Source organism: Syzygium oleosum, unplaced genomic scaffold (assembly GCF_021117445.2).
Source record: "Syzygium oleosum isolate NSW1041296 unplaced genomic scaffold, Sole_v2.1 Sole_v2.13, whole genome shotgun sequence".
Taxonomy (NCBI): Eukaryota; Viridiplantae; Streptophyta; class Magnoliopsida; order Myrtales; family Myrtaceae; genus Syzygium; species Syzygium oleosum.
Window position 1 is genome coordinate 4,406,133 of NW_026607497.1, and position 125,321 is coordinate 4,531,453.

Below are 125,321 nucleotides of genomic sequence, written 5' to 3' on the forward strand. Positions count from 1 at the left end.
CTTTAAATTTGAGTTATCATAGGTTCATTGAATGTGTTCACACTCAGCAAGTGTATTGCCCTCCTTTTTATTTTCTTGGCATGCTGAGAACACTAACATCAACAGATATATACTGGTTTCAGGATGTAGAGGCATTTTAAATTTGGCTGATCAGAGAGAGAAAGGGAAAGGGGGGAGAAAGAGACAGAGATGACAATTACTCAGGAAAAGGATTGTAAATGACAAAATCTATGACGATAGTATTTTGTATAAGCAAAAATCTATGACGATAGTATTTTGTATAAGCAATGATACAAAATCTAAATGAGACCACTTCTTTAATTAATTTATAAAGGAAATCATCATGTAACCAATCGCTTTGTAACGTTATCACCGCTGGACTAAAACAAACGAGGTGTTTAGAGGAGAATGCCGCCATGCCATGTAAGGAGAGATAAGTTGGATGCAAACAAGGTGTCTGTTTACCTTCAGGAAAGCTGACCAATCAGTGCTGGTACATATGGAGCTTGGGGAGTTGAATTTCTTTCAAAATGAATAAAGAATTTTAAACCTTAGAACCCGAGAAACAATTCATCAACAGATAATCAAGTGAATCTTTGTCTATACAACCTAACTTAGCGATAGAAAAAGCATGGGTAAGAAGTCCTTTCTACAAGTATAAGAAATATACTTTACGAGAATCACACTCATTGGAAGAGAGAACATGCGCTTCTATACCTTGAGAATGTGTGGAATGTCCTTTACTGACTTCAGAGTTCCACGCAAAGAATCCATCAGTTCCTCAGAGAAAAGGAAAAATGAAATCTTCATTTTGTTAAAGAAACACCTTTGGTCCTTTAAGCTGTAAAAATATATCATCCAGGAACCATTTCTAAAGTGAAACCTCCCTAGACTAAAAGTCTATTAGAACAGTTCCTGGCCCCAAATATAAAAATACTATGTTTCAGTAGGTTGCCACCAGCCAACCCCATCCACAAGATACAGAGAGTAATGAATTAGTATCTATTGTGCGGTTCATATGCTAATGCAGGCCTTTTAGCTGAAGCATGCAAAAAAGCAATGTAGGATACAGCATTCAGACGATTGTTCAAATGCTCAAGGTCAAGTATAGGCCTCAGGAACCAACTTCTGAAGTGACAAGAGCCATTAGTCAGAACCTCGAGTCAGACGTCACTCATGAACGAAGAGTGCTACAATCTCATGAACAAAATTTACCTCAAGAGCCGTCTACCCATTGGCGTCACACACTGGATTGAGAGCATGGGTCAGTCCCATATTAAAATTCATAATAAAGAAGACTGATGACTTTCACTGACCTTGTTCATCATGCCAAAAACCGAGAACCTGTAATTGAGAACATCAGCTTGGAACTTCAGACTTCGGCCGGCAAAATGACATATTAGGTATTTCTTCATTACCCTTCCTTTGCTCTACCAATGCCCATGTGGCTTGGATGTTTGTCTATTTGAAATATCTGCAATGCTTCATGGGCAGCTGCATCTAGTTTGAGAAAATTGCTTCTGTTGAGGAAGTGAAGGAAATGCAAGTCTACTTCCATAAAAAAAGCACCATGGGAGAGGGTGGCCAAGAGAGTTTATGAACTATATGGAAATAGATACAGTGAAATCTGAATGACAGAGTCGATGGTGATCGATGAATTCCCACATTCCTTTTGCTCAAGGGTATCCACAATTCTTTCATTCTCCAAAATCGCAAGAAGTCCTCCGCTTGCACGAACTTCAAGATCACTTCCCATGTCCATCATGGAACTTAACTGGAAGTTCAAGTGCAACAGAAAGCATTAATATTAGGACAAACAAAAGTGAAAGCATTTTTCGCTTCACCAAGAGAAAAAGTGCATGGTCGTTAGATCAAGTTGTGCAAAAGGAGTAGGTGATGCAGGATGAACGCAGGATGCAAAAAGAAAAGAAAGCAGAGGAGGGAATTCAAAAGAAGTTCAGGAAAGATAGTGGAAGAAATGTAGAAGAGGCAGAAATTCAATAGCTTTTTATTCTCAATCATGCAAAAATTTTAATAGAATCCTAAGTAAAAAACGTAATTATTCTATCCACTGGCCTCATCTAACTACAATGGACATTGGAAACAATAAGCCTCTAGGAAATTCCCTAAGAGAGCAATTACATATCTGACTAAATTTAGTTAAATATGCTATAGATTAATCCACCCTTTGAGCAGAGATAATTAGCCTGGACCGTCGACGAGGTGCTGAACCATTACGTGCTCCATCACAAATTGTAGAACACTGCCTTGACATATACATCCAATTAGAAGGTGGAAAATGGCTATAGATTCTTACATAAGAGATTCTCTCCTTAATGCTTAAACAATCATCCATTCCTGTAACTCGAAGGTACATCAATCTGCAGAAGAAATTTAAAAAAAAAAAAGCTAGAAGACAGAGGTATATATCTTTTGCATCAGAACATACATTTATTAGTTACAGCTGAGCCAAATTTAATGAAGTCAAGTAGGAAGTAAACTCTCTCTGTGTTACTTATGCGTTTTTATTAGCCAACTTAATGCTGATTCTTGTGAACTGAAAAGAAATTTCTTTGAGTTGTATAATTCATCCGGAAGGTGGAACCAGCTGTCTTAAGTTCTCTGCTCCTGGTTAGACCTAAAAGGCATGAACTGCTTGCCAATCGTACACTCACGGAATGTGCAAAGAAGGTACTTCCTTAAGCTCAATTAGACAAGCAGATTGCTTGAGATCAAGCCACTACTAAGGTTGCCATTGATTGTATCAAAAGAAGATCATAGACAGCTCTATTCTTCTGGAGACCCTAATAGCATAAGATTCGGGATAGCCACTTTAAAGAAAAGGTGTTTGCAGAGTAATGCCTCCCCCACCTGTGCCATGCTTGCTCATAGCTGAATACTGAACTTTTCACGAGCTTCACTGTAGGAGCCTCAGCTGTCCCATCTGCATCATCTTAAAGAGGAAGCATGGCAAAACTGATATGTGACAATTCAAGAGAAAACTTAGCAGCGTACCACTTCTTTGTAAAGCAGATATAAAAGACTCTTCGCTTTTAGTACTGGTATAAATGAAGAGAGGCGTTGCTTGATATTTAACTGGACAAGAAGAGTAATTAATCAGGTTCATTAAATCCATACATAAAAGATAATGTGACAACATTTTATCATCCTTCAACAGAACATTTCAATGAAGAGGCTATAATAATACAGAAATGGATTCATCTGGTCACACGATGGACAAAGAACTATCATGAGCTGCCAAAACCCATTCAGAACTAACCTAAAGTTAGTCTTTCATATTTCGAACTCAAAGGACTATGTGCAATATCTTAAATAATGATTGCTCCTTGCTTGGAGATCATACCAAGATCAATTAGGGGAAAATCCGGACTTCCATCTTCCCATAACTCCAGCACATGAAGTTGGCGAATGTTGGAATCATAGTAAGAAACTCCAATGCTGAGAACAAATTAGAAATTCATCAGAGTAGTATGATCATCATAACAGATAAAAGGAAATAATATGTTTAAATAGGGATCATTATTGGCCACACTAACTGATCATGATATCTCCAACAAATTCCTAATTATTGTTAATTATCCAGCTCATATTATAATATTCTTAAGCCAGCTTTCCTCATGTTACCAGCTTGTGTTGCTTATAATTTGAACCTGCGTAATAGGACTTTCTTTCATTCATAATTAACATGCATGACCTGTTTTAAACAGGACATTTCATGAAACTTAAAAACTTGTCAGGCAAAGTGCAAAATCCCTACTTGATTTCAGTGTATGGATCATTCGAGGACGACAAAGTCACCTTTAGTAGCTTAATGATGGTGACAAAGTCATGAACCCCACAAGCAAAAAAAGAGGGACACCACAGCAAGAATTGTCAAGACTAGATGAACTTGACTCCTCAAATTTGGAACTATAACCGGGCAGAGTTTAAAGCAAGGTTCACCTTATTGTTATAGTGCAGCAAAGAGGCACAAGTACTTGCTGTATGAGTAGTCAAGCACAGAGGCATTTGGATAAATGCAGGTGCTTGAAGTAACTTGATCACAAAATATGCTTTCAAGCTAACTGTTAATATGACCCTCTGACTGCAATATCGATTTTTATTTACCTTACTGTAGCTGTACAATATCGGAAAAATTTGCTCACTTCATTTCATCTATTAGCAATAAATACCGACGTTTAAAGTGAAAGGAACACTCGGTCATCTTCAGTTTTCCAGGTTTTTTTTTTCACATGAGCGTACGAGAGTCATAAAAGATGTTGTCTAATTCATTGAAACACTGAGATCTGGCAAGATAAACCATGATATCAATCAGCGATCAGCTATATCCGGACCTTATATCCTCATGTTCTAGGCTGTTGGCATAATGTGCTGAACCAGTTAATGTACATCAGTAGCGAGACCTCTCCTTAAAGGGACGACCGCTTGCTATAATTTTGCAGACAACTCGGATTTAATTTGGACTCGCTGTAGAAATTATAACAATATCGAACTAATAGTGCAAGAAAACTTACTGATTACCCTGGAGAATGCATGCCATATAAACCTGCATTTACGTCGAAATAATCAATTCATGAGTTTTTGTCATTCCATGGAGATTCTGAGGACTCACTCAAGAATAGAGGTGGATATCCCAATCCAAAACTTGCATTATGGAAATTAACTCGGATGCAGCACAACACGTAAACACGGTAGGGGCTTCATAGAACTAAACACAACAATCACTTTCCTTTTCTGGAGTTGAACTCAACGCAACGCATAACTAAATCAAGAGTACATACAACGTGCCGAAATCCACGCCAATATGAAAACACGCCAAATCACGTCCGGCAAACATGAATGGACTACACAAACAATAGGGAGAACCGCAAGCAATCACGATCCAAACTCAGTCCCGCATTTACAGCGTCCTACACCGTAAAATCTCCCTATCCTGGGGAGACTATAACCTTCACTCTGTCAAAACAACGAGAAGCGTGCAATCGGATAAGGATTTTTCACGTTAGTCGATTTTGACATCTCTCAGAAGATCGAGCAACAGATACTGCAGTCAAATCCAACCGATAGGCTCAACATTTTCTCGTACAAACGGCGATGGAAACCATCGACCGAAAGCGCGAATCCGCGAGTTTGCAGCTACTCGGATTAGAGGAATGCAGCGAAGCTCGGCTCTCGTTCTGTTCTAGGTTTTCGAGAGACGCGATCGGACTACCTATGGCGCTTCTTCCTCTCTCTTCTTCTACTCCGTTATCTATTTTTCTCGGCGTCGGACGGACGGGAAGTAAAAGCGACGAGATGAAGAGGAGGGAATCGACCTGAGGTGCGGCTTCGGTCTCGTCCACTTCCTCCATTGTTGAGCTCCCGCAGTGCAGAACTACGCTCGATCGAGCGAGCGAGAGAGAGCGAGAGAGAGAGAGAAAGATTGATGATGATGAGAATGAGCGCGCTGGTTTGAACAGAACGGTAATGCCTTCCCGCTGAGTTTAAATAGGAGAGTTATCTCTCCCCCGCTGGTTTAAATAGGAATATATTAAAAACATATATAAAATTGGCCGTGTTTTTTTTCTTTTTTAATATTAATCATTAGAATGTCGTAACGCCGCTACTTTCGATTGGGTCAAATTCAATTCCAACGGGGACTCTAAAGACAACCCGAGCTTGGCTTTGGTAGATTGGCTTCTTTGCGATGTATCGAGCACTTGGTTTGTTGGCTTCGTGCAAATTAGGGGAGTTTGCTTTTCGCTCGAAGCGAAACCATGGATTACTTTTTTGGGTCCGGTCTATTTAGGCATTTCCAAGCTTATTTGTGGAGGTGAATTCGCAAGCGGCCATTTCCCTTCTTCAAAACCAGCTTCCTCTCTCACTTTGGAGACGAATTGGGAAACTGTCATAATATTTTCAAAAGGTCAAAGTTGCACTCGCTTTAGGAAAAGGAAAACTCATGTGCAGATTGGTCAGTAAATTAGGTCATTTTAAATGACACTCTAGTCTAAGATAGACCACTTAGGGGTTTTCTTCCTTTGTCCATGCGAGATCAAATTGGATCGAGTTTTATTAGAAGAGTGGCAATGTAACATTTGAGCTTTTGCCCTATTTTTTTACCAAAAAATAAAAAATAAATATAAACACTTTTTTGGTTTAACACTAAGACAAAATGCATTGCTCGTTTTATTAACGAACGATCTCTCGGTCATATGTACAATTAGCGATTTCATAAAGAATTTTGTAAGGTCAATAACTTGCAGCCATTCGAGCTAAAATTAGCAATTCGATACACAATCAGTAACTCGAGAATCAGAAAACATTATTCATGAGCATATAAGGCTATTGTCCGGTCCGTTTCGAGATCGGATTTCTCAACGAGCGGGACTCGTAACACTAGATATTTCACATTTATATCGATTCTAGGCATTTCCGGTTTCATTGGGCAACGAGGTGAACCAAACGAGGTGTGCAAGCATCCGAATTTGTAACCTTTCAATTTTCATTTTGGCAAACACAAAAAGTCACCGCTAACGAACGAGAACAAAAGGAGATCGACGTCCTTAGCGTATTCGCCGTGCTCTTCCTTCTTCGGGCACTCCGCTAATTCCGCGCTATATCCTTGGACATGGACAAGGTAGTAGAGCACATCACTTGCACATTTTCGTATGCTCCAAACAAAAGGCTCCAAACACTTCGACTTCTCTCTTGCACCATCCTCGCCGCATCATGCCATTTCAACATGCGACCCTAAAAATTTCCAGACAAGATAGTGACACAAATAATCTATGAAATATGTATCAATGTGCAATATGATTTCTGAACTTTTAATTTATTCGATGTAGTTTATGAACTATAATGTGCAATGTTTAATTTAGTCCCTGAGTTATAATGCCTCAGTTTTCGGATTTCTCTTAGTCAGGAACAACATTTCCATATAATTTAGGGACTAAATTGAATATGTACCAAAAATTCAATTTAATTCCCAAACTATATAAAAATGTTCAATGTTATCCCTGAACTTGAATTAATGTAATGACATCATTGAATATATATCAGAAATTTATGGACTACATAGAACAAATTAAAAGTTCATGGACCATATTACATATTGAGTTACAATTCATGGACTATTGTACATATTTGGCCAAAGTTCATGAATTATTTATGTCATTTTCCTTTCTCATGTGGATACTTCTCAAAGCATGGCCCTTGAAGTTTTGAGCAAGGACACGTTAACAGATTAGATGAATCCGTTGTGCTCGAGTCCACGTGATCGATAGGCCAATTTTGAAGTATACGCTCACATTCCCACCAACATTTAAGGATCCGTTTGTTAATAGGAAAACTATTTTCGAGAAATTTTTTTCTGACTTTCAAGTGTTTGGATAACGGAAAACTAATCAATTTACGGAAACGTTCTCCATGGACTGAGCAAATGAAAATAAACCATTTTTCTTGAAAAATGATTTCCCTAAACCACCAAACAAATGAAAATTAACCATTTTTCTTGAAAAATGATTTCTATGGAAAATATTTTCTCTCATTATGAAGGTTTCAGTGAAGGAAAACTGGTTCCAATAAATTGTTTTCTGAATTTTTTGGTGTTTGGATGACGAAAAAAAACTGAATGATCTACCCATGAGCCAAAAATAATAAGTTTAAAATCGAGGGAAAACGACTTCCCTTCTAACAAGAAGGAAATCACTTTCCTTAAATCACCAAATAAATAAAAACTAACTATTTTCAACGAAAATGATTTTAATGGACAATATTTTCCTTAATCGTGAACTTTTCAGTGAAACAAATATATCCTGAAAATGATCGCCTGAATAATCAGCTAATGAAAAATATGTTTATTGCTTATGTGTAAATATTTTCGTTGAGGATGATAATATTTTTCGTTCATCCATTTTTGTAAGCGATTATTTTTAAGAAATATTTTTTAAATTATTTATTTTTCACGAAATAAACAATCTTACTGTACAAATAAGTAGAAGAATCATAATAAATGCACAGTTATTTTTCTGCCAGTTAATAAATGAAGCAACAAGCAATAAAACGGAAAGTTTTACAATTTCAATCGAATATTCAGTCAGCTCCATCTCAAATTCGCAGCTGAGTCCAACACTTTTAAAGATAGACGTTATCGAATCGAATCGAATCATCTATACTTCTTCCGTTTTTTTTTTTAAAATCTTTTTATGGGCATCGAATTAAGCATTTTGTACATCTAGACTCAATATAAACGAGTGATCCCGCAAATTTAATAGGAAAAACAACAATTTTCGAAGCATTTTTTTTTTCCATTTGAGAATCGTTATATTTTTATATTGCAACAAATATGCTTAGAGCATCCGTTCATATGATTTAAACTCTACCTTTGTTATCTATGACCATAAAAAAATGGTTAATACCATGAAAAACTATAACTGGTACATACAAAAAATCCAAAACTGGTAGAACCGTGACAAATTTACCCAATGATAGTTTCCGGCAAATTTCACCATCAAATTACTAAGTTATATCTGTTTGGGGTTTTACCCTCCGTTTGTTACATGTGTACGAGTTTCTGATTTTTTGTGATATTAATCCAATTTAATGGAAACTAACGGAGGATAATTTTGTCGCAAGGGTACTGGTTTGGAGTTTTTTGTGGTAAAAAAATTAGTTCTGGATAATTTCATCACATGTGTTCCAGTTCAGGATTTTTTGTGGTTAAAAAATTAGTTCGGGTAAATTTATTACGGGTGTACCTGTTTGTGATTTTTCGTGGTATCAACACCGAGAAAAACATGGTAGCAAAATAAGAGTTGGCCAAAAAAATTAGTTCGGGGTTTTTGTGGTTAAAAAATTAGCTCGAGTAAATTGTTCACGAATGTACCTGTTTGAGATTTTTTGTGGTATCGACACCGAGAAAAACATGGTAGCAAAATAAGAGTAATTAATCACTGTAATGAGCTTTCGTAATTAATCAGGCATTCACGCCATTAGCTTTCGTCCCGTCATGAGCTATAGAAATTTAGACTCGCGCCGCACGGAAACGCGTCATCCCACCAATCGAATCACGTCGATTAAAAAACAAAAGCTAACAAAAGAAAAGAACACACTATAAAATAAAATAAAAAAAAACGACACACCAATAAATCATTTTTTATTTAAAAAAATAAATTTTGAAATCCTCTCTCTCTCTCTCTTCCTCAATACACACTTCCCTGGTTTCTCCCTTCGTCTCTCTCTCTCGTTACTCGACTTTCTCTCTCTACGAGCAGCAGCAGCAGTCAGCTACAAACATGCCTGCATTCCCGTCCCCGATTTAGCGACGCCGCGATCGTCGCCGCACGAAGGAGGAGGAGGTGGAGGAGGCAGCCGGAATCCTCGCTCCCTCCCTCCCTCCCTCCGCCGCCGGATATGGAGGCGCCTTCCTTCGTCTCCAAAGCGAGGACCGCCTTCCATTCCGCGGCGGCCAAAGCGGAGCGCGTGCTCGCGGACATCAAATCCGACCTCAAGCACGACCGAGGTCCCCCTAATCTCGTCCGCTCCTTTCTCGCGCGCCCGCTGATCTCCATTTTCGCGCTCGTCCGCTAGTTTAGGATTCGTTTCAAGATTAGATTTTGACCGTATTTAACCCGGCGTGTTTTTTTCTCTTCGGTTTTTTGTGTGTTGGAGCAGATGGCGATAGGAAATCGCCCGCGAGTTTGTCGACGGAAGATGAATCTCCGGGTGACTCGGCAGAGTCAAAGGTACTTGAAATTCGATTGACTTGTTGCTCGATTATGGTTTCCTTGTCGGACCCTTGTTCCGGTTTGACTTGCGTGTTGATCGAGCGGAATCGTAAGATAGAGCTGTTCGGGCGCCGAACGATACGTACATTCTGCGATATCTTGCTTGGGTGCTGCGAAAATGGAGAGACCGTGTATGAGATGGACTGAATTGAAAATGAATGGTTCTATATTCCGATGATGTTAGGCCTCGAATTCGATGTCTGTTTCGGGTGCCCGGAATGGAGGGGAGGCTTTTCACTTGGCACTCGAGATGCCTGATTTTCCAATTCCACGACGAGCATGATGTGTTGAAAAAAATGTTTCCTTTTCTTGTGTTATCACTGGCGCATCTTTTTTATTTTGATTCTTTGTTTGTTGTGAATTTGATCACTCAGGCATACCATGAGTCAAAGAACTTGAGGTGGAAACCGCCACCGATAACGTTGGGGACAAAGCAGGAGTGGCAGGACAGATTGAGAAACATAAGAATAGGGAGAAAAGGAGCCGATGACACTGAGAAATCTGAGAACTCCAAGATGTCCTTTCCAATTTTCAACGAAAATCTGTACATAGTGAACGAGAAGAACGATGCTGAATCAAGGGTGAGAGTTTATTATTATATTTTTTTGTGCTTTAACTCTTTTGCATTCTCAAATGTTTATTTTGTCCATGTGTTATAGCAATCAAGTTTGATGACCCACTGGTTAAATTCATTGGTTGCAACTAGCACGTATCACCATCACTCATAGACATCTAAGAAGTCATCGATGCGATTTCAGAAGCAACTCGCTTATATGGGTAAAGATGTTGCATCAGATCCTTGAAGGGCCAATAGAAATTGTCGATGAGAATCTGGGAAAGCAGATTGACCAATCTTAAGCTCTGTTTTTGTTGTCTAAGCATCTATTATAACACTAGCGAAATTTTTTGGGGGAAAAAGAATTGACCAGTTAAGCTTTTGTTATATCTCAATTATCAATAGTTCATAGAGAATTGAGATAGTCCTCACTTCTTGGCATAATCATCAGAGGAGAAGCCAACTGCCTGCTCACAATATGTTCACCACAACTTCTTATTGCAGTCGAGAGAAAATCATGTACTCCAATCTCTCTTTGGCTTCTCATATCGTACTGTCTGTTGCAATAATGCCTCGAGCTGTTCTGTTTGTGTGAAAATCAGAAATTGCTGCAAATAGTTGATAGCGATGATGACAATTAATATCTTTTTCTTCGGCAGAAGACGAGCTATTCGTATAGTGAGGACTCCAAGGTTTAAGATGACAAGTCTATGGTTTTTCTGTCTAATTTGGATGAAAAATGTCTTATAGGGTTCAGAGTTTATATCCACACTGGACGGTCTAATTGCTGGTAACACAGAGAAAATTCCTCGGTCACCAGTTATCAAGCAACTGGCTGTGGCTGTGGAGTAAGTCTTTATTATCTACTAAATAGCCGTTATAACTGTTTCAGCTCTATATAATTCTTCTTTCACTTAAACAACCTTGGAGACTTTTTGCAGGAATGGGAAGAAATTTAGCTCAATGAAAGATTTTCTGGCAACAAACAAAGGCTCTTCTCCTATCAAGGAAAGGGCAGGATTAAGTCTCTCTGCTGTAAAATCGCTTGTGCTTCGTGAAAAGGAAGAAAACATATCTGAGTTTCCAGATGAAGTGAAGATCTATTCTTTGATTAGCTTGCTGTTTAACGCAGGTAGATCAATAATCGGATAATCAAATTTATTAGTCCATGAAATATTACTTTTCCAATATAAACAATTTCCTGTTTCTTTTTTAAAAATTATCCTACGATGATCTTTCACTTCTATTGTAATATCTGCAAGATATTTGCAGAGGGAAATTTTCTTGGAAGAAAGATCAGTTTTAGTTCAGACACTACTGCTGCAACATTGCCAAGAGATATTCATGCTGCTCCACCTGAAAGTTTTTTTGCTAAACTTTCCGAAATCATTGGAAGCTGTAAAACAATGAGGGATATGGCTTTATTTTGGTGCAGGGTTGTTGCTGAGGTAAGGCTGGCCGGGATCATGCAATTGTATAAACGAGATTCCATTTTATAGAATGCATTCTTTGATAATTGTAAAATGTACTCTTTATCTTGAAAATTTGAGGCTCATTGATGCTGAAAATATATTGTCTAGATAAAAGGATGTTTCCTATGGCTTTAAAATAAGCCACCAAAAACCCTAAACTATGCCCACCGTGACACATTTACCCTAAACTTTTTTTTCCGTGATACCAAAAATCCCAAACTTGTACCTGTGTGACACGTCTACCCTAAAATTTTTTCTTGTTACATAAAAAACCCCAAACTTGTACCATTGTGACACATTTACCCTCCATCTAGGTTCCGTCAGATGATTTTTCAGTCAAAACAACACCGTTTTCATTTCACTTAAGCCACGTGAGTATCATGTCAGCAACATTTGCTTTCCGGCTATAGGATTATTCATATATCTTTGAAATTATCAGTCTATTACATTACATGAATTTTACACTATGAAATGGGCTGGAAATTTGCCTCACTCAAATATTACAAAGCATTTTTTTCTATTTCCTGACAATTTTTCTTAGTATGCTGATTTTCAGTTTTCATTATCTCAAGATGGAAAAGTCGTGCATCAGTGCCATCTTTCATCTGTAGCTGATGATGTTCATTTTCAAATTCAGCTGCGCAGAAGCTGGTATGAGGAGCAACATATAGCTGGCATTCCGGCGGACCAGAGTCCGGATCTTAAGTGCTGTCTTTTATATCAGCAGCTGCAGGTCATCAACTGTTGCATATCCCGCAAACGGCGCCACATGGTTACTTCTGAATCATTAGACACCACAATAAGGGAGGCCGGTTCACAAACTGAAAAATCCAATGTGCCTGCAAATACAGTTTCGGACAGCCCTGCTTTGTATGCAAGATTAAACACACGGGAGCTTGTTCTGCGTCTGGGGGCAGATCACCCGCGTGATGATCTATGCATGTTGGAAACCGGTGAACCTGTGTACTCTCCTGTGACCCAGGTTTGTAGTGTTTTAGTTCTGCTGAATACGGATCGTTTTCCTTCAATCAAAACCAATCCTGTGTGCTTTGTTTACATGCAGGAAGTTCCTTTACTTACGGAAGATCTCATCAAAGAAACAGAAGAATTCATACTTCGGACAGGGAGGTAAGTAGTAACGAGAACAGACTTTTTTTTTTCCTCTTGCAGATATAAGTTACTCGAAAAGGCCAATTTTGCTCTTTCCTAAGTTTGTTTGTGCTTATGGTTGTTGGGTTAATTCTCCATTGTAGTCTGTGAAACTGTTCGCTTTTGTGCTAGGTCAGTTTTGTGTTACCATTTACTGGGTCACAAGATGCACAAGATTACACATTTATCTTGTTAGGTTACTAGAAATGTTTGACTGATTGAGGAGATATCTTCTTGGGCAACACGTCTGCATTTAATTCTTGACTTGATGACTACAATTACTACCTTCGCTTAGGATTTAAGAAATAAATAGCTACTTTTAATTGTTGTTACCTTACGAATGATGAACGATCAATTCCTATATATTGACAATTTGTAATTTACATTGTCTAATCAGTGTTGGTGCTGGCTGCTCTCAACTGCTCTCTGACATGCAAGCTTTCAAGGTTATGATGACAAAATATTCCTCATGTTATGGATGTGCCAGTTGCTTTTGTCAATAGATTCTATGATCTTTTACTTTCCTGTTGAATCGAGTCTGTTTCTCTCTTGCATTAGGCTGCTAATCCTGGTTGCATTCTAGAAGATTTTGTAAGATGGCATTCTCCTCCAGACTGGACCGAATCTGACCTAGGATATGAGGATGAGAATGCATCAACAAAAGGCCAATTAAGCAGTCGAATGCAAAAGGAAGGTAAAACCATTTTGCTGGGGTCATCTTTAACCCAATGTCCAAACTTGCATCAATGCAAAGAGGAAATCAAATGTTCAGCTACTTCAGGAAAAGCTTCTTCACACATTTTTTTGTCTCATACCCATTTTCTGCTGTTATATAGTCATTTAGTCAAACCTGAACATGCAAGCTGTGGTTATACCTGGATTCAGAGGGAAGCTAGTCAAGTAATAGTAAGAGCTTTGGAGCTCAAGCCTGTACATAGGGTTATCAATTTACTAAAAATCCTTGGTTGAAAGAGTCACAGCTTTTAATGGACAGTCGCACTAGTGGAGTCTATTCGTAATGATGTCCTTCTCTTTTATCGGTCATTGTCATTGCGTGTCCTTAAATATTATAATAGCTGTTACAGTTCCTAAATCCCATATCATGAAGGTAAAAACTGAATATTTCAACTGTTGAACTCTTAGTCACATAACCACTTGGGGGTTGCCCCAGTGGCCACCCTTCCCACTTGGGAAGGGAGAGGTGGGGAGCTAGATTCCCCACCTTTTAAGGGGGGATGTATGAGTGAGGCAGCAGGGTTTCGATACTTGCGCACAACACATAGCACACACAGTAGCTTTTAAAATAGAAATAGGATAGAACCAAACAAAAAAAAAAAACCTCTTAGTCACGTGCTGTCATTTTGTGGAGCCTTGAATTCTAATGACAAAGTCATTCCTTGGTGTTAGGTAATTTGTGGCGTGAACTATGGGAAACAGCAAAACCAGTTCCAGCAGTCAAGCAAGCGCCTCTATACGACGAGGATTTGGCAGTGTATGTTGAAATATTTACTGATAAGAACCCTGTCTTCTCTTCTGAAATTGTATCTCTCTGAAAAGAAAATATAGTTGATTTAGAAATGGATTTTTATTCCTCATAAGAATAATACTGATTAGAATCAGGGACCAAGTTTCATCTCAACTGGGGAATACTTCGTTTGTTGTAACACTCTCTAAAAAAAAGAGTTTCTTTTGCTAAGAACGGGAAGATTGAAATCGAATAGGTATGCTAATTCCTCATCCTCAAATCCTGGTGTCTTGGACAGGGAAGGAATTCTGGATTTCTTTGAGGACATTCCGCCTATCGAGCTGTTTGAACAACTCTTTGTTTCCTTGGTAAGCTTTTCTGGTTATAATTTTTGTCGTTACACTGGTAATATTAGTGCCTCCAATTTATTTAAGAGTTTATTATTTTTATCTGCAATTATTCATAATAAGTATCTTAAAAATTACAGCAGTCATCCAAAAGTATAAACATCATCAAGAAATCCAAATTTTCACAATTGAGGCATTCAGGGAAACATTTATGGCAGAATTTTTTTTCATCAATTGTCACTACACTGAGGCCTGTTTTGTTTAGATATTAAAATTTATGGAGTAGAAACATTTGCTGTTGTATATATATATTTTTTTTTTGAGAGAGATGACGTTTCTCCAATGAACTGGTAACAGTCATATTTGGTCAAAGATTACCACCATCCGAGTTTCGTCTGTTAAGCTTGGGATACAATGACTTAATGAAGTATAATTATGCTATTTATGATGTTCTTGATAAGTAACTGTTTATTGAAGAATCACCTCCATGACTGAAGGTGACCTATGACAAGCTGACGTTTTTGTTGAAAATTTCTGAATTAGTATCGATTGCAGAGATAATACGGGAGAGGAAATAGTAATTGAACCTAAGATCTCTGGGATATCGGTAGACCACCACCAGTCTAACTCCAACTTCTATATTTTACCATGAGTTGTCAGAAAATTTGAAAAATCTTGTTTTTGGAATGATGTGACAAATTTTAACTTTTCCTTGTTAGAGAGTAGTCTAAAACAATATAAGAAGCATTTGAAGATATGAGAAATCACGGTCTCTTTGCAGGCTTTTTTCATTGACTTTGGTAGAAATCACCTAGGAGTTACCTTCAAATGGTATTGGCTTCGAGATAAACGTATTTTTTACACTCTCCAATCTAAAGTTATTAGTCTTTTGGGCACTTAATTATTGAATGGACATGTTTATCCATTGTGTTGTCAATATAGAAAATCTTTTGCATTTCTGGACGATGCCTCCGCCTAAATTCTGCTTTGTCAACATTAATTTATTAGACTGGACGTGAGGTCATGATTTAAATTTTTGGAAACTATAGTCTCTTCAATTATTTCAGGCAACAATGAGATTTAGAATATCGCGTACACATTAAAGCTAATATCGGGATGCTGTTTTATCACGAGGCATCATTTTGCCCAGTTTTAGGCATTTGTCATTGGTTCCTGTATTTTCTCTGAGAGATGAGATAATGAATCGATATGGATATCTTATGTGGTGCAAACATTGTTATCTTTTGGATTTTAGATTGCAGTGGGGTTTGTGATTGCCGAGGCTTCACTTTCAGCAGATCCTAATTTCTCAAAGCTGTTTTATGAGTGCAAAGATTATGTAACTTCCACTTGTCAAAAAAGCATCAGGGAGAAAGTCGATGATCTTTGGCAGGTAAGAGTCGAGGACTATTCTGATGGTATCATGCAGTTGCTGAAATAGGTTGGTAGATTACCAGAGCATTTATATATTCTGACTTGATGATCCTAAGATGGTGCGTGCATTTCTCGATCTCTATTTGAGGTTTTCCTAATGCGTGTCTTTCTGGGGAGTATTTGGAGGCAAGTGGTATTGAGCGAGCCTCTCAAACCAATGCATGTATTCAAGGCATATTTTCTTGAAGGAGTATCTAGCCTTTTCATACGGTCAATGATATCCGGGATAGATATCAGACGTTAGGGTATATAGGCCAAGCTTCTCATATCCTACAGGATGATCTCATTTCCTTGACTTCCTTAGGTAGCTCGCTACATACGTTTCTGCGTGCGCATGCGAACAGTTTATGAATTTTAGTCGTCAATGCCTTTAGTTGTCGATTTAATTTTTGTTACCTGGTGTATGGATGGGCTTTGTGTTGGACAGTTTGCTAGATAGCCATCACTCATGAGCCTATTTTCTTCCTTAGGTATATGAAACAGTGGAGATGATGCTGCTCAAACCCGAGGAAGCTTTAAAAATGATGCAGCCTCCGGAAGATGCAAGCACCACACCAGGTGAGCCAAGGCGCCGGTTCAAGAGACTGAGTCACATCTTCGGTGGCAAGGACAGACAAATAAAAGAGCAAGAAACGAAGAACCAGAAGAATGCGGAAGATAACCCGTCTCGTCAATCATTCGCCAGTTTCTTCGATAGCAAGTCGTCCTTATTTTCGCGGAAGCCTCCGAAGCCTGGAAGCGCATCCCTGGCCGAAAAGCCTCCATGTCCAGACGAAAATGATTGGACGATTGTGTAAATATCTTTATACCCTTTTCTTTTTTGTGTTTTCGCACCCCTTAATTTACGGGGTTGTTTATTACATCGTTTAGTTGATAAATGTAAATTATCTCGAATACCTAGCCAAGGATCTTCATTAGAAAGAAGCATCGATTTTTTCTACCATTAAGATTCGCACTGCAATTGAAAAGAGCAGTTCGCCTGAGAGTTAAAGTTCGTCCTTGCCCTAACTTCATTCTGACGATCTCTAAATCAATCGGTGTTACTCCACGAAGAACAAAAAGGTTTACTGTTGAATAATTTTTCCAAATAATCAAGCAAATGTTTTTAAAAAAATATTCTTTAATTTATATATTTTTTGCGAAATAAACGCATATTAATTGACATGCCTCCTACCTGTATGCCAAGGGGGAGATTCAGTGATCCTGAAGTTTATTAGATCACGTTTAACTTTTGTATTTGCCTGTACATGTAGCCCAGTATTAATGAGGCGTGGAGAGTTCAGCAATCCGTCTTCATCACTCCCTAAATTAAAGTTATCGAAGGGCCCATTTCTCTGACTTACAAAGCAATATTCATTTCTTTAAATCAAAAAATAAAAGGGAAATTGCAATTTATGGAGCTACCACAACTCGTATTTTAGACTTGAATTTGCAGGAAATGCGACTACTCGGTCAACAACAATAAATCGCGAACGGCTTTTTAACCCTCTTCACTGATGATATCTCGTGGGGTTGTCTCCAAATCTTGCTTGTACAATAATAGGAGATATTGAATGTCGCTTCTAAAATAATGTGTACATTGAATCGGGAGCCCCAAAATACATCTCACCAAATTCTAGCTTAGGACAATAATATTTGATCCTTAGACCCTGTAATACTCAGTATATTGTTAGCCTGTCGTGACGTAATAAAGCCACCTAAAATTAATTTTTCATCCCCTTAGTTAAACGGCGCTTACCGGCCTATAAGCTACCAATCAAGCTTGCTATATGTAGTCGCGTTCAATTACTTTTATGCGTAAAATAATTTTAAGAACATAAATATTTTCAATTAGCTGCCTTGATTGAGAATTTTAGGGTTAATACCACAAAAAAACCTGAACTGGTATATTTGTGACAAATTTACCTCAAACTAATTTTTAACCAATAAAATCTCCAAACGGGTACACTTGTGACAAATTTATCTTTTAATAGTTTCCGTTAAATTTTACCGTTAAATTGCTATATTTGATGGCACGTGGCAGTCGATGGATGTACCGGTTTAGGAGTTTTACCCTCCGTTACCAGTTTGTGATTTTTCGAGATATTAATATGATTTAACGTAAACAAATGGAGGGCAAATTTGTCACAAATATACTAGTTTGAAATTTTTGGTAATCACTTTTGGGTAAATTTATCATAAGTCTACCAGTTTGGGGTTTATCGTGATATTAACCCAGAATTTTAATATGCTCTCTATCCACCGACATGGAATTAAGGATGTCACGTGATTGTCAAAGTAGTAAACTTGCTTCAAAGATAATCTTACTGGGTCTCATTCATCTTGTTTTTATATATCACCTTTTTGCTTGTAGCTAGAAATTTTGTCATGTCATCAAGAGGGCAATTATATACAACTCGATTTATTTTTTATTTACGGGTACGGGCACATAACTACAAATTTTGAGTAGTTCGCATGCAGTATTAGATTGGAAATCCCTTAGTACCTCAATCTACTACGCCGAACTTGAGGATTTTATTATTTACTCTTAATGTACATTTTCCATGAAAAGACTTCATAGCAAATTCATTCTACACCAGTACTGAGGGAAAATTATTAAAAATGTCATAAACCGATTATACTTGTACCAATTCAGTAATAAACCGTTCAATTTGACCAATTTGATCACAAACTTTTACACAATTTACCAATTGAGTCTTTTCAACCAATTTTGACCGAAATTCGTTGACGTGGACGCCAGTCGTTTTACATGGCATAGCTGGTGTTGATGTGGCCTAGATCTGGCGAAGGCCTTCGCAGCCAGCAACCCTTGCTGGCTACAAAGAAAAAAAAAGCAAAGAAAATAAAATATTTTATAAATTTGCAAAAATTGTCTACGTCAATGCTAATTGTGCCACATAGGACAACTGACATCCACGTCGGCGATTTCCGACCAAAATTGGCATGAAGGACTCAATTGGTAAATTGTCAAAATGTTTATGCTAAATTGGTCAAATTGAAAAGTTTAGGACTGAATTGGCATAAGTGAAATAGGTTTATGATTTTTTTGATAATTTTCCCCTAGTACTGATGATGATTGAGAATTAGACACAGTCTGAATTTTCATATGGCCTCGAACTTTGGTTGTATTAGGAACCTGCAATTGTTTTCTAATGAAAAGGACAAACGGACTTTACGTAGGTAAATCTCGGACCCATGATATTTGCCACGGTGCTATAAATTTAAGTTATGAGTCATTATTTCCTTTATCTCGCTGTCTTGAAATAGAGAGAGAGAGAGAGAGAGAGAGAGAGAGAGAGAGAGAGAGAGAGAAGAGAGCCCTAAAGATGCAGATGAATACAGCTCAATTCCATGCAACGTCGAATCAAAAGTCCATGCAAATTGAGCTTCGGTCTTCCATGTCAGAAGCAAGTGGGCACATGCACTAAAGAGTAAGGCCTTTTCTTTTCTTCTTTTTCAAAGGCATACGGTTGGAGAGTGCATTTAAGTGCCTCAACACGGTTTTTCAGATGAGAAGATGGGCCAAATTTACGAACCCTTCTCAATCTTTAGACTCATGCCCACTCCTACATAAACCCCCCTATCGTCCCTCGACTTCTCACCAAACAAATCAAGATCTCTCAAAGAATTTGCTTAAACAACTTCACATTGAAGATGATCACTTCCAAGTTGCTTGTTTTTGTGCTTCTCGGTGCTCTAGTTTGCACCTCTGGCCACTCTAGGGTGCTTTTGGGTGAGAAGGCGTCCTTTGAGGAGGAGAAAAACTTCTTCCGCCAACCCGGATATGGCGGCGGCCTGGGTGGTGGAGGGGGCGGTGGCCTTGGAGGCGGTGGCGGAGGAGGATTGGGTGGCGGTGCTGGTGCTGGTGCTGGCTATGGTGGAGGAGCTGGTGCGGGTGGGGGACTTGGCGGCGGTGGCGGTCTAGGGGGAGGTGGTGGAGGAGGTTATGGAGGCGGTGGTGGGGGAGGATTAGGTGGTGGTTATGGTGGGGGAGCCGGTGGTGGATATGGTGGTGGGGCCGGTGCTGGCGGTGGGATAGGTGGTGGAGCTGGAGGAGGCGGTGGTGGAGGGTTTGGTGGCGGCGGCGGCGGCGGGCTTGGAGGCGGAGCTGGAGGAGGGTTTGGTGGAGGAGCTGGTGCTGGTGGAGGAGCTGGTGCTGGATTCCCTTGAAGATTGAGAACCAAATATAAAGATGTGTCTTTCCAAATGATTACTCAATGTTTTGCTTATCTAATGCTTAAAATGTTAAGGCAAGTGCGGCCAGATTGAAGAGTGCCTTGGTCTCTTTTGCACCTAAAATTTGATTGTATGTCTCAATAAGCTTTTTCCAGCAAATCAACGTACAAGACATGCATTTCGTAGTAATCATATGTTTAGATTATGCAGATTGCTCTCTCTCTCTTGCATAAAATTTTGTTGGCGGACTCGTTCGTGTGCATTCATAAATCTAGTATCTTTCTTTTTCTTTTGTTAGGATGCTAAAATATAGCCTATAGGTCGGTTGATGTAGTTCGACAAGCAACTGGTTCAGATGTATGTTGTCACGTCACGAGTTCGATTCCATCTATTTGCTGCATACTACGCCAATCCCTTGTGAGCCACCTGCATGGTTGGAGCCTGATCTTACATTAGTTCTGACCTGGGAAGGTGTTCATGGACCTCGAAAAAATTATTGAGCAAAGTTCGGATACCCCTCGTCATGTTTTGGCATCAGGATCGCAACAATGTACTAATTATCATACATCATACGTACGAAAGAAAGAAACAATAGTTCGGCAAAGTGGTTAAAGGTTCAATCTCAGAGGCATTCTTATCATTTGGTAGATCTAAGTCCATGGCCTATTTTGGGTTTGTTGCGACCGAACTCCCGAGCCCTTTTTTTGAACATGTGTAAAAAAGGAGAGGCTCGCCTGGTACGTGCTAAGTCTAGGTTCAGGACTTAACTCGGGCTCTCCCAAGCCCATACCATATCGCGACTTAGGGTTTAAGTATTTAACATGCAAGTGGTTTATACCAAGGAGTCGCCACTAATCGATTTGAGATGGGCCGATTAGAAACCCAAATAGGGTGATGGAAGAATCACCCTATTCCTGCGAACCAGAGATTAACTGAATTCGGGGACTTGGTTACACTAGTTGGATAACTAATGCCCTTTCGATACCTTTTTACCCTGTTCATTTCTGAAAACAGTTGTCAGGCAATTTGGATTGATTTTAGAACCTTTCTCCTAACATGTGAGGTGATCAAGCGAGTGCATAACCAGAAACGATTAGCAGTCAAAAACACAACAATTCTTGCAGCCTAAGCCTAAGGTTCTAACCTTAACTAAGTCAGATGACATTTAAAACACAACAACTCATGAAATTAAATTTTTTTAATTTTCTTTTTTTAAAATAAAATAAAATAAAATAAAAATATAATATTAACCGGGTCGGGTCGGATCCGAGCCAGGTCGGAACCGACCCGGGTCAACGGATCCGACCCAGGGCGTTGACTCGGGTCGGATCGGCTGATCTGGGTCGGGCATCGGAATCAGATCCGGTCAGGACCGACCCGGATCCGTGAAACCGACCCGAATCGACTGATTCGGATCGGGTAATCGGATCCGATTCGGATCTGACCGATCCGAGCCAATGAACCGGCCGGTTCGACCGGTCTTCGCGCCTCAGACGTCGAGGGGCCACTGACCGGACGAAATTCCGGCTATTCACCGGCTGTTTCATCCGACCAGTGACATTAATCTCTTCAGGACATCAAGCTGAAGAGAACCCAGCACCTGGTCGCCGGAAAACCGATCGGAACGGTCGCCGGCCGAGCTTCGACCAGGGCTCGTTTGAGCCCAAAAGTCGGTCGGAGTTTGGCCGGCGGACCCAGGTCGTAATTTGATCTTACCCGGCTTCCAGTGGTCAGCCCAGAGCTTCCCCAGGGTCACGCAGCCTCCGGTCAGCCTCGACATCACCGACCAGAGCTCAAACAAAACGAGCCTCTATTGGGCATTTTATCGAACAGGTGGGGGGCGCGGCAAAAATCAAGGGATCTCGACCTCCTCCGGCGACTCGGTCGGCTCCGACAACCACGGCTCGTCTCCAACAGTGAGTGAGGGCCAGGAACGACGTCGGTATGGGCCGGAATTCGCGCGAAACGGCCGGAGCGAGTCCCGGCCAAACCGAGGCAAAAAACAGGGGAAAACAGGGGAGCTTCTCGGCAGAGGGGGGCTCACCGGTCGACGGCGCGTCTGGATGGCTTCCAGCAGGTCTGGCGGCGTCGACGACCGCTGCTGGTTCTTCTTTAGCTCCGGCGGACTCTCGGCTCCCTCTCTCTCTCTATTCTCTATCTGTTCTCTCTCTCTCTCTCTCTCTCTCTCTCTCTCTCTCTCTCTCTCTCTCTCGGTTTTTCTCTCAAAAATGGCCGACCCACTCCTCTTCTCTCTTTCTCTCGTCTTTTATGGTCGCAGTACGAGCACGGCGGTCGCCGGAAGAGCTCTCAGTCTCTCAGTCTCGCTCAATCTCTCTCTTTCTCTCCCGGCTTCTCTCTGCTTTGTTTCTTTCGTAAAACGGCCGACCGAGCCTCTCTCTCTCTCTCTCTCTCTCTCTCTCTCTCTCCGGCTTTTATAGGTAGCGACGACGCATCTTTCTACCTCTCTGCGTCGGTGTGACGACGGCCTGCACCGGCCTACGCCACCCCACGACTTTCATGGCCATTTGCAGGCCGGTGCAGAGCAGAGCAGGGGAACAGGGAGCCGAGAGGGAGGAGGGGATAAGGGAAGCCAGGAAAATGGGAAGGACGGGACTTGCCTTAATGGCCAGTCCTTGTGGCGTCCTACCCCGGCCCTGCTCTGGCCGGATAGGGACGGCGAGGGGTGGCGCCGCCGTGCGTCACGCTGCCGTCGGGAACAGGGGAGAACAAGGGCAACGAGAGAGACCATGGACGGGGGAAGATGGAAGGAGAAGGGCTGGGCCGGGTCAGGCCCAGCCGCGCGCGGGGGGAAAAGAAAGAAAGAAAAGCGGACTGGGCCCGCGTGGAGGGGGAAGAAAAGAAGAAGAAAGAAGAGTGGGCGGGGGCCCATGCGGGGAAGGAAAGGAAAAAAGAAAAGGGCCGGGTCGGCCCGACCCCGACCCGGCCAGACTAGTTTTTTTTTTTTTTTTTGAAATTTTTTTTAAAACTTTAATAGGCCCTATTAGTGCAAATGTACCTAATTTCTATATGCAATGCATTTAAATAGAAATATTTTTTTAAGGAATTAAAGAAAATTAATTCCTAAATTTTGTGTAATTAATTTTGGGCAAATAAAAAATAGGTGTCAACAGCTGCCCCTCTTTGAAGGTGAGCTCGCAGAGGTTGAGCTTGTAGATGTTACATTCAAAGATAAAATGACACCTAAATTTGGCCTATGCATGCTCAATGAATGTTATTTTTGGCGAGACTGGAGTCTCATTTTTATGATGCGATATAAGATGATGCATGCTAAAGCAAATAAAAACATGCCTGGGGCTATTTACCTTGCCGAAGGGTAAAGTAATTCCAAATAGTTGATATTGTGTGTCGAGGACCCGAACTTGTCTTCGGTCGCCTTGACGGGAAAAATGGTTTGTCTAGGACCCGAACCTTTCTTCGGTCGCCTTGACGGGGATTGATGGTTTGCCTAGTGGGTCCTCGCCAGCAGGTCTTGGAGAGACTCAAACGATAAGCACCTGGGGGTCCTCGCCCGAGGATTTGATATGAACAGGGGGTCAGTCCCATGCTCAAAGGGTGAACAACGGGGTCAATCCGATGTTCAAAGGGTGAACAATGGGGTCAATCCGATATTCAAAGGGTGAACAACGGGGTCAATCCGATGTTCAGTTGGTGAACAACCGGGTCAATCCGATGTTCAGATGGTGAACAACGGGGTCAATCCGATGTTCAGAGGGTGAACAAAGGGGTCAATCCAATGTTCGATTGGTGAACAACGGGATCAATCCGATATTCAGAGGGTGAACAACGAGGTCAATCCGATGTTCAGAGGGTGAACAACGGGGTCAATCCGATGTTCAGTTGGTGAACAACGGGGTCAATCCGATATTCAGAGGGTAAACAAAGGGGTCAATCCAATGTTCGATTGGTGAACAACGGGGTCAATCCGATGTTCAGAGGGTGAACAACGGGGTCAATCCGATGTTCAATTGGTGAACAACGGGGTCAATCCGATGTTCAATTGGTGAACAACGGGGTCAATCCGATGTTCAATTGGTGAACAACGGGGTCAATCCGATGTTCAGTTGGTGAACAACGGGGTCAATCCGATGTTTAGAGGGTGAACAACGGGGTCAATCCGATGTTCAGTTGGTGAACAATGTTCAATTGGTGAACAACGGGGTCAATTCGATGTTCAGAGGGTGAACAACGGGGTCAATCCGATGTTCAGAGGGTGATCAGAGGGGTCAATTCGATGTTCAGAGGGTGAACAACGGGGTCAATCCGATGTTCAGTTTGTGAACAACGGGGTCAGTCCGATGTTCAGAGGGTGAACAACGGGGTCAATCCGATGTTCAGAGGGTGAACAACGGGGTCAATCCGATGTTCAGTTGGTGAACAACGGGGTCAATCCGATGTTCAGAGGGTGAACAACGGGGTCAATCCGATGTTCAGAGGGTGAATAACGAGGTCAATCCGATGTTTAGAGGGTGAACAAAGGGGTCAATCCAATATTCAAAGGGTACCATAACAATTGTAGGTACATGATTTTTTTGAACCGGGCATGGGTAGAATATACTTACCTGGGCACGTTCCTGCCTCTTAAGGGCGTGTCTCCTGTCAGATAAGTTTTTGTGCAAAGACATATGCATTCATCGGAGAAATAGACAACTAAGGCTATTTCAGAATATCATATGAAATATCTTGACCAGCTAGTCAAGATGCTTTTCTTTTTTCAAAGGAACACCTTGTTTACCTTCTGGGTAGTTTGAAAAGAATTTTGATGAAATATCTGGGATTTCTTACCCGGAGGTTTGATGGTTCATCTGCTGAATACCCGACCTTTTTCGGGGCATCTCTCTTGGGATGATAATGAGGGCTTTTCCAGTGCCCGAATTTTCATGTTCTATCACTGGGGATTAGAACTCTGAGCTGCAAAAGCATGCTGTGTCAATTCCACTTGGGGAATAGAAATTTTTTTTTTGTGACATCTTTGGAGACGCTCCAAAGGTCATATGTTCTTTGAGTCTTTGAGGATATTTTACCTGTCAAAGAGGGTTAGCGCAACATGCATGCATTCATCAAGGATAGACAAGCTATGCTATTCCAGAATGCGCATTTGAAAGTTCATGCATGATGATTTTGCCATGTTTGCATCACCAAACATCCACCGAGGGTCAATTAAGACAATTTTCGCTTGGGAGGTGGACTTTTCGAGATGCTGAACGAGGGATCCTCAGTCAGAAAGGAATTTCCACTTGCTCTCATTGAAAAGGGCTATTTGTCCCGTTCATTAATGCGGGAACATCGAAAACACTCAATCTGACTGTTATCACATCTGCAAGGGTCTGAGTTTTCTCGCAAGCGGTACGACGCTGCCAATCTGAGAGGTCTTCTTCAGGGTCGTAATGTAGACTTAGTCAATGGCTTAACGAAGGAGACTGTCCGAGTCAAGGCCATGAAAGAAAATATTCTGCAATCATCTCCGGGTTTACAAGTCAAGAACCCTGCAAAACGAGATAGAAATAGTCTTGCTCGCACTTCCTCGAGCGTTGTTTATAAACATTTGAAATTCCACGTTAAATCAAGTGCCCTAGTCAGAAGAGACTTCATGAGGGATGTAACGTGGGCTCAGTTCACAGGTTGAGAAACAAAAGGATCGTTAGGCTAAAAAATGTGTGTAAGGGTGAAAGTTGGTGATCATCTTGGCGTTGTCACCTGTCTTTTCTTCACTGTCAGGATCCTCTTGGACAATTTCCTGGAGTAATTTGGCGCCTTGGCTTCTTGAACTTTTGTCCAATAATTGCAAATTTGCTTGGGCATACAAATTCCTTTACAGTCGGAATTTACTTTTTGATTGCTTTTTGTTTGTGGGCATTGGCCTTGCTTTTACTAGGCACACTGCTTTTTCATGCCCCTAGTTTTCAGCATTTTTTGCTGTTCTTCTAGTGTTGTCAGGACTAGCCTAAACAAGTTTGAACAGAACAATATTATTAGGCTCTTGAAGTCTTCATCTTCATTTGGTACTTTGGACCATGACGCTCAAACTGTGGTGACTTTTGCCTTGCCCCGGTGTGAGGGATGATCACCAACTGGGTTCGTACGAAATGAAATCGCCGGCTCAATTGGGCTAGCAAGGGATATAAGTGTATGGGATAGAAGAAGAACTGCTCTTCGTCATCCTAGGGCACTCAAATTATCGTGAGAGTTCATCTGCAATAATAACACTCAAAGATTAATGCAAGTGAGAGCAAGAAAATTTCTATTCGTCTTTTCACCTTGTGCGAGCTGTTGTGGCTGATGATCATAGAAAATTTTAGATATTACAAACTCCTCATCCTTCTTGTCTTGCTCAGTTCCTAGGTGAAAACATCACTGTTATCAATAAGATGTTGGCATTTTGAACAGGCTTTAGTTTGTTGCTTCTCTCTTGACAAAGCCCTCTTAGCCTCGACTGTTCAGCTGTCGATGGTGTGCTTGTCTTGGAGGATCCTGTCGAGGACCGCCGGATCCGTGAAGACGACGAGGCCGAAGCCACAGGGGCGGTGACCGAAAGGGAGGGATGCTCTTCTTGCTCCCTCTGAATTTGAATCCTCCCTGTGATGCCGATTTACCTCAAGCTGCCCCAATGTAGGGTGGTTCTTGACAGGGGTAATTTAAAAGAAACCTCCGAGTGTATGGGCTCAAATGGTCAAGCAAAGGATTAATGGTAGTGTATGGGGCAGAGAAATGAACTGCCTCTCGTCATTTTGGCTACCGTAACTTATGCGAGAAATCCCTTCACCTTGTGGAAATGACACCTTTTCGCTTATCTTACAAGAGTTTGGTATGTGAGAATGTGTATAGACTAAGGATTGCCTCTCATCATCCTGACACACATCGTTCAATACATCGGAGCATTTTGACACTATTCATCGACTTGTCAAGATTTTCACAGGGAATTGGTGAATTAAACAGGTAAAATTACCATGCAAAATTCCTTCCAAAAGACATACAATGCACTTGGGGGAAGGTTAAGCATTTATCTGCTTTAACATGTTTCCTCTTTCTTTGTTTTTTTGTACTCTTATAAGAGAATTTTTTTAGAGAAAGAGATACTTGCCTATGCTACAACAGTAGGGCAAACCTGCAAGATAATAAGAAAGACCGTGTTAATGAACGGCTCTTTGAGGGACAGGAATTGGGAATGATACAACATTACCCTTCGTGATTCCCCTCATTTGAGATTAAATTGACAACTCCTTGAGTTTTCTCGGATGTTGATAATTCCCTTCTGACAAAAACATGAGCTTATGTTAGAAATGAGATAATTGAGGGTAAATTGAGAACGATACAAATTACCCTTCTTCCATTTTGCCTTCAAAGCTAGCAGAGTCTTTTCTCCTCTTTACTTTGTTCAGCCTTCTTTGTCTCAGTCTGCTCCTCCATACTCTTGGTCACGAAGCTCGAATGAAATCCTCTATAATTAGGGGTGCTTCCAAATAGAGGGTTCTATTGTCAGCGCATGCTGTGTCAATGCGGTTCCAGCATGTTGAGGAGTTTCTCGTGAATGCTCCGATTCCTGACTGCACAGGCATGTGCAATTGCTTGCGTGGGGAACTTCGCAACAAAGCTAATCTCTGCTTTAAAGGTCTTTGACGGACATGGACGTGACTACCATCGAGACTTCCGTGCGAAACCCTTTCTGGTTAGACTTGCTACCATGAGTGTTCTTTACTCAATTTTGTCCTATGTAAAAGGAAAAGATATGTCATTTCTATGCTAAAGTGGATGAACTTTAGGAACGAAATACACCCTTTTTTATGGACTGGGGGATTGCATGCCCCCTAGTCTACTCTTCCAATTAAGCACTTCTTCGTCATGTTTCATTCCAGAGGTCCCAACATTGGTGCTCTATCCGGCTTGCTAGCACGTCAGAGTCTAACATGTTCCCCATTTCATTATCTGCAAAAGAAAAGGGATGGAATGTCATTTCCAAAATTTGTTAAGGAATAAGACATACCTTTTTCTTTCAAAAGGGGTAATGATCAGTCCATGATTTAGTCCAGTATTGCGTCTGTCTATCATGTATTTTCTTTATTTGCAAAAAATAGGGGAAGCAAAAAAAAGGTTTTTATTTATATATTCATTACAAACGGCGTCCCCGGGGTTCGAACCCCGGTCGCCTCGGACCACCTTCACTCCCGGGTACCACCAGGCCGAAGCGCTGGTAGTGTTATCGGGGTGCGTTTTTTTTTTATTTATACACAATTTTTTTCCTTTTTTGGAAACGACAAGAAATCGTATGGGAAAACAATGATTTGTAATGTGTTTATAAAAATAAAGGTACGAATTGGAAGTAAGTATTCTGAAAAAGTTTTAGTAACTATTTCTTCCAAAACAATTACGGTATTAAATCCACAACTAACGTAGACTAATCATGGACCGACCGGGATATATAAAAATAAATAAATTGCAAAGTGCATGAATAGAAAACTTACTTTACCAGGAACCATGGCAATCACAGAGACATGCGCATGAGGAGTGAGGTTCGATTTCTATTTAGACTGGTTCAGCAAAATGAAATTAAAAGGGTGCTTGACCGTCGCAGCCTCGCGTTGGTGTCAAGTCCTTTTAACCTCGGCCAAATCGAAAGGAATATCTTATAGTCACGCGAATAGCGGCTAAAGATATTTCTTTACGATTTTTTTAGAAATAAATTTCGGGGAAAATAAAGGCAACCTCTACATCGCGGGCTCGCGTTCGAGGTCGTATCTTTCTTAACACCATCCTAAAATGCCCTATCGCGGCCCAGGTCCGGCAGCGTGGTTGTGTGTGCAACAGTGTAGTGCTAAATCATTAAAGCATGCACAACAATTTATAAACAATCAATTTGAACCTGCAAGAACAAATAACACCTTAATGTTAAGGTCATACCTGAAATCCTCGCTGCCAAATAAAAATTATTGTTGAACAAGATAAAATTTTTGGCTTAAGTCCACTTTTTTAAAAAAATGCAAGTCCCCAGTGGAATCGCCAGTCTGTCGTGACCGAACTCCCGAGCCCTTTTTTTGAACATGTGTAAAAAAGGTGGGGCTCGCCTGGTACGTGCTAAGTCTAGGTTCAGGACTTAACTCGGGCTCTCCCAAGCCCATACCATATCGCGACTTAGGGTTTAAGTATTTAACATGCAAGTGGTTTATACCAAGGAGTCGCCACTAATCGATTTGAGGTGGGCCGATTAGAAACCCAAATAGGGTGATGGGAGAATCACCCTATTCCTGCGAACCATAGATTAACTGAATTCGGGGACTTGGTTACACTAGTTGGATAACTAATGCCCTTTCGATACCTTTTTACCCTATTCATTTCTAAAAACAGTTGTCAGGCAATTTGGATTGATTTTAGAACCTTTCTCCTAACATGTGAGGTGATCAAGCGAGTGCATAACCAGAAACGATTAGCAGTCAAAAACACAACAATTCTTGCAGCCTAAGCCTAAGGTTCTAACCTTAACTAAGTCAGATGACATTTAAAACACAACAACTCATGAAATTATATTTTAATTAAAAACATGCATAGTATTAACGCGACGGTAATAAAAATAACATGCAGAATACTACCGCAATAAATTAAAATATTCGGATGTACCACATAATCCAAAAAAAACAAAAAGATCTTTTCTTTAAAAAAAAAATTTTTTTGATTTTTTTTTCGAAAAAATAATAATAATAATAAAAAAAATAATAATATAGAAGAAGAAAAAAAATTTTAATAATTTTTTTAAATTTTTTTTAATTTTCTTTTTTTAAAATAAAATAAAATAAATAATAATATAATATTAACCGGGTTGGGTCGGGTCGGATCCGACCCAGGGCGTTGACCCGGGTCGGATCAGCCGATCCGGGTCGGTTTCGACCGACCTGGGTCAACGGATCCGACCCAGGGCGTTGACCCGGGTCGGATCGGCTGATCAGGGTCGGGTATCGGAATCGGATCCGGTCAAGACCGACCCAGATTCGTGAAACTGACCCGAATCGACTGATTCGGATCGGGTAATCGGATCCGGTTCGGATCTGACTGATCCGAGCCAATGAACCGGCCGATTCGACCGGTCTTCGCGCCTCAGACGCCGAGGGGCCACTGACCGGACGAAATTCCGGCTATTCGCCGGCTGTTTCGTCCGGCCAGTGACACCAATCTCTTCAGGACATCAAGCTGAAGAGAACCCAGCACCTGGTCGCCGGAAAACCGATCGGAACGGTCGCCGGCCGAGCTCCGACCGGGGCTCGTTTGAGCCCAAACGTCGGTCGGAGTTTGGCCGGCGGACCCAGGTCGTAATTTGATCTTACCCGGCCTCCAGTGGTCAGCCCAGAGCTTCCCCAGGGTCACTCAGCCTCCGGCCAGCCTCGACATCACCGACCGGAGCTCAAACAAAACGAGCCTCTATTGGGCATTTTATCGAACAGGTGGGGGGCGCGGCAAAAATCAAGAGATCTCGACCTCTTCCGGCGACTCGGTCGGCTCCGACAACCACGGCTCGTCTCCAACAGTGAGTGAGGGCCAGGAACGACGTCGGTATGGGCCGGGATTCGCGCGAAACGGCCGGAGCGAGTCCCGGCCAAACCGAGGCAAAAAACAGGGGAAAACAGGGGAGCTTCTCGGCAGAGGGGGGCTCACCGGTCGACGGCGCGTCTGGATGGCTTCCGGCAGGTTTGGCGGCGTCGACGACCGCTGCTGGTTCTTCTTTAGCTCCGGCGAACTCTCGGCTCCTTCTCTCTCTCTCTCTCTATTCTCTATCTGTTCTCTCTCTCTCTCGGTTTTTCTCTCAAAAATGGCCGACCCACTCCTCTCCTCTCTTTCTCTGGTCTTTTATGGTCGCGGTACGAGCACGGCGGTCGCCGGAAGAGCTCTCAGTCTCTCAGTCTCGCTCAATCTCTCTCTTTCTCTCCCGGCTTTTCTCTGCTCTGTTTCTTTCTTAAAACGGCCGACCGGGCCTCTCTCTCTCTCTCCGGCTTTTATAGGTAGCGACGACGCGTCTTTCTGCCTCTCTGCGTCGGCGTGACGACGGCCTGCACCGGCCTACGCCACCCCACGACTTTCGTGGCCATTTGCAGGCCGGTGCAGAGCAGAGCAGGGGAACAAGGAGCCGAGAGGGAGGAGGGGATAAGGGAAGCCGGGAAAATGGGGAGGACGGGACTGGCCTTAATGGCCAGTCCCTGTGGCGTGCTGCCCCGGCCCTGCTCTGGCCGGATAGGGACGGCGAGGGGCGGCGCCGCCGTGCGTCACGCTGCCGTCGGGAACAGGGGAGAACAGGGGCAACGAGAGCGACCGTGGACGGGGGAAGAAGGAAGGAGAAGGGCTGGGCTGGGCCGGGCCAGGCCCAGCCACGAGCGGGGGGAAAAAAAGAAAGAAAAGCGGACTGGGCCCGCGTGGAGGGGGAAGAAAAGAAGAAGAAAGAAGAGTGGGCCGGGGCCCATGCGGGGAAGGAAAGGAAAAAAGAAAAGGGCTGGGTCGGCCCGACCCCGACCCGGCCCGACTCTTTTTGTTTTTTTTTTTAAATTTTTGTTTTAAAACTTTAAGAGGTCCTATTAGTGCAAATGTACCTAATTTCTATATGCAATGCATTTAAATAGAAAATTTTTTTGTTTTAGGAATTAAAGAAAATTAATTCTTAAATTTTGTGTAATTAATTTTGGGCAAATCAAAAATAGGTGTTAACAGGGTTCACTCGGAGCTTTGTCTAAATATTTAGCATGCGCATGTGAACATTCAGTGAATTGGAGTCGTCAATGCCTTGAGTAGTGGATTCAGCTTCTGATACCTGGCCTATGGGCGCGCTTGTGTTGGACAGTTTGCTAGAGAGCCCAATCAGTCATGAGCTTCTATTCTTCCTTAGGTATACGAAACAGTGGAAATGATGCTGCTCAACCCCGAGGAAGCTTTGAAAATAATGCAGCCACCGGAAAGATACAAGCACCGCACCAGGTGAACTGAGGCGCCGGTTCAAGGGACGGAGTTTCATCTTCGGCAGCAAGGCGAGACCGTCGAAAGAACAAGAAACGAAGAACCAGAAGAAGGCAGAAGATAACCCTTCTGGTCAATCGTTTGCAAAGTTTCTTCCATAACATGTCATCGTTATTTTCGCCGAAAGCCTCCGATGGCTGGAAGGGCATCCCCGGTTGAAAAGCCTTCATGTCCAGATGAAAAATGATTGAATATAGGTTTAGGACTTTTTGGTAATTATCTCACTTTTCAATCGGAATCCTCGAATGAATATACTAAAAAAGAGTTTCTCGAAACAAATTACTACCGCCAAAATGGATGACTATATGCTTATTTCGACATTGCAAGATTTCTTTGAATTGGCGGAACAAGTCTAGTGCATGGACTGGAGTAGAGGAGGAGAGATATTATCGTTCTCAATTGTAGCCTATGTTCACGGTTGAAAGGAAAACCAGTACTAAACTTTCGCCGAAAATAGACGTACGACGGATTGAGACAGAAAGCTCCTCGCAATTCACAAAAAGGATATACTTCATTCACTCTCGGAAAATTTTTCTTCACATTATCTGGCTTTCACTACCTCAACTTCATTTCGACAATCTCTAGATCAATTAGCGTTACTAACCTTCAAAGGGAAGAATTCTCATAATGGAAAACTCTCGAAAAATCAATGATTTAGAGAATATTTTCTCCCTTATGTTACTTACAAAAATGAATGTAGGCATAGACTTTTGTTGATGATGAAAAGATTTTCCGTTATATAATTATTCTAAGTTATCAATCAATTGTTTTTAGGAAAATATTTTCAAAAACCACATTTTTCACAAAACAAATGCATCCAAACTAATTGATACGCCTCCTACCTGTAATGTCAAGGGGGAAACCAGAGATCCTGAAGTTCACTATGCCATGTTTATCTTTTTCTGTATTATTCAGATAATGTTATACTATGCTTACACATCCACTATCTAAGTCTGTAATTGTGCATGAACATTAACTAATATGATTGTACCTCTACTGGCCCTGTAGTAATGTGGGGCTGTAGAATACAGCACCCCGTCGTTGTCACTCCTTAAATTAAATTAATTGAATGGCCCATTTCTTTGACTTACAAAGCAATATTTGTTACTATAAACAAAAGAAAAAAAGAAAGAAGAAAAGAAACTTGCAATTTGTGGAGCTAAAACAGCCGAGGTCAACGGACACAATGTTAGGTCTGCAAATAGTGGTATCTCATTTATGTCTCCGAAATTAATTAATTAATGTGTTTCAACCGTGAATCCGCAGGAAATGCGACTACTCGTTCAAGCACAGTACTTTATACTTTGTGTTAGAGTAATTAAATATGTAACCACGCTTTCATCTAACAGCTTAAGTTTTCAAAATAGTTAGTTGGGGTCTCACAAAATCTCATATGGCATCAGAACTGGAGGTCCCGGGCTCAAATCTTTACAGGCTCCAATTGTCTCCCCAATTAAATATGTCCACGCTTAGTGTTAGGCAAAAAGACCTCAGTAAGCGTGAGTGGGAGTGCTAGAGTAATTAAATATTTAATCACGCCTTCAATTAACAACTTAAGTTTTGAGAACAGTTGACTGTGGTCTCACAAAATCTTACACTATGCACATGCATATGCAATACATTTTGTCTATATCCTATGTTTGATTGAGCCCTCGTTTTTTGTTGCTTGGCTCTTGAAGCCATAAATAACCTCCGGGAGCTGAAATTATATGTAATTGGTAATTTTTTTTTTATAGATAATGATATTTTTTTCGAAACGTGTTTAGTCTTCATGTTTTGCAAACTGGCTACGAAGCTAGAGGGGTATTTTATTATCTAAGGGATTATTGAACCTCTATATCAGAAAAACTTTCGCAGATTAGCCGACGATTTAGAAATTAATCGCGAACGGCTTTTTTATCCCTCTCATTGACAAAATCGCGTGGGGTTGTCTCCAAATCTTGCTTGTACAATAATAGGAGATATTGAATGTCGCTTCTAAAATAATGAGTACATTTCGATAAAAAAAAAATGAGTACATTGAATCGGGAGCCCCAAAAGACATCTCACCAAATTCCAGCTGGCATCTCACCAAATTCCAGCTTAGGTCAATAATATTTGATACTTAGAACTTGTAATATTCAGTATATCATTAGCCTACCGTGACGTAATAGAGCCACCTAAATTCATTTTTCATCACCTTAGTTAAACGGCGCTTACAGGCCTATAAGCTAACCAATCAAGCTTGTTATATGTAGTAGCGTTCGTTCAATTACTTTTATACGTAAAATAATTTCAAGAACATAACTATTTTCAGTTAGTTGCCTTGATTGGGATATTATAATATGCTCTCTGTCCACCATTACGGAATTAAGGATGTCACGCGATTGTCAAAGCAGTAAACTTGCTTTGAAGATAATCTTACCTGGTATCGTTTGTCTCGTTTTCATATATCCCCTTTTTTTATTGTAGCTAGAAATATTATCATGTTATCAAGAGGGCAATTACATACGAGTCGCATTTTTTTTTAAATTCAAGGATACGGGCGCATGACTACTGACTTTGGTAGTTTGCACGCAGTATTCGAATGGATAATCTCAAGCTCCTAAACTAAAAATCTCCCGATATCTCAATCAACTATGCCAAACTCGAGGGTTTTATGATTTAGTCTTAATGTACATTTTCCATGAAAAGACTTAATAGTAAATTCATTCCACACCAGTATTGGTGATCGAGAATTAGACATTGTCTGGATTTTCATATGGTCTCAAACTTTGGTTGTTCTAGTAACCTGCAATTGTTTTCTAATGAAAAGGATAAACCCACTTTACATGGGTAAATCTCGGACCCATGAGATTTGCCACGGTGCAATAAAATTAAGTTATGATTTCATAATTTTCTTTATCTCACTGCCTTGAGAGAGAGAGAGAGAGAGAGAGAGAGAGAGAGAGAGAGAGAGAGAGAGAGAGAGAGAGAGAGAGAGAGAGAGAGAGAGAGAGAGAGAGGGAGGGAGATATGAAAAGCCTAAAGATGCAGATGAAGACAGCTCAAATCCATGCAACGTCGAAGCAAAAAGTCCATGCAAATTGAGCTTCAGTCTTCCATGTCAGAAGCTAGTGGGCACATGCACTAAAGCGGAAGGCCTTTTCTTTTCTTCCTTTTCAAATGCACACAGTTGGAGAGTGCATTTAAGTGCCTCAACACGGTTTTCGGATGAGAAGATGAGCCAAATTTAAGAACTCTCCTCAATCTTTAGACTCATGCTCACTCCTATATAAGGCCCTCTCTCGTCCCTCTACTTCTCACCAAACAAATCAAGATCTCTCAAAGAATTTGATTAAACAGCTTCACATTGAAGATGATCACTTCCAAGTTGCTTGTTTTTGTGCTTCTCGGTGCTCTAGTTTGCACCTCTGGCTACTCTAGGGTGCTTTTGGGTGAGAAGGCGTCCTTTGAGGAGGAGAAAACCTTCTTCCGCCGTCCGGGATATGGTGGCGGCCTGGGTGGTGGAGGGGGTGGTGGCTTTGGAGGCGGTGGCGGAGGAGGATTGGGTGGCGGTGCTGGTGCTGGTGGGGGAGCTGGCTATGGTGGAGGAGCTGGTGCGGGTGGGGGACTTGGCGGCGGTGGCGGTCTAGGGGGAGGTGGTGGAGGAGGTTATGGAGGCGGCGGTGGCGGAGGATTAGGTGGTGGTTATGGTGGGGGAGCTGGTGGTGGATATGGTGGTGGCGCTGGTGCTGGCGGTGGGATAGGTGGTGGAGCTGGAGGAGGTGGTGGTGGAGGGTTTGGTGGTGGCGGCGGCGGCGGGCTTGGAGGCGGAGCTGGAGGAGGGTTTGGTGGAGGAGCTGGTGCTGGTGGAGGGTATGGTGGTGGATTCCCTTGAAGATTGAGAACCGAATATAAAGATGTGTCTTTCTAAATCATTACTCTATGTTTTGGTTGTCGAATGCTTAAAATGTTAAGGCAAGTGCGGCCAGAGAGAAGTGTGCCTTGGTCTCTTTTGCACCTAAGTTTGATTTTATGTCTGAATAAGCTTTTTACAGCAGATTAATGTACAAGACATGCATTTCGTAGTAATCATATGTCTCGTCTATGCAGATTTACAGAAAGTTAGCCACTTGGGCGTGTGCATATGTGTATAACTAGTATTTTTCGCCTTCTTTTATGGTTAGGATAGTAAAATATAGCCCCACAACTCAAGAAGTTGGTGAGGATGCATGAGCGACGGGCTCGGACATGTATTGTCACGTCACGAGGTCGATCCTCTCTGTTCGCTGTGTGCTATGCCAACACCTTGTGGGTCACACATATAGTTGGAGTTTGGACTTATATCGGTCGTAATTTTACTGGATGTTCATGGATCCCGAGGAGATTATCGAGCCATATAATTATTGAGATATTTTGTGGCTACAAGCTTGGTACTCTTATGATCGGCTTCCCTCGTTGAAAAAAAATGAAATTGAGTTTTGGTGGAAATAGTCACTTAATTTCATGTAACATGTACGTTCAAAAGACTGATAAGCTATGTTGGGATTTGAGCGGCTTTAACCACTCCTCAAACTAGAGGACTTTCTCGTGGTCAGCCAGCTCTCTTTATGAAACTTTGCACTGATTTTTTTAGAGCCTTTTTTTGGGTTTGTTTGCTATGAGAGCTTATGTGGTGTCAGATAAGAATAACACGAAAAAGAAAATTGAGTAATTTCTGTGTATATTTCAATAACGAAGAGTAGATGAATCTATTTATAGGCTTTACAAGGATGACTATTTATAGTAACAAGATATATTAATCAATCAGAATCAATCAAGGTATGCACAATCCTGAGAGATATACATAATTAAGGAAAATATATCTCTAATTAACATCCCCTCAAATTCAATGTGACGTAGAAGAAGCCAACTGAAATTTGGAGAAGATATTGAAAACGCCCGTGTGAATGTGCCTTAGTGAAAATATCAACAATCAAATCAATCGATAAAGTGGAGACGAGATGAACGGTGCCGTGGAGCAAGTAATACTGTATAAAATGGCAATATATTTCAATATGTTTGATATGCTCATGGAGAACATTATTTGTGCTATTTAGATCACACTTCAGTTGTTGCAACAAATTACTGTTCCACCGTGATGATGGACGCCCATATCCTCTAACAATTATCGCAACCATAATAATTCTGATTTAGTATCAATAAGAGCATGGTATTCTACTTCCGCGCTAGATCGAGCGATAGCGGTCTGTTTCTTGCTACGTCATGAGATAAGCGAGTTACTTGGAAAGAAGCAAAGTAGTAGCAGGACGGTCATAAACTGATTGACAATGTGAATATCATAGGCGATCGATGTCAGGAAAAGTAACAATGAGGAATCCAAGACTACCAACCCGCTGTTGCAAAAGTGCAGCATTCAAAAGATGAGCCTCGTATTTGCCGTCAAATTTTGTATTAGTCTCAATGAGTCTCATATTGTAGCAATTTTGTTATCAGTGAGTGTAGCAATCTTGCTATCAGTGAGTCCTGCTCGAGAAAGAAGATCGATGGCATATTTCACTTGAGAAAGATGATGGCCAGAAGAATTCGAAGCGACTTTATAAACGTAATAATAAATTACAAATTTGTAAGAATTGTCTCAAATTAACACAATGAAGTTCCCTGTGGAGCTGCCATATTATTACTGGCATCAGACATGAAATACACTTTTTGGTTCGAAGTCTCATATAAATATACTCAAAAAGAATTTCTCGAAACAAATTACTGCCACCAAAATATGGACATTGCAAGATTTCTATGTGTCTGCGGAACAAGTCTAGTGCATGGACTGGAGGAGACGAGGAGTGAAATTATTGTTCTCATTTTTGCCTATTTTCATGGTTGAAAGAAGAAACAATACTAACTCTCTGCTAAAAATAGGTGTATGAAAGATTGTGACAGAAATCTTCTCGCAATTCACAAGGAGATACTTCATTCACTCTCGGAAAACTCTTCTTCCCATTTTCTTGTTTTTCCTCCCTTAACCTCATTTTCTCAGTTTCTCAATCAATCAGCATTACTCCGTTAGAGCCTTTCAGGAAAATTTTGTCCTCATGGAAAAAAGAAAAAAAACTCAATGATTTGAACATTTTCCTGAAAACAACATCTTATATCACTTACAAAAATGAATCCAGGCACAGACTTTTGTTCATAACGGAAAGGTTTTCTATTTACCAATTTTTTTAAGTGATAAAGCTATTATTTTTAGGAAAATATTTTTTAAATCATACATTTTTCGCAAAATAAATGCATCCAAAATCAATCAAAAAGCCTCCTACCTGTGAGTCAAGGGTGAGACTCAATGGTCCTGAAGCTCACTATACCCATGTTTATCTTCTTTTGTATTATTTGAATACTATGTTGACTTATCTGCATTGTAAGTCTGTAGTTGTACATGAGCAAATGGGAAAATTTCAAATGAGGATCCGAAATAGTCTTATTTTCTCAAATAGGGGCCTAAAATGAACCATGTATCAAATAACGACCCGAAATGCCCTCATTTTCTCAAATAAAGGCCTAAGTGAACATTGTCTTAAATAAGGGCCTGAAGTGGCCATCTCAGTCTCAAAAAAAGACCTCACCTCACTAGAGTCAAGGGCATTTTTGTCTTTTAATTTTTTGATTTTTTTTCCTTTTCAATTTTTTTCCATAAAAAACAAACTCAAAAATAAAATAAAATAAAATAAAAAAAACAAGGGGGAGGCCATCCCCGCTCATGGCTGCTGCCCCATCGCCGGTGGGCAGCGGCGATGGCGGGCGGGGTTGTCGGTGCCTCAACGAGGGTCAGCGACCCTCGCTGGCCAGAGGCGAGGGCCTGAGCCGGGAGAGGGCGGCGACCCTCCCCCAGATCTGGGCGAGGGTCGCCGACCCTCGCCCAAGTTTGGGGGAGGGCCGCCGACCCTGTGTGAGGTCTGGTGGCCCTCTCCCAGATCCAGGCGAGGGTCGCCGGACCTTGCCCCAGTCTGGGCGAGAGTCGCCGGCCCTCGTCCAGATTTGGGAGAGGGTCACCGCCCTCTCTTGGCTCCTGGCCCTCACCTCTGGCCGGCAACCCCGTCGGCCATCGCCACCACCCCATCGACAATGGGGCGACGGCCACAGGCGGGGAGAGCTGGCTGCCAGCCATGCCCTTTGTTTTTTTTTTAAATTTTTTAAATTTTTTAATTTTAAATCTAATTTATGTTAAAAAAAATTTTGGACGAAAATGCCCTTGGTTGGCCGGAAAATTTGGCCGGTCAGCAAGCCGGCGATGTGAGGCTTATATTTGAAAATGTTATAGCCACTTCAGGTGCTTATTTGATAACACAAGTTCACTTAAGGCCTTTATTTGATACAAAGTTCACTTTAGGCCCTTATTTAAGAAAATGAGAGTAATTTGGGTCGTTATTTAAAATTTTACCTGGGCAAATTAATATGATCTTTTCTCTGCTTGCCCCGTAGTAATGGGGGCGGTACAATACAGCGCTCCGTCTTTGTCGCTCTTTAAATTGAATTAATGTTCCCGATTGAAGAAAAAGGCTATGATAGGGCCCCATTTCTTTGACTTACCAAGCAATCTATTTACTTTTAAAATAAAGAAAAAGAAACTTGCAATTTTTGGAGCTAAAACAATCGAGGTCGACGGACACCTGTTGGGTCTGCAAATAGTGCTGTCTCTGCAGATTAATTAATGAAATTTAGACGTGAATCTACAGGAAATGCGACTATTCGGTCAACAACTATACTTATACAAAATATATATGTATTATATAAATGGACACGCAATAGATTTTGTCTATATCCTGTGTTTGCAATGCTTAATGAAGCCTTCGTTTTCGGTTTCTTGGCTCATGAAGCCATATGTGACCTGCGGGAGCTGAAATCATATATTTCTTTTATTTGTTATAGGTAATTTTTATATGGATAAAGATATCTTTCTGAACGTGTTGTAATCTTCATGTTTTGTAAGCCATGAAGCTAGTGCGCTATTTTCTTGTCCTAGGTTTTGTTAAACTTCTATATCAAGAAATTAAGAAATTGAAAATCTTCCGCCAAATTTATGAACTCACGAGGGTTCTCTGCTTATTTTGCTTGTACAATAAGAGGAAATAATAAATGTCGCTTCTTAAAATCGATACATTCAATTGGAAGCCCCAAACGACATCTCATCGAATTCTAGCTTAGGACAATAATATTCGATCCTTAGACCAAGGAAAATAAAGTATATTTCTTGTCTGTCGTGACGTAATAAAGCTGCCTAAATTAAACTTTTCATCCCCTTTGTTAAACGGCGCTTACAGGCCTAAAAACTAACAATCGAGCTTGCTATATGCAGTAGCGTTTAATTACTTTATACGTAAAATTATTTGAAGAACATAAATATTTTCAGTTGGCTGCCTTGATTGAGATAATGTAATAGGCTCTCTGTCCACCAACGCAAAATTGAAGATGTCACGTGACTGTCAAAGCAATAAACTTGCACCAAGGAACTCAATCGAACATGTTCGTTTCTCTAGTTATCGTATATTCCCATTTTGCTTGTAGCTAGCAATTATATTATGTCATTGTTTAATACAGGGGTAAGAGCACCCAGCTACATGAAGACTGATGGAATACCTGCAAGTTCATGAACTAGTTTAGTCCCGATCTTAGACAAGTGGTTTTCACTTGGAGTAGTTTACACACGGTTAGTGAGATTTAAATGGGTGACCTTAAGTTCCTAAACTGGAAATCTTCCTATGCTCCAAGCCGCTACCTACTGCGCCAAATATGGGGATTACATTTATTACTCTTAGAGATCGAAAAACTTTATAGTATATGTCTTCCATGCTAATATTGATGATCGAGAATTAGACACTCTCTGAAATAAGCTTTCTGGATTTTCATATAGCCCTGAACTTCAGTTGTTTTAGGAACTTGTGCAATTTTCCTTCATGAAAAAGATAAGCGAACTTAAGGTAGGTAAAATCCCCCACCCGTGAAATTTGTCACCTTAAATAGGTATTGGTGCAATAAAATTAAGTCGTCATTTCATAATTTTCGTTTATCTCGCTTCCTTGAAAGAAAGGAGGGAGGGAGAGACAGAGAGAGAGACATAAATATTCCTGTGACGAGGAACACAGCTCGAATCCATGCAACGTCGAAGCAAAAGTCCATGCAAATTGAGGTTTAGTCTTCCATGTCAGAAGCTAGTGGGGACACATACGAAAGAGGAAGGCCTTTTCTTTCTTCCTTTTCAAAGTCACATGGTCGGAGAGTGCATTTAAGTGCCTCAACACGGTTTATAGTTGGGAAGATGGGCCAAATTTAAGACCCCTCCTCAATCTTTAGACTCATGCTCACTTCTATATAAACCCCTCTCTCCTCCCTCCACTTCTCACCAAACAAATCAAGATCTCTCAAAGAATTTGATTAAACAGATTCACATTGAAGATGATCACTTCCAAGTTGCTTCTCCTTGTGCTCGTTGGTGCTCTAGTTTGCACCTCTGGCTACTCTAGGGTGCGTTTGGGTGAGAAGGGGTCCTCCGAGGAGGAGAAAACCTTCGACCACGGTCCTGGATACGGTGGTGGCCAGGGTGGTGGAGGGGGTGGCGGCATTGGAGGTGGTGGTGGAGGAGGATTGGGTGGCGGTGCTGGTGCTGGTGGGGGAGCTGGCTATGGTGGAGGAGCTGGTGCCGGTGGGGGACTCGGAAAAGGCGGTGGTCTAGGCGGAGGGGGTGGAGGAGGTTTGGGAGGCGGCGGCGGTGGAGGAAAAGGTGGTGGATATGGTGGCGGCGCTGGTGCTGGCGGTGGGATAGGTGGTGGAGCTGGAGGAGGCGGTGGTGGAGGAAAAGGTGGTGGCTATGGTGGGGGAGCCGGTGGTGGATATGGTGGTGGAGCTGGTGCTGGCGGTGGGATAGGTGGTGGAGCTGGAGGAGGCGGTGGTGGAGGAAAAGGTGGTGGCTATGGTGGGGGAGCTGGTGGTGGATATGGTGGTGGGGCTGGTGCTGGCGGTGGGATAGGTGGTGGAGCCGGAGGAGGCGGCGGTGGAGGGTTTGGAGGCGGCGGCGGCGGGGGGCATGGCGGAGGAGCTGGTGCTGGCGGAGGATATGGTGGAGGAGCCGGTGCTGGTGGAGGGTATGGTGGTGGACACCATTAAAGAGTGAGAACCAAATATGAAGATGTGTCTTTCCAAATGATTACTCTATGTTTTGCTTAATTAGTGCTTAAAATGTTAAGGCAAGTACGGCCAGAGAGACGTGTGCCTTGGTCTCTCTTGCAGCTTAAGTTTGATTTCTACGTCTCAATAAGCCTTTTACGGCAAATTAATGTACCAGGCATGCATCTTGTAGTAATCTCTCTCTCTCTCTCTCTCTCTCTCTCTCTCTCTCTCTCTCTCTCTCTCTCTCTCATGCGAAAAATCTTGTTGGGAGACTCCGTCGTGTGCATGTGTATATCTAGTATTTTGCTTTTATTTTAGGAAAGTAAAATATAACCTCATAACCCAAGAGATTGTTGTAGCTCGATAAATGACAGGGCTCTGGCGTGTTGTCATGTCATGAGTTCAACCCCTTTGTTTGCAGCGTGCTACACCAATTCCTTATGGGTTATCTATACCAGTAGAGTTCGAACTTACATTAGGCATGACCATACATGGTGATCATGAATCCTGAGGAAATTATTGAACGAAGCTCAGATACCCTTCATCATATTTTGACGTCATTATTGCAATATTATATAGATAATCATACATCGTGGTTACAGGAGAAAGAAACAATAGTCTGTTGGTATTATCTGATCCATATAGTTGTTGAGATATTATGTGGAGGAGACTGTAATCAATTAGGGACCTGGTCATGGAACGATCATAGATGACTACGGAACTGTCCCTACACGAGGAAGACAATTATTCAAAAACGTGGACAAGTAAAAGTTTGTGTAAAAAAAGGAGAACATATGAGGTTGATGGAAGTTACTTGAGGAAGCATAACTGTTGGGCATAGTCGAGGAGCGGTTATTACACGGAAAAAAAAACAGTATAAATGAGGTCGACGGAAGTTATTTGAAAAAGCATAACCGTTGGACATCATTAAGGAGAGTTACCACACCTTCACTATAAATACCACCAGTTGTGCAATAAAGAGCCTCGCACATATCAAACAAAATGTTATCTTTTAATTATCTTTAAGCTTTCCTGCACAGTTTCAATTTCTGAGTTGTAGTTTTCAGATTCACGTCATCGATTATATTCCCGCGTGTATCTTTATCCCTGTATTGTGTGGCTGATTAAATTCTAGTGTGATATCCCGATGTAGTCAAGCATTGTCGTTGATTAAATTTCGGCAAAATTTGTTTATTGTTGTATCCACTGTACTTTCTGAGTTTTGTTGTCAATTGAATTTTGACACAATTCATGCTTGTATAGTTTCGATCGAAGTGAAGTTGTTGATTCCATAGTTTTCCTGGATATCTCCTGTCCGTAATCGCCATGGAATCCGGTCTCCCCTCATTAAAAATCAAAGAACAACTTTTGGCGAAAGATATGTCGTTGCAAGAGCAATTTCGACGAAACAATTAGTAGATTACGAATTTGTAGAAAAGTGTCTCAAATTTAGCATAATATGGTTCCTGTTAGGGCTGCCGGATTAATACTGGCATCAAACATGAAACTCGCTTTTTGGTTTGAACTCTCAAATAAATAATACCCAAAAAAGATTTCTCAAGATAAATTACTGCCACCAAAATGAAGAACGATATGCACATAAGATGTGTTTGTTTCTCGAAAAATCAATGAATTGGAGAATATTTCCCTAAAATCAATACAGACATGGATTTTTGTTGATAAACAAAAGATTTTCTGTTAACGTGCTATGTTTACTCACCCGCATTGTAAGTCTGGAGCTGTACATGAACAAATTACTATAACCTTATCCCTACTTGCCCTGGAGTAGTGGGGGTTGTAGAATTCAGCACTCCATCTTTATCCCTAGCTCCTTAAATTATATTAATGTTCCCAATTGAAGAAGAGATATTCATAGGGGCCCATTTCTTTGACTTTCGAAGCAATATTTATTACTTTAAACAAATAAAAAGAAAAACTTGCAATTTGTGGAGCTAAAACAATCGAGGTCAACCACCACCGCCCTCAGCGGCTGCGCTGGCTTTGGGCTCCCCTCCCCCCACGAAGGGTAGGAGTTCAAATCCCAGCGCTGGCGTTAGGGATTCTTAAGCGTGACGTCGTGGTGGTGGGTCCTGTGCTAGCGTCACTCCGGGTTTACCTCCTCGGCTGTCGGCCGTGCGGGGGGTTCCCGGGTTACCAAAAAAAAAAAAAAACAATTGAGGTCAACCGACACATGCCGGGTTAGCATATAGGGGTGTCTCATTTATTACTAGCCGGCTAATAAATGAATTTTAAATGTGAATATGCAGAACACCGGATTTACATGGTTCGATCGTAGTGATCTACAAATATGTGAAGAGCAACAATGAATTGTACTTTAAATTAAGCGATACAACGGAAATTACGGCCACACTTGAGTCACTCAAATACTCTCAGTGTTTCCCAATCCCCAATTACATCCAATAACTCACATAGTGTTTAATCTTACAATTCTTCATGAAATAATTTCTCAATCTTAAAAAGGAATTCACAAATTGTACTCATAAGATTTAATTGGCTTCAACACTAAAAGCTCTAAGAGTGTAATTCACAAGCGTAAACTCTTTTTTGATGCTTTTCACAAAGTACATCCATTTCTTATATGGAGGCAAGAATTGGATGCAGAATCGAAAACCTCTTTTTAATTAGAAAACGTATTCAAAATAGGAAACCTACTTGAATTAGGAAACTGTTCTTTTCAGACTCAAACTTGAAACATATTTTCAATAATGAAGCTAGTGCAGGAACTAAAACTATATATATATATATATATATATATATATATATATATATATATATATATATATATTATATGAATGGACACGCAATACATTTTGTCTATAATCTATGTTTGCAATGTTTAATGAAGCCCTCATTTTCGGTTGCTTGGCTCATGGAGCCATACATAACCTCCGGGAACTGAAATCATAAATTTCTTTTCTTTGGTATATGTAATTTTTTTTATGGATGATGATATCTTCTTAAACGTGTTATAATCTTCATGTTTTGTAAGCAATGAAGCTAGTGCGGTATTTTCTTATCCTAGGTTTTGTTAAACTTCTATATCAAGCAATTAAGAAATTGAAAATCTTTTGCCAACTAGCCAACAACTAAGAAAATAATCGCTAAGGCTTTGTTTTATCCTGTTTATTTATGAACTCTCTTGAGGTTCTCTGCTTAATTTGCTTGTGCCATAAGAGGAAATAGTAAATGTCGCTTCTTAAAATCGATACATTCAGTTGGAAGCCCCAAAATACATCTCATCGAATTCTAGCTTAGGACAATTATATTCGATCCTTAGACCAAGGAAAATAAAGTATATTTCTAGTTTGTCGTGATGTAATAAAGCCACTTAAATTCAATTTTTCAACCCCCCTGTTAAACGGCGCTTACAGGCCTATAGACTAACAATCAAGTTTGCTATATGTAGTAGCATTCAATTACTTTATTCGTAAATTAATTTGAAGAACATAAATATTTTTCGTTGGCCGCCTGAATGTCATGAGATTGTCAAAGCGATAAACTTGCACCAAGAAACTCAATCGAACAGGTTCGTTTCTCTAGTTATTTTATATCCCCATCTTGATTGTAGCTAGCAATTATATTATGTCATTGTTTAATCCAGGGGTAAGAGCAGACAGCTACGTGGAGACTTATGGAATACCCTGCAAGTTCATGAATTAGTTTATTGACAGGTGATTTTCACTTAGAGTATTAGTTTACATACAGTTAGTGGGATTCAAATGAGTGACTTCAAGCTGGAAATCTTCCAATGCTCCAACCAACTGCGCCAAATTTGGGGGTTACATGATTTACTCTCTTTAGGGATGGAAAAACTTTATAGTATATTTCCTCTATGCTAATATTGATGATCGAGAATTAGACATAGTCCGAAATAGGCTTTCTGGATTTTCATATTGCCCCGAACTTCGGTTGTTCTAGGAACTCGTGCAATTTTCTTTCATGAAAAAGATAAGCGAACTTCAGGTAGGTAAATCTCCCACCCGTGAAATTTGCCGCCACCTCAAATAGGTATTTGTGCACTAAAATTAAGTCATGATTTCTTAATTTTCTTTTATCTCGCTTCCTTGAAATACAGGAGGGAGGGAGAGACAGAGATAGAGATATGAAAATCCTGAGATAATGAATACAGCTCGAGTCCATGCAACGTCGAAGCAAAAGTCCATGCAAATTGAGGTTTAGTCTTCCATGTCAGAAGCTAGTGGGGACATGCACGAAAGAGGAGAGTGCATTTAAGTGCCTAAACCTCAACGCGGTTTATAGTTGAGAAGATGGGCCAAATTTAAGACCCCTCCTCAATCTTTAGACTCATGAAGAGTGAGAACCAAATATGAAGATGTGTCTTTCCAAATGATTACTCTATGTTTTGCTTAATTAGTGCTTAAAATGTTAAGGCAAGTACGGCCAGAGAGACGTGTGCCTTGGTCTCTCTTGCACCTTAAGTTTGATTTCTATGTCTCAATAAGCTTTTTACGGCAAATTAATGCACAAGGCATGCATCTCGTAGTAATCTGTCTCTCTCTCTCTCTGGTGAACATATGAAAAATCTTGTTGGGGGACTCCGTCGTGTGCATGTGTATATCTAGTATTTTGCTTTTATTTTAGGAAAGTAAAATATAACCTCATAACCCAAGAGATTGTTGTAGCTCGATAAACGACAGGGCTCTGGCGTGTCGTCATGTCATGAGTTCAACCCCTTTCTTTGCTGCGTGCTACGCCAATTCCTTATGGGTCACCTATACCAGTAGAGTTCAAACTTACATTAGTCATGACCATATAGGGTGATCATGAATACCGAGGAAATTATCGAACGAAGCTCAGATACCCTTCATCATATTTTGACATCATTATTGCAATATTGTATAGATAATCATACATCATGGGTACAGGAGAAAGAAACAATAGTCCATTGGTATTATCCGATCCATATAGTTGTTGAGATATCATGTGGAGGAGACGGTTATCAATTAGGGACCCAGTCATGGAATGATCATAGATGACTACGGAACTATCCCTACACGAGGAAGACAATTAGTCAAAAACGTGGACAAGTAAAGTTTGTGTAAATAAAGGATAACATATGAGGTTGATGGAAGTTTCTTGAGGAAGCATAACTGTTGGGCATAGTCGAGGAGCGGTTATTACACGGAAATAAAGCAGTATGAAAGAGGTCGACGGAAGTTATTTGAAAAAGCATAACCGCTTGACATCATTGAGGAGCAGTTACCACACTTTCACTATAAATACCACTAGCTGTGCAACAAAGAGTCTCGTACATATCAAACAAAATGTTATCTTTCAATTATCTTTAAGCTTTTCTGCACAGTTTCAATTTCCGAGTTGTAGTTTTCAGATTCGCATTCTCGATTATATTCCCGCGTGTATCTTGTTTCTGTATTGTGTCGTCGATTAAATTCTAGCGTGATATCGCGATGTAGGCAGGCATTGTTGTTGATTAAATTTCGGCAAAGTTTGTTCACAGTTGTATCCATTGTACTTTTTGAGTTTTGTCGTCTATTAAATTTCGGCACAGTTTATGCTTGTATAGTTTCGATCGAAGTGAAGTTGTTGATTCCATAGTTTGCCTGGATACCTCTTATCCATAATCGTCATAGAATCCAGTCTCCTCTCATTAAAAATCGAAGAACAACTTTCGGTGAAAGATATCTCGTTGCGGGAGCAATTCCGACAAAACAATGAGTAGATTACAAATTTGTAGAAAAGTGTCTCAAATTTAGCATAATAAGGTTCCCCGTTAAGGCTGCCAGATTATTATTGGCATCAAACATGAAACCCACTTTTTGGTTTGAACTCTCAAATAAATAATACCCAAAAAAGATTTCTCAAGACAAATTACTGCCACGAAAATGGAGAACGATATACACATAAGATGTGTTTGTTTCTCAAAAAATCAATGAATTGGAGAATAGTTCCCTAAAATCAATACAGACATGGATTTTTGTTGGTAAAGCAAAAATTTTCTGTTAACGTACTATGTTTTACTCACCCGCATTGTAAGTCTGGAGCTGTACGTGAACAAATTACTATAACCTTATCCCTACTTGCGCAGGAGTAATTGGGGTTGTAGAATTCAGCACTCCGTCTTTATCCCTCCTCAAATTATATTAATGTTCCCAATTGAAGAAAGAGATATTCATAGGGGCCCATTCCTTTGACTTTCAAAGCAATATTTTTTTACTTTAAACAAATGAAAAGAAAAACTTGCAATTTGTGGAGCTAAAACAATCGAGGTCAACCGATGCACATTGGGTCCGCATATAGGGTTGTCTCATTTGTTACTCGCGGACTAATAAATGAATTTTAGACGTGAATCTGCTAGCAAATGCGACAACTAGGTCAACAATTATAAATTAAGCAATACAACGGAGATTACAATCACACTCGAGTCATTCAAACACTACGAGTGTTTCCAAACCCCCAATGACATTCAATAACTCACGTAGTGTTTAGTCTTACAAATTCTCACGAAATAATTTCTCAATCTCACAAAAGAATTCACAAATCTTACTCATAAGATTTAATTGGCTTCATCACTAAAAGCTCTGTAAGACACAAGTTGAAACTCTTTTTTGATGCTTTCCACTTTTTATATATAGGCAAAAATTGGATGCAAAATAGAAAATCTCTTTTTAGGAAACATTTTCCAACTAGTAAACCATTCAATAAGAAAACCTATTCAAAATAAGAAATTTACTTGGATTAGGAAACTTTTCTTTTCAGACTCAAACTCGAAACATATTTTCAATAATGAAGCTAGTGCAGGAACTAAAATTATATATATATATATATATATATATATATATATATATATATATATATTATGTGAATGGACACGCAATACATTTTGTCTATAATCTATGTTTGCAATGTTTAATGAAGCCCTCATTTTCGGTTGCTTGGCTCATGGAGCCACACATAACCTCCGGGAACTGAAATCATATATTTCTTTTATTTGGTATACGTAATTTTTTTTATGGATGATGATATCTTCTTAAACGTGTTATAATCTTCATGTTTTGTAAGCTATGAAGCTAGTGCGGTATTTTCTTATCCTAAGTTTTGTTAAACTTCTATATCAAGAAATTAAGAAATTGAAAGTCTTTCGCCAACTAGCCAACGACAAAGACAATAATCACTAAAGCTTTGTTTTATCCTGTTTATTTATGAACTCACTTGGGGTTCTCTGCTTATTTTGCTTGTACCATAAGAGGAAAAAATAAATGCTGCTTCTTAAAATCGATACATTCAATTGGAAGCCCCAAAAGACATCTCATCGAATTCTAGCTTAGGACAATAATATTCGATCCTTAGACCAAGGAAAATAAAGTATATTTCTAGTCTGTCGTGACGTAATAAAGCCACTTAAATTCAACTTTTCATCCCCTTTGTTAAATGGTTCTTATAGGCCAAACTAACAATCAAGTCTACTGACAGTCATATCGTTTTAGCAAAGGTGCGTAAAAATGTAAGAGGTAGAGCCTCGCTTTATAAAAAAATTAGACCTTCCCAATCAAATGTTGTATTGGCTACTATATGGAAACTTCCTACCTCCATATTTTCGAATCATTAGCTTTATTTGTAATGCTAGGGAATGCCCCTAAGCTGCTGTACTTCATTGGTTTTATAATACTTACATTTTACCAAAAAAAAAAAATCAAGTTTGCTATATGCAATAGCGTTTCATTACTTTACACGTAAAATAATTTGAAGAACATAAATATTTTCATTTGGCTGCCTTTGATTGAGAAAATGTAATATGCTCTCTGTCCACCCACGCGAAATTGAGGATTTCACGTGATAGTCAAAATAATAAACTCGCAACAAGGAACTCAATCTCACAGGTTCGTTTCTCTAGTTAGTCTCAACCTTTGACAGGTAGTTTTCACTCGGAGTAGTTTACACACATCTATTGGGATTCAAATGGGTGATCTCAAGTTTCTAAATTGGAAATCTTCCAATGCTCCAGCCGACTACACCAAATCTGGGGGTTACATGATTTACTCTTAGGGGTGGAAAAATTTTATAGTATATTTCTTCGATGCTAGTATTGATGATCGAAAATTAGACACTGTCTGATATAGGCTTTATGGATTTTCATATAGCCCTGAACTTCGGTTGTTTTAGGAACTCGTGCAATTTTCCTCCATGAAAAAGACACGCCAGCTTTAGGTAGGTAAATCTCCCACCCGTGAAATTTGTCACCTCAAATAGGTGTTTGTGCAATAAAATTAAGTTATGATTTTATATTTTTCTTTTATCTCGCTTCCTTGAAATGAAGGAGGGAGGGAGAGAGAGAGAGAGATACGAAAATTATGATGAACACGGCTCGCATCCATGCGACGTCGAAGTAAAGGTCCATGCAAATTGAGGTTTAGTCTTCCATGTCAGAAGCTAGTGGGGACATATACGAAAGAGGAATGCCTTTTCTTTCTTCCTTTCCAAAGTCACATGGTCGGAGAGTGCATTTAAGTGCCTCAATACGGTTTATAGTTGAGAAGATGGGCCAAATTTAAGACCCCTCCTCAATCTTTAGACTCATGCTCACTTCTATATAAACCCCTCTCCCGTCCCTCCACTTCTCACCAAACAAATCAAGATCTCTCAAGGAATTTGATTAAACAGCTTCACCTTGAAGATGATCACTTCCAAGTTGCTTCTCCTTGTGCTCCTTGGTGCTCTAGTTTGCACCTCCGGCTACTCTAGGGTGCTTTTGGGTGAGAAGGGGTCCTCCGAGGAGGAGAAAACCTTCGACCACGGTCCTGGATACGGTGGTGGCCAGGGTGGTGGCTTTGGTGGTGGTGGTGGAGGAGGATTGGGTGGCGGTGCAGGTGCTGGCGGGGGAGCTGGCTATGGTGGAGGAGCTGGTGCCGGTGGGGGACTCGGAAAAGGCGGCGGTGTAGGTGGAGGGGGTGGAGGAGGTTTGGGAGGCGGCAGTGGTGGGGGAAAAGGCGGTGGCTATGGTGGGGGAGCCGGTGGTGGATATGGTGGTGGAGCTGGTGCTGGCGGTGGGATAGGTGGTGGAGCTGGAGGAGGCGGTGGTGGAGGAAAAGGTGGTGGCTATGGTGGGGGAGCTGGTGGTGGATATGGTGGTGGGGCTGGTGCTGGCGGTGGGATAGGTGGTGGAGCCGGAGGAGGCAGCGGTGGAGGGTTTGGAGGTGGCGGCGGTGGGGGGCATGGTGGAGGAGCTGGTGCTGGCGGAGGATATGGTGGAGGAGCTGGTGCTGGTGGAGGGTATGGTGGTGGACACCATTAAAGAGTGAGAACCAAATATAAAGATGTGTCTTTCCAAACGATTACTCTATATTATGCTTAATTAGTGCTTAAAATGTTAAGGCAAATACGGCCAGAGAGAGGTGTGCCTTGGTCTCTCTTGCACCTTAAGTTTGATTTCTATGTCTCAATAAGCTTTTTACGGCAAATTTATGTGCAAGGCATGCCTCTCGTAGTAATCTCTCTCTCTCTCTCTCTCTATGGTGAACATGCATAAAATCTTGTTGCGGGACTCGGTCGTGTGCATGTGTATCTAGTATTTTGGTTCATCTCAGGACTTTACGGGGTGATTATGAATCCCGAGAAAATTATGAAACGAAGCTCGGATACCCCTCGTCATATTTTGACATTATTACTGCAATAATGTATAAATAATCAATCATACATCGTGGGTACAAGAGAAAGAAATAATAGTTCGTTGGTATTATCTAATCCATACATTTGTTGAGATATTCCGTGGTTCCAAGTTTACGTAATTAAGATCGGCTATGTTTTCGTAAAAAATGAAATTGAATTTTGATGGAAATAGTCGCTTGATCCATGTAGCGTACAAGTACTAAAGACTGATAAACTATGTTGGGATTGGAGCGGCTTTAATTGCTTCCAAACCTAGGGAAATCTCTCGTGGTCAACCAGCTCTCTTTATGAAACTTTTGAGTTTTATTTTTCGGAGATTGGTTTTGCTATCAGAGCTTTAACTTACCCAATCACTGGCTTCATGAAAATAGCATTATTCCTAACTTAAAAGTGCCTAAATTTCCAAAATGATTGTAATTGGCCCCCGAGCATAAACGATCTCCACCTTAAGATTAATATTTTGACTTGTGCTATGGTCCATTTAGTGTGTTTTCATCTGCTGATTACAAATTATATTGGGTTCATCTAGTTAATCAAACGAACATATCTGGACTAAGCAGGTCATACCGACGAAATTGGTGATTTTCATTTATCCAAACATTGTATTGATTAACATCAAAAGCAAGAAAAATGAAGATAGAAACCTACTTGCACTAACTTGTAGTTCCTATACATATGTCCCAATTATTTGGTTATGTGTAACGTTATTTAGATTCTACTACTTGCAATGATGGCCGATGATTAATCACGTAAATGGTAATCGTGAGTTTTGAGTGGTTTTAAGTGTTCATGGCAATAAGCTAAGCAAAAGGTGACGGGAAAAAATAATTATTTCGCCGCCTGTCATGCAAGAGCGCAATCAATCAGCCATTCATCTAACAATGTTCCATCTCTTGAACGACAAACGTGAATACACAAGAAATGATGCTAACACAAGACTGATAATCTAGATGGTTTTTTGTCCGACTACGACTCCGCCAAAGCAAAATACTCGCTGCCCCGCCTGCGATTCTGAGAATCTGATCGGCAATTCTCCCTCTAGATTCTTACTTCTATGCCTTCCTTTAGCAAGTGCTCCTTCACCGACTGAATTGGCACCTACGATCATGACATCGAAGGAATGTCAAGACAGGAAAAACGGAAGATCAAAGAGAGATGCACACGAAATTCAAAACTATCGTCTCAATCTGGATATAAACGGGAACATTTTTCGCGAGGTTACCTCCTTCCGGTGGAATATTCCCGCAGCAAGCGCGGCGGATGCATTGGTCTTCTCGAATACCTCCGAGAAGTGCTCAACAGTGCCTGCGCCGCTACTTGCTATCACGGGGATGCTCACGGCGTCAGAAATCAGCTTCACCAAATCGATATCAAACCCTTTTCCTTGACCTGAGAAGGATGCAAATCAAGCATTGGTATCACGAGCAGAACAAAACACAGAACGTTGCAAGAGAAACTAACCAAAGGACTTAAGTACATATTCGCAAGTAAGACCGATAACCAAGGAAACGCTTCTACTACTTATTAGTCCAGATTCTGAAAGGATCTAAATAACTCATGGAATAGAGCACAGATTTCTCACCATCACAATCAATGCAGTTAAGCAATATCTCTCCAGCACCCAACTCTTCAACAGCCTTTGCAAGCTCATAAGCTCCAATCGGCCGACCTTCTCGTCCTCCATTGACCTTTGGGAAAACAATCAAAACTCGCTCAATTGATCCTATGAGAGCCCATTTTTTTTACCACATAATGCAAATGAGAATATTATAATCTAGAGAACCTTAGTCGTCACTCGACGGATTGCGAAACGCTTAATAACCCTTGGCAGGATACTTGCCTTTTACTTAATTAAGATGTTCACAAATATCAAAGAAATTCTAATTTTCATCTGTTCCAAGCTCACCCATATTTCGTAGCATCTGTTTTCAATCACTTTCTTGCCAGTGCTGCTTCAGTCATCACATCTTTCATCAAAGTTCACATTTTGAAATTGCACACATTTTCCTACTTAATCTTCAAAGTCAATCGTTCTAGTTCAGTATATGATGACCAAAGTAAACAGAAAAATGTAATTCAAATAAGATAGCTAAAATATTGACAAGTGACAATAAAGTAGCAAAAGAAAGCTTACCGTGCACTGGTACCAAGCATAGTCTTCTCCATTTGGACCTAAGACAACATTGAAGCACCAAGAAATTAATATTGAAGTAACAACAAACATAATGCGAACACGAACATTCCTACTCCCTCTAAATGCAGCCCTAAGATAGCCACATGCACAGACAAAGATAACCAATTAACACAAAACGTTTCTTTACTGAAGGGGAATAAAAAGTTCATCAAATCTTGGTCAACCTTGAAAGAGTTAATGAAGACACAATTCCATTATCGGGTGGTTCCAGGCCACTCCAAGACAGAGAAAGATCTCCTAATTAACTATCAGGCAAAATATCTTATAGAGTGGACAGGGTTTCGTGCAACCAAATGACTTGCGTACTCAAAAGTTGACAATATGAAAAGGTGCATTACAAAGTAGGCGTATACCTGGATTTGTTACCCTTGTAGATCTGAACTCCACATCTTCAGGACTATTGATATACATCCTACGAGGATCTATGCTCACTACCACTGCCTGGAAAAAAATAACCAGATAAAAATTACTTCAAATACATGTGTACATGCTCGGATGTTTTATCACTTGATAAACTGTCGATTGCCATTTGATAAAAAACAACCTGTCAATTGCCAAATTTTTGTACTCCCTTAGCAAGAACAAGGGACAAAAGGGCAGGCTCTTAGTGGTAGACAACAATAGAATCCACCATTGGGCCATCCTATTAGAACGTATTGAAACAATTTAAGGAACGAGAAGAAGATTTTTAAGAATCTCTTTTAAGGGGCGTTTGGCAAGTTGCCAAATAGTAAAAATTTCTATTCTTTTGTTCCCAGAATCAATTTGGGAATAGAAATCCATTTGTTAAATATTTTGTGCCCGGGCACAATTTTGCAAAAAATTGTTCCCAAAATCAGTTTTGGAACAGAATCAAGAAGCAAAAAAAAGTAGCTCCTTGATTCTGGAACAATTTTTCCATTGCTGATTCTTCTTGGTTTTCTTCTTCCTTTTTTATTTGTTCTTCGTCTTCTTCCCGGTCTGCCACCGGCCCGCCGCCGCTGGCCCAGCCTCCCCCGGCGACGGCGAGGTCGGCCCTCGCTGCCCCCGGCAACGGCGAGGTTGGCCTCGCCAGATTTGGGCGAGGTCGAGCCTCGCCCAGCCAAGGCGAGGCTAACCTCGCCGTCGCCATCGGCGAGTGCCGCGACGCTCTCGCCGGCCCTGGCCTGTTTGCTAGTCGCCGGCGCAGGCGACCGGCCATGGCCAAGGAAAGAAAGGAAAAAAAAAGAAAATAAAGAAAATAAAAGAAAGAAATATTAAAAAATTCAAAATATTATTAATAAAAATAAATTTTGTGTAGTTACCAAACGCATTTCTGTTCTTTTTCTATTCTACGAATAGAAATTTTGAGCAGTTACCAAACACCTTCAAATGCTTAGAAATTATTTCCGGACACAGAATAAAAAAGAATCATTTCTGAGTAAGATCAGTTCCCGGGCATAGAATCGTTGCCATGCGCACCCTTAACAGGTGTTGGTAATTGGATGACAATCTGCTGCTGCAGTAACTAACCAATGAATTAAAGAAGCTGGTAGGAGTTAACTGATCTATTGTTATATAAGTTTACCTCTAAAGATAATTCGACACAAAAAATGAAATCCAACACGAGCTCAAAGGCAAAAATGTAAAATCAGTTCAACACTGGTTGCCCTATCAAATGACTTTCCAGTGCACTTCAAACCATGCCATCAACATGAGGCTTTCCATGTTCACGAGTCATACATATTAAGATCATCACGCTGCACCTTTGAGTAATCCCTAGTTAAATCAATTACAATATTGGGTGCTTATCAGTCAAAGTATTGATCACAAATATATGACCACAAACAAAGTCTCCTGGAGTTCATAGTAGTGATCCCAAGCATCTGAACACAAACCAAGGCCAAATACAAAACCGTTTTGAGAATACACATAACTATGTGCGTAATTTAAGTAAAGAAATTACCTGATTCCCATAGACTCTAGATATCTGTTCTAAGCTGCTCTTTCCACTCTTCACCTATGAAAGGTGGTCCACAAAGTATCAGCGGAGGAGGAAACATGCTTATTTATCTACCAAGAATGCTCATGGTCAAGAAACTTAGAAAATGTCACGTACTCCTGTTCTTAGATATTCTTCAGCAGCATAAACCGCATCACTGCCTATAGAAATCTTGTCCGCCCCAGATCTAAAATATTCTGAAGCCACTTCTAGACTGGAATAGTACCTGAGAAGTTGTTGAAATGTCATATAACTGTCGTATATCTTCTGACTGCAGTAAAACTGAAACATGCCCAGATCAGGGGCCCAAAATTCAGAGGATATGGAATACATGCATAGTTATGGATACACACTTAAAGTGTATATTACTCTTGGAACACCCCCAAGAAAATACCTACCTGCCATTGGCATCTGTGAAATCTCTAATTCCACCTCCAACAGTTAGCGGTACAAAAACATTTTCTGATGTGTATCTCAATACCTAAAGTCCATTGTGAAAACAAAGAAGAAAATGACAATATCAGAGGGGGGGAAACAAGAAATTTGACATGCATTCCATATGAATATCCGAAAGAAATGAACCTGCAGCATTGGTAAGTCGCCCAGGGGGAAGTCGCGGAAACCAGTAATATTCAGAAAACTGACCTGCCAGCAATATTCAAATGGAATTACTAGTCAACCAGTGGACTATAAGCATCAAAATGTATCTTCAGTTAAGAAATCATACTTCATCTGCTCCATCGTTGTAATACTGCCCAGCAAGGTCCACAGGCTTGCCGAGGTTCCTCACCTGCAGGAAAATGTTATATGAGTGCCTAAAAGTAGCAAAACTGTAATCTTTCTACCACATAAAATTCAGTCAAAAGTACCATGAATGTATGTATAATTCAGCAAAGTGAGACTTTCTGCTTAACTCCCAGGCTATTATATCGAATGTCAAATTGCCTTGCAGTTCATATCCCCCTTTGAAGGTGTAATGTAACTTTTAATATAGGTGCGGAAATATAGAGAATACTACTCTTTCTTTGGTGAACTGAGCTTCTGTTTATGTCTTAGTTCTATTTTTTTTTTTACTTCTCATTATTTTCATGCAAGAATTTACCCTTTTACGTTTAGTGATATGTATTTCCACCGACAGAAAAGGAGAGCTGATAAGTTTTCACACCTCATTCTCTTCCGTCTGCTCTCTTACATCGTATTGGTCGCCTTTGGTAACAACGAGATCTCCCTTGTCATTGGCCCTCACATCAAGACAAGCGATTACCTGAGAAAATTCATCACTAAAAAGTCTAAGCCCCAGATTAGAGAATCAATCACAATGGAGATACAATGCTCAACACCCACGCAATTTGCAACAAACTAAGGCGGCAGCAAGTTGTATAGTTCAAGGGTAGTTTTCAAACAGGGAAAAGCAAAGCCATTCAGAAATCCTCAAGTCAAAGAATGTTACCCTTTTTGCAAGTTTTGAGGCATTCCCTTCTGTAGGCTTCTGTCTTCACATAATTATTCAGTCGTTAGATAATATGACAGATAAGCTCAACACATTAAATGAGCAGATTTCATAGGCACAAATATACCTTTGTTATGTGTGACTTTGGAGACAAGAATCTTCTCAATACTGTCAGACCCACATCTGAATATTCCATATCAACGTACTAGGGTAAGTCCACATGAGATTGCCTTACCATATCATATTCTTGTATCATGCAGACTAAACTTGTCAATGCTGGTTTGATATGAAAAATTAAGGAGATTTTCTATTTGCCAATACAACTACCACGATGGATGCAACTAGTGCTGGAAGGATAAGTCACTAGCATAGCTTAGTAAGAGAATTTCTCAAATTAGATGTCAGTTTTGTCCGTGCACAACAATTAGTCCAAGAATATGAACAAAAAAAGATCCTAATATTGAGTTTCCTTTACATTCCTAGGAGAAAGATTGCAGCTTAGAACATTCCCTCTCAGTAAATACAGACAATATAAATAAAAAAAATTAAAGTGAAGCAACTCAAGACCAATGACAATTTACCTCCACTTTTCTCTGGGTGAAATTGTACCGCATGCACATTTCCCTTCCCTACAGAGGCTATGAAATTGTCACCATAATTGCAGGTAGAGGAAACCCAATCCATGTTGTCATTTGACTACCCAACAAAACCATAAAAAAGAACAAGGAGAAAAGGAAATAAGTTAGACAATCTGACGCAACAAACCTTAAAAATTAGCAACATACACCATAAAAAAATCAGAAAATGAAGAGAAGCATACTGGTATGGCACGGTAGGAGTGAACAAAATAGACATGGTGATTTCCAACATCATCCAAAATTTCAGAGCCTTCTCTAACTTTCAAGGCGTTCCAGCCAATGTGAGGCACTCTCAAACCACTGGATGCATCAAAACGACCAACCACTCCAGGGATTATACCAAGACCACGGACTGTTGTAAAAGTAGCCATCATGAAGAAGGGTATTGACAAATTAAATTGTTGACGATGCCATAAAAATAATACGCAAGTTAGAAAAAGGAACTTTCATATCTATACTCAAATAAGCCAATTCATTTCTCTGAGACATTCGCCACAGCTGTTCAATTTTCATCCTCGCCATTTACCTCTGTTCCATGAACTATGAGCTGTTATGCTCTTTAGTATCACAGTTTGTGCAATACAACTCAAGAATGACACTGTATTCTAGTGTTTAGCCATGATGCTCTCAATCTTAAAGTCCAAAACGTTGCAATCAATGACGAGACTAAAATCCACTAAAATTTGTCCAAGAAAAATCCGTCTGAAACATAAGGGAACAGGAAGGAAGAGAGAAGAAATAACAAAAGTACGATCTTCTGACCTGGGCCATTCTCCTCACTTGACTCAAAGAGTAGTTGCAGTCCAAGACATATGCCTAGGAAGGGGCGATCTCCCATAATATAAGTACAGAGAGCTTCAGCCATCCTGGAATTGAAGTTCTCAAATGTTAAAAAGTTCTCTGGTCCTAACACCTGAGTTGCATGAATTTATGAAAACAAGCAAACCTTCAATAGTCATATTGCGTAGAATTTGAGAAGACTCTCGCACAACTCGCACAATAATCAAGACAGAGAACTCCAGACAGAATACACGAAATGGTCCACAGTTCAAGATAATCTTGCTAGCAGTCCTTTAACTTTGAAAGTTTACTATGTCTGTTGCATCATATAAAAGAAAAATTTTGCGAACCATTGTTTGTCAATCTTAACTATTAAACTCGTAGATAGCGGTAGCGGTTATGTTGCATTTTAATATTTATATGCTCTCACAAAGAACACAAGCTACCTGGACTAAACCTCCAAAATGCTAAAAAAGAATGGCGGTCCTTCGAATCTTCAATGGGTAACAATTAGGAGATAAGGTGAAAATAGGTGCATACCCTTTCTTATTTAACACTTCCATGGCGGAAGCAAATGCCCCGACGCCTGGGAAGATGAGGCGATTTGCACCCAAAATATCTTCAGGAGTTTGCACCTATACATGTACAAAGGATAAGAAAAGTTCTAGACCCAAAGAAAGTCTCAGAATATTGATTATATCAACACGAAAGCCAAAATTTAGCACTCGCCCGAACCTTAAACTAGCAGCAAAGCTAGAATCCTAACAATACAGCCCAACATTACACAGGAAAAAAAGTTGAAGAGAAGAAGAAAGGTTAAATCTTTAGACACCCATCATGATGGGTTTCACTTCTTGAAAAATTTGCAAGTTCCCAGTCTCCATCAAATGAAAAGACCCAAATAGAGAAGACAAGAAAGATTACATCTTTAATGTCGAAGCCGAGATGGCGAATAGCATTCCGGACGCTACGGACGTTGCCAGCACCATAATCAAGCAGAGTCACCACTGCAAACAACACCAACACAAGCATAAAACACTGAGAACCATAGAGTCACAGGGAGAGAGACAGACACAGACAGAGAGAGAGATGGTTGGTGCGCACCAGAATCTCCTCCCCGAGAGGCGGCGCGGACGGAGAAGGCTCTGGGTGACTTGAGCTTGAGGCGGGCCTTGTTCGAGCGGAAGTAAAGGAGAGATTGTGAAGTAGCAGACGAAGAAGATGGTGGTGAGAGCGATTTAGGTGTGAAAGCTGAGGGAAAGGGCGCCGCCTCCATTTTGCAGAAGAAGCTGTTTGTAGTGTCCCTCTCTCTCTCTCTCTCTCTCTCTCTCTGAGCTGCTTGGTTTTGATTTTGATACCAGCAGTAGTTAAGACTCGAAAGAGAAGAGCAGTAACGTTGGACTCTGCAAAATAGATTGGTCCGAAGGGCCACTGTACACTGTGCTCCTCGCGTGTCCCCATTAGACAAAAAAAAAAAAAAGGAAGTACGAAATTCATACTTGGAAAAGCTGCATTTTTCATCCTTTCACCTTGTGGGACGGAATTCACACTTTTTTTTTCATCCAAATTTGACATTGGGGGCTGGAGCCTCGCCAGTGGTTGGGTGAGGCATGAATCTGGCGAGGTCGGACCTTGCCCATGGAGGCGAGTCTCGACCCTTGCCAGCCCAGCACGAGGACACCCTCGCGGCCATTCGGCGAGGGCGAGCCTTGCCGACCTTGGTCTCTGGCCGATTGACGAGATCCGACAACCGACAAGAAAAAAAGGAAGGGAAGGAAAAAAATAAAAATTTCAGAAAAATATTAAAATATTATTAAAAGTTATCCGCGTCAACGTCTGCTGACGTCCCCATCAGCAATATCTGATCAAAATTAGCTGAAATGACTGAATTAACACCATATCAAAAGATTTAGGACTAAATTAACACAAATATAATGAATTTAGAACTTTTCTGACACTTTTCCTGGCAAAACTTTATTAGCAATGATGCTTACTTATGTTATTATTTCTTTCATTGTGACATTCGAACACTTACTCGATATTCTAGTATCTTGTGTCAATTTTCTTCTTGGTAACGATGGAAAAGAATCATAACGGGCAATTCATGTTCATGTATTATAATCGAATATTATAATCATGTGATCATATCAAGTCACGTAATTGAAGGGCACTATATTTATATGTGTTCCTGATCAATTCGTGTCACCTTCAAGATCGCAATACAATGTTGTATAAACATATTAAATTGTGCAAATTGCCAGCCCTAAAAAGAATTAAAAACGAAAAATTAGGCGTCATGTATCGACATCGTTCTCCCTTCTTTAACTGGATGAAGATTCAATAGGTGCTCCGATTAATAGCACTAGTTGAATCGTTCTCGGTCCCTTGCAAATGATTATTGCATTGTCAATCCCATTCCAACTCAACACCACCCAAAGAAGAAAGAAAAATTACAGGCGAAAATTATTCTCCATGTCTATTTTACCTTGGGTAACACTGCACTTTCAAGGAAAAAGAGTAGCAATATCAAACAGTTTTCCCATTAAGTAACAGGCCAAGTGAAATCCTCGAGATAGCATACCCACAATGTCAAATATGTACATCACTTATTTAGAACATCAGCTTAAAAGTACCCAGAAAGAAAACCAGATCCTCATGCAGCTTTGGCAAATCCAACTCTCAGCTTGCCATAGTCAAAGACGGTATGATACTGACCCATGAAAATGTCGCCCAGTATCCTGCATCAAATGCAATTAGCTGGTGAGGAAAAACTCTATCAAAAACGTAGGTGGGATTTGCCCGGTCCATTGTAATCCTGAAGTTTCATGATTATTTAAGAACAAAAGTATCATGGAAGCTATTAGTTGGAAACCACACACACCAGAGAGGCCCTCTAGGAGGAGGGACATCCAAAGCCGTAAATCCGCTTATGCATTGAGCCGAGTCTCCATCTCCTACCTTCAAAACGTACTGATGGCCCAAAAGCAGAAGTTAGATACATGAATGACAGAGTAAAAGGAGAGAGGAGCATGTGAGAGAAAACAATTTTGTGTTCCCTGCTGAGCAAAAGCTCTACTCGACCAAGGCGAGATAAAATGAGCATGACCCGAGGAAGCTACTAAAGGTGCAGGGAGGAAAACAATTACATACTTCAAGGCTGTTACTGCATTTTCTATTAGCAAACAGTTATCTTTATGCAATGCTTCCGCTTTTCCCATGGTCTCTAACACTCCAATTGTTCAATAGATAGACAATCATACACTTGACAACCTAATATCTAAGTGCAATCGTCTGGAAAGCTCCCTCCTCACTTCCACTTAGGTATCTCAATCATGATTGTGCATCTTCCATTTGATATATCGACTGTGTTGTGTTTTTCAGAAAACCATACATCAAATGAGCCCTATATCAAGTCCATATACCAGCTCCTGCCTGGTTTTGCCAGGAAAGCATTCCCAAGGGAATGTGCCAAGTATAAAGTAACACCCACCACTATTTAGCATCTACCTGAAATTTGCCATCGCATTAAGTTTCTATAAGTGGGGGATTCACCTGCCCACAGCTATTCGGAAAAGGAACTAGAGAGTAGAGATAATGAAATGAATGATGGTCCATGGTCCCTAATTATACAATCAAAGAGAAAATTGAAGAGAACCATCTACGCAAACATAACATAAAAACCACGAAATACATAGGGTTGGTGACAGAAAGACCAAGAACAATCAACAGATTGCACCATACCTGCTCAGGGGAGAGATCAAATACCCTTCCTCCAATTGTAAATGAGACATTGGGCATGGATGACAAGCCACCACAGTCAACAGCAGATTCGCCCATTGGGCTAGGCAATCGACTGCAAAGCTGCACAAATAAATGCAGGAATAAATGAAAAGAAGAGATAAGATCACAGATGGAAAATGGAAAATTAAGTCATATCACCTCATTCACATAGCTGAGTATTCGATCCTGCGTCTCATTCTGCCGAATTTGGTTCTGCATCCACACAACAGTCATCTCACATGTAGAGCACATCGCATCAGTCAGACGACCAGAGACTTTCTTATTTTTTCCCTCCACAACACTCTCAATGCCCATGCTGAAATTTTCCACAGTAACGAAACGATAAACAAGCAATAAAAATCAGAACAAACGTACTGGAAGGAATTAGCACAGAAGATTGTGAGTTAAAACAAAACAAAACAAAACAGGTGTCCAAACTAACCTAACCCCTCGAGTACCATCAAACGTACATAATCCAATCTCTGAGCATATTTTATGTGGCTCTTCCTGCCACATTATGAAGCTATGTGTCAGAAGTTCAACAGGAGGATCCAGAATCATATAAACAATTTCTAGACATCATTCAAAGGACTGGCATAGAAACTTTGCAAGAACCTTTGCTAAAAGCATCTGAATAATGGTCTCCCCATACTGTGCAACTACAGCCTTGCATTCTTCACTCACAACACCAGCAGCTCCAATAGCGTGGTTGACTTCAGTGATGATAGTCTACTCGTAAAAGCATTTGAACAACGGATTGAAAGCAAGAAAATTCACAAACTAGGTTAGAAGACATATCCTTGAGTTGCGGAAGTACAAATTTCCAGCAACCGAATTCAATGAACAGATCACCATAGAAGTTGGCCAAAGACAGAGAAGACACACTACCAAAAAGGAACTGAACCACATGTAACTACCTCTGCCCTCTACGTTGTCTAGTAGTCAATTCAAAGAAGCACTAATGCTGTTGGCAAGGGGAGGGGTCAGATGAAAATTTGCGTAAAAAATGCCTCCCCTCCTCTCCCTTCACATAAATTTTAATTCTTTTACCATTTTCAACCGAACTTTTATTCCCCCTTTTCCCTCTTTCCTAAACATAGCATAAAGGATACTAAAGACAGAAAAAGAGGAAAGGACTATTAGGTTTCATCTCCATGCGAGTGGTAAGCAACTTAGGTAAATTATCTATAAATAAAAGGTAATCAACGGACACCAGACACACAACAAGCATAAAACCTCATACACACCGTTGGACCGGCCAACAGAGAGGTCCCTGAATCTGCAATTGCTGAACAGCCACCGGCACAAAATCCTGAAAATTCACGTCAGAAAGTACATAAAGTAATTTCATAAGAAGTTATTCATTCAAGAAAAATGCTCAGAATGCAGTAGTAATGTTATGCTCACCAGTTGTTTTACCATCAATCAGAACATCACCCATATCAAACTGCCAGTGTGAACAAACAGTAAGACAATCTTAGAAATAAAAGAAAGATATGTCTCATGCTAGTAGTGCCAGTAATTAGAGCAATGCTCCTGCATACTGACCTGCCAATACCCTTTTCGGGTCACAGGAACATATGTGTGGTCCCCTTCAAAGTGATTGGGATCCACCCCACCAAACACAATTTCACCTCCATCTTCCTCCTCAGCATTACGATTAAACCAAAATGAGAAAACTGGGTCTTTAACAAGCCCTTGATCGACCATGTTATACCTAGAACAGAAAGTACAAGGTTCAGCATTCTTCTGCCAGTGAAGTTTACAACACGTTTCAACAATGAATATCTAGAGATATGCATTTAGCCATGACGCACCAAACAGGCACTGCGTTCCCCACCGAGATTTCTTGGAACCCAAGACCAAGGATGCCATCAAACTTGGCTACCATGAAAGTGAGGCCGGGTTCCTTGGTTGCCTCGATAAAATCCTAGACAAGAGTAGACCAACTAATTTGAACAAATCCAGCAACTATGAGGGAGCCACCATGAATTAAATTGAAGAACAGAGGCATGAGATACCTGATCCTCCACTATAAGATCACCAACTTTGACATGATCTTGACTAAAGAACCCAGAAATTGATCCAGTGCCATAATGTATATCAGCTGATTTCCCTGCATGATGAACAAGAGCGAAGGAATAATTTGAAAATGCTGCTTCAAGGATTTCTTTGCATCAGCAGATCCACACCATATAAGTAACATGAGGAATCAAGAATTTATATGCATCAGCAGCTCAACACCATAATTTATAACATGAGGAATCACGTAAAACTAAATGCACAACAATGCAGATATTGATCATTTTCCGGTCATCCAATACTCAAATACACAAGGTCAACTCTTTGGCCAGGATCTGACCAAAAAAAAATAAAACTCTTTGGCCAGGCTGGAAAAGGAGTAATGGGAGAATGTCACCCAAACAACACATGATGATACAAGTCATTTTGATCAAGGAGCTGTCAACAGTATCCGGCTCATCCACTGAAGTGGGTGCACTGCTCTTTGAGCAAATATACCATTTATGCAGAGAAGATTGCCCAAGATCGCGCTTGAAACTTTGTTCGAAATGCATGCACCATAAATAGACAAAAATGTCTGACATCTGAAGATTACCTAAGATCGTCCTTTCTGAAACTCTAAAACATCTGAATTACAATAGAGAGAAAAGTGGGAAGTTAATAAGAGGCAGAACAAACCATTCTTCTTGTAAGTACTTGAGCTGCTCGACTTGTATCGTGGATGCATATAGCAAGCAATCTGCACCAAGTTACCAATGGTAATTAAGATAATCTATAAAGTTGATTGGCCTGGAGTGATGAAATGGAACTCGAAAAGCAAAACTCACAGAGAAATGACACTTTGAAGAGGGCACCCACAAATTTGAACTGCCTGTGTCGAAAATCACAGTGAAGTTCTGTGGGGGAGTACCTACACCGATCTCACCAAAATATTGAGCATCCATGTAATTTTTTAGTGCTACAACATCAGAATCCCCCGAGTCTCTGAGGTTCCCATTGAGATGATGCTTCCCAGCAGAAGGCCTCATTAATAGCTCCCCTTCATTAACATCAAGCCTAGCAGCAATCCGGCTGTTCTTATCAAATCTCCTCCTTTTGAGTCCAATGCGAAGCAACCCATCACCAGATGCAGAAAGCACCACAGGGAACAAGAGGAAGCAACCCAAAAAAGTCGCCGTGACTGGATTTAGTTTAGTTCCCATATCTCAAACACTGCAAGAGGGAAAAAAAAAAGGAGCTTTCAGTTAGACCAAACATATATAAACTCCCCCCCCAGAATCGCAACGTAATAATCGAGATCGAGGTCGAGGTCCGGGTCGAACAAGATGAAACATCGGATAACACGACCGCCCTCATCACGAAACATTCACAACAACCAATGACTAGCTTTGTCCTCGCTGAAAAAACACCGTCATCATCGAAATTGAGCTAGCAAGCAATTTCTTAAAAGCCAAGACTCCAAGAGCCCATGATCGTTCGCACTTCGCAGCAACAGTAGTAGCAACAGACAGACTTATACGATCAACAAGACGCACGAGTTTTCACGCCAACATCGTCCATACCCCGCGGCAGTTACGACGACGGGAGATTCTCGCCTCCAAAAGAAACTCAACGCGAAAACAAAAATTTCGACAACCCAGTTAAGAGTTCCGGGATCGCAACGTCGGCACAGAAATCAGGAGCCGACCCTCGATCAACAACAACCTGAAGACTAGAAATTCCAAACAGCAAGCCGCATTGCGGCAACGATAATGCGTAATTCGCAACGCCCCGTCACCAGTCACCGGTCAGCAACAGGCGAAAGCAAGAACCGAAAACAGGGCACAACGCTAGCTCTAGGGGAAGATCAGCCAATGCACAGAATCGAAATCGGCAGCGATCGGTGCTAAGAATTCGAACGCATTTTGCTTACAGTTCGAGGGCGGAGAGGATTGGTGAGTCGAATCGAGCAGCTGCGACTTTCGCACCAAAACTACTCTCGTGCAGTTCGCGTTTTTCAAGGAAGGAGGAGCAGCGTCCTCGGTATGCCGGGAACTACGGAGGATCGGGACCGTCCACGTGTCAGTGAGGCGCCCGTTGGATTTGCCACGAAGGCGTGAAATGGGGACACGACACGCTATTTTTTTTTTTTTCGAACTGTTGATTATTATTTTTTGACCAAAAACAAAAAACTACTATTATTATTCCTTTTGGTTTTTCTTATCCGCGAAGGAAAGATTTTAGAGTTTTTGTTTGTTGCCTTTGGCTCTTGGAAAGATCGCCCTTTTGGTGCTTTCGGCTTTTCCCGATATTGGAACCGTTCGATCGACGAGATGTCGTCGCAAAGTCCACCCCATCTACATCATCAAATCATAAGCATGCATATTCAATCCAATTTGAATTATCGTTTCGATGAATCCCATAAATCCTGCTAAATCTTACCATTCAAATTCTGTTCAGGCGTATATTAAGTTGAATAGACGAAATTTATCAAATGATAAGATTGTTGCACTATAATATCGTTCGTAAATCCGCGATCAGCTTGTACATTGGGCATTTTGCTATATGTGAAAAGATTTTCTAGAGTTTGGTGAGCTTATGGACTGGTAATATCTAGATAGATAGTTGCTATGGTCGTCCCTCTTTAATCTCTTACTCATAAAAAAAAGAATGTTGTATCGATCTTACGATTTTCGACCAATCAAACTGTCAAATGATATAAGCAACTTATACCGAAAAAGTCGGCCTCGACATGCCGAGAGGCGGACCGGTATTTGGTTGAGCTTGGTGGATCAGTTAATTCGTTAATTACTTGCCTCTACACACTTATGGGATGCCCTTCGTAAAACAGGGCACTAACGCACTCCTTAAATTAAATCGGTTTGCATTTTCTACTTTCATATCGCTTCCCTTATCCCCTCCCCTCTCTTGTTCGAAAAAGAAAATGTTAAGATAAGAGAATTGCGGGAATTGCATATTCAATTCAAAGATAAAATATAATCCAATGAAAAAAATTCAAATTCACAGACTATAAAAAATTCAAATTCGAATATATATATTCTGATATAGATCGATCTAATATAGATAGAGTAGTAGTAATTAAACCTGGATCATTAGATTGGAAGAGTAGCAGTTATAGTTGACTTTAATTCATCATTTAACGTCTCTAATCCAAAACAAAACAAGAAATTTTGGTTTCATTCGGCACCTTTATAGAAGATGGATAAATTCCTAGACACGGTTATATCTAAGATATTAACTGAACGAAACAAAAAAATTTGATCCATAACATCTACGTCTGTGTTGTGTAGTTCCAAAAACCTTATTTTGATTTATTGTGTCTCTTTCTGGTGGGCTAATTCCCAAAAAAAAAAAGCACAAATTTTACCTTTAGTGACAATTTTTGGCTTGAACTTTTTTTTTATCTCAATAAAAAACACCAACTTTGACTCGAGTCTCAAATCTGGCCCCCTTGATATGAAATTTTCAAATTATTCGGGCTAGATTTGGGATTTAAGTGAAAGTTTATGATTTTTTACTAGACAAAAAAAGTTTGGGCCAGAATTATCACTCTAGGTAAAGTTTGTGCTTTTTTTAAAAAATTTTATTAGGCCTTTTTTTGGTACAAAAGATGTCGAGATATATTTAGAGTGAGGTTTACATTTTTTTTTCACTTATACCTTAAAATTTTAGAGTTTAATATTTCACTTTTGTTTATAACACCTCAAATGATTTAGACATATATATTGATATCTGAAGTTACATAAAGTTTCTTATTTGCATAATAATTTCGTTCAATTTAGAATGCGAAAGTCCAAAAACAAATTGGGCCTCACAACAACAAATGCATCGCTTCCTTAAAAATATTTATTAAGTAGTAGGACTTCTTCTCGAACAATAGATTAATCCTATTGCTTTTCTCGAAACGACAAACTCTTATTAGATAATTGATTATACTTATTTACATGGTCACTAAGAATTTGTCAGACCATTTAGATAGATCACCTTGATTATACTTCATTATACTTTTTACCTCCCTTCAAAATTTGAAAAAAAAAAGAAAAAAAGATTTAAGTTTTAAGAAATTGTAAAAATATTATATACGATTATACATGTCAATATACGTCTATAAAGTATTATAGATATGCATTCACTTAGTAGCTTAGCTCCAATGATCCTAGGAGACATGACCACTGTCTGTTTGCAGCGAATAATACATGAGTAATTTTATTCTTTTGGCTTAGGCCCATTTTTACACCCCCAGAAATATTTTCAATATTTCACGTAAATAAAAAATCAAGTTGTGAGAGCCTTATGATTTTACAAAATCCTAATTTTTATACCCTTTGAGAAATAGTACCCCTTATCCCGTTCCTTTTATCGTTAGCCTGAATCAGCAGCAAGAACTTTGAAAAATAAGAAAATTTTTAGAGTTCCTCCAAATTTGAGTAAAAGGCAAACATGAAAGTTGCACGAGATAAATTGTTTATCCTTGCACAAGAACAAAAACAAGAGATAACCAAACGGGGCTTTTCCCACAAAATTATTCCTCATATATCATGTGTTCTCATTGATGCAACTTCTTGTAACGGCATCGTCACTAGCACTGCCATGGTTCGGATGAACGCCGCCAACAACCGAGGCAATAGCCGCCACGAGAGCCGCCGTGAAGTTCGGGTCTGCTGTGATGGCGGCCGTTGCGGTGTCGGCCGTGTTGGCCATATAGGCTGGCGCTTGCTTCATCTGATTGCTCACCACCTGAAGAAGCTCGGATTGGTTCAAGGCGTGACCTAGCTGGCTTTGCATGGCAGAACCCAAGAACAACGGCCTTCGCAGCTGCATGGGGTCGCTGATAGTATCATTAGTGGGAGTGGTGTGTGTGAGGTCCAATGTGACAGTAGGAAACGGTGCAGTCGCAGAGAGCGTTGCCAGACTTGGCAGTGAACCAGGAAACGACGCGTTTCCAGCGACGTAATGTGAGCTGGCAATCAATCCATCCGAACTCGTCATCGAACCAGAGAGAATCATCGATGCAGCCGATGAAGTGGTTGATGCCATGGCCATTGCAGCTTGAGGAAGCGGGTGGTTGTGTTGTCCTTCGTATGTTGTTACCAGGATTGCTTTGTCTTCTGCACATCTTTGTACCTGCCAATTTTCACATTATTATCGTCAGTAGAGCATTGTCAAATAAACCCATTTGCAGGAGCTAGATTTGTATTAGATCTCGTAGGGTGATCTCGGCTTAGGTTTCGGATCAACACTGTGAATATAATTAGCTACTTTTATATATTACAACTAAAGATACAAGGAAGTTTTCTCTGCATTCTTATGCCAAACAAAGCGGGAGGCTCTAGCAATAAGTGAAAGAACCTGACGACACAGCAATGTTAGATATATAGACTGGTTCTGCAATATTGAAATGATAGCCCCAAATATAAGAAAAAGTGCAGAAACATATGGAGTTCATGCCTTTTTCTATGAGATCCAATGTAAGTCGTACTTGTGAGAGTTGTTTGAATAAAGAGTTGGTCAGACCATTAGAGAATTTCATCAATCAAATCTCTTGTAAAGCCTGTGCTATGCTCCAGCCTCGTCAAATAAAATCTATCTCTTGTAAGGCCTGTGCTATGCTCCAGCCTCGTCAAATAAAATCTAGCCTAAACACGGGCAAGATACACTAAATCCTCACAAAATGTGCGCATAAGCACAACCTAACGCAGTTTAGGAAGCATATATGTCATCTGCACATTCCTTGTGGATTTCCATTCAAGACTTATGAATATGTGAAAGCTAGATTATAACATTATATTGTAGTAATTACTTTGGACATTGGACAGCATGAATTCAAGAACACACTACCTGTTTGCGAACCGGACAGCCGACCGCCATAGAACAGCGATAATAAGCTCGAGGGCATGGGTTTCCTTTCGCCATCTTTTGCCCATATTTCCTCCACTGACAACCGTCTGCAATCTGGGTAGATAAACACATATTTTAAGACATTGACCATAATCATTAGCTTCACAAGAACTCGAAACCCTAATGAGAGAGTGTGGCTACTGTCTGAAAGCAAAGCAGCAAAAACCTTCTACATAGATGATGAGTCAAACAGCACGTAGTATGGACAGATCTTCATTGTGATCAGCCTTTCTCCTGGACTTTTCCGAAAGGCATGGGTTCGTTTTTGTTCAAAATCTTGATGCGCAAGATTGCTACTTTTCTCTTGACTTTGCTACGAAAACCCTCCGACAAAAGGAAAAGAACATCGTGTGCTTTGTCCAATCGAGTGTTGCTGAGGAAACTGGAAAAGTTGTGCAGACACGGCCGGTTAAAGTTTCTACTTTATATGCATTGCACTGATCACGAATTGCATCCTTCGGTTGTTGGCCTGGCTGTTTTCATGCGCTTCTTTATATGGTTTTCTAAAGTCATTTCACACTGTTCGAGTACTCTCTGGATTGTGCTCTCAAGTTGCAATTTCCGGGAGATTTACAATGCGCATTATATTTCAAATTTATGCATAAAACATGAGAAGATGAATATGCATCTAATACCTACAATGACCTTGTATGACATTGCATATATTACTGAGTTTGTAGAAAGCAAGACATTGATTTCATGATCGCTTCTAGGGAAAGCAAACTTATTGCGTAGTTCCAATTGAACATGTTTGCCCATCATATCCCAATTCACGAGAAACTTACGTAGTCTATGTATATTATTCTAACAAACTTTGCATATGGTAGACGATTGACAAAAATGTAATATTTTGATGACAAATGCATTTACTCACCATGGATGCCTCCGAGCGAGCTCGAACCGACACCCGGGCTTTCTTAATCATGGCCATTGTTTCGGCCGCTTGATCAGTGTTGGAACTAAGTTTCTGCACTTTAGTTGGAGACCATGGAGCATCATCCCTCCTCCGTCGATGATCAATAGATTCGCTTTTGTTAGGATTAGGAAATGGCATGACTTCGCTCGTAGAGCTTTCCCTTGGCGTCTTGAAGTACTCCATCGACTCCACTATATTGTTTTGAGGTGAGCTCAAGCCATCCCGTGGTTTATCTTCTGACACTGATTGTGAATTCTCATCTTTTCCAGTGGATTTCTCGCAATCCTCTAGCGTTTTACCAATCACCTTAACATATGTAGATATTCTCATGTAAGATAATTAAGACACAACTTTCCTGAAAAGAAAATTGTCATAGCTATAAGGGTCTATACACGTATATGCTTATGTAGTATGTATAATATGCAGTATAGTACGATAGTTGGGTTGATTAATTTATTTCATTTCAATTTCACCAATCTCATTCCATGGAATATAGATCATATTGGTCAAACAAATCAATGTCATCAATTTCTCAACTTTTCAACTAACAATAATATGTGAAAAATAATAACAGATTAACTTAATTACCTTTTCAAAATCTGTGGTCTTGGCTTGAGGACTCGCCCGATGCCTTTGCATTAATGAAAGGAGATGGACTTGTAAGGCGTCGCAATTACTGTTGACCTGATAAATCATGCTCTTCAGGCGTTGATTTTCCACGTTCATCCTGTCTAATTCAGCTTTCAAGACTGCCAACTGGAAAAAGAAAAAAACAAAAGAAAAAATCTTTATGTTCACAAATGATCAAAGTAAGATATATAGGAATATGAATTGGACCTAATAATCAGACGAGGCCTAAAGGTCAATCAATTAATCAAGACACGCATACCTCAGTTGAGTTCATGCACCTGTGTTCCTTGCCCGGTGCTTCTTCTTCATCAACGAGTGATTTATCGCTACCGATATTCTCCGTGAGAAGATTCAATCCCGTCTACATGTTCGTATAAATAAATCGAGATATAAGATTATTAGGTTTCTATATAAGATTTAAACTAACAGTAAAGTTAATTTTTAACGTGATATCACCGCAATCTGTGCCGGGGAAAGCTTCTTAACAGTTTCAAAAGCAAAAGTTTTCAATTGGTGCAAATAGTGAGTACATATCAACTTCAAGCGTGTGAATAAAAAGTATAAAGAAACTCAAGCATATAAGAATAGCTTTGAGTACTTGCAAACTTACGTCGAGTTTCATCTCCTGATCCTCCTCTAGACTATCCTCCACGTTCTCGCTCTTGACTGCGGAGCTCGCTTCTTCTCTCGAGCTTTTGTCAATGGCGAAGAAGTTCAGCTCGTTAACCACCCTATCTTTGTGTCCTGCGGCCGATACCGATGCCGCCGCCACAGAGACGGCGCCGTGCTGGCTCCGGTCCATCTCGGCTTCCATCATTTCATGCTTCCATACGGTCGACCTCAGGATCAATGGCTCTCTGACAGATCGATTGTCACTGCAATTGAATTTGGTAGCAAGAAGGTCAACATTGATGAAGTGGGTGTTTGCACTTTTGTCCATGAACTGAGATAATGGGAGAGAGAGAGAGAGAGAGAGAGAGAGAGAGAGAGAGAGAGAGAGAGAGAGAGAGAGAGAGAGAGAGAGAGAGAGTTGGTTGGTGTGGGGAAGAAGAAGAAAGTCTTCCTAAGGATGCAATGGACTCGGCATTTAAAAAGGGTTTGGACTAAGACCGAGTGTGAAAACAAAGCTTATATTCCTAGCATGAAGAAATCGGAGCGAATGAGGTAAGATGGTGCGTCAATTAGACACGTGGCACCCATACTGAGAGAGAATATATATATTTTATATTTTTCCTCCTCTTTAGCTTCTGTAGTCCGTTAACATTTCTTGTAGATCTATACCACATCATTATTATTTCCAGATTAGTGTGAAAAAGACTGGGAAATTTCTCTGCCAAGCGAATGAACAGATGGATCTGTTTCTTCTGTAATCCATTTAACCTGTGAATTCTAGGTTTAAAATCTTGGCTGCATGAGCTAACCATGAATTACCTGCGCCATGTAAGTGCAAGCAAATCCTAGAAACGTATGCAGCCGCTAAAGAGCAAGTTGTCAAACCTGATTTTGCCTAACTTAGTCGGCTGTTTTTCTTTAATTTTGTGGAGCTGTAAGTGCTGTAAATCATGAATACAAAGCGTTCACATTCCATTTTAACAATTATTTCGTCTTTCTATCTTAAATTATTGGATCTATACAGGGAAAGAGAGAGGAAATGGGAGGAAATTTGTTCAAGCATGAGATTAGCTCTTGATAATAGTAGTTTAATTAGAGAAGCTGTACAAGAAGACACGTAGGTGTGGAAACTAAACTAGGTGTTTATCTGTACTCAAGCGATATAGGGACCTTGCACCTGGGTTTTGTAGTAAACAATGATGGAAAACGATTGAAAGAGAGAGCTTGACTAAAGTGACAAATACGCCAATTTGCGCTATCTCTCCTTTTTTGGTAATTAGATACATGGAAAAAAACACAAAACAAAACGCATTGATGCAACAAGAACGACAGATAACACAGATAAATAAATTTGCAACACGCGCGAAGGCGCAATACACTTACATGCACGATTTAGGGAAAATTCTATTACTATATATACTGTGTTTGACCATTCGAAAAGAACAAAACCCTAGGTACCATGAAAAAAGAAACCGAAATTAACTTAGTACGAGTAAAGAAGTTCGGAAAAATAAGCAAGGGCTAAAATCACATAGAAAGTACACCTAAAATTAGAAAAGTGGTCCAAATCCCATGATAAGATGGATTTTGAGGCTTGAAAAGACGGGAAAACGGATCTTTCGTTTGAATGTAGCATAGTGCACGAAACGGGCTTTCTAATTGATACTACGAATCTTGAAAATATGACAAAAGTTATGGTTTATTTATCGAACGTCGTGCGATTTCATGGTCCGGGCCCACCTATTTATCTTCTACCTATCTGAATGTTCCCGAATGTCATCAGCAGCCGTGTTTATGTCATATATCCATGTACAAGCCGAGATACAAATAACACTACACCCAAATCATTACGTCCAATCACATATCTATCTTTACTCGGTTTTTAATGGAGAGATAAGAAAGGGGAAAATTACCCAATAGGTCCTACAACAATTATACAGATGCCAACTTAGTTTTAAATTTATCTTTATTCAAAATTTCAATATAATCCTTTCGATTAATTTTTTTATCGGAAAATCACTAATATGATAGCCAGTTATTTTCGGTTGTCCTATATAACACACTGTCACATCAGCAATTTTCAACTAAAATTAGTTGGAATGATTATATCGGAATTTTGCCCAAAGGTTTTTGATTGAATTTGGATAATTGAAAAGTTTATGATTGAATTGGCATCCGTATAACACATTTAGGTCCGATTGGACAATTTCTCCGATAAGAAACCACCTCGAAAACTCTAAACGCCAATATTGTTTCCCCTTTTGATTTTTGATTTCTCCAATTTTCATTTAATATGTTATTGCCTACCAAAGAGAATTGCCCACTTGGCCCCTTAAGAAATGCCCCAACCAAGTTCTCCTCTAGTCTTCCTTTACCTCATCATTTGTCAAAAGGAAAAACTTTAACTTTGTAACCGAATTAGAGACTACTGTTGACTACAGTCTAGTACGTTCCCATTAGTACTAGATCTACAGACAAAGGAGTCATGATCCGGAAGTGTTCCTTTTCTATGACAAAGATGTGTCCGTGTTTCCACTAGCTTGCACCTTTTTTTGGGTTAGTTTGATTTTAGGTTATATAAAGACAAAGGGGCATGTTTTCTTCTGCTTAGACTCATATCAATGTCCGCATTGATGTGATTATGTATGGTATATCTAGTTTGCTCAAATGGAATTAAATCCTCTTACGTTCATAACCTAAAAGGTGCACTAGTGCATATGCAACAAGGTAGCCGTGTCGGCAAGATGTTCCGCACTTTTGCGAGGATCATTGCTTTGTGCATCGCAAAACTTCAAGAATTAGAGATGATAATGAATCTATGCTACCTTATAAAGTCATGTCTTCGACGATGTCGCATCGACCCCTGAAAGGTCTAAAATATTATTTGCCTCTCTATTGCTCACTTAATATCATTGGGGACTAAAATGGTGAGTTATATTGCTCAAGGTGGCTCCTTTCAATAACATAATTGGCCATTTTTTTGCTTACGTAGCACATGCAAGGATTCTACGGATTAATTTTAATGGGGAAAATTATGTAAAAAATCCTAAACTTATTGTAATTGTGTCCTAAACCTTTTATATTTGTGCCAATTCAGTCAATCGGGCTATTTTTTGATTGGCTAGCGTTGATGTCGACGCTAACCGTCCTACGTGGCGCAACTAGTAACATAGATAATTTTTAATAATATTTTAATATTTTTTTCGAATTTTCTATTTGTTTTTCTTTTACTTTTTTTTTCTTTTCTTTCTCTTTCTTTTTTTTTTTTTCTTACTTCCTTTGGTCGGCGAGGGTGAGGCTTGACCTCATCGTCGCTAGGCGATTTTGAGCTCACCTAGCCATGGTGAGGTTGAGCCTTGTCCAACCACTGGCAAGGCCAACCTCGCCTAGCGATGGCGAGGTCGCGCCTCACCCTTCTGTCTAGCCTTTGCAATTATCACTGCAGAGTAGCTCATGCGGTTGAGCGACAAAGAGAGCGGCAACAACAACAGCCATGGGAGTAACAGATCAAGCTGGCCCTCATTGCCCCTCGCCTCTGGCCGGTCGCCGAGGTTTGGTGACCAACTAGAGGAAGAAGAAAAAAAAAGAAAAAAAAAATTCAAAATTTTTTAAATATTATTTAAAAATTGTCAACATCAGTGCCGGCCGGTCAAAAATGACCAAATAGACTGAATTTGCATAAATGCAAAATGTTAGGTCACAGTTGGCAAAAAAAAAAAGGGTTTAAAACTGAATTGGCATAACTGTAATAAGTTTAAGACTTTTTGGGTAATTTCCCAATTTTTAATGACTAATTTATGCTAACTTAATCTTGTTCAATTGAGCTTCTTAATAGAGAGGAAATGTTATCGAATTAATGTTTCCCTCTAATTATATCAAGATATGAAGGATATCACTATCAGTAGTCATTTCTCTATATCGATATCGGATGATTTACATAGGCATGCAATGTGGAATTTTAGGTTAATGGGACGGTCGGGACCAAGATTTGACTAGTTCTCTCGTGTTTTCTTCTTGCCTTTCCTCCTCCTTTTCTTGAATAACTCATTCTAACTTACATATCGACTTGGAAAGTAACTGTACAAACTTTTTTCCACGCCCATCATAATTATCATTTGTCAAACATCACGGAAAAAACCACAGATTTCTCTGGACTTGGAGGGAGGAGGCGCTGTCATTAATTATCATGTTGTCGATGGAACTGTGTACACACTCATACGAGCATCAAGAGATCAAATCAAAGCAATCCGAAGAACTATACCTTGGATTCTAACCTCAGTTTGAAGAATCTTAATCAAGGCTAGTTTTTGGAAATCATGATCCCTTATCGATACGAAAATAAACAGTTTAATATACGTGACAAAATTTCTTGTTGAACAGTAGTAAAAGAAGATGTCTCTTTTCTCGTATTTTATTGAAACGATACTTATTTTCACAAGAAAAGGGGAAACTTTACGTAAGTTGTTTTATCCATCCTTGATTTGCCCTCATCTCGAGAGTGGATAAGACCGCTCTTGCAAGTTCTCTTTTATACCGATAGTGCATGTTATAATTACTCTTACTTTCGTTGTTTCGTCGTTCCGGTCTTTGTTTGGGAATACTGAGTAAGCTGTGAATGAACCCTCAAACAAAATGGCTAGCTACTCCTGATCCGCACGTACTTTTCTTTGCCATAAGATAAGAGTCTTGGGGTTATTAAATGCATGTGGGTTTAGATGTAAGTCAAACAATGAAGAGATTACCAGAGTCTTGATTTGTACTGTAGCAAATGGAGTGAGAGGGTCTGGTCCTTGGAGTCTATCTGTGGCCGCGATTATTTACCACTGACTTTGAATGTAAGAAGGGGTTTCTGGTCAAGCCACGTACATCCAGAACACATGCAGGTCTTGTTACGTCACGGACACAGGGTGGATGTTCGAATTTGACCGGCCCTCCGCGATACGGTCAATACGCAAGGTTGGAATAATTAAGCTGGAACTCAATGATAAAGTTGCAAACAGAAAGAAACAAGGTGCCCATCACCGCGTGAGATTGACTGTGGAAATGTCTCTGATCTGTACAAACAGGTTGGAGACCGAAACTGGAGGAGGATTTGGGACTGACTGTGGCATTCTGTGTTTTTTTAGGGTTTTAATGTAAGAATAACTATGACCCATATGATATTATTAATTGGTTGCAACTTACATGAAGATAGAATGTTTAATACCACGAAAAATTCCAAACCGGTACACCTGTGATAATTTTATTCCGAACTAATTTTTCGACCACCAAAAACCCAAAACTGGTACACCTGTGATAAATTTATCCGAACTATTTTTTTTACCACAAAAAATCTCACACTGGTACACTTGTGACAATTTTACTCCGAACTAATTTTTTGACCACCAAAAACTTCAAAATGGTACACCTGTGATAATTTTATCTCAAACTAATTTTTTGAACACCAAAAACCCTAAACTGGTACATTTGTGAAAAATTTACCCTCCATTAGTATCTGTTAAATTGGATTAATATCACGAAAAACCACAAATTAGTAAACTTGTCTGTTAAAATCCCCAACTGGTACACCCGTCAACCATCACGTGTCATCAAACTTAGCAATTTGACAGTAAAATTTAAAGAAAACTAATAGAGAGTAAATTTATCACGGGTGTACCAGTTTGGGGTTTTTAGTGGTCAAAAAATTAGTTCGGAGTAAAATTGTCATAGGTGTACAAGTTTGGGGTTTTTTATGGTCAAAAAATTAGTTCGGTGTAAAATTATCACAAGCGTACCAATTTGGGATTTTTTATGGTCAAAAAATTAGTTCGAGGTAAAATTGTCACATGTGTACCAGTTTGGGGTTTTTATGGTCAAAAAAATAGTTCGGGGTAAAATTATCATATGTGCACCAGTTTGGGGTTTTTCGTAGTATTAACCCAAGATAGAATATGAAAAGTTGCAACTTTTATGAAAATAGAAGTTGCACTTATTGGTAGCTTATATAAAAAGTCCGTGTTAGGAGTACACAGTAGAAACTCAATATCTTCACGAGAGATCGCTAAGAGGGGGCTAAAGTCCGAGTATATTCACATATCCAATTGGATCCACATTCACTCAAATCTTAAGCCAATGAGTTATGAGCTAACAAGAATCACACCTATTCTCCGATGTAAGATTTTTCTAACATAACTCACTCGTGCATCCTAATAGTCGGGTTATCTCTCCATCCATCTCCATCCATAGACAACGAAAGTTGTATTCTATCATCCATAGGATAAAACACGTTAAAGAAATCGGATTTATTTGTTTCTCCTATTTCCGCAATAATTTTTTTCAAAGTTATTGTTATGGATAATGATTTGTGTCTTCGTCCTTCTAGTCGTAAATAAATCATAAAGATTTAAGATTTTATCATATTGAACTTCCACGTAAAGGATTACGTTATCGCTAACATTTAGCTAGGGTTTTAGTTAGGGTTTAGCTGGACAAATCTTTGCGTAAAGTCATCGATTAGTGTAGAAACCTAAAGCTACGAACGTTTCAAGCGCGTACACAGTCAAAGACCCTCTAATGAAATCTGTTGATAATTACTAAATTTGAACCTATGTACTCTTAATTTTTTCGACGTTGAACGAGTCGTCCCCACTGTTGCGTCGATAAATTGGGATGGTATCCGCCGATAGTGATTTTCTCGACATATATTGGTAATTAAACTGGGTGCTGGAAATGTTTATTATTGAGTCAATAGCTTTAACTTGTAAGCAAATCAATTAATAATTTAGGGACCACGAACATAGCTTCGGTACCAAACACTTACATTAAAGAATTCCTCATCTTGGAGAAATTCCAAAAATGCAAGCATTTTCCTTTTGTCCTGATTTAAAGTAATCATTACGTAAGAAAATATGTATAGTGTTGTGCATGACATATATACATGCAGGAGAAATTATCCAAAAAGTCATAAACCTATTGTACAGCGGCCAATTCAGTTCTAAACTTTTCAATTGCCAAGGCTAGTAATCGGTGGTGGGAAAAAGAATAAAAGGAAAAAATGAAAAAAAATTCAGAAAATTAAGAAAAAAATTTGCAAAAATCGTCAACGTTAGTATTAGCTATGCCACGTAGGATGACCGGCGTTGACTATACTTCTACATCAGCGATTTTCGGCCAAAATTAGCAGGAGTGACTGAATTGACAAACCATCAATATGTTTATGACTGAATTGACAGATCGTCAAAATGTTTATGACTAAATTAGCGCAATTGAAAGGTTTAGGACTAAAATTGACCGTCGTGTAATAGATTTATGACTTTTTGGACAATTTTCCCATACATGCATATAGAAAAAAGTTTCAAAAAAATCATAAATCTATTGCATTTGTATCAATTCGGTCCTAAATTTTGTAATAGGACCATTTTATTCCTTTTTATATTAGTATCAATTCAGTCAATTCGGCCAGTTTAGACCGAAAGTCATTGATGTGGATGTTGGCAGTCTTATTTAGCACGGTCGACATTGATTTGGATATTTTTAATAATTTTTTTTTATTTTTTAAAATTTTAATTGTTTTTCTTTTTATTTACTTTTTAGTAGTGCCCAGTCGCTGGCCACAGGCAATAGACCATGGCTGGCGAGGGCGAGGCCACCTTGGCTTGGGTGAGGGTCGGCCATGCCAAAAATAAAAGGGAAAGGAAAAAAAGACAAGAAAAAAAAGGAAAATTACAAAAAAAAACTATTACAAATGTCCATGTTAGCACAGACGTCATGTCACATAGGACCGTCGACGTCCACGTCAGCAATTTATGGTCTAAATTGGTCGGATGGACTGAATTGGAATCAATGTGAAAATGATTTATGACTAAATTGGTCCAATTGATATGTTGATGACTAAATTGGTATAAATGTAATAGGTTTATGACTTTTTTGGTACTTTTTCCCTTGCATATAGACATAAAAAAGAACAATAGCAATCATCATTTTGCACTTCTTATCTAAAAAGTCCTCGAAAGATTAAAAAAAATAGAAAATACAAGGTCGATCCTCTCGAGAAAACCAAACAACAAACAATTTATCTCTACCATGTGATAGGAGTCGATATATATATTATATACTTTGATATATGATATAAGCGGCAATATCGGAGTCCAGTGGTTCTCCATCGTGTATGAAACCAGTTTCTTGAATCTGTCGACAGCACTTGACAATAGTGGACACAAGATTTGATGGGCTTTTTGTCCTCTTTTCTACGTTTTGTCATTTAATGCGAAGTTTTGCAAACTAATTTCACTTCATTTCTCAGACTCCAAAAGTCCAGATGGTTTCATCAATTTTGTACCGACTTCGAAGAACATAACGTTGAAACTGAGACGCCCCATAACATGCCCCCAACGCAATCTGATAGGCAAAAAAGTCTCAGTTTTGGGTCGATTGCGTGCCACTATTTTCTCTTGCTTTTCTCTTCTTTTTCGGTGGTATTTATTTCTTTCTCTTGCTTTTCGAGTGCCTTTCTAGCTTTGCATAGCTGGCTAAAGGCGGCATGAATGTGCACGTGTCGCTTGGAATACGACTTTTTAAGCATCTCTTGTGCGGTTACGTGAAAGAAAAGGTTGTAATGTGTAGCCTGTAGATGGGGAAAAGGGAAAATTACTGATTTGACCTAATTGGGGGATGAGTCGACATTTTCCTTGATTAAAGTATAAAGACAAAGTAGATGCTGGCTATTTCGAAAGTGTATTTACCAAAGTCATGAGTGCTTGCCAAAGTGGGGCACACGTCATGTCCAGTAAGGGTGATTGGTTCCCGGGTGATTCGGTTCTCGGTCTAGAACCGAGAATCAACTAGTGACTTTCGATTTCAAATGGGAACTAGATCGAACGATTCTGGGACCGGATCGGACCGGCCGGTTTTACCTGGACTCGGGCCATGCATAGTTGGCCTGAGAAGGGTGATGCATGAGAGGTTGTAAAGAAGACCATAGTAGAGGCTTGAAGTGCTTGTGAAGAAGATGATAGCATAGGCTCTAAACGAATCTTGCCTTAGCCAACTCAAATCTAAGCTTGCTAGAGGCGAAGTGCGTTCCAAACGACCTACTCAACATGCTCGACGATTCGAAGGACGTCATGGACCGAGATCTGGTGATTTAAGGTCTCGATTTCATCATCACCTTTTACATTTACATGAGGTAACCTCTCCTTCTCCTAAACTTTGTAAGACACCCCCCCCAAAAAAGTCATAAGTGCTTCTTTCCATGCTTAATGGAAAATCGTATGAAATTGCTCAGTGCACATAATAATCTTTACTAAATTTTGAACTCGATGTGCAAAGTTTCTACTAGGAAATTTAAAATAACGTTTTCCTTTTACTTTAGTAGAAGAAATTGAATAAAGTTCAAGATCTTGTCTTGAACCCCACGCTGTACTAGCCCATTTCAAACACCTCTAAGAACATATTGCCACGTGATCTATACAAAATAAACCCGTTAGACGTTACCAAAGGGAAAGGTGAAATTGGCGAAAAAACAAAGGCATATCAAATTTTATATAACAAGCAACTATACATGCACAGATATGTGTGTGTGTGAATGTGCCAAATGCCACTACAATATATCAACCCGCATGGAAAATGTGGTCGGCCGACTTGCCCTTGCCGAACCCGCACACTTTCGATGTCAAAGCCACTGCATTATAATACCATAAAAAGATTGAAATCATGGGACCCTTCATGGCACATATGTTGGTATCCCTCTCCCTGATCGTCCACATGCAATTTTATATGACCAAATCAACTTTCATCACATTGACTAGAAGGGACGTACAAAGGCAACCTTCTTATCTCCGCTGAGCCACACAAGCCACGAAGCAGAGATGCTGCTGGTGTAATCTGTCGTGGAATCAAGAGAAGTTGAGTGACGGCTCGTGCGACAGCGATCTTCTTTTGGACCATGGTAACTTTGTTTTTTTCTCGATCTTTAGTTACAAGTAAAACAAGGCAGGAGCCAATGCGCGGACGGCCGACTTTCTTCGATGCACAACACCTCTTGTCCTAGTAAATCCCTTGATTACAACGGACGAGAGAACCATCACGGTATTTGTATTGGCCGGATGCTCTGAAAGTCCAGGGAATCTAACGTCGTTTGAAGACACGAGCACAGAGAGTCGCGTAACAATCCACCGTTAAGGTTGTAATATAGACTAATCTCATGGACTCCTCCCCTGGTTCAGAAATTGTTGGACCAATATCTGAGACATGGCCATCAGATAGAAGTAAAAAACAATCTGCTAACTTGATTCATCGGTCTTTTCATAATACAGTTCTAACTATTGGAAAAAATCAATCAAGCTGCAGAATCCAGCCATTCCTATCAGCCTCCGGTTCGTCTGGTTAACAAGTTTCCAAGACCAACGAATCGAAGCAAGCTCGCTGTTGGGCCGGTGCTGTCGCATGGCAATTCTCCAAGCCCGTCACAGGAGGTAGGATGGGATCATTTCATGCACCAATTAACAGATCCCTAATTTGTTTCAATTAGGTCGACAGTGATACAAATTACAAACTGCTCAAAGAGATTACAAACAATTTCAATCAAAGAAAGGAGGCTAAGTAAATCTTACGACTTATGACAGACGATGATCTTCCCTCCCTTGATTGCTAAATTGAACAGCCAGGTGTACGAATGCATTGGAAGAGTCGAGATCCCAAGTATCTACATGGTTGCCATCAACATAGCTCGGATCTTTGCTCTAAGGTCATTGGGAACCTCAGATGCCTCAGAGGGCAGAGATGGCGCCCTTGGTGCTTGAGATATATTTGATAAACCAGCCGAAGCTTCTCTGGCAATTCTGTCACTCTCAAGCACTTTCGACTCACCCGATCCTGCGCTTATCTCCCCTTCCTCCAACTCCTTCCTTCCTGAGTGAGATTTCCTATGCTTGCCAGATTTATTACGGTCTGTCTCATCGTTGTAGTAGTCACGATGTCTACGGCTATTAACGCGGCGCTGCTCCTCGTCGTCCGAAGAGTGATTGTGCTTGTGCCGATGATGGGGGGGCTTATGCTGGTCATCGGATGAGCCACCATGCTTATCATCAAAGCTGTCATGTCTATTCTGACGACGGCTATGCCACCGCTTGTCATCAGAAGAGCCATCATGCTTATCATCAATGCTGTCATGTCTATTCCGACGATGGCTATGCCGCCGCTCGTCATCAGAGGTATCATGTCTATGCCGGCGACGGTGATGCCGCTGCTTGTCATCAAAGCTATCGTGTCTAAGCTGATGGTGTTCGTCATCCGAGCTATCATGTCTATGCCTATGCCGAGACTCTTTGTCCTTGGAAGAAGAATGTCCTTTCCGGTGCCTATGCCTCTCTTTACTAAGGTCTGAACGGTGAGATCGTCTCTTCTTCATTGAGTGCTTGTGATCCCTTTCTTCATCTTTATCTCCCCTCTCTTCTTCTTCTTCTTGCTCTTCCTCATCTTCCTGTTCTTCGTGTCTTTCTGCTCTTGAACGGTACTTTCTCTTTGATCGTCGCTCATTTTGCTCATTCCCTGATGCTTTCCTTTCAGACTTCTGATTTATGTCTGAGTTGCCAAAGTCAACTGGAAAGGAACTGCCCTCTCTTTCATGGCCGGAAGTATTTGGAACCCCAGTCGAACCAGAAAGTCCAGAGTCAGGTGGCTCCACTGACAAGCCTTGTGATAATTGAGTCTTTGATGGTGCGGCTCCAACCTTCAACAAGGCTGCAAACATCTTTGCACGTTTCAACCTTTCAGCCTTGAGCTTCTCTTCTTTAGTCAAGGATGCTTCAGAGGAGTCCGCCTCACTCGCAGCCACAACAGCTGCAGTCCTTGCAATAGCCTCATCAGATGGGAGAGAAATAGTATTTTCAGCTTTCTTATCTGGATTTTGCAGATGGGCAAAACTTGAAGCCTCTCCACTCTCGCTGCCTCGTGCATGACTGTTAGCGTCTAATGATGTTTTTGGGAAAATACCCAGAGTGGGATTCTTAATTCCCCGTCTAGCGGCTTGAAGTATAGCGGCAGCTGCGGCTGCATCAACACTTACCCCCATTTGCTGTTGGTGGTCTCTGGAAGGTTGATCCTGACCATCCTTCTTACTCTTGCCAATTACCATCTTAAACTTCCCTTTGCGATCTGACTCGTACGGTATATCCGATCCAACTGATTGACTATCGCTGTCCTTTGAGAGCGCAGCATTCTTTTCCATCTCATGACCTGCTGCATCAATCTTCTCCGGACTCAATTTCTGTCCTGGTAACTTTGACTGTGATTGAGAGCAAAATTTAGAATATAAGAAAGATAAGAACAGGATAAGTCATTGAAGACCGTTGAACGATTCAAAGAAAACAACATTGCGGTCATGACTTTTTCGTTTACCGCGGGTCAAGGCCACAAAAAACCAATTACAAAATCTAAACTTGCACAGAAATCAACAATCGTATCAGCACATCTCAGAAACAAATCAGGATAATAGAAATTGAGTTTACCAGCAATTCAACACTTAATGAATTAGAAAACTCATTGAGGCCGAAAAGCTTTCAAATATCCACTTTTTTCTAACACTGGCAGCCCAACATATCAGTGTATCTCACCAGCCATATTGCGTTTCAAAATCACTTATGCATTTATCCTTAGCTTATACTTTTTTCTTTGCATTTAAAATTTGACTTGTAATTAAGTCATGCAGAATTTTGGTAAATGTTTTTAAAATTTCTTCGTATTTTAATTTTTTTGGTGGTTTTGGCCGGAAAGCCATAGTGATATTTTTTACTTTTTTAAAGTTGAATCAAACATCAGCTTCCTTCAATAGGATACAATCTACACTAACATATGCAGAAACAACTACTGGATACAAAGGCTCATTCGCTGGATATATCAAAAAATAACCATAAAAAGACGGTATAAGTTCAATCCTCATAAATTTCTCAGCAAACATGTGGGGTCTTCAAAATCATCAGTTGAAGTACTTCATAGCTCATACAAAAACCGCAGTGAAAACATTGAAATACTATCGACAAAATTTAAACACTAACATACCTGTTGAGCTTTTCTAAGCACTTTCAAATAGTAAGGATAATACTGATTAGACGGCAGAAGAAAGGGAAACCTCCCATGATTTTTATCTTGCTCAAAGAGAACAGATTCAAATGCCTCTCCATTTTTCACAATGAACTCCACTATTTTATGAACCAATCGCTTGACATCAGATGGAGGCTCCAAAAGAGGTTGCTCAACCTTCTTTGAATTTGGTAAAGAAGAGGACTTCACAGCAGCAGTACTGGACAAGGTTTCGCCACCTTTTTTTGTTGCAAATTCAGCTCCAGCTTTAACTGTAGAAGTTGAGCAGTTCTTTTTAACTGTGGAAGCCTTTTCTTTCGTAGATAAATGTGGTGGATGTTTGGAAATTGATCTTTCCTTCCCAGCTACATCAATGGATGGCTCTTTACAGTCCAATCCATCAGAACTGGGCTCAGCAACAACATTAATTTCCTTAGGCTTGTCTTCTTCAAGTTCAGGCCTTAGCTCAGTTATTTCGTCTTCATCGTCTCCAGATCCATATGTAGCACCAAGCAAAGACAGTGCACCACCAGTATCTTCCTGCCCACCATCCACTGTATTCTCACCTTCTAAAGATTTTTCTTCTGTATCGGACTTAAGAAGTTCTTGGTGATCAACAAGAAACTGGAAGTATGCATGAAGATGATGATCCGGTAACAAGAACCCAAACGTTGGGTTGTCACCCTGTTTCACCCTCAAAATAATCTCCGATTGCCCACCATGTTTACCAACAAACATAGCAGTTCTTGCAATGATCTGATGTACCTTCTCAGTCGGAGGCTGGACAAAACAACAAAAAGATTCCTCAAAAACAGAAGTAAATGAAGTGCCAAGTAAAAAAAAAAAAATAATGAACAATACCAAGTTATACCACTGAATTTTACATAACGTGGGGAACTACAAAGATCAAGAAATAAAACTCTACGGAGATGCGCTTCATGAGATAAGCTCCAAAGTGGGTAAGATTCCAGATAATGCAGGAAAAATACTATCATTCTAAGCCCACCTGCGAGGCCCCTTGCTCATGACATCATAAGAAAACAAGGTGCCCAAGAATGGCAACCTTGGCTCAGATGAACTCCAGCTGTGCTCCAAGCATCTGAAACTTAGACATCGTAAGCCTTAGAACGACACATGCACTTCATTCAACTATCATTTGACCACAGTGAGTGATAGCAACACGGTCAATCGACATCAAGATCACATGATATATGAGGCATGTAAAAGGATAAAAAATTCACATACCAGGTTTTGAAGCAAAGATTCCGGAACTGGGAATGGAGGACGGTATCCGGAATCAGCATCTGTTGTCTTCTGATCCATGGCATCATCAGGTTTTCCATATGAGAATGCCACAGCACGATATCCACCATCATTTGCTGTTTCTGTCCCAGTTTCTGCATCTGGCTCTGCATGTAGAGGAAAGAAGATTTTAAAAGGGAACTTTGCTAAATATTCACATAGAAAAATTGCTGAAGAGCTAAAATTAAAAGGACAGAAATTGCAGTTTGAGTAATGAAACTCAAGGGCAAGAAGAACATATTCTTACTTGACTTTCTGAAAGAAGGAACTGTCGCTTACTACATTCGATCCTGCAAACTTGAAATGAATGCAGAAAATATAACAATTTGAACAAGGAGAAACAGAAAACATCAAAGGTCATTCATTTATTTGGTGATGAAGAATTTACTCTAAGAATGTCTATGCTTAACCAGTCACTACTAGGGTTGTCTCCTTTGTTTTTATTTATAGGCAAGGGCAAAAGGGAGAAGTAGGAATCTAGCCCAAGAAGTCTCGGTATTGATAAGGATGTTACCACATTTAGAACTTAGATGGACAAGTTCTTTTACTGCAATTAGCCAGCCCAACATTGACTTGAAAAGGGAGGCTTGACTTGCACCCTCAAGGAATAACAAAGAGATTGAAAGGAATCCCCAATCATAAACAGATAGTCAAGAGAAGGAAATGAGCCGTGGACAGGGCAATCCATCAGAGACCAGATGTTTGAGCTAGAGACTGTAAAATAAGGACCAAGAGCAAATGCATCTTACTTATATAGATCCAGGAACAAGTTCATGAAGCTCAGTTCATACAGGAAAAACACCAGTATTTCTCTAAGCGCTCTTTGAATTTCTTTATTGCCGAATACATAGCCAGCGTAACCACGCTCTCGGGTTCAATCTATTCTCTGGCCCAATACTAAAAATCTAAGACAGCCAAAGCTAGTTCCCGCTAACCTGAAAAACCAATTCTTTTCAAATTCTCAAATCATGACTGCAAGCACTCGGATTGAGTCACATGCCAACAGCTTCAGGCTCCATGTAGATGCAAATTCTTAGCAAAAACACTAGAAAAAAGGTGCGAGCACCAACTGTAGCTAGCTTAATGCTACTACTTCATGGTGACACGAAGGTGTTGAGTGCAGAAGCCATGGCACTTAGAAAAGCTCTTGATTTGTCGACCAAGAGAGAGACATTTATCAGAGAAAGAGCAATTAAACACAGCTAACTCAAATCCTCATCTAGATTGATACACAATAAGCCAACAACACCTCCTCCGCCGTTAACTAACAAATCAATCACCATCAGAGAAATGATCCTTCGCCATCTCCAAAGTAAATAATGCTCCCTTTTCCGGATCATCCAACAATGATTCATAACAATTGCAACTTCAAACTGGAAAAGGAAACCGAGAGTGGAAGAAGATTCTTTTCTCGCCCAATACCTTGATCATCGGTCGTCGTCGTCGGCGGCGGCAAATCCAGGTACCTCTCGCGATCGAGCTCCGGCTCCACCGAGGAGTCCGCCTCGGCCGCCGCCGCCGCCGCCGCCGCCGGAGGAGGCAGGGGGCGGCGGGCCCTGCGGGGCGGCGGGGGAGCGGAGAGGAGGTGGCGCACGTCGTAGCGGTCGATGGAGAGGGAGTGCCAGGCGACCAGGGCGTCCGGCGAGTTCACGAACGCCGCCATGGGGTCGTCGTCGAAGAGGAGCGCGTGGCGCCCGACGACCTCCAGATCCATGATCGGCGCCTTCTCCGCCGTCGGATTCACAGAGAGAGAGAGAGAGAAGAGAGAGAGAGAGAGAGAGATATCACGTCGAAGGAAAGAGAGGACCGATTCGTGCGTCGAGTTGCATCTGCGAACGCAATGTGGTTGGATCTGCCCGATTAGGGTTTATATCCGACCCGGAAGAAAACAGAATCGGGTTTTGCATTTTGGATTAACGGGTTCGGGTTTGGATTTTGGGTCGGTTTGTTTGTTGGATAGTACATCTATTGATATGGGCCCAATGGATGACGCCTTCAAATTTTTTTTTTTCGGGGTCATTAGATCTTTTATGTTTTCTCTGTGTCCGAGACTCGTCGAGCACATGATCAATCCGCCGGGTTAGGGCAATCCTTTAGTTCCGCCGCAATCAAGTAATACTCGAGATAGGAGAGGACTTTAGAGGCGCGGCCTCACACGAACAATCTTAACTCGATTTTAGAATTATGGCGCAAATTGCTGAAGAGTGGAATGCTTTCGATTGCTCTTGCTTTGATCTCGATTTTAATTAACTTGATGATCTTTTAGACTTCTTCTAACACTTTTGATTGCTCTTACTTTGAGGAAATTTGAAGTCTCTTTGAAGCTTCTAATCGCGATTTTAATGCCTATTCTGTTACGCTCGAATCAACGAAAATTTTGTTTCGCTCTGTAATTAGACCAAACGTGGGGCAAAAATAAAAATGAGGGCAAATCGCATTTCCTATTTAAATTCGTTTAAATGGCCCACCCTTTGATTTAAGGGGGCAATTGGCGTTTATATACACATTACTCCAAGAACCCCTTTGCATTATATATTTTCAGCAAGTCCACCTCATAAGAAACAAAAACTAGAATCAGAGATTACCGAGATGGTTAAGAAAGTATTGGAAACATGAAAACTTAGAAAATGAGAAAAACAATGGATAAATTGATTGGTTTACATCGATGTTACAACCATGGTCTACATATAAGCCAAAGTTAAGTTAGAGAAAACTCGGTCTAATAGTTCATATCACGAATCTAGACAAATTTCATCACGTAATATGCTAAATATCTGAATGATTTTATAGAGTATGTGATATATTATCTTCATAATATTTAAAAGATATCTTTAACACGGCCCCCTCAAATTCAAGTTGTTTGTCTAGATTAACTTGAATTTGGAGAATCACCCAAATTTGCAAACTTTACCACTTACTCAAAGGCCGCCTCATACATCCCTTAGGGTTTCCCCTCTTCTAAGCCGTCGCCCAGGCCTCTTCTTCCGAAGCTTCATTCTTGAGGGAGAGAGCCTTATCTCTCTATCTCTCTGTCTCTTAATCTTCAAGCCTTCTTTGTTGATTTCGCAGATGTCGCGATCGACATCCTCCACGGAAGTGGAGAGGTTTGTCCTGTGAGATTTGAAGATCAAAGCGCTAGCGCCATGAAAGAATTTGTTCTCTTCGGATCTGCTCGCTTACTCCGGCTCTGGGTGCTTGCTAGTCAAGTGCTCTGCATGTCTCCAAGGCTCCTTTGCTACTGCCTTCAGCAGTCAGCTTATCTAACAGTGATTTTGTGATCAATTGGTATTTCTTTTGTAGCTCCTCTCCCGATCTAGATTTGAGTGATCCCGATCTAGATATAGATTTGGGATTTACAAAGCATTTTTTTTTTGTTATCTCTATACGGCGATGGTGCTGGGGATGCATTTGGCAAAGCCGTAATTACTGGAGAGGGAAATGTCGGTGTGTGCTCATCACTGATGATGATGCGAGATTTGATAATCGGCCGCCGATTATGCTTTAATGCTATGACCCATCCGTCTTTATAGAATAAGCAAGTCTCTACATGCTGCACCAAGTTGATTCACTTTCAGATTTACTTATTTTGTGGAATTTGCATTTTTATCTTGAAGTTATGTACATCTCTTTCACGTGAAATGAAAATTTTCCATCCGACTAAAGAGAAAGAAAACGGGGTACGGATGGATTCTATGGCATTTCCAACTAAAAAAAACTTATATTTCAAATTACTATAATGAGAAGACCACTACACACTATGTAAATAAGCTCTGCGAGAGAAACATGTCAATAATATTTTGCAAACGAGCGTTCCTCGATCGTCATCTACCAAAGCTGTGCACACAAATCATTTGGAAAATAGGGAGTGGGACTCTAGATGAATCTGCGTTACGTCCCTGTCTAAATGGAGATCTATCTAGCTAGGGAAGACATAGCAGTCTTCACGAGCTCTCCCGAAATTCCTAATGAGTTAATTAAAGCATAAGATCAGAGTTACATTGCTTAAATCCCTGCATCCTACCATCGCACAACACGTCGACTCCATTAGGGTTTCTCGTACGCTGTTTTCTCCTTCCCTTCTCTTTTCGCTGGCACCTCACATAAATAATCACAAGGACAATATATATTCACCCGAAAGATAACAAAATAAAAAAATAAATAAATAAAGCAGTTTAACTTTGGTTTGTAACGTGCAAAGTGACATCATATCGTGAATCAATCTGTCGATGCCACACGTTCGTCGCTCCTAAATACGATGCATGTTTCGTGTTGCAGACAAACTGCGTGTAATCATATGGTAATAACCCATGAGTGACATTGCAGACAAACTGCGTGTAATCATATGGTAATAATCCTTGAGTGACAATTAATTTAGGAGAGATTTAATGGTGTGGAGATTCAGAGAAACTGGCTGTACGCAGGAGACCCCCAACTCCGTCGTATTAGTCTGACTTTGGGCTCGTTTCCTGGTTTACGAATCAAGTCGCTTAGCCAGAGGTTTTGCTTAGTTAAACAAGCCTTGATTATTTTTTTCCTCTATTCTTAAACGCTCGCCGCCTTTACTTGGCCTCGCAGCATGCCCCTCAGATCTTCGCAGCGTCGCCCGTTCGACAAGCTAAATTTATTAGCCTTTGGGTAATCCTGCTTTGAGAGGAAGATATCGACCTTCACATGCCCGTATTGCCCTTTTGACTATGGTATCGTGTGGTCAAACTAGTTGTGTTTCTTTCTTTAGAAGGGGTGTAAACTTTCACCGACCCTCGTTAGAACTTTTGGATGTTAATCACCAGCGGATCACACGAGTTGTGATTCGAAAGCGAGCCAAGCCAGGGAAGATCAATGCCTGAGGGAAAGATATCAGTTTGATCACATCCTCATATACAATTTGATCATAAGGGTCAGCCCAAAACCAATAGCAATCGCACACACATTAAAGATGACTTCGTGTCCTAACTACATCATCTTTTTTCTTGTTTCTGGTAAGTAACCGCTATTTGATCAATACCAAGAAAGGGAGGTTGGCTGTATTATCTTAATTAGTAATCGATACATCCGTCGTTCCAACTCTGTGAATATCGATTTTTTGCTAACTCAAGTTTTGATTTTCAATCTATTTCCTGATGAGGTACGAATTAAAGCAAAATCTTGCCTTTCAGAAGCATATGATGCGTCTTTGGTGCATTGAAGTAAACATTAACAACTTAAAGGGCAAACTCAAGTTTAAGAAGTTGAGTGTACCATTCTGTCAAAATAAAGAATCTTATTTAGGTCTTAGTGTTCACTCAATAAACTCACATATGGCTCATAGCTTCCATGAAAGGTGACTTGCCCTTAAATCAATGCGAAGTCCTTGCAATTTGGCACTAGCCCCCCCCCACCCTTAGGAGTAGTTTCGTCCTTTTGCAAGAAAGAAAGCTAGACACCTCAAAGAAAGAATTGAAATTACTCCAATAAAATAAGTTGGCGTTCGCACATAAAAGAAATAAAATGACCTTGAAGACACTCCTCGTTGGGATATCCAAGAGAAAAAACCCCTTTTTACCACCATTCCCGCGTCAACTCCTCCCTCGAAGTGCCCCTGTAAACCCCTCACCTCTTATATTCAAATCCCCCTCAGGAAAACCTTCACAACCTAGAATAGCAAGAGAAAAAAGAAAGAAAAAGAACGCGCCTCTCTTCTCTTCCTCTCTCCCTCTCCCTTTCCCTGACTTCTCAGAGCCATGGCATCAACTGCGAAGGTGATCTTGGCGATCGCCCTGACTATGGCTTTGAGCGTTGCCATCACCATGCGAACCCTCGTCGAAGAAACGGAGGAGAATCCGCCGTTCAAGAGCATGGACCCCACGACAACGCCCGATGCGTCGGCCGAGATCGCCCTGCCTTCTAAGAGATTGAGCCGCTTCCTCGCAGATGACAAAAACCCTAGAGCCGCGGACCACTGCAATAAGGACGGCGAGATTTGCCATGCTCTGGGCGAAAACTACACTTGCTGCAACAACAAATGCGTCGACCTGTCCAACGAAAAGAACAACTGCGGCAAATGCAAGAACAGGTGCAAATACACGTACTCGTGTTGCAGCGGACAGTGCGTGGACTTGACTTACGACAAGAGGAACTGCGGAAGCTGTGGCAACCGGTGCCCTAGAGGTGTCTATTGTTTCTATGCGATGTGCAATTACAATGGTTAGGGTGGTCCATTTTGGGTCCGTTGTGTGAGGGTTGGCTCGTCATACTATTCTTAATGCAATAAAAGAACCACATTGGTTTGTGGTTAAGGTTTATACGTATAAAAAAAAAACACAAACATGCTATTTTACTTCTTTGCAAACGTTCTCTTTAATTGTAATGCTATACTGATTGCTGAACTTTAAATGTGTATGTCTATGAATCGTTTGTTGCTTGTGGTTATCCATTATTAAACTTTAAGTCCTTTCTTTGGAAGTAGAGGGACTCCTATCACTTTTTGCAAGGGTGATCATATCTATGTGTTTGCTGAGGTACCTTGTTCTCTTTGAATCTCTAGTTCATGTTAGAGTCGTTTTATACTGTCCGACCAAACGTATCGTTAAAAGGTCAAAGCTAATTGTTTTCCAATGTTAATTGCATTTAGCCTATAATTAAAAGGTCTAATCATTCACCCACAACAAACAATGATCATCCTTGTAACTGCTTCTCTCCATTCTACACATGCAATATGTGATCATGTTTTCAGCTAAAGTTTGCTTTTGGTGCTAATGGGGTTCAGTATCGATCCATTGCTCTCCTACCAGAGAGATCCCGCTAGATAATCCCCACGCCAGCCAACTTTTAAGTCTATTCCATCTGTCAAAATGTTTTAGACGTATAGTGGCAGCCTTCTTTTCATAGGCTTATTAAAAATTGTTTTACAAAATCGATGTATCAAGTGATGTGCGAAAGTCTCCTTTAGGATTTTGATATTCAACTTTTACTTAAATGCTCACTCGCCGCGTGCTCTACACTTGACATATATACTAATTTACCTAGAATAACTCCTCCATCGTACAGGTCAATTAGAATGTTTTTGGACAAGCACTTGTAATCTTCATAAACAAAACTATTCGAGCACATTAAAACAACCATCTTGTCAATTCTAATCATGCTGTATAACTTATATGAAATCATATAATAAGTTATATGTCCGGCTTAAAGTAGATACCCGCGGTTTACATGATCCAGTTTACAAACCTACCGACAGACTAATAGAAGAAGACTTATAAAGTTAAATTTAATGACCGGTAAGATTGGAGACATAAGAAACTCAACGCAGCATGTGAAGGAGAGAGAGGCGCATGAAAATTTCATGCCACATCTCTTCTCAATCAAGAATGGATTCATCATAAAACAACTCAGTCAAGGTGTGCCCTTGGATTCTCAGGTGTGGAATGTTTGAACAAGAAGCAAATCCCCATTTGCGAATGAAGCGTTGAATGTTAGTTTAATCAAGTTGCCAAGAATTGGAGACTAGAGAGCTGGCTATTGATAGGATGCTTCCTTTCTAAAAAGCGTTACTTCATCTACACACACCCCCTCATGTTATCAAGCGACTTAAGACAAGTCGTGCAAGTTCATAACACAGAGAGTCAGCTCAAGGGCGGTTCTCAAAAACTAAAAACCCCCCACGAAGGTCGCATAGAATCACATGATCTATTACGTAATTATGGGAACAAGCTCTACATTGAGGAGAGAGATTAAAAATTTAACTTTAGTAATGATTATTATCATTCATCACCTGCGGAATAGGAACTATATGTCGTGGAAAAATTTTTCAAGCTGCGCGCCCTCTTTAAATACATCTTCTGCTTTCTTTTTTTCCGCTGAAAAACAAAATAAAATGAAAATTAGAGCAAGGATTTTTTAAATAAAACCAGATTAGCATGAAAGAAACTTTCTGAGCTTATGGGTTTTGTTAATAATGGGCCGCCCATGTTGGGCTAACCTAGCCCGTTAATCTTGAAAGGGTCCATGAGAGAGAAATAACCGCCGAGACAGTTATTTGTGGGAAATTGCAAAATGAACAAAAGAGTGAGGCAGAAAAGTTACGTACGTTTTGTCAGTCAATTTTTGGCATTCACACTCACAACAAGAAACTCTCTCACTTGAAAGCAAAAATGCCCTTACTCGACGACCGAGAATCGCACTCTCTCGACGTTGCAATTGGAGCATTTAATCCGTGGAAAACAAGGTATGTTCTTCTTGGTGATGTACTTTAGACGATCGGTGATTCAAGTTCTCTTGGGCACGTTTCCGCAAATGTTTTGATATTACTCAATAGTTCGAGTTTTAATCTTTTAAGAATTTATTTCCGTCTTTCCACATTTCTAGGAATCCATTTCTGACATTGGTATTAGAGCATGTGTTCTTGTTTCATGATCATTTAACATGTTTATAAAACAGATTGCTGGCCGGAATTCGTGAAACGGCGTCGATGAACGCTCGGGTACGAAAAACCGACACCCGATCGTATTTTTCGGGATCGTTTCTCGAAGTTCCGCGCGATAAATTTTTTTTTTTAAAAGTGTAGGGTCATAGTTCTCGTTGAGATGAAAAAAAAAAGACGGGTGGCATACCGCCGGGGGAGTTCGGATGTGCCTCCACGTGTGGCCGCAAGCGGCGGCTCGCCAACACGTGCGTAACGGTTACCGCATGTGCGTGTGTAGCACGTGCTATAGGTGTGCATGTGGACGTGGCTGATGTCAGCCACGCCGATTATTCTCTCGGGCTGAAAGGCCTGGCTTGACTCGGCAAGCCTCACTCAACCCGGTTGGTCCGATTCGACCCGATTTTCTGACCCGATGACCCGACCTGCAGAACCGTATGACCCATTGACCTGACCCGGTCATTTGTTGATCGTTGACCAACATTGACCACCGTTGACTGGCATTGACCAGCGATGACCTTTGTTGACCACCAAAAAAGAGGGGGGGATGAAGGGAGTAGAATGTGTTTCTTGCAATATTATATCATTGATTAAAAATTAATCCTTTGATTTTTTCTACATTCGTTGCAGGAACGATGGTACGAAGGTATTGAACCCCTATTATCCATAGGACAGCCAAACAAGGGGCATACATAGAGAGGAAGAGAAGAGAGCTAGTTGGCTGTTTTTAGAATGGCCATACTGATATGTTGACCCATGTTATTAAAGTCAACAAAATGATACAAGAAGTCATTTGACACGAAGGCTTGATGACAGAAGATATGAAATTTAATTATTTTTATGACACTCTTCCTAGACAAGAGCAAATGGTGTTCCTTAATGTTTTCGAGAACTCTAAAACATTGAGATATGATAAGATTGTAGAAGCCTTCCTGAGAAGATACATTAGGGTCATGGCAACAAGAACGTCAACACGTGGGATGAATTGGTGCAGAATGAATGCGCTGTGGTGCAAACCTAAGGGAATTGCAAGGGTCTTTTCTTGGTTGGGGAACAGTTCGAAAGAACTTCCTAAGGAATTTTATGATTCCATCCCGGTTCTTTGCAAAGAGATTAAGACCTAATGTTATTTATTATTTTAACTTTCGTAATCATTTATGGATATGTTCACTTTAGGTTAGTTTTAGATATCCTAGGTGGATATTACTGTTCATGTTGATGTTGATGTTTCTTTCCTATGCTGGATTCGTTCCTTATGAAAATAGTATTTAGTGAATGAATGTTGATGGAAATTTTTTATTGTGAATAGTTTATGGTACTATTCTATTATAATATCTGTCTTATTAGTGTCATGTGGTTGAGTGGGAGTTCTAAAAGTTTTTGTAACGTTAAAGAACGTAATTTGACCTTAATGATTATATTAACGATAATTTCAAATTACAATTTTAGATGATAATTGGGAACATATTGAACTTTCGAATCTAAAACCTATGTGAAATTACTCATTAATATAATCAGTTTGTGTAAAATTGATGCATAAATGAGTGGCATTAATAATTCGTGCGTATGTGTCTGAAATGTTTAGATACCATGGCTTCAGCAACTAAGAACATAGTAGCTAAACTGATCAAAGGAGAAAAATTGAACGGCAAAAATTATGAAATATGAAACATGAAAATCCAATATGTGCTAAAAGAACAAGAGGCACTAGAAGTTCTTAACTAAGTTATGAAAGAACCTAATGATGGAAATACTGCACAACATAAGAGAGATAAAGAGGCATTTACTGCTTGGAAGAAAAAGAACTCGATTGCTCGCATCACGTTACTGAGTAGTGTGGAGAATGACATCATGCGAGAGTTCAGGCGTTTGAGAATGCCAAAGAAATGTGGGAAGCATTAGCAGCAAGATTTGATCATACATCGGTGACCAAGCTAAGAGAACTCACTATAGGGTTTGACTCGTATAAGAAGCCTCATGGTCAGTCCATGAAACAACACCTCAGAAAGATGTCGAACATGATTAATGAGCTGAAGGATGCCGGACACATTCTGACTGATGAGCAGCAAGTGCAAGCAATGATTTGTTCCTTGCCTCAAAGCTGGGAGTACATGAAGGTGCACCTGAGCCATGATGAGAATATCAAGACCTTTGAAGATGTCATGCGCCATTTTGAGTTGGAAGATGATCGCCTCCTGGTGACGAAACTAGAAATCGACATCTATTATGCTGGTTCTAGCTCACATGGGGCTTCGAGCTCCAAGCACAAGCGTGTCGAAAGGTTTATGAAATGGAAAGGCAAGGGAGCAAGTTCTTTGAGTAAGAAACCAAAATTTAACCAACATGATAACGAAAAGCGTCCTTTTGTTAAGAAGATATCAAGGGTGAAGTGCTACAACTGTAGCAAGAAGGGCCACTTCGCTCGCGATTGTGGCGAGCCAAAAAAGGTAAACACCCCTTGCATTCTTGAGAACTTTGCTTATGTGTCAAGTTCTGTATTTCTAACTGAGTCTAATCCTTTGTGGACTGTAATTCAGGAGCCACAGACTATGTAGCAAAAGACAGAGATGCCTTGGTGGAGTTCCGACTGATTTCGATCGGAACGAAATGGATCTATGTAGGGAACAACTCCAAAGCTGAAGTTAAAGGGATTGCCACCTGCCAGTTAATGATGTGTGGTTGACGCATATTGTTCCTACATGACGTATTATATGCTTTGGAGATTCATCGGAATTTAGTGTTTGTATTAGTGTTGGTTAAACTTGGTTTTAATTTGAACTTCATAATAGTGGTGTAGACTTGTATTTGGATACGAGTTACTATGGTTGTGGATACTTTTTGGATGGTTTTATTGTATTAAATGTTAATTGTTGTGATGTTAACGTTTGTTATTCCCTATTTACATCTTCCAACTCCTATGATAATGATGTGAATGTGTGGCATGCTACACTTGGTCATGTTGGCCAACAACGAATGAATAGATTAGCCAAAGAGTGCTTATTAGGCAATATTGAAAAAGTCGATTTGCTTATTTGCGAGCATTGCATGATGGGGAAAACAACAAGAAAACCATTCGGAAAAGGCACAAGAGCTGAGTTTCCTTTGCAACTAATCCATTCTGACATATGTGGTCCAATGAATGTAAGAGCAAGGCATGGGGCTGTATATTTCATCACATTCATAGATGATTGTACTCGATTTGGATATGTCTATTTGATTTCTCATAAATTTGAAGCATTGAGTTGCTTCAAGAAATTTATAAACTTGGTAGAAAATCAATTAGATAAGAAAATAAAAGCATTAAGATCCGATCGAGGTCGAGAATATTTATTTGATGAGTTCAGAAATTTATGTGATGAAAAAGGAATAGAAAGATAGTTATCTATTTCATATACTCCTCAACAAAATGGTATTGCCGAGAGGAGAAACAGTACCCTATTGAAAATGGTTAGGTCCATGATGGTACAAGCTAACTTACCAATCACTTTTTGAGGTGATGCTTTGTTAACTGCTGCCTATGTACTTAACTGTGTGCCTTCTAAATCAGTTACTTCCACTCCGTATGAGTTATGGACAGGTAGAAAACCCGATTTAAGTTTTCTTAATTCTTGGGGTTGTGCTGCTTATACTCACGAGCCCTCTCACAAATATGGAAAACTGGGTCCCAGAATCAAGAAGAGTATTTTCATAAGATACTTAGAGCACTCAAAATGATATGTGTTTATAGGTGAGCAAAAAAGTAGGAGTATAACTGAATTTGAATAACGAGATATCCCATTCTTAGAGAATGAGTTTCCTAAGAAGGGCGAAATAGGTGAGGACTACTCACTATTTGAAACTTTGGATCCTAATAATGAAATTGATTAAGTTCGTCCAAGTGGGAGCAATGTGAGAAGTGAGGAATTAAATTCGACTCAATCTCAATTGCAACCGTTTGATGAGACGATACCGTCATTATCTAATCCAAGTGGGAGCATAATGGAGAATGATGTACCACGTGTACAGACTCCTGTATAGTGAACAAGTCGCAAAAGTATTCCCCGATGACATTTTGACATTGAAGGGGAAACTTTCATGGTCGCTCCAAAAGATGAAGATGAGCCAAGGAATGTAAATAAGGCTCTAAGTTGCCCTAATAAGGAAAAATGGATGTTTGCAATTGAAGAAGAAATAGAGTCAATGAAGTCATATCATGTTTGGGAGCTGGTTGATCTTCCAGAAGGACGCAAAACTATTAGGAACAAATGGATTCTCAAAATAAAGCAAAAAGCTGACGGCTCAATAGAAAGATATAAGGCTCGCCTCGTGGAGAAATGGTATAATCAATAGGAAGGAATTGATTATAAGGAAACTTTTTCTCCTGTAGTGAGATTTATCTCAATTCACCTTATTCTGGCAATAGTGGCAAGTATGGATTTTTAATTATATCAAATAAATGTAAAGACTGCTTTTCTAAATGGAGAATTAGAAAAAGAAATTTACATGGAGCAATCCGTTGGCTTCATTATTAAAGGCCAATAACAAAAAGTATGTAGACTTTTAAGATCGATATATGGCCTTAAGCAGTCTTTGAGACAATGGTATATACGTTTTCATAATGCCATAGTGACATATAATTTTACAATGATTGATGAAGATCATTGCGTATATATCAAAAGATCCAAAGATCATTTTGTGATCTTATCATTATATGTTGATGACATACTGATTGCCGGAAGTAATGTGGAGTTGATTAATACTGGAAAGAGTTGGTTATCGTCCAACTTTGAGATGAAAGATATGGGTGAGGCTGCATATATTCTTGGAGTTAAGATTTTAAGAGATCGTTTCAAGAGATTATTGTCTCTTTCATAAGAGACTTATATAAACAAAGTTCTTGAACGATTTTGTATGCATGACTGTAAACCCATGCATACTCCTATTGCAAAAGGTGAAAGATTAAGCCGTAGATTGTGTCCTAAGACTCCACAAGAGAAGGAACAAATGAAATATGTTCCTTATGCTAATGCTGTTGGAAGTTTAATGTATGCCATGATATGTACAAGACCTGACATATGTTTTGTAGTTGCAATGGTAAGTAGATACCAATCCAATTCAAGTCAAGTACATTGGAAAGCCGTCAAAAGAATCATGAGGTATCTAAAGGGTACTGCTAGTTATTCTCTGAGTTATCAAGGAAAGGATTTGCGACTTGAAGGCTACTCAGATGCTGATTGGGGAGGAGATTTAGATGAAAGGAAATCTACCTCTAGATTTGTATTCTTACTAAATAATGGTGCCATATCTTGGAGGAGTAAGAAACAAACATGTATAGCCTTATCCACCATGGAAGTCGAGTTCGTGGCATTGTCAGCAACAGTACAAGAGAGAGTTTGGCTTAAGAGATTTTTGGATCATTTAGGTGTTGCTGAGCATGCTACAAGTTCGAAATATCATTGCAAAACCAAATATATAGATACCAAGTACAACTTTGTTAAAGATATGGTAGTACGAAAGGATGTGAACTTGCAGTACATATCTATGCATAGAATGATAGTAGATCCTATGACGAAGCCAATTCTTAGAGATGTTTTCTATGGTCATGTAAAATCTCTAGGACTGCGTAGACACTGATGTACTGAATATTGTAAATTCCCTGAATGTTCACATTTAAATGAAGTTGTTATATCATTATTAATGCCTATGAGTTTATTTGGTATTTATGCATCTTAATACTTAGTGAATTATGCTGAGAAAGTATGTCGGATAGATAAGATTAGCCCACTCACACGGGTAATCGCCTCTATTTACTGTGTGATAAATAGAGATGAGATAATTTTAAGCTTATTATCTGAGTAATAATCAAGAGCTCAAGCTTAAAATATAAACGTCGCCTTAGCTGAGTGTTAAGATGAGGACATAATATTTACTATGTCCGAAAGTAAAATAGCCCACATATTTTTCTTTATCTGTTTTTGATGCAAGATGTGAGTTTTGATGGATTCTTTGGGAGAGTAGATGCATGAACTCAAGTTTAGACATTAAGTATGTCTAAACTATCATCTGTACGGTATTGAATGTGAAGACATACGCTCCATGGGAAAGGAGTTAATACCATAATATGTATTTCATACTACGTATGCATGAGACGACTAATAAGAGTGGCAAAAGTTTTGATCTCAACTTTATGCCGTGTGAGACTCTTGAGGAGAAGAGTTCCTCATTTAGTGCCCTCACGACTTTAACTTATTCTCAAAGTTTCTATTCAGTGTGCGCTATCCTAGGGTGTTGCCAATGGTCATGAATGATTCGATCTAATGGGGCATTTCTAGAAAAATGAGTTGAACTGAAATAGAGAGGTTTAAGGAAAGAAGAAGATCAATTTGTTTATGATGTCACATTCTATTTTTGTATTTACAGGTCGACCAATTATGATTTTGAGTAAATCATAGTTGTGAATACAATATACGAGATACTAAAAGAGATCCAGAGAGATATAAATGTGACTCATTGATCTAGGGTACTGCATACTATATCTACTCGAAAACGTTATACCCAATTTGAGCTGCTATGTATTCCTAACAGATGCATGGCAACGAGCTCTCGAATTATGCCGGTCCCATGGATTATTTGCTAGTATGAACATTGTAGAGAAGAGAGAGTTATGCTTAGATCATCATATGCGAATGAGAGATGATGGGCTTTGTGACTATTGGGCCATCCATGTTGGGCTAACCCAACCCGTTAATCTTGAAAGGGTCCATGAGAGAGAAATAACCGTCGAGGCAGTTATTGTGGGAAACTGCAAAATGAACAAAAGAGTGAGGCAGAAAAGTTACGTATGTTCTGTCAGTCAATTTTTGGCATTCACACTCACAACAAGAAACTCTCTCACTTGAAAGCAAAAATGCCCTTACTCGACGACCGAGAAGCGCACTCTCTCGACGTTGCAATTGGAGCATTTAATTCATGAAAAACAAGGTACGTCCTTCTTGGTGATGTAATTTAGACGATCGGTGATTCAAGTTCTCTTGGGCACGTTTCGGCAAATGTTTTGATATTACTCGTTAGTTCAAGTTTTCATCTTTTAGGAATTTTTTTCCGTCTTTCCGTATTTTTAGGAATCCGTTTCCGAAATGAGCCAATCTCAATTTCAAATGCTACTAGAGCTTATAAGATAGGTGACATGCTCGGTTAACTAATTTTAACTTATTTTTGATATTGTGAGTTGATTGGTCTCAGTTATTATAATTTGAGAGATTCAATTATCAAAAAACTGTTTGCTTTCAATGAAAGCCCTTTGAGCAACGGTCCATTTGTTAAGCTAAAACCCCAAAATCGTGGGCGGTTTGTCGTGGATGACGTTGCGAGAAGTCCACTAAACCTTATCATTTTGAGGAAGGAGAAGTCAAAATAAGGTTTTCATAGGAGGACTTATGGTAAGATCATTGTTGAATCTTGCCTAGTAGAATGACAAGAGAACTAAGAACGAACTCAATGGGTATGGTGAGCTCTTTGCCCAACGCCTCTCGACGCTTGGATTGCATGAGTGCCTAGCGTGCTCAGGCCTTCTTGGCGGCATAACGAACCTGGTGCGAAATGTGCTAAGGAACTTGAACAAGAGAGCGATGCTTCCATCATTCCAGACATGATACGTGTGTTGGATGCCATGCGGTCTTCCATCATTTATAACGACTCTTGTCAACAAATATCTCGACTCTTGCATCGATGAAGAACGTAGCGAATTGTAATACTTAATATAAATTGTAGAATTCCATGAAATCTTTGATCTCAAGTTGCGCTCGAGACCATTTGGTCAAAGGCATGTTTGCTTGGGTGTCAAACATTGTGTTACCCCTAATCCGTTGCCTTGTATTGGGCGGGTAGGGCTTGGATTAAATCATTCTCAAACTTGCCATATAAATCTACTAGCATAATTTTTGTTTTGTTTTTTTTAAATTCATCACATTTTATTTGTTTTCACTTAATATTTTAGAAGAATACCAACTGTCATATAGAAAATATGCATAAAAAAACATTTAGTGTGCAAATAAAAGGATTTATGAGCTTAGCGTACCCTTTTTTCATGATATATATATTTTGTATTTTGTGATATTTATGACTTCTCCCCTTAGTTTCTCAAGTTAATTTAAATCATACGGTGATCTGTTAGCACTTTTAAACCGGGAAATTACTAAAAAAGTCATAAATTTATCGCAATTGTGCCAATTTAGTCCTAAACCTTTCAATTGTGCCAATTGAAACCATAAACGTTTTAACAATTTGCCAATTTAGTCATTTTAACTAATTTTTGTCGGAAATTGCTGACGTGGATACCAGTTGACCAACGTGATACAACCGACGTTGACGTTGATGATTTTTACAGTTTAAAAAGATTGAATTTTTAAATATTTTTTCTTTTCTTTCTTTTTCTTTTTCCTTCTTTCTCCACTGGTCGCCGGGTCTCGGCGATGGCTGGCGATCGGCCACAAGCAAGGGCCGACCTCGGCGGCTTCAAGCGAGGCTCGACCTTGCCGGCCGTTGCTGAGGCCTGACGATCAGCGGAGGAAGAAGGAAAAAGAGAAAGAAAGAAAAGAAAAGAAAAAAAATGAAATAAAAAACTAGAAATTTTTTAAAAATTTGTAAAAATTATTCTCGTCAGTGTCGGTTATGCCACGTAGGACGACTGGCATCCATGTCGGCGATTTCATGCTAAAATTGATCAGAAAGACTAAATTGACAAATTGTCAAAAGGTTTAGGACTCAATTGTCACAATTAAAAGATTTATGACTAAATTGGCACAAGTACAATACGTTTAAGATTTTTTTGATAATTTTCCCACTTTAAGACAATAATCTAGAATTAAGAATCAATGAACCATGTCAATAGAACATGATTTTCCGAAGCCACGGGTGAACATATTCCTAGTAACAAGAAACAATGGGTGGTCCAAAAGAACCGGGCTAGATTTCGTCGAATCGAATGCATTGAGATGTTGATACTTGAATCTTGCAAAGACTTACAAAAAAACAGGAGAATAACTCTCCATCTTGGGTAAATTGGCAATTTTGGTTTCACCCAACTTTGTATAATATGCGAAAGCCCTCGGTTCAATCCAACAGTCTCTCTCTACACAAGACAAAGAACCAAAATGGAACTCATACAGTATGCGAATGCATATCGTTAGGGGTGCCAAAAACGCCTGAATCGAACCGAACCATCAAAATCTGCACGTCCCCTCCGGATCGTGCAAAGAACAGAGAAGTCCATCTCTGATTTTACCTCCGTGCTCCAATTTACTATCCTCCCCATTGCGATTCTTCACTTTGTCGTTGTCGTGGTCGTGGTCATCCTCTTCTTCTTCATGTTTGACTTCATTCCGCGTGCGATTTTGAAGAAGAGCTCCAAGGGGAAGCGCAGTCGTCAGATACGGCTATCCAGGTCCGAGAACTTGGTTGAGCCTCGGGCTTGCTGAGATTCGGGTTTAAAGTGTTGGGTTGGAAGGTTTTTGGTGCTGTGAGCTCCTTCGTTGGCTGTAGCTCATTGTAACGATATGCAAATTTGTTCGCTTTCTCTGATGTCTACCGTTTGCTCAATGTAGAAGTTGTAGATTATGTTGATGTTCTGGGTAGGGGTGTCATTGGGTTGGGTCGGGTCGGGTTTTCATGATACCCAACCCGACCTGAAATATACAGGATCAGGCTTGACCCGACCCGACCCAAGACCCTGTTCAGCATATACTCCAAGAATAGGGTCGGGTCGGGTCGGTCCGGGTTGGGTTTAGGGTTTTTTTTTCTCTGGAGCGAAGCCGATGGAGTCCAGGACGAATCGGGGGTCGACGAGGAGGCTGCTCGAGGGCCGGAATGCCGCGAAGCACTATGACTACGACGCGTCCTCGTCGTTGCACTCGCCCGACGACTCCTTGTCCTCCGCCTCGGCCTCGCTCCACACGTGGTCGCTGGACTTGTTCGAGCAGACGAGCTTCCGGGTCGAGGGGGGCGAGGGCGAGATCGATCGAACATGCCGGAACCTGGGGCTGTCCAGGATCGACGACTTCGCTATCCCTACGACGGTGTGGGAGGCGAGGAAGATCAGGTTGTCCTCCGATCTCCTGTCGCGGTCGAGGCTGAATTGGAGGCTAAAAGAAGAAGGCTGCGGAGCCAGGGCCTCGACCTGGGCGGTCACGGCGAGCGCCGTGAGGGCGAGGATGAAGGCCACCACGGCCATGTTCGCAACCTTCATGGCCGCCATTGTAAGGGCGAGGAGGAACAGAGAGAGCGAAGGGGGGGAGAGAGGAGATTCACGGCCACCAGAGAGAGACGAGAGCAAGGGGGAAGGGGAGAAGGGTTATATTTGGTGCTAGGTCAAAAAACCCCCGGCCCGGCCCAACCCGGTCCAGCCCGGCCCAACCCGGCCCAGCCCGGCCCGATCCTAATAAATATCCACATCTAAAATCCATACCCAGAGAAAATAAAACTTGACCCTAAAATACCCTAAAATTTCAGGTCGGGCCGGGCCGGGTCAGCTCGGGCTTTTTTGACACCCCTATTTCTGGGTTAGTGATTTGAGCACCATATTTATTGTAAATTGGAAAAATGCGATGCAAGGAAGCAGAAGAGGGGAAGAAGAAAAAAAAAAAAGGAAAAAACCGAAAAACTGGAGCCGTCCCATTTTTCGGTTCTGGTTTTGGGCAGTTCGGCTCACAAGAGGCACATAATTGTCGTGTTCGGATTTGGTCAGGTTTCCACTAATACCGGATCCGACCTGAAAAATTAACACCCCTAAGTGTCATTGTCACCGCTTGATGTTGATCTTATGGTGCTTTATTGAGATGGAGTCGGCCCACACACACCCACACGCATCAAGTGCATGTAATAATTTTGTGTGATGTTGCTTTCTCTAGATGAATAAAAAGAGAATCACGTGCAGTAGCAAACCCTTCGTCCTTAAAAATTTTAGGCAATTGATCGAGAATAAGCCATATACATATCAAATCATTTTTGCTACAGATGTTTTGTGATTTCTTGTTCTTTGTCTACGAGGGAAGATGTGGATAGGCGTCATGAATAATATAATTTAACGTGCTATATTGCTATATTGTTCGTCATTGTGTTTTTTTTTTGGGTAACACTTAGCAAAAAAGTTAATTGCTCTTTTGGTAAATCATTAAAATTCGGAAGTCAACCATAAAGATATATGTTTCACTAGTAATCTATGTATGAACGAATTTAAAAATACCAAATTCGTTGAGATTAATCGATCTTGTAGTATCAAAGGAGTTAGCTCAAGTGGGTGGAAAACAAACAATATAATCATTGAACTTCATGTAAACGTGTTAATTTCTAAATATCACTCCCCTTTGGAAAATTTATGTCTCTTATGTTACAATATCAATAATGTGATCCCACATTCAGTTAATTTCGTTAACGTTTATTATCCACGTTAAGTTGCATAATAACTGCCCATTTGTATTGTGATCGCCCAAAAGTCATGATAACGTCTTGATGAAAGACATTATATGAAGGATTGCGAGTGGAGATATAAACAGGTCTAAGCCAAATCCTCTCATTATCTGAAAACACACCATCGATATTGAGAGAGTAATTGGTTAGAAGTACCCATTCTATGACTGTTAAATGCTCGGCAAGTTAGCTTTGCAATCAAGCTTCATCAATGGCCGGAGGTTATATAGAATTTCTTCACGTTTCCACATTTGATCCTGATTATGCATGAGTTTTGTTCATCCATGCAAATTCGGGATCTTCAGTCCTTTAGTTTTCTAACATCTTATGGATTATGTCTTAAGAAGAAATCCAAATTGCAATATTTTTTCCTTTTCTTTGTAAAGTTTTAACGTCACTCATTTTGAAAAAAGAAAAAAAAAAAGAGGTTTCAAGGTCATGGGATTTTGAACCAGCGACCTGTCGCACAACCTTAATATTGTTAGTGAACGCAGAATTCTATTCTTTTTTGTGGTGGCAAATTTAATAAACGTTGATTAGGGCCGGAAAATCATAAGTAAAAAGAATTCTGATATCTTTTTCGAGGTGAGTTGCTGGTAATTTGTCAATACTTGAAACTCTTGTACTAACTTACAAACTTTTATTTGTATAATTTACTAAACGCTCTCATTCACTAACTCTTATAGGAAATTGTTGAGGGAAAATACGAAAACATACCTCATCTTTCACCCAATGACCACTATACATCTCTACTTTTGAAAATATTAAATACGTACATGAGAGTTACCTTTGGAGACCATTTTGCTCCTTTGTATCAATTATGCTTGTGTTAATATACAAAAATGGTCGATAAAAAAAAAAAAAAAATATATATATATATATATATATATATATATATATATATATATATATATATACAAAAATGTCATTTTCTTTCCAAATGCTCATGTACAATCCCAAATTCTTGCACCCACCCAAAATGCTCAAAACCAACTAAAGATCAAACCATCTAAACCATAAGCAATTCACTAAAATGGGGTTGCAAGGAGGGGAAATTTAGTGTTTTCAACGTGAGTTTTTTTTAGAGGTACATAAGTGGTCATCGAATAAAAAATGAAGTAATTTTTTTTTAATTTCCACCAACATTAGAGAAACTTGCGAACTTATGTTAACTTAAATTGCCCATTAGTTTTGGTTTTTTTTTTTTTTATCAACTCTTGGTTGAGTACTTACCAACAGAAGCCCATTTAGCCGATCTTGATAGCTGAATCTGCCATGGAAACATATCCCAGATTAGCAGTAGACATTCCAACATTTCGCTCTAAATTTTTGTTGAACTTGCAGGTGAATAGTAGATCTTGGACTTGTACCTGTCTCAGCACGAGTTTGCCGTAGTAAACAGGGTATTGGAGGTTCAAAGTTATCTTACTTGAAAATATTAATAAATGACTAACGTCTTCGTAATAGATTTTCCACATTTGTCTGCTAGATAGTGATGACTAGAGCCACGCATAGACTTGACTAATATGCCTTTCAAGAAAAGAGGAGAAGACTTCCATACCGTGTATATGTACGTAGAACAATCACACATTTCATGCTTGATATGACATTGCAAGTAAAAATCACCAATAAAACCAACTTATTAGTACCATTTTGTGAATGCCCATTTGGAATGGATGCCCTAAAAACTCCTCCACTAGCTTTCATGCATCCAGCTAAGGAAGAAATTCTATCGCATCAAGAATTTTCCACACCCAAGTAACCCCACCAAGACAATTAATACAAATTTGTGACCCCACTAATATCATGTCAAGAAGACTTTGACTTCTTAGCACTTGTGATTAAGCGCACTGCTGTCCTGGAGACATTGTGCTCAAGCAGAAAGCATGGGATTCTACCAGACCTGTGTCTGTTCTTTTCCCTTTCCGCGTGATCCGCGTGACCGCCATATTATTTGACAAGCACTTTATTAAACTTAAAGATGTTTTATCACCATATCTTAAATTTTACAATAATTCTAACACCCACCCAAAATGCTCCCATAAGCAATACGCTAAAATGGGTTTGCAAGGAGGGGCAATTTGATCTTTTCAATGTGGGGTTTTTCTTAGAGAAATTGAACAAAAACTGAGGTATGTTTTTTCTTCATATTTTCGCAATTACGAACCAACATTAGAGAAACTTGCCAACTTAAATTACCCATTAGTTTTTATTTTTTTTAATCAACTCTTAATTGAGTACTTACTAACAGAAGCCCATTTAGCCGGTCTTATTGAATGAATCAACCATGGAAATACATCCCTTAAGAATTAGCATTAGACATTCCATCATCCCGCTCTAAATTTTTGTTGAACTTGCAGATGAATAGTAGATCTTGGACTTACCTTTCTCACACATGGTTGCCATAGTAAATAGGGTATTGGAGCTCCAAAGTTGCCTCACTCGAAAATATTCATAAATGACTGCCGTCTTCACAATAGATTTTCCACATTTGTCTACTAAATAGTGATGACCAGAGCCATGCATAGACTTGACTAATATGCCTTTCAAGATAAGAGGACAAGACTTCCATATTGTGTATCCGTAGAACAATCGTGTTCCATGCTTGATTTGACATTGCAAGAAAAGATCACCAATAAAACCCAACTTATTAGTACCAGTTTGTATATGCCCATTTGGAATGGATGCCCTAAAAACTCCTCCGCTGGCTTTTCTGCATCCAGCTAAGGAAGAAATTCTACGGCGCCAAAAATTTTTCACACCCAAGTAACCCCACCATGACGATAATTTCAAATATGTGACCCCAGTACTATCATTTCAAGAAGACTTCGACTTCTTAGCACTTATGATTAAGTGCACCGCTGTCCTAAAGCAATGTGCTCAAGCAGAAAACACAGAATTCTATCATATCCTGTGTCTGTTCTTTTCCCTTTCCGCGTGACCGCGAAATATTTGACAAGCAATTTATTAAACTTAAAGATGTTTTATCACTCTACATTAAATTCCACAATAATTTAACTTTGAGAAATATTAATGCCGAGTACTCTTGTATTATTCAAGTTTAGACGTGATCCAAATATATATAAGGTGTACCAAAAAACTGAAAGGTTGCTTTGTTAAAACAATATGTTTAGAAGAAAATGAAAATGAAAATAGTTTTATCTAAACTTCACTTAATTCCTACCGAAAAAAAAAACTTCACTTAATTCGAAATTGATTACAAAAAGATAATATTGATAAACTTTTTATCTAAATGATTCAATCTCTTTAACTCAATCAAATATCTTTTACTAAGAATGAATTAAATTGAAAATAATTCAATCTAAAATCCACTTAATTTGAAATTAACTTATTAAAAACATAAGTGGAAATTTTTCCATAAGCTTTAATTTATTTTAAAATTTAGATAGTAGATAAGGAGATATGGTCTAATCAAGTTCTAATTTATAGGCCGAGTTTTACATGTCTAATTCAACAAGTGTTTTTATTGTTATTTTCTACCCTCAACAGTCAACAACCCAAATAAAATACTTGTGAAAAATTACATACACTAATATCAAATTAATGGAATACTTCATCCAAGGCGACGCCAATTGCGCCTGCAAGCACGGGGAAAAGAATAGGAAAATATTCTCCCAACCCGCAAGGCAAGTTGAAGTCATCTTATCGAAAACGATGGGCGGAGAAGAAGTTGAAAATCTAAGAGAGCCCACACCGACAGATCTTTCAGAGAAGACTTGTGTTGATGACATGGCTTATTAGAAGACTTATGTTAATATAAGTCGAAGCACTCTCCACTGCCACTTAACTCACTTGCATGCTAAAGTGAAAATGGGGTTGCATCAAATCCTCGGCCTCCTCTGTTTTCTCTTTCTCTTACATTCCTCCCTTCCCTTTGCCTCGCCCCTTTGCTCTCCTGACCAACGCGATGCCTTGCTCCTTTTTAAGAATTCCTTCGTGCTTGATAGCAGGGCGTCAGACTATTGTTATTGGTATCCATCTTATCCAAAGACAAAATCATGGAGCAAGGGCCTCGATTGTTGCTCGTGGGACGGTGTCACTTGTGATAGTGTCACCGGTAACATTGTTGGTCTTGACCTTAGTTGCAGTTGGCTTCGTGGCGCTCTCCAATCCAATAGCTCCCTCCTTCTCCTTCGCCATCTTCAGATCCTCAACCTTTCCGGTAATAACTTTGTTGGCTCACACATTTTCCCTAATCTGAGTGCACTTGTAGAAATGACTCATCTGAATCTCTCTCGTTCACACTTTTTTGGTACCATTCCTAGTGAAATCTCTCGCCTCTCTAAGCTGGTATCACTTGATCTCTCTTGCAATTATGATGAATCATACTCATTCCCTTCTATCATGTTGGAAAATTCAATCTTCGTCATGCTTGTTCAAAATCTAACAGCAATGCGACAGCTTGTTCTTGATGAAGTAAACATGTCTATGGTATCATCAATGTCCTTTGCGAATTTTTCTTCTTCTTTGACACATTTAAGCGTTTCAGCTTGTTCCTTAGGGGGCATTTTTCCAGATACTGCTTTTCGCTTACCGAGCCTTACTTCTCTCTATCTACATTCAAACCTCGACATGTTTGGGATTCTTCCCAAATCCAATTGGACTAGTCCTCTTGAGTACTTGTCTCTTGGTAGTACGAGCTTTTATGGAGAAATACCCGATTCAATTGGTAACATGACGACTTTGAAGACTTTAGATCTTAACGATTGCAGATTCACAGGATACATCCCCTCATCACTAGGGAATCTCAAGCAACTTCAAGTTCTGTATCTTGCTGGGAATAACTTTCGCGGGGTTGTAGAGTTTGAAACTCTTTCAAAGCTTAAAAATCTCCAAGTGCTCAATGTTTCTCAAGATCTAAGTCTAACCTCCAACACACTGAACTATACATTCCCAAAGCTTGAGTTGTTGGGGTTGTCTTCTTGCAATTTGACCAAGTTCCCCTATTTCTTGAATTTGTCAAAAAGATTGACATACTTATACCTCTCTTCCAATAGGATTAGTGGAGAGATCCCGAGGTGGTTTTGGGGAATAGGCCATGATACATTGGAATTATTAGATCTTTCTCATAACCTCCTGGAGGGAGGTATACAACAATTGCCCTGGAAGCAATTGCAGTATATTTACCTTCAAAACAATTCTTTCCAAGGACCACTCCCAATTCTTCCACTTTCTACTTCTCGCTTTTATATCACCGACAATGGTTTCACCGGTGAGATCCCCTCTTCGATTTGCCAGTTGAATTCACTTCGGTACTTAATTTTGTCTAACAATAATCTCTCTGGGAATATGCCACCATGTTTTGGTAATATGGCCAATCTCTTCTATTTAGACTTGAGCAGCAACAAATTCCAAGGACCACTCCCAATTCTTCCACCTTCTACTTCTCACTTTTATGCCACCGACAATGGTTTCACCGGTGAGATCCCCTCTTCGATTTGCCAGTTGAATTCACTTTTTTACTTAGTTTTGTCTAACAATAATCTCTCTGGGAATGTGCCACCATGTTTTGGTAATATGACCAATCTCTTCTATCTAGACTTGAGCAGCAACAAATTCCAAGGGCCACTCTTGATCCCTTCGCCTTCTACGTTGAACTTTTATGCCTTTAACAATGGTTTCACCGGTGAGATCCCCTCTTCAATTTGCCAGTTGAGTTTGCTCAAGTACTTACATTTATCTAAGAATTATCTCTCTGGGAATATGCCACCATGTTTTGGTAATATGACCAATCTTGAGTATCTAGTCTTGAGTAGCAATAAATTACAAGGTCCATTACCGCGCTCCCTAGTCAAATGTGTGAACTTATCGATACTAGATCTCGATGACAATGAGTTCAGTGATATATTCCCACATTGGCTGGAAGCACCGCAACTGAATATGCTTGTTTTGCGTGCCAATAGATTTCATGGTAGTATCAACCTCACTGCCTTTGAACTCTCCTTCCCTGCTCTTAAATATTTGTTAATTTCCTACAATAATTTTACTGGGCAGTGGTCCACACAGGTTTTCTTAAACACGTTATTGGCTGTAATAGAGTTATCCAACAACAAGTTTGAAGGGCCAATTCCACTTCCATCTCCCTTCACATTTTTTTATTGCATTGCCCACAATAATCTAACAGGAAAGATCCCTTCCTTGATATGCAATGCCACTCAGCTCGAGCACCTTGACTTGTCCGAGAATGGTTTAACAGGTAGCTTGCCTCGATGCTTAACAAATTTAAGCACCAATCTGTTAGTTTTGAATTTGCGAATGAATCACCTCGAGGGCACAATTCCTCAATCATTTTCTTGGAGCTTGTTGACTCTTGACTTGAGTCAAAATCAATTTGAAGGCATATTGCCCCGATCCCTTGTCAAATGTAAAGATCTGGAAATTCTAGATCTCAGTAACAATCAAATAGAGGATACGTTCCCGAGATGGTTGGGAACACTCCCAGAGCTCAAAGTTCTCATTTTGAGGTCCAACAATTTCAAGGATGTTTTGAATATTCCCATGGGAGCTCATCTCTTTCCTAAGTTACACATTTTGGACCTCCAGCAACAATTTTAGCGGTCCGTTGCCAGCCAACTTGATAATGACCCTTAAAGCCATGATCAACTGCAAAAATGAACAAGACAAATCATTGTATATGACACGGATTTTTGGAAGGATGATGGGATATGAAAATTCCGTGACCGTAAGCATAAAAGGGAAAGAGATTGAGCTACAAAAGATCTTCACCGTCTTCACAACCCTTGACTTGTCACATAACTCTTTTCAAGGGGATATCCCAGGAGTCATTGGACATCTTCACTCTCTCATAGGGCTCAACCTTTCTCATAACCACCTTAATGGTTCCATTCCTGTGATTCTAGGGAACTTGATTGAACTTGAAGGGCTCGATCTATCTTCAAACATGCTTAGTGGGGAAATTCCTAAAGTACTGGGAGATTTGGCATCCCTTGGATACTTAAACCTCTCCAAGAACCAACTAATGGGACGCATACCTCAAGACAAGCACTTGAGCACATTTTCAAATGACTCGTTTGGTGGGAATCCCGGCTTATGTGGAACTCCCTTGCAAAAAGCATGCCTTGGCGATGCTCAACCTTCGCCGCCATCGTCCTCGTCAAGTTTCAACCACAAAGGGCATGAGAGTTGGTTCAAACAAAAAGAAGTGTGGATCGGTTATGCATCTGGAATCGTAATTGGGATTTCCATATCTTACATTGCGTTTGAAACGGGATGGCCCAAATGGCTTGCGCGAGGTGTGAGAATGCTGGAGAGAAGAGTAGCTGAGTGGATGGAGACGCCAAAGCGGAAGGCCATCAAATTTCTTGGACAATGAAACTGTTTGAGGAGTGTCCGTTTAAGTTGTGCAATGTAATTTCAGTGAATAAAGATGTCCCTAAACCAGCTTGAAATGTTATTTCTCTTATGAAGGATTGTTTTTGTTTATATTGCCAGTCTCTTTTTGCTTCATGGTGCAATCGTATATAAGTTTAATAAAGAAGATGTCTGAAAAACACAAAATGAATCTAGTGCCATTAAGCTATACAAATATCTCTTCCATCTTCTAGTGTGCATAGTTTTTATTTGTCAATGAAGAATTAGAAGTGAAGACTGGCCTTAACCCATTCAGCCAAAATTGTTAAAAACTTTTTATTTGTCCTGAAGAATCAACATTTTAATCTTTGAAGTTTCGGGTGCGTAGTAGATTGTGGATGGAAGCTAAGCTATTTTACATTGTCTTTGATAGAGGACACAAGTCAAAGTTGAATATAGAAAAATGTTTAGTAAAATATTCAAAGTATATTCAAATTTCAAATAATTCTTCTGAAAAATAACAAGAGAGTTCCCTCCTTCAGCTTGACTTATGTATGACAAAAAACCCTCGATATTTTAGGACTCGGAACGTATCAATGTTTTTCTTTTCTTTTCTTTTTTTGGAAAAAGTAGAGAGAACCTTCTTTTTTGTTATTATTTTTCCTTTTCTTTCGATAAGGAAAAGGAAAATGCCAAGCGCACACACAACAGGATATGCCCGAAGAAACTTAAAAATACGATTCAGCACTGGTCAAATATTTCCTACTAAAGTGGAGGATTAAATTTTTATTGTTTTGTAATAATTCTTTCGGATCAAAACTCATCTACCAAAAATCATTCCGCAAGTGAAAAGCGTATTTTTCTTAGAAAGCTATTGTGGGTTGCCGCATTTTTTTAGGCAAGTGAGTTGACGCATTTAAATTGAAACAACTAGTCTCCCCCTCCTTTTCTTTATTTAATATCTGTAGTTGAAGTCGCGAAAAATACAAATCGCCCTCCTTACATTATTTTCATATTTCAGTTTGCCTCCTTTATTTCTAAAATATCAATGTTTTGCCCCTCGAGTTAAAGCTATATGAGGAAAACTCCCGTTTTGTCCCCTGGCTGCCACTCACAGTAAGTTACGATAAAATGCATTTGAATATGATAGTGAATTGGTCTCTCGAGGGATCATAGAAGCTTCAAGCCCATAGGGTAACAAGACAAGATTTTTTCTCAAACAGTGTCACGTGTATTGCCACATCATTAACTAACTAAATCGCAATAAATATAGGGCTGCACGAATGAGAGAGGAATTATTATAAATAAGGTGATGATAATTGAGAATAGAATACAAACTTACCATGTAACTCTATCAGCGTACTTTTAAATTAATCACATTTTATTTGATTTCACCTGATACTTTAGGAGTATACTAATTGTCATAAAGAAAATATCGTGCAAAAAAAAAAAAAGCATTTAGTAAGCGAATAAAAGGATTCATAAGCGTAGCACACCCTTTTGTTTATGATATATCTTTTGAATTCAACGAGATTTGTGAAATGAACTACTCCCCTAGTATTTTCTTAAGTTAAATCTAAAGCATGTGGTGTTTTTATTGGCATTTTTAGAAAATAGTCTACAAATAAGCATCAATGAACTATGTCGATAGAAAATGATATTCCGGAGCGACATGCAAACATATTCCAAGAGGAACGGGCTAGATTTTGTCGAATGCATTGCGATGAGAGAATAACTCTCCATTTTGGGTAAACTGGTAATTTTAGTTTCACCCAACTTTATGTAATAAGCAAAAGCCTCGAGTTTAACCCAACAATCTCTCTCTATGTATATAAGAACTGAAATGAAACTCATATAATATGTGGTTATATGAAGTGCTATTATAACCGTTTGATGTTAACTTATGGGGCTTTGTTGAGATGGAGTCAGCTCACATACACTAAATACACGTTACAAATTTTTGCGGAATTCTTTTCCCTGGATGAATCAAAAGAGAATGAATGCGTGCCCCGCAGCTGTGTAACAAAGCCATACCATTCATAGATTTTAGGCAATTTATCTAGAATAAGCCATATACATATCAAATCATTTTCGCTACAGATGTTTGTAACTTCTTATTCTCTGTAGGCAACTATACTGCTATATTGCTATATTTATCGTCAGAGTGTTAAGTTTCTCTTTATTGTGTCACTGTTAACAAAGAAGTGAGTTGTTCTTCTGGTGGAATCAATGTAATTTGGAAGTCAATCATATAGAGATATGTTTAAATAATCTATATATTAACGAATTTGAAGATAGCAAAATTCGCCAAAAATAATCAATCTAATAAATTGGAAGGAATTAGCTCAAGCGAGATGTAAGCAAACAATATATACGCTGAACTTCATGTAAACGTATTAATTTCTAAGTATGAATCCTCTATGGAAAGTTTTTGTTTCCATGGCAGAGGCAGAGGCAGATGATAATGACCCAGCTAAAAAAAGCATTCATTTTGGAATTCGAACCAACTTGACGTAGAATTGATCCTCTAGGCAGAAGTGAAGACTCAATCAAAAGTTCAAAATTTCAGAAAGACGAAGTGGCAATTTGTATGAGCGCAAAAAGCCATGACAATCAAAAAAGTGGAAAAAGAAGGGGGACAATAGCAAAGCTTAGCACTCGAGTAAAGGACCAGCTATACGAAAGAGTTCGTGATCTTTTTATTTGTGGGTTATCGAAGTCAACGGCCCAATCCGTGACTAATCAGATCGCAAGGACAAATCTATCATGTCTTGTAGATTGACCAGGACAAGCAAACCCTCTGCGACCACTCGGAGTTTGGGTACTGCGACTTCATCCTCAATGGGATCACTCTGTCCAAGGAGCAAGATCTTGACGTGTTGTACAAGAAGTTTGTAGTGTCAAGGATCAACAAGGTGAAATTGGGAGCGAGTCTCGGAGGTCGGAGTCCAGATTCGTCTTCGCCTGGGGTGGCGGCATGAGAACAGGAGTTGACGACACTGGCAACACTACAGAAGCTGGGGTAGAGGCTAGCAGTGACCGAAGATGGAGTAGAGAGAGAAAGATTCTTGAATTTAGGGCAAATAAACGTGAGAAGATGTCATTTAGCTTTTAAAAATTCATCTTCTTTTTCGTCATCAACCTATGTGTCCAGGTGTTCATGGCCTTCCTCATCTTCATCAGCATCTCATCGTCGTCAACTTCTTCTTCTATGATTGTAGTCCTCTGCAAAATGAAAAATGGAAAAAATTTGATGTCCAGTGTGGAAAATAAAAATTAAGTCCATCATAATAGTTAATTAAAATGTGGCTCTTTCCGGCTAACCACATCGGACTATTTATTTTTTAAAAAGTGACACGTCGGATTTTCCAGCTATTCAAATTGGCAATGGCACTTAAGTTATCATCTTTTTCACAAAAAATGGCATTCAAGTGATTGCTTGAAAAATTTAAATATAAAAGTGAGTGCCGTACCAAAGTTACGTCACTTTTAGTGTCATTTTCCCTTATTATTGGGAAAATTCCAAAATGGGCCTGAAGTGGAGTCATTTTCGCAAATAAGGGCCTTAAGTGGATTTTGTCTCAAATAATGATCTGAAGTGTCCTCATTTTTTTCAAATAAGGGCCTGAAATGAATCTTGTCTCAAATAAGGGCTTAAGGTGGCCATATCAGTCTTAAATAAGGACTTGACTTCACCGGCTAAAAGGTATTTTCGTCTTTTTACTTTTTTGAATTTTTTTCTTTCTTTTTTCCTTTTTATGTTTTTTTCTTTTTCTTTTCCTTTTTGTTTTTCCTCTCTTCCCTTTGCCGGCCATCGCTGGGGCCAGCGGAGGTCGCCGGCTACAAGCGGTGGCCGCCCTCGCCGGCAGCCCAAGCAAGGCGACCCTCGCCCGACATCGGCAAGGGCAGCCCTCATCTGAGGCCGTCGCCGGCCAGGTGCATTGACCGCTGGGGAAGAAGAAAAAAGGGAAAAGAAAAAAAAGAAAAGGAAAGGAAAAGAAAAAGAAAGTGAAAAAAATCAAAAAAATATACTTATAATTTTTTTGACTAAAATACCTCTTCTCTAGCGACGAATAGTCACCGGCTGGCTAAAGATCCTTATTTGAGACGATTTGACCACTTCAAGTCTTTATTTGAGACGATTTGATCATTTCAAGCCCTTATTTGAGACGAGTTGACCACTTCAAGCCCTTATTTGAAAAAATGACTCTACTTCGGGCCCATTTTTGGAATTTTCCCCTTATTATTTTGTCATAATGAAAATTTCCTAGTAAACCTACAGAAAGCGAGCTTTGTCATAAAGAATTACTAATTCTTGACAGCTAACAAAGTAGGGTTATGAATTTTTGTCTGTGTTTTCAGTGGACGAGTCGACGCTACAACCACCCTAAGTCTCTTTACTAGCGAATGAAAAAAATAATTTACGAAACGGAGCACCGTCATCAGGTAAGGCTTGTCGTGAGGTAGCGACAAAAGCGTATTCTTCACCTCATTTACAAATACCGACAAAAAATTGCGATTAAAGAATATATGAAAGTGAAATTCCTCGGTTGTCAAATAGAGTTGTTAGTGCCGTGCCGTGGGGTTTGTACACGTGACAAGACATGGGGCGCAAAAGGAACCTTTCAAGAGGACTTTTCCTAGGAAATTCTACGGCACTGAAATTTTTCCACACCCAACTAACCCAACCAAGACAAAAAAAAAAAAACCAAATATGTGACCCCAGTAATGTCGTTTCATGGAGACCTTGACTTCTATCAGACCGTGCATCTTTTCTTTCCCCTTTCTACGTAATTGTAGCAGAAAAATACTTGACAAGCACTTTATATTTTATCACTTTATCTTAAATTTTACAATAATTTAACTTTGAGAACTATTAATCTCAAATACTCTTGTATTGTACATGTTTAGACGTGATCCAAATAGTTAATTAAAATGTGGCTCTTTCCGGCGAACCACATCGGACTGTTTATTTTTAAAAAAGTGACACGTCGGATTTTCTAGCTATTCAAATTGGCAATGGCACTTAAGTTATCGTTTTTTTCACAAAAAATGGCATTCAAGTGATTGCTCGAAAAATTTAAATATAAAAGTGAGTGCCGTACCAAAGTTACGTCACTTTTAGTGTCATTTTCCCTTATTATTGGGAAAATTCCAAAATGGGTCTGAAGTGGAGTCATTTTCTCAAATAAGGGCATTTAGTGGATTTTGTCTCAAATAATGACTTGAAGTGCCCTCATTTTTTCAAATAAGGGCCTGAAATGAATCTTGTCTCAAATAAGGGCCTAAGGTGGCCATATCAGTCTTAAATAAGGACCTGACTTCACCGGCTAAAATAAATAGTCCGATGTGGTTCATAGATTTGTATTATGAATAAATTAGTCGTTTTTTTAGCAATATGAGTCGGGTCGGTATAGGTTAATAGATTTGTATTATGAATAAATTAGTCGTAAATGGGTTAATGGGTCAATTAGGGTTGGATCATTCATGACCTGATCCACCTGTTTGACAAGTCTAGTTGCTCTTTTCGGCGAACCACGTCGGACTATTTATTTTTTTTAAAATGACACATCAGATTTTCCGGCTATTCAAATTGGCGATGGTACTTAAGTTATCGTTTTTTTCACAAAAATGGCATTCAAGTGATTGCTCGAAAAATTTAAATATAAAAGTGAGTGCCATACCAAAGTTACGTCACTTTTAGTCTCTTTTTCCCTTATTATTTTGTCATAATGAAAATTTCCTAGTAAATCTAAAGAAAGCGAGCTTTGTCATAAAGAATTACTAATTCTTGATAGCTAACAAAGTAGGGTCATGAATTTTTGTCTATGTTTTCAATGGACGAGTCGACATTACAACCACCCTAAGTCTCTCTACTGGCGAATGAAAACATTAACTTGCGAAACGGAGCACCTTCATCAGGTAACGCTTGTCGTGAGGCAGCGACAAAAGCGTATTCTTCACCTCATTTACAAATACCAACAAAAAATTGCGATTGAAGAATACATGAAAGTGAAATTCCTCGGTTGTCAAATAGAGTTCTTAGTGCCGTGCCGTGGGGTTTGTACACGTGGCAAGACATGGGGCGCAAAAAAACCTTTCAAGAGGACTTTTCCTAGGAAATTCTATGGCACTGAAATTTTTCCACACCCAACTAACCCAACCAAGACAATAAAAAAACCAAATATGTGACCCCAGTAATGTCGTTTCATGGAGACCTTGACTTCTATCAGACCGTGCATCTTTTCTTTCCCCTTTCTACGTAATTGTAGCAGAAAAATACTTGACAAGCACTTTATATTTTATCACTTTATCTTAATTTTTACAATAATTTAACTTTGAGAAATATTAATCTCAAATACTCTTGTATTGTACATGTTTAGACGTGATCCAAATAATATATATATATATATATATATATATATATATATATATATGTGTGTGTGTGTGTGTGTGTGTGTAAGTTGTTTTCTGAATGAAGTGTCAAATAACTTTTATGGTTAATATCACGAAAAATCGCAAATTAATATACATATGACAAATTTACCTCAAATTAATTTTTCGACCACTAAAAACCTTAAACTGATATACCTATGAAAAATTTACTCAATTAATTTTCTGATCACTAAAAACTCCAAACTGATATATTTGTGTCAAATTTACCATCCGTTAGTTTCTGTTAAATTGGATTAATATCACAAAAAATTACAAACTGGTACACCGTAACAAATGGAGGGTAAAACCACAAACTAATACATATGTTAACTGTCACGTGTCATATAATTTAGCAATTTGACAGTTTAATTTAACGGAAACTAACGGAAAGAAAATCTATCACAAATGTACCAGTTTTAGATTTTTGATAATAAAAAAAATAGTTTGAGGTAATTTTGTCACAAATAAATTAGTTTTGGGTTTTTCGTGGTATTAATCTTAACTTTTATAAGCTTTTATTTGCACACCTATTTGACGAAATTACTGGAGGCTTTCACATTGCTATATGTCTGTGAGCCAACCAACAGATCTTAGAGAAGATTTTGTGTCAGATCACCTCGCACTTTAGAAGGGCTATATAAGTGGAAGTAATCTCTCTCACCGCTCACTCACTCGCACGCTAAATTGCGAAATGGGGTGGAATCAAATCCTCAGCCTCCTTTGTTTCCTCTTTTTCTTACACTCCTCCCTTCCCTTTGCCTTGCCGCTTTGCCTTCCAGACCAACATGATGCCTTGCTCCTCTTTAAGAATTCCTTCGTGCTTGATAGCGAGGCATCGGACTCATGTCATGAGGATGACCATGTCACGTCTTATCCAAAGACAAACTCATGGAACAAGGGCATGGATTGCTGCTCATGGGACGGTGTCACTTGTGACGGTGTCACCAGCAACGTCATCGAACTCGATCTTGCTTGTAGTTGGCTTCGTGGCGCTCTCCATTCCAATAGCTCCCTCTTTCTCCTTCGCCATCTTCGGAGCCTCAATCTTTCCGGTAATAACTTTGTTGGCTCACACATTTTCTCTAATCTGAGTGCTTTTGCAACATTGACTCATCTGAATCTCTCTAGTTTAGCTTTTTCAGGCACTATTCCTAATAAAATCTCTCGCCTCTCCAAGTTGGTGTCTCTTGATCTCTCTTCCAATTATATTTCCGACACATACTCGTTCTCTTCTCTTAGGTTGGAAAATTCGGTCTTCTCAATGCTTGTTCAGAATCTAACAGCATTGAGAAAGCTTATTCTTGATAAAGTAGACATGTCCATGGTTTCACCAAAGTCCTTTGCGAATTTGTCTTCTTCTTTGACTTACTTAAGCGTTGATTCCTGTTCCTTAGGGGGGATATTTTCAGATACTGTTTTTCGATTACCGAGCCTTTCTACTCTCATTATAAGTTACAATGATAACATGTCTGGGATTCTTCCCAAATCCAATTGGACTAATCCTCTTGATTCTTTGTATCTTCGGTATACGAGCTTTTCAGGAGAAATACCCGATTCAATTGGTACCTTAAAGAGTTTAACAGTTTTAGATCTTACAAATTGCAAATTCACAGGAAACGTCCCATCATCATTGGCAGATCTCAAGCAACTCCAAGTTCTGTATATTGCTGGGAATAGCTTTAGCGGGATTTTAGAGTTTGAAATCTTTACAAAGCTTAAAAATCTTCGAAAGCTTATGGTTTCTCAGGAACTAAATTTAACCTATAATACAGTGAAGTATACATTCCCAAATCTTGAAGTGTTGGGGTTGTATTCTTGTAACTTGACCGGGTTCCCCTATTTCTTGAATTCGTCAAAAGGGTTAACATACTTAGACCTCTCTTTAAATAGGATTAGTGGGGAGATCCCAACATGGTTTTGGGGAGTAAGCCATGATACATTGGAATCATTAGATCTTTCTTATAACCTTCTAGAGGGATGTATACAACAATTGCCCTGGAAACAATTGCAGTATATTTACCTTCAGAACAATTCATTCCAAGGACCACTCCCAATCCCCTCACCTTCTACTTCTCACTTTTATGCCTCCGACAATAATTTTACCGGTGAGATCCCCTCTTCCATTTGTCAGTTGAATTCACTTTGGAGCTTATATTTGTCTAACAACAATCTCTCTGGGAATATGCCACCCTGTTTTGGTAACATGACCAATCTCGAGTATCTAAACTTGAGCGGCAACAAATTACAAGGGTCATTACCACGTTCCCTTGTCAAATGCGGGAACTTACTAACACTAATTCTCAATGACAACGAGTTTAGTGATATCTTCCCACACTGGCTGGAAGCACCGTATTTGCGTGCCCTTATTTTGAGATCTAACAAATTTCATGGTAGTATCAACCTCACTACCTTTGGACCCTCCTTCCCCTTTCTTGATTATTTAGACCTTTCCTTCAACAATTTTACTGGACCATGGCCCACACAAGTTTTCTCAAACACATCATTGTCTGCAATAGATCTGTCCAACAACAAGTTTAGAGGGCCAATTCCACTTCCATCTCCCGTCACATTTTTTTATAGCATTGCAAGAAACAATATAGCAGGAAGAATCCCCTCTTTGATATGCAATGCCACTGAGCTCGAGCACCTCGACTTGTCCGACAACGGCTTAACAGGTAGCTTGCCTCGATGCTTAACAAATTTTAGCATCCATCTGTCAATTTTGAATATGCGAATGAATCATCTTGAGGGCACAATTCCCCAATCATTTTCTTGGAGAAATAGCTTATCGACTCTTGACTTGAGTCGAAATCGATTTGAAGGCACATTGCCTCAGTCCCTCATCAAATGTAAATATCTGGAGATTCTGGATCTCAGTGACAATCAGATAGAGGATACGTTCCCAATATGGTTCGGAACACTCCCAGAACTAAAAGTTCTCATTTTGAGGTCCAACAATCTTAAGGATCTTTTGAATATTCCCAAGGGACCTCACTTTTTTCCCAAGTTACACATTTTGGACCTCTCCAACAACAACTTTAGCGGTCCTTTGCCAGCCAACTTGATAATGAATCTTAAATCCATGATGAATGGCGAAAATGGGCAAGACAAGTCATTGTATATGACACGGTCTTTTCAAAGGGTGGCAGATTATGAAAATTCCGTGACCTTGAGTATAAAAGGGCAGATTGTGCCATTGACGATTTTGACAGTCTTCACAATCATTGACTTATCGCACAACTCTTTCCAAGGAGAAATCCCAGGAGTGATTGGACATCTTCACTCTCTCATAGGGCTCAACCTTTCTCATAACCAGCTTACTGGTTCCATCCCTCTAATTCTAGGGAACTTGACTAATCTTGAATGGCTTGATTTATCTTCAAACAAGCTTAGTGGGGAAATTCCTAGAGTACTCGGAGATTTGGCATCCCTTGGATACTTAAACCTCTCCAAGAACCAACTAACAGGACGCATACCTCAAGATAAGCACCTAAGCACATTTTCAAGTGACTTTTTCAGTGGGAATCCAGGTTTATGTGGAACTCCGTTGCCAAAATTATGCCCTGGCGATGGTCAACCTCCTTTGCCATCATCCTCGTCAAGTTTCAACCACAAAGGTCATGAGAGTTGGTTCAAACAAAAAGAAGTGTGGATAGGTTATGCATCTGGAATCGTAATTGGAATTTCCATAACTTACATTGCGTTTGAAATGGGAAGACCCAAATGGCTCACACGAGGTGTGAGAATGCTAGAGAGAAGAGCAGCTGAGTGGATAGAGAAGCCAAAGCGAAACGCCATCAAATTTCATGGATAATGAAACTGTTTGAGGAGTTGTCTCTTTAAGTTGTACAATGTAAATTCAATCAATAGAGATGTCACTAGACTAGCTTGAAATGTATTTTCCTTATGAAGGCTTGTTTTTTTTTTATTACTGTCATCTCTTTTTGCTTGTTGGTGCAATGTATACAAGTTTAATTAAGAAGATGAATAATGAGATCTGTCAAGCTCACTATGTTCAAAAAATAAGAAGCAAAAAACACAAATTGAATCTAGTTCCATTATTCTCCACAAATATATCTTCCATCTTCCAGCGTGCGGAGTTTTTATTTGTCAGTGAAGAATTAGAAGTGAAGACTGACCTCAACCCATACAGCCAAAATTGTTAATAAGTTAATCTGTCAAGGAAATATGTTCTGTAGAATCAACACTTTCATCCTTGAAGTTGCAGGTGAGTATTAGATTGTGGATGGAAGCGAAGCTATTATGCATTGTCTTTGATAGACGACACCAGTCAAAGTTGA

The 125,321-nt window shown here is 39.9% G+C and overlaps 14 protein-coding genes across 24 annotated transcripts in view; 9 read left to right on the forward strand and 5 right to left on the reverse strand.

Moving 5' to 3' along the window:
• LOC115675013 (DNA mismatch repair protein MSH5) overlaps window positions 1–5,489 on the reverse strand; it is a 13,304-nt gene extending 7,815 nt beyond the window's left edge. For 4 of the 6 annotated variants that reach the window (XM_056317516.1, XM_056317514.1, XM_056317513.1 and 1 more), the window contains exons 1-13: window positions 5,337–5,489; window positions 4,536–4,567; window positions 3,365–3,459; window positions 3,016–3,096; window positions 2,872–2,944; window positions 2,318–2,381; window positions 1,620–1,774; window positions 1,419–1,520; window positions 1,317–1,344; window positions 1,216–1,247; window positions 1,071–1,128; window positions 718–804; window positions 466–522 (exon numbers count right to left, since the gene is read on the reverse strand). In XM_056317516.1, coding sequence (XP_056173491.1) covers window positions 466–522; window positions 718–804; window positions 1,071–1,128; window positions 1,216–1,247; window positions 1,317–1,344; window positions 1,419–1,520; window positions 1,620–1,774; window positions 2,318–2,381; window positions 2,872–2,944; window positions 3,016–3,096; window positions 3,365–3,459; window positions 4,536–4,567; window positions 5,337–5,372 — 900 coding nt within the window. In that variant the 5' untranslated portion in view covers window positions 5,373–5,489. Of the gene's footprint in view, window positions 1–465; window positions 523–717; window positions 805–1,070; window positions 1,129–1,215; window positions 1,248–1,316; window positions 1,345–1,418; window positions 1,521–1,619; window positions 1,775–2,317; window positions 2,382–2,871; window positions 2,954–3,015; window positions 3,097–3,364; window positions 3,460–4,535; window positions 4,568–5,336 lie in introns of all 6 variants that reach the window. The other 2 variants (XM_056317518.1, XM_056317517.1) reach the window with 2 other exon arrangements.
• A 3,714-nt stretch (window positions 5,490–9,203) lies between these two features.
• On the forward strand, window positions 9,204–17,154 carry LOC115674995 (uncharacterized). The gene is made up of 14 exons (XM_030597550.2): window positions 9,204–9,523; window positions 9,676–9,746; window positions 10,163–10,369; window positions 11,095–11,192; window positions 11,286–11,476; window positions 11,617–11,792; window positions 12,454–12,798; window positions 12,880–12,944; window positions 13,363–13,411; window positions 13,524–13,659; window positions 14,373–14,457; window positions 14,729–14,798; window positions 16,033–16,170; window positions 16,682–17,154. The coding sequence occupies exons 1-14, from the start codon at window positions 9,415–9,417 to the stop codon at window positions 17,006–17,008; spliced, it is 2,067 nt and encodes a 688-aa protein (XP_030453410.1). The 5' UTR covers window positions 9,204–9,414; the 3' UTR covers window positions 17,009–17,154.
• Window positions 17,155–19,531: 2,377 nt separating this feature from the next.
• LOC130139735 (glycine-rich protein 5-like) lies at window positions 19,532–20,596 on the forward strand. The gene has a single exon (XM_056317359.1). It carries the CDS (start codon window positions 19,866–19,868, stop codon window positions 20,379–20,381), a length of 516 nt encoding a protein of 171 aa, XP_056173334.1. The 5' UTR covers window positions 19,532–19,865; the 3' UTR covers window positions 20,382–20,596.
• Window positions 20,597–35,401: 14,805 nt separating this feature from the next.
• On the forward strand, window positions 35,402–36,443 carry LOC115674997 (glycine-rich protein 23-like). Of its 2 annotated transcripts, XM_056317345.1 has the most exons (2): window positions 35,402–35,884; window positions 35,915–36,443. In XM_056317345.1, the coding sequence occupies exons 1-2, from the start codon at window positions 35,728–35,730 to the stop codon at window positions 36,247–36,249; spliced, it is 492 nt and encodes a 163-aa protein (XP_056173320.1). In that variant the 5' UTR covers window positions 35,402–35,727; the 3' UTR covers window positions 36,250–36,443. The 2 variants fall into 2 exon arrangements, with proteins under 2 accessions (XP_056173320.1, XP_030453417.1); XM_030597557.2 differs by having other exon boundaries at window positions 35,414–36,443.
• A 5,286-nt stretch (window positions 36,444–41,729) lies between these two features.
• On the forward strand, window positions 41,730–42,702 carry LOC115674996 (glycine-rich cell wall structural protein-like). 3 transcript variants are annotated; one of them, XM_056317313.1, is made up of 3 exons: window positions 41,730–41,955; window positions 41,986–42,123; window positions 42,202–42,702. In XM_056317313.1, the coding sequence occupies exons 1-3, from the start codon at window positions 41,799–41,801 to the stop codon at window positions 42,504–42,506; spliced, it is 600 nt and encodes a 199-aa protein (XP_056173288.1). In that variant the 5' UTR covers window positions 41,730–41,798; the 3' UTR covers window positions 42,507–42,702. The 3 variants fall into 3 exon arrangements, with proteins under 3 accessions (XP_056173288.1, XP_030453414.1, XP_056173287.1); XM_030597554.2 differs by having other exon boundaries at window positions 41,986–42,702; XM_056317312.1 differs by having other exon boundaries at window positions 41,730–41,943; window positions 41,986–42,702.
• An 8,429-nt stretch (window positions 42,703–51,131) lies between these two features.
• Window positions 51,132–51,997, forward strand: LOC130134639 (glycine-rich protein 5-like). Its single transcript, XM_056317340.1, has 2 exons — window positions 51,132–51,328; window positions 51,359–51,997. The coding sequence occupies exons 1-2, from the start codon at window positions 51,184–51,186 to the stop codon at window positions 51,799–51,801; spliced, it is 588 nt and encodes a 195-aa protein (XP_056173315.1). The 5' UTR covers window positions 51,132–51,183; the 3' UTR covers window positions 51,802–51,997.
• A 1,026-nt stretch (window positions 51,998–53,023) lies between these two features.
• Window positions 53,024–60,642, reverse strand: LOC115675193 (imidazole glycerol phosphate synthase hisHF, chloroplastic). Its single transcript, XM_030597797.2, has 19 exons — window positions 60,302–60,642; window positions 60,122–60,204; window positions 59,738–59,832; window positions 59,180–59,283; window positions 58,600–58,769; window positions 58,361–58,475; window positions 57,907–57,962; window positions 57,780–57,818; window positions 57,495–57,593; window positions 57,057–57,119; window positions 56,912–56,974; window positions 56,728–56,810; window positions 56,447–56,555; window positions 56,294–56,347; window positions 54,723–54,810; window positions 54,310–54,347; window positions 53,758–53,863; window positions 53,398–53,564; window positions 53,024–53,273 (listed from the first exon to the last, which is right to left on the reverse strand). Exons 1-19 carry the CDS (start codon window positions 60,471–60,473, stop codon window positions 53,214–53,216), a joined length of 1,764 nt encoding a protein of 587 aa, XP_030453657.1. The 5' UTR covers window positions 60,474–60,642; the 3' UTR covers window positions 53,024–53,213.
• Window positions 60,643–61,712: 1,070 nt separating this feature from the next.
• Window positions 61,713–67,006, reverse strand: LOC115675083 (aspartic proteinase-like). The gene is made up of 14 exons (XM_030597696.2): window positions 66,912–67,006; window positions 65,827–66,211; window positions 65,678–65,738; window positions 64,999–65,093; window positions 64,795–64,907; window positions 64,526–64,694; window positions 64,385–64,424; window positions 64,225–64,289; window positions 63,593–63,706; window positions 63,420–63,484; window positions 63,137–63,293; window positions 62,939–63,058; window positions 62,079–62,167; window positions 61,713–61,935 (listed from the first exon to the last, which is right to left on the reverse strand). The coding sequence occupies exons 2-14, from the start codon at window positions 66,199–66,201 to the stop codon at window positions 61,851–61,853; spliced, it is 1,548 nt and encodes a 515-aa protein (XP_030453556.1). The 5' UTR covers window positions 66,202–66,211; window positions 66,912–67,006; the 3' UTR covers window positions 61,713–61,850.
• Window positions 67,007–69,385: 2,379 nt separating this feature from the next.
• Window positions 69,386–73,456, reverse strand: LOC115674924 (probable WRKY transcription factor 31). Its single transcript, XM_030597447.2, has 6 exons — window positions 73,054–73,456; window positions 72,703–72,804; window positions 72,402–72,569; window positions 71,772–72,119; window positions 70,838–70,951; window positions 69,386–70,123 (listed from the first exon to the last, which is right to left on the reverse strand). The coding sequence occupies exons 1-6, from the start codon at window positions 73,381–73,383 to the stop codon at window positions 69,536–69,538; spliced, it is 1,650 nt and encodes a 549-aa protein (XP_030453307.1). The 5' UTR covers window positions 73,384–73,456; the 3' UTR covers window positions 69,386–69,535.
• A 9,833-nt stretch (window positions 73,457–83,289) lies between these two features.
• Window positions 83,290–89,241, reverse strand: LOC115675142 (uncharacterized). 3 transcript variants are annotated; one of them, XM_030597752.2, is made up of 4 exons: window positions 88,836–89,241; window positions 87,357–87,520; window positions 86,091–86,891; window positions 83,290–85,317 (listed from the first exon to the last, which is right to left on the reverse strand). In XM_030597752.2, exons 1-4 carry the CDS (start codon window positions 89,125–89,127, stop codon window positions 83,737–83,739), a joined length of 2,838 nt encoding a protein of 945 aa, XP_030453612.2. In that variant the 5' UTR covers window positions 89,128–89,241; the 3' UTR covers window positions 83,290–83,736. The 3 variants fall into 3 exon arrangements, with proteins under 3 accessions (XP_030453612.2, XP_056173077.1, XP_056173078.1); XM_056317102.1 differs by lacking the exon at window positions 88,836–89,241 and adding an exon at window positions 87,661–87,709; XM_056317103.1 differs by lacking the exons at window positions 87,357–87,520; window positions 88,836–89,241 and adding an exon at window positions 87,118–87,215.
• Window positions 89,242–93,133: 3,892 nt separating this feature from the next.
• LOC115674943 (stigma-specific STIG1-like protein 1) lies at window positions 93,134–93,601 on the forward strand. The gene has a single exon (XM_030597466.1). The coding sequence runs from the start codon at window positions 93,134–93,136 to the stop codon at window positions 93,599–93,601; it is 468 nt and encodes a 155-aa protein (XP_030453326.1).
• Window positions 93,602–111,084: 17,483 nt separating this feature from the next.
• Window positions 111,085–113,829, forward strand: LOC130139692 (receptor-like protein Cf-9 homolog). The gene has a single exon (XM_056317230.1). The coding sequence runs from the start codon at window positions 111,085–111,087 to the stop codon at window positions 113,827–113,829; it is 2,745 nt and encodes a 914-aa protein (XP_056173205.1).
• A 100-nt stretch (window positions 113,830–113,929) lies between these two features.
• Window positions 113,930–114,607, forward strand: LOC115674918 (putative receptor like protein 25). The gene has a single exon (XM_030597438.2). The coding sequence runs from the start codon at window positions 113,930–113,932 to the stop codon at window positions 114,605–114,607; it is 678 nt and encodes a 225-aa protein (XP_030453298.2).
• A 7,104-nt stretch (window positions 114,608–121,711) lies between these two features.
• LOC115674919 (receptor-like protein Cf-9 homolog) lies at window positions 121,712–124,834 on the forward strand. The gene has a single exon (XM_056317231.1). It carries the CDS (start codon window positions 121,712–121,714, stop codon window positions 124,832–124,834), a length of 3,123 nt encoding a protein of 1,040 aa, XP_056173206.1.
• Window positions 124,835–125,321: the final 487 nt, after the last annotated feature.

Bases quoted from the DNA above. Each gene is read 5' to 3' on its own strand.
- LOC115674995 (XM_030597550.2), top strand. From the start codon at position 9,415: ATGGAGGCGCCTTCCTTCGTCTCCAAAGCGAGGACCGCCTTCCATTCC. The intron at 10,370-11,094 runs GTGAGAGTTTAT...AATGTCTTATAG, and splicing joins AGAACGATGCTGAATCAAGG to GGTTCAGAGTTTATATCCAC. The intron at 13,412-13,523 runs GTTATGATGACA...CTCTTGCATTAG, and splicing joins CTGACATGCAAGCTTTCAAG to GCTGCTAATCCTGGTTGCAT.
- LOC115674919 (XM_056317231.1), top strand. From the start codon at position 121,712: ATGGGGTGGAATCAAATCCTCAGCCTCCTTTGTTTCCTCTTTTTCTTA.
- LOC130134639 (XM_056317340.1), top strand. From the start codon at position 51,184: ATGATCACTTCCAAGTTGCTTCTCCTTGTGCTCCTTGGTGCTCTAGTT. The intron at 51,329-51,358 runs GTGGTGGCTTTG...GTGGTGGAGGAG, and splicing joins TGGATACGGTGGTGGCCAGG to GATTGGGTGGCGGTGCAGGT.
- LOC130139692 (XM_056317230.1), top strand. From the start codon at position 111,085: ATGGGGTTGCATCAAATCCTCGGCCTCCTCTGTTTTCTCTTTCTCTTA.
- LOC115674924 (XM_030597447.2), bottom strand. From the start codon at position 73,383: ATGGACAAAAGTGCAAACACCCACTTCATCAATGTTGACCTTCTTGCT. The intron at 72,805-73,053 runs GTAAGTTTGCAA...ACGAACATGTAG, and splicing joins ATCAGGAGATGAAACTCGAC to ACGGGATTGAATCTTCTCAC. The intron at 72,120-72,401 runs GTAATTAAGTTA...ACATATGTTAAG, and splicing joins AGACCACAGATTTTGAAAAG to GTGATTGGTAAAACGCTAGA.
- LOC115674943 (XM_030597466.1), top strand. From the start codon at position 93,134: ATGGCATCAACTGCGAAGGTGATCTTGGCGATCGCCCTGACTATGGCT.
- LOC115675142 (XM_030597752.2), bottom strand. From the start codon at position 89,127: ATGGATCTGGAGGTCGTCGGGCGCCACGCGCTCCTCTTCGACGACGAC. The intron at 86,892-87,356 runs GTATGTGAATTT...TGTTTTGTCCAG, and splicing joins AATCTTTGCTTCAAAACCTG to CCTCCGACTGAGAAGGTACA. The intron at 85,318-86,090 runs GTATGTTAGTGT...TCTCAATCACAG, and splicing joins TGCTTAGAAAAGCTCAACAG to TCAAAGTTACCAGGACAGAA.
- LOC115674996 (XM_030597554.2), top strand. From the start codon at position 41,799: ATGATCACTTCCAAGTTGCTTCTCCTTGTGCTCGTTGGTGCTCTAGTT. The intron at 41,956-41,985 runs GTGGCGGCATTG...GTGGTGGAGGAG, and splicing joins TGGCCAGGGTGGTGGAGGGG to GATTGGGTGGCGGTGCTGGT.
- LOC115675083 (XM_030597696.2), bottom strand. From the start codon at position 66,201: ATGGGAACTAAACTAAATCCAGTCACGGCGACTTTTTTGGGTTGCTTC. The intron at 63,294-63,419 runs GTTAGTTTGGAC...GGAAAATTTCAG, and splicing joins GATGGTACTCGAGGGGTTAG to CATGGGCATTGAGAGTGTTG. The intron at 61,936-62,078 runs GTGTGTGTGGTT...CATTTGATGCAG, and splicing joins CCTCCTAGAGGGCCTCTCTG to GATACTGGGCGACATTTTCA.
- LOC115674918 (XM_030597438.2), top strand. From the start codon at position 113,930: ATGATGGGATATGAAAATTCCGTGACCGTAAGCATAAAAGGGAAAGAG.
- LOC115674997 (XM_030597557.2), top strand. From the start codon at position 35,728: ATGATCACTTCCAAGTTGCTTGTTTTTGTGCTTCTCGGTGCTCTAGTT.
- LOC130139735 (XM_056317359.1), top strand. From the start codon at position 19,866: ATGATCACTTCCAAGTTGCTTGTTTTTGTGCTTCTCGGTGCTCTAGTT.
- LOC115675193 (XM_030597797.2), bottom strand. From the start codon at position 60,473: ATGGAGGCGGCGCCCTTTCCCTCAGCTTTCACACCTAAATCGCTCTCA. The intron at 58,770-59,179 runs GTCAGAAGATCG...CTTTTACAACAG, and splicing joins AAGTGAGGAGAATGGCCCAG to TCCGTGGTCTTGGTATAATC. The intron at 57,819-57,906 runs GTATATTTGTGC...ATGTGAAGACAG, and splicing joins CAAAGTCACACATAACAAAG to AAGCCTACAGAAGGGAATGC.